Source organism: Carassius gibelio, chromosome B11, assembly GCF_023724105.1.
Source record: "Carassius gibelio isolate Cgi1373 ecotype wild population from Czech Republic chromosome B11, carGib1.2-hapl.c, whole genome shotgun sequence".
NCBI classification, from domain to species: domain Eukaryota; kingdom Metazoa; phylum Chordata; class Actinopteri; order Cypriniformes; family Cyprinidae; genus Carassius; species Carassius gibelio.
The window spans coordinates 23,957,215-24,101,393 of record NC_068406.1 but is presented as its reverse complement, the minus strand read 5'-3'; the positions used below and the strand labels follow the sequence as shown (position 1 = coordinate 24,101,393).

Below are 144,179 nucleotides of genomic sequence, written 5' to 3'. Positions count from 1 at the left end.
TGTGTTTAGTTTCATTACAAAGCAAGAAACGGCATTAATGCATGAGATATTTTGTGAATTGGATTAAAGGTGCAAATGATATCAAAGCAGTCTGAAATTTCATATTTAATTGAATGCAAATATTGCATGCATAATTAATTTACTGTATGTAGCTTTTCAGCTGCGCTCAACTGGATTCTTTTGTGTTTATTATTTACTTTCTGTTCAAATATGATTGAGATGCTATGATAGTTTTTTTTTTTTCATTGAAACTTTAGTTAGTTTTAGTCTTTTTTTTTTGTTTGACATTCTAATAGTTTTTTTTACATGTCTGTGTAATTTTTTTTTATTCAGATTCAGTTCAGTTCATAAGGTTAAATTCAGTTTTTTTCATATTTAAATTTTTTATAAATAAAATAATTCCATTCAAAATGTATAACATTATATTTTTATGACATGCATTTTATTTCAAGTAACCTTTTTTTGTGTTTTTAGTCAACTATAATAGCCAAAGTGTACTTAAACTCATGATCTTGAAAGGTAAAGTTGAAGGAGCTGCTCATCCCATGTTTCAGTGGTCAGAGCGAAGCAGGTTTTCTCACATATATTACCGTAATTCTGTTGCAAAGTAAGCAGCGTGTACTGTAAACAGATGTGTGTTATGTAAACACTGACACTGGTGGGCACAAGAGTGGAAGGGAGGGTGGGTTATTTATTTGGGAGGGTCACAGGGTTAAGAACTAGCTCGCGTCCCCCTCATCATGCAGCTAACACAAAAGCGTTTCAATCCTGCGGCACATTTCTGAATGATTTGACAGGTCAACATGCAGGGGGCACTCTGTTCACCCCAAGATGTGTTTGCCTCACTTTACCTTGGGTGGATCCGAACGTATGACCAACCAAATATAATGCATTAAACTCAACCATTACTACAGGAACAGTTCTACAAATGTTTAATGTAATAATAACTGGACCGAAGCCCTATCAAGTGCACCACAAACAAAACGTTTTACTTTTAAATCATGCGTTTGATTCCCAGGGGATGCAAGAGCTCTTCAAATGTGTACTTTGAATGCAATGTAAGTCACTTTGGATGAAAGTTTGTAAAAAACATACATTTTAATGTCATTGGGGAAACAGTAGAGCAAGGCTTGATACCCAGGGAATGCAGGAACCAACCATTTACTTAGAATGCACTGTAAGCGCTATATAAATAAAGGTAAGTGGATTTAGACAAAAGTGTTTGTCAAATGCGTAAAAGCAAGTGTGAACACCCTTAGAAAAGCTCTTTTAATTGATTGCATAGCAAAACATGCCAAAAAGTGCACAAAAAATGTGTTTTGGCTTATCTTTTTGAACATGATACATTTGTATGCAGTGGCACATGAACACAACTTTTCTTAGTGTTGACGTCTAAGAAATCAGCACTAGTAATATTCGATAATACCAACATTATTGCAATATGATTTGACCAAACTGTGCAGAATAGCTGGTCCTGTGGTTTTTCGTCTGCCTTGTGTTTTTCTGAATGTATTGAAGAAGTTAGCGTCCTTAAATCTGGACCATATTGCAGCCACATTTAGACTGGATGAGACCATCTGACCAGCAAATAACATTAGTCAAGTTTCAATGACACTTAGTCAAATTTAATTGAAATCAAATGTAAAAAGTACTTTAATTTGCGTTGGAGCATTAATGTTTTGTATCGGATTTGTCTGATCAATTATATATTCATATACTGCAAGGTTTCAGTATGTTGCATAGGATTTATATTTATTTTTAAATGCATACAGACCGGGATCACACCAACAATTTTATCTCGACCCCCTCCCTCTAAAAAGAGGGCGCTGCCATTCCCATCCCACCTGCAGAGAGCAATATCCTAAATCCATATTAGTGTGCTTCCCAAAGGCTTTGGCCAACAGATGGTTCCTCAAATCCCCTGGTTTCCTCCGAGATGGGACATGTGTGCGTAAAAACACTCAGATTTCATCTGCAGGATGGATTGATGTTTTTACTCCAAAACTACCCAGAGGACATTTTTAATGCTCATTTAGGGCTTAAAGGAGCTATCAGTTATAGTGTCAAATTTGAGATGTTTCTCTTAAAATTTAAGGTAAAAGTCAATTGTTGGTTTGAGTTTAATTCACTCAAAACTGTTGAACGGTAGAATCAGTAGAACAGGAAAGAAGATTTTTAGCTGAAACCCAGGTCTTAGTGATTGATAAAATGCAAGTCAGTGGCTTCCATCACTTTAGGAATAAAAAAGCTCATCAGGGAACACACAAATAATTTTCGTGGCTCCTGATGATATATTGAGTTCTTATGAAGTGAAATGATCAGTCTGTGCAAGAAACTGAACATTATTTGCTAGATTATTACCTGTAATCCAGAGCCTCAGACACACAGTCTGGAGTAGTGTCCGATTCATGAACTAATCATCTTTTTGATTAATTCCAACCCGAAATGAACCAAAATAGCAATATATCTGATCTTATGATGAACTGATTCAGCTTGAATGAAGGAGCCAAAAGAAAGTTTTTGATTAAAACATCCAAATTTCAAATCATTATTGCCTGCTTTAATAATATGATTATGTATACATTACATAGTTATGTGATTATGCAAACAAACTACTGAATTGAACCGTTTCATTGAAATGAATGAGTGAAATCTGTTCTCGAAAATAGGATTATAGGAATCTGGATTATAGGAAATAATGTTGTAAATATCACTGTAAAAAATGATTTTTTGAACTTGTAAATAAAGATAGCATCAGTTAAGTAAATTTTACAAACAATTACTATTTTGTCTTTTTACTTCAAAATATCATGTTTAATTCAATAAGCTACTTGAGGTTTCATTTTTATTTGTTTTACTTAAATACACAAGTAAATTCAAATGGAACTGACTAGGTAGAAATGAAAGTTAAAACTCAAGTATATTTTACTTGGAACCGTTTGTTATGTTTACAAGGATTCTTTAAGTAAATATCAAAGTTATGATCCCATATTTCCCATCAAGCAATGGGGCATGAATAATTAAAAATGTACACTGTTTTATGGTTGCTTTTGTTGTTAGTTGTTTATTTTAGTTGTTAGTTGTTGTTTGTTTTAGTAACATACTGTTTTGTGACACCTGGAGTTTATTTTCTATTCAAAATGACCCATTGATACTCAAACACTATTCACTGATTGTTACCATCATTGTGTGTGGTGTACCAAGTATTGAGGTCTCTGTGTTCAGGTGGCTATTCATTTTATTGAGTGGGCATATCATCTCAAAATGATAACAGCCTGTCTACATGCTTACTTGCATGTTTGCAAGTGAACCAAATGCTTTAATAGCACGGTGATTTACCAGTGTTACCTTGTAGTGATGGGATTTATGGCTCTTTGAGGGGATCCGGATCTTCGCGATCCGTTCCTTTCAAAGAGCCGTTCAAAAGAATGGCTCTTTTGGCTCTTTTTAAATATTTAGTCAGTTTTAAGAAGCCAGCTTGGGAGCATCTCAGTTTATCCTGGAAATAATCACTGGGAGGTATTATGAGGTGAGATTTGTAGTCAAATAATTAAAGCTCAGATATCACACAACAATATCTGAGTTTGAATTATTCTGAAATATTGATTATTACCTCATTTCTCATGTGTCGACTATATTCCATAGGGTTGCACAAATCCCTCTGCTTAGACAGTGACATCATTATTTTGATTTACCTTTAGTACAAAGTGTGTGTGTGTGTGTGTGTGTGTGTGTGTGTAAAACTACGTTGACTTATGTTATTCATACAATACCTACTCACAAATAAACATAAAAAACAAAGCCGGCTGCAATGAATTTCTGTGCAAAACAGCTTTTACTACAAACACTTCCACACAAGAACATTGTTATCACACAAGAACATTTTGATAGAAAACTATTTTTTTTTTAAAGTAGATAAAATTAGAATAAATAAAATGGAAATGTCTACATACTACATACTATTACTACTGTAAACTTTGCAAATAGGACATCAGCCCCTTCAAGTCAATGAACAATAACAAAGTGGGCTGCAATGAATGTCTGTGGAAAACAGCTTTTAGTGAAACATTTCTATACAAGTACAGTATCACAAAAGAACATTTTTAATGATTTTAAAATAAGTTTTAAATGAACACAAAATGCAATGTAAATGCATGCACAACTAATAACTAATATCATCACGCTATAAAGGGTTGGCCTGCGCTGGGTGCGCCCCTCCCCCTATAACTGTTCTGTCTCCTGGCGGAGCTCATTTGTATGAACACGCATAGGAAAAAAGAACGATAGAAAGAACGGCTCCTCTCCAGTCGCGACTCGGCTCCCATCGTTCATGTTTATGAGCCGTTCAAAAGAATCGGTTCGTTCGCGAACGTCACAACTCTATTACCTTGTTAAAGTAAATTGCATAAACTCACAGATATTATTAAATTCAATGTTTAAGTTGTACTTAAAATATATGAGTGCAAAATTAGCAAAAGAAAAATACAGTTGTACGCTTTTTTTCAGTAATAAGCATTAGGCTACACAATGTAAAATTCAGAAACAAAGAGTCACCAAAATTAACTGGGAATTTCCAAGTAAACCTAACTTAAAAATGTCTAATTAAACCTACTAATAATTATGTTTAGGCTTTTACTTAGCAAATGTTTGTAAATTTACTACAATTTTCTGAGTGAAAAAACTTATCAAGCTTTTTTCAAGTAAATCCTACTCCACATTTTTTACAGTTTCTTGCACAGACTGATCGTTTCGCTTCATAAGACTTCATTATATTATCAGGAGCCACGGGTATTAATTTTAGTTTGACTATGTGCTTTTTTTTTTTGCATTCTAAGAATTTCCAACGATCACAGTTTCTGCTAAAAATCTTCTACTATAGAGCAAAAGTAATCTGCATCTTGGATGTATGGCCTGAGGGGGATCAATTTAACAGCACATTTTAACTTTTGGATGAATTTTCCTTTAAAACTATAGATTAATATATAGACAGTGTTCCAATCTCTTAAACTATTGAGAAGATTAGTTTAGAAGACTTGATGTAGCTGTCAGCTTTTCCCAAAATTAGTGAGAAAAGATGGAAACAGTCAATAGTTGTCATACAGGAAGAGTTTAAAGCTATGCAATAAATGTGGAGGGCAGCTCAGATCGTTTGATATGAAATACATATCTAGGTTTATAATAAGTTTTCACTTGCAGACTTTGGCATTTTGGCAAATCCAAGCAGATTGAGATTTAATAGCCATTTCTTTGTAATTGAAAAAGTAGTTTCTCAGAGCAAATAGTTTGAACACAAACCATTTTTGGTGTAGAAGACAAAACTGGTTTCTCATTTGCTAACTTGCAGATTTTAGAAGTTGTGAATTTGATGTTAATTTGAGTCACAGGACACTTTTTCGTGCTTGCAGGTACTTTGTGAAGTTTTCCCCATTGGTCTCTTGCACTTGCACTTGAGTTTGCGTCTGGAGTTCCTCACGTCTCTCCTTTGTCTCCCCCCAAACACACTTGAAGCGTTCGGTTTTACGTACCTGTGCCATCAATCTAGGGCTTCAACTCGTTGTTTGCAGATATCTGAAACCATCGTGTCCCTCACACAAACCGACAGCGGTCATTTCACAAGTCATCAATCACAGCGTAGCTTGTTTTACGCATTAGATCTGAGGTGGGGACGGTGGGTATTAAAGGCGGCTTTTGGTGCAAAAATGGTTTTGGTGCAATATCCTAGATGGTGATTGCGACAGCTTGGCGTTTTCTTTTGGGAGTCGTGCGCGTTCTCCTGACATCTGAAAAGGAGAGCATGCAACTTGAAGTCTGACAGCTATTGTTTCATTGGTCAAGGGCCACAATATTGAGTTGGGACCGTTTCCAACCTCAGACGTTTTCTCTTTGTCTCCCATTATGATAATCTCAGATCTTGGCTCGGAAGACACTTGTCTGGGTCTGCTGAAATTCCCACTGGGCTCTGTGCAATTTCCCCACAGATACCTCCACAATTCCCTCCCATGCATTCCTGCACTTTTTTTCACGGTTGAGGGCACATTTTTTGCCCATGGTAGGTTGCATTTGTTGAAGAGTCAACTGGGCCAAAAACTGACTCTGAAATCATGGCAGTGAAGAAGAAATCTCGTCTAGATGACCTGCTGAACCACATTTGTTTAGAGTTGAGTTGTAGGATAATAAATCTGCAGTGTACACTTAACCCTCTGGAGCTGCTCGAGTGGTAGTCACCAAACATACTACATTTTAGTTAAAAAATGTTTTGTATTTAATATATTGTGTTTTTAGGGGATTTTGTGGTGCTTAATTATATTTATGGAACACTAATGCTCTATTTATGAACTATTAATCATTTTTTGATCATCTTAAACTTTAAATCTTAAATGTTTTAGAGCATAGGCTTAAGTTTAGTCCGTTTTTATAGAGAACACTTGGCAGACTATTCCAAAAAATGAAAAAAAAAAAAAAAGTTACGAAAAGTGACACTAAAAAGTTTATTGCTATTAAAAATATAAGAAAAATACTATTTTTAGATTTTATATGAAATCTAAAATGGTCGCCAAAACATGTTTTACTAAAACTGTGTGAAAATCAAAGCCATAAATCTAAACAAGTTTTCCAAATTTGAGTTTGATATCATGTAAGATTTAATTTGGGCGCAGTACCGTACATTTCCACTAAACTATAATTACTTCCCATTTGATTTCAATGTGGTCATGTTTTGGACACGGACCATCCAAGTTGGTCTTGTTTTAAAAAAAAATAATTCTTTTAAAAGTTATTTACAATTACTTTATGTTTTATTTTATTTTTTACATTTATTTTTAATGTATTGTGTGCGTGTTCATATAGCAAGTACCAAAACCTTGACCAAGTTCTGTAACATTTCAATGAAGTAACAAAATGTTAAATTGTTTGCATAGAAGAACATTTTTGGTTCCTTGAAGAAAATTCTTCGTTTCCCGAAAGCATAGATGCTAACTAAGTTAGCAACTTTGTTGGTTGCAATACAATTTCCCATCCAACAGGTTAGCAACTATATGCTTTTGGGAAACGCACCCCAGAACATAACCTTTTTCCAATAATCTTTTGTGCAATGGAAAGAATCCATGTTAAAGGTTCTTTATTAAACCATCAATGCCAGTAAAGAACCTCTGACTCGAGGACACAGGGCTTTCTTTGCAGTCTGTGTACTTTAATCACATCCCAGATTGGCCTGGTCGATCTCTGAGGGTCGTTTTTAATTGCAAACTTGATGACTGGCTTTCCGCGGAGAGTTCTGCGTTTTAATCAACGCTGAATTGCGCGGCCGCGTTGACAGGCGTAATGGGACGTGATTGAGTTCTTCAACAGGTTGTGTTGGGTCAAGGCATCTGTTGGGGTTTCCCTCAAGCCAAACCCACTCAAAGCCATTATTGTCCTCACCCAGCGGCCTTAAGACGCAAAAGTTGCCATTGTGTTGTTTCTAGGTCAGCTGATACACGTCGAATACGAGATTAGCCTCGGAAAATAATAATAATACGTGTTTGGGCATTGTCTGTTTTTCTCAGTGCCAGTTCACTACGGTGGGTGTTAGTTCTGCATTGCTGCACTAATAATGCACACTCTAAAGGTTCCTTCTTTGCTAATTACTAACTAATTAGCGAAGGAAGTCTGGCATGCAATGCTTAATACTTACTCAGGCTCTTTGTGGCATCGTTAAATTTGAGTATGATGTCATTGTGCTTCCATTGCTTTGGTGTGATGTGGGTCAGAGTTTTGCTTCAGGACACAGATCTTACTTTGGACATGAGGTGGCGACCCAACACAGTACTAGAACAGATTATTGGGTCAAATGTCTTAACATCAAACATAATTGCATTTTTTTTTATTATAAACTGAATGGGAAAATGAAGATTTTGTACAATCTTGAATGTAGTCTGGGTGGTATTTTCTTTGACCTTTCGTAGTTTTGTTTTGTTGGGGTCCATGTTGACATCTGTCTTATTTGACTGGCCTTTAAAAAGTGAAGTTGTCTCTTAAAGTCACTATACAAGATCTAATGATCTGGAACATGTTCAAAATGAACTTTAACGACAACCAAGTGAATATTTGTTTCTTGGTATAGAAGCACAAGTCAAAAAAGATGATTTTAACCAATTGCCAAACTGTAGATGTTTTTCTTTGGAAAATGCTTTTTCATTGTTCATTCAGGTGACTTGGTGTTAAATTAAATATATGTTGGAGCTTTTGTCCCTACATGTAAAAATGGACACAAACGATTCAATAGTTGGCATACAGCTCAGGTGTGCATTTCCCAAAACCATAGTTGCTAACTAACTTTGTTGGCTGCAATGCAATTTCCCATTGAAACCAACTAAGTTGCTAACAGGTTAGCAACTATGGTTTTGGGAAACGCACCCCTGATCATTTGATGTTTGAGGTTCATGTTGGCTTTTGCAGGTAATTAGAGTGAATTGTGAGAAGTTTTCATGTTTTTCTGCGTATTTTGAAGTATCTCATTAGAAACAACTGATTTCAAAACTAAATTTCTTAATCTGAAAATGCATCGCTGTCTAAAAATGGAAATATAAAAGAAATCTCATTTGTGAATTGAACTTGAGGAAACATCTAAAAGAGATCCCATTTGCTGTCTAAAAATTTAAACATTAAGGACATTTCATCTCTGATTTGAATTTTAGCAGAATCATCTGAAAAGCAGGTGAAAATAATTCAATATACCCTCATTTTATCTCACTTTCATCTGAAAACTGAAATATTAAAGATATCTCATTTGTGAATTGTGAGAAAAATGTCCCATTTCTTCTCCATTTCATCTCATTGCTATCTAAACATTTTCATATTAAAAACATCTCATTTGTGATTCAGATGTGCCATAACTTCCGGATGTGGCCTGAAGAGGCATTTGCAGGTTTTTTGGGATGGCACAGGTGTTACCAATCGCTAATTCCTCACACCTGCGTGACGCAACCCCAAACGGCCTTTCGGAAATCCTGTCAACAGCATCAGCTTTTGAAGAAACCCACATCCCTGCGATTGCCTTTGGAATCTGCAATGCATGCGCACCAAGAAATGAGATTTTCTTTACATCTTCGCAGGGCGAGCGCGGCACAGATGGCATCACGGTAAACACCCTGCCTCTAGACGATGTGTCATAATATTCCTAAAGCCTCGCCGTGGCTCAGGCAACATGTTGCACACCGCGGGGCGCCTATTTTTCCATCCCTGTTGGTGCCGTGACCTTTGAGAGAGCCTCCGAAAACAACACGGCTATCCTGAAAAAGCACCGGCACATTCTGCATCGAGGTCGCTCTCCATAAATAAGTCATTTTACGAGGAGGGAAGAGCTTTAAGGATGCATGAGCTGTAATCGGGTGGTGCTCGGGTCCGGAGGATGGAGGTTTTTGGGGTTGTTGCTGCATGAGCGCGCCGGTGATTGAGCTCTGAGCCTGATAGGAACTCAGCGGGGGGCCGCAGGGATGGTGTGTGTTTGTTGGGCAACTGAGCTCAGGATGACCTAAAGACCACACACACACACACACACACACACACACACTCTCAGGCTGACTGTTGTGCTCCGCTCGCTGGACACGCATTGCTCTCAATCTCCTTCTCTATTGGTGTGTTGTTCATGCGATGAATGCTGGTTTTCTGTGTTTTTGAGCTCGTTTGTTGTGCCGCTTTGGTTTGGAGGAGTCATTAATGTGAATGATGCTCATTATGTTGTTGATGAGCATTCTGGGGCTGTGAGTGAGTGAGTGAGTGAGTGAGTGAGTGAGTGAATGGGTGTGTGTGTGTGTGTGTGTGTGTGTGGGAGCCATATGGTGTGTGTGTGTATGTGTGTGTGTGTGTGTTGATAGGGGTTTTATCTGGTCAGTGTCCTCACATGGCTTTAGGTGCTGTTTCACTGGCTGCTGTTTACACTTGTTGTTGTTTTTTCTTTTTAATGCAAATTTTGCTAATAAGTGCTTTTGATTTTGGCAAAAATAAGAGAGACTGTTATTCTGAATTAGAAAATAATTATGCACATGAATTTGGCTCCCGGGATGTCGAATTTGCAATGGAAAAAGTGAAATTTACTGAATTGTAATTCAAACAATTTGAGACAACATGATGATTCTGATGATACAAAGAAACGAGAAAATGGTCAAAAATAGGTCTTAAATGAAAGGTTTCTGTTTTAACTGTTTCATATTAAATGGCCTCAAGACATTTAATTAGAGCATGCTGGAAAATGATCTTTCACCGTAGTCCGTAACAAAAGATACTTCATGAAAATACTGAAAAAAGAAATGTATTTCTAAAAATTACTAATTAGTTATGTCTTTCAATTTAATTCCAGTTTAATTCTACTTACTTAAATTCACATTTCCAATGTATTATTATTAACCATTTTAGAATGGCACCATTTTATTGAATTTATTTATTTCTATTTTAATTATTTTTTTTATTTCACTATTTTGAAATAAAATTGTATAGAATAGAATAAAATAGAATAAAATTGTAAGAAATTGTATGGAATAGATTTGTATTTTATTTATGTATTCATTTGTTCATTCATTATTTTTAATTTTATTATACTTTTTTAACATTTTATAGAATGTATTTATTTTATTATAATTTTTATTTTTTATTTTGTTATTCATTTTTTATTTTAATATTTTACTTTTACACTTTTATAGAATTATATATATATATATATATATATATATATATATATATATATATATATATATATATGCAATCATTAATTTTAGTTTTTCTTGCTATTTATTAATTTTTTTTATTATTATTTGAGCTTTGATTATAATTTTACCAATTTAAAGTATATGTTTATGTATTTTAGTTTTATTTGTATTTGTTTGTTTTATTTACTTTATTGTTATTTTTTTTTACCATGTTATAGAATATATTTATTTTAATTATTTAGTATTTTTGTTTTATTTGTATCTATTTTTAATTGTTAGATTTTTTATTTTATCTTTTTTAAATTATTATTATTATTACCATTTTAAAATAACAGCAAGACCCTTGAAGCCATGTCATGTTGAGTATATCCACTAGGCTTATTGTTCCTTGATGCTTAATTGATGATAAATACACATTTCATATTCATAATTTCATATTCACATTCATTAAAAAGAACATTAGCATACAGTGCATTTCTCAAATACAGAAGCATGAATATGCAAAGAGTTTCCGTGAGCCCCGCTATTGGGAAAATCATTTCATCCGTAAATACATAAAGATTGAAGACAGATGCTGATACTCTTGATTCGGCTTTTGTTTTATCAGAACAATAAGCACGGTGAATAGAGCGGCTGCACATTTGGGCTTCGAGCGCATCTGTGCCCCCGGGGTCTCGCCGGCCGTGCCAAGAGTCCGCTGGTTTCTGCCTGATAAATCGGCAGATAACAGGCATAGCCGGTGGCCATTGTTTGGAGGGGGTAAAGTGTTTAAAATGAATTTACCCGGTGAGTGCGGCGAATTCATTTCGCATTATGCTTGTCGCCGATGTACAAGGGGCCCGCTCCAAAAAATGGATCGGGTGGCATGCCAAACTCTGTAATCGGGGTTTCTCGCAGAGCTCGCGGCCTATACAAAGAAGCACAGACAATCAGGTTTGTTAGCTATGCATGCCAATCTGTTACCCTGGTTAAGGGGCAAGAGTCGGGGGGGACCGTGCCACGCAGGGGCAACAAGCACACAAATACAATTACTGCTCACCATCTCTCAGTTCAGCTCACCATCAACTTTCTTACTTGTAATGGTCAAGAATTGCATGCTATTGCATAAAATGGCATGTGTTGAGACGTCCAGTGGACTAGTGAGAGCATCAGAGAACTGCAAACCAAGTGTTGAGATTAAGCTTCTTTGTGGCATTGATGGCTCCATGATGAACCTTTAACATCAGTTAAATTCTTTATAGTGTAGGCTCTTTCGATTTTGCCCACTAGATCGCAACGAGATAAATGCTGAGTGTTGTGACACTGAGATGTTTGTGTTGAGGAGACGTCAGTAATGTGACGTGTCTCCTGTACATTCAGATGAAGGTTCTTTATTGGCATCGAAGGTTCCATGAAGAAACTTTAACATCCACGGAATCTTTCTGTTGCTCAAGGTTCTTTTGAATATTCAGTTGTTCTTCATACCATAGAAAAAAATGTTTATTCTGTTCACAGAAAGGTTATGAAGAACCAAAAATGGTTGTTCTGCTGCAGAGATGCCTGGTGTAAAAATAATAATAAAAAAAAAAAAAAAAAAAAAAAAAATTTGAGTATTATGGGCTGAAAGTTTAAATGTTATATGTTGTTGTTTTTTCAAAAATGTAAAAAATGTAATTTAAAATGTTAAATTTAGAATATTTAAAATACAGATAAAGATGCTTCAATTTATTTTTTTAGTTCTCATATTTAGTGTTTTTAATTTGATTAAAACCTTAAAAAAAAAAAGAAATTAGTTCTGCTATCCTAAATTTTTAATTATTGTCCTGCTTGCTTTTAACTCAAAATTCTGCTATATATATATATATATATATATATATATATATATATATATATATATATATATATATATATATATATATATATATATATTTATATAATTTATTGAAGTTATACAAATTATTTGAATTTTTTTCTTTATATATACATATATATATATATATATATATATATATATATATATATATATATATATATATATATATATATAATATAAATATATAAGAAAATATTTAAAAATAATTTTTATAAATTCAATAAATTATATATATATATATATATATATATATATATATATATATATATATATATATATATATATATATATATATATATAATTGAAATTTATTGACATTTTTTTTTTAATTTATTTCTCAACAATTCTCATCAATGCAGTTTGTAAGAATTTTTACACTTCTTTATTTTTATTTATTTCTTTTTTTATTATGATTCATTGATTGCAGGGCGTGGTAAATATAAAAGGTCATCTTTGGGCATCAAAAGTCTTAGATGTAAATCGGAAATTTTCTCAAGATCAAAGAGCTGATTTCCACATAGATTTTTTGGCTTTAGGAGTTTTAAAGAAACATTTCATAAGTTGAAACTTAAATGAATTATAAATATAACTGCAATATAATATAAGAATGACGTTTTCTTCTGGGTTACTTCACAGTACTGAAAGACCTGCTTCGAGTTTTCTTTTTACCATGAATGGACATGTGCACGTCCGAAATTCATCAGTGTTTGTTTTCCCACCGATTTGAAGCAGGTAATAAGACCTCGAATCTTTTTTAAAGCTAATTCATCCTATATGTACACCACCTCATTGTTCTAACAGTAATTTGTTGACCCAGAGGTCTATAGACTCCCGCTTTCACCAGCGAAAGAGCCCCTGATTTGTAAACCCTTTCATTGGCCGGTGGAGGAGTTGTACCGTGGTAAAGGCCAGAGGAGGGATGGGGAGGCCGCTCATAATGGAGCGCTGTGTATGGGAGGGTCGTGGGAAAGCATCGGCACGCTGTTATTGTGATATTTCAACCAGGACTCGGGACTGACCCTCCTAAAGACACATTGTGGTGACTGCCGTGCTAATGGGGCAGCCGTGCGCTCGCACCACAATAGATGCATCTCCACGAGGAGGAGGGGAGTTCACGCGAGGACAGGCTGATTTTAATGCAGTTAGTAGGTGAATGGGTTTGTGCTCTCACTTAATGGATGAGCCGCATCATTAGGAGCCTCTTACTGGGTCTGTGCCCTATGTGAATGATGCTACTACGACACTGTGGGTCCATGTGTTTTTAGCTTAGAGTATATATTGGTTTTGCTCCTGTTTAGTATTAGTGATGTGTGCAAACCTCTAAAAAAAAACTGAAAAATTCAAAAAATGCTTTTGCATTAAATGTCTTTGGATTACATTCTATTTTAATTCTACTTCACTAAATTCCAATTTTATTCAATTATAATTCTGCCAAATTAGATTTTCATTCATTAAATGATTTTTAAACGATTTAAAAAATAAAATAAAAAAAATGTATCACCTTGTTTAATTACAGTATTTAAATTTTTTATTGTAAAATGTTATTTTTCTTTAACTATTTGTATTGAAATGTAAATATATTTTATAAAACAAATATTTAAAATATATATTAAATATATGTAAATATAGAAATCTAATTTGACAATTATGCATTGTTTTCTTTATGTATGTATGTATATATATATATATATATATATATATATATATATATATATATATTATATTTACTGTTTTTATAAATGCTAGTTTGAAAATTTAAGCATCCTGTTTGCCTACAATACATACAATTATAATTATTATTTTTTTAAAAGCTAGTTTTAACAATGCATCCTATTTTTATTATATATACATATAATTTTTCATGCAAATTTTAACAATTACAATGTGCATCCTGCACCGTTCTTGGTACCCAACATTTTAGATATATATTTTATTTGTCTTTTATTTTTTTACTGTTTTGAGCATTTCAGAACGTCAACACGACATTCCAGGCACTCAACACACAGTCAGTCTCACAGCACAGTCACATTACTAACGGTACAATAACGTGCTGTTACCGTATTCAGTTGATTTTTAGCACCTGCCAGATGATATACAAACCTTCAGACACTCTTTAGAAAATGTAGAAACGTAGTTGTGTGTGGCGAGCGAATGTTTATGTGTAAGCTCAGTATCTCAGACGAGGTCTTTAAACATGTTAAACGTGAGAGAGAAAGTCTTCCATGCTCCAGACGCGGTTGAGGAGGTGTCAAACACAGCAGAAGTGTAAGTAGGTGACGCAAGCGTTTGCTGTCGTGTTCATGAGCTGTCGTGTGATAACTGCGCAGCTCTGTTTGGATGAAGGCAGAAGCTTCCAGAAGTTTTCTCTGCAGTAGACAGGGTGGTAATCATGGGGTCACCGGGGTGCTGTTTCGGCATTGTCCCATCCGCTGACTCTTTGACCTCTTATGTCACTTCCTCAGCGCTAGACTCTCTGGTTTCTCCATCGTCACACCCGCCGCGCTTCACGCCACATTGTTTGTGTCCAAATCTTTAGATCTCCTTGACAAATGCTAGTACATTTACAAGTCCAGAAGTGATTGAGTGGATCCCGACCAATAAAGGGCGTTTCTGCGCCTCGGGGTGGCCATATTTCTGTGCACACCACATGTGTCACAGCGCTCTATCTGAGCAGAAACGGCTTTAGGGCACAACACATTCAAGGTCACTTACTCTGATGGATGAAGTGCCTTCTTGCCCATTTTTCTCACCCTAAAATCCTGTGTGTGATCATATGAAAGCACAGCATTCATTCAGAACGGTTGCACAAAGGTGCATTTCTGGTGTGTGACTTGGCAACCGCAAATAGTTAGACTAGAATGATTGAACTATTGGATTACTGGATATCTATCCATCTATATTCTCACATCTATCATTGTCTCTTTTGCACTATAATTCTATCCATCATTCTCTTGTTCTTTTTCTATCAGTCATTCTCACTCTATCATTCTAACATTCTCTCGTTCTTCCTCTTTATCATTTTATCACCCTCTCATTCTCTCAAATCACTCTCATTTTAATTTATAATTCTTTCCCACTGTACCATTCTCTCTCTCTCTCTCTCTCTCTCTCTCTCTCTCTGTCATTCGGTGTATCCTTCTGTCAATTTGTCATTGTTGTTTTTTCATTCGTGTATCATTTGTTCTCTTATTAGGGCTGTGCAAAAAATCGAATGCGATTTTCATGCGCATCTCATCAGTAAAGACGCTCCTGTAATTAGAAGTATATCTCCAGCACGTGCGTTCAGATCAGGTTTGCCAGGTTTTCACAACAAATTCTGCCCAGTTACTTCTTAAAACAAGTCTAAAACTAGCCCAATCGCGTTTCGAGGAGGTTCCCCGATAAAAATTGCTTCCCGGGGTTAAAATATAAGTTTTTTAGTAGTGTTGCCTAGGTAAAATTCGCATTTTAGGGGCTAAATATCACGTTATTGATATTGGGGTTGCTTCAAAGCGCGGACATTAAAAACAATCGCAGACTTGGCAACACTGGTTCAGGGTGAGCGGCAGTTACTACACAAAGCCGTAGTCTACCGACAACTAACACAAATTCGCTTTCAAAATCGACACAGAATCGCCTGCGATTTTAAAATCGATTTTGTGTAGATTGTCAGTGAATTGCGGCTCGGTGTAGTAAACGCCAACCGGTGTTGCCAAGTCTGTGGTTGTTTTTCATGTCCGTGGGTCGAAGCGACCCCAATACAAATAACATGATATTTAGCCTCTAAAATGCTAATTTTACCAAGGCAACCCTGCTAAAAAACGTATATTTTAACCCCGGGAAGCAATTTTTATCGAGGAACCTTCTCGAAACACGATTGGACTAGTTTTGGACTAGTTTTGGACTAGTTTTGAGAAGCAACTGGGCAGGATTTGTTTATGAAAACCTGGCAACCCTGATCCGAGCGCACGTGCTGGAAATATACTTCTAATTACAGGAGCATCTTTACTAATGAGATGCGCATGAAAAATCGCATTCGATTTTTTGCACAGCCCTAATTCTTATTTCTGTCGATTTCATACAATTCCCTCATTCTTGTTCTATCGTTCTCTCCGTATCGCTCTATATCCTCTCATTCGGTCTGTCATTCTTTCATATGTATCACATCCTTTCCTTTCATTCTTCTTTTCTTGATCTGTCTATCCATCGCTCTATCTGTCTGTTTAAACTTGTAAAACTCTTTGCACTTTTAATGCTTTCGCCCTTAAACTTCAAAACAAGTTTTCCTCTGACGTCTGTGTTTTAAGGCCGCTGTCAGTATCTCTGCAGGCAGATATGAAGCCCTGACGGAGTCCATGGGAAAAACACAACAAATGGCCTTGTGTTTTTAGATGCGTCTGCTGTAGATAAAACTAAATCTACAAATATTAAACACCTGCAGCCTGAGAACCTCCAGACGTCATACCAAAATAAGTCCGATTTGAGTGTAGAACATAAAACAGGCTTTTAACTTCAAGTGAATGAACTAGAAAATAATAAAACTTTACATGTTATCTTGACAAAGCCATGTGTGAGGATTTCTAAAATTAATGTTTTAAAAGCCTTTTAGTAGTTACTTTTAATATGTAGTTGAATTTGACCACTCAGTGATCCTTAACCCATCCCACAAGCACCAGGGTCAGTATCTCTGGAGAAAACCGTCTTGATGTGATTTGTGAAAGCTAAGGTTGTGACCTTGGCTAAACTCTCAGCTGACGTTCCTTAATAAGCAGTGCCGCTAAATTCTGACCCCCAGAGGTCAAACATATGTCAAGGATAATTTGAGGTCAAATGAAGCTGACCTGATGTAATCTGCTCTGTAAAGCACCAAGCGTTTGCTGTGTTTAATGATGCTGAAGAGTCCCAAGAACCGCTGCCACTCAAAAGAACCCTAAATGCTGAATGAAAGCCTCGGCAAACACACCCTCCTTCAAGACAAGACGGGACAAATCCAGCTCATTAAGACAAGAACGTTGGACGCCAAGGACAAAACCAATCGCTTCGGTCCTATTTCTCATTTAGACAGGTAAGAAATCTTCAGGTTTTAGGCCTTTCAGAACAAACATTCACCTTTTATGATGGTTAAAGCACACCACCGAAGTGAATTCTGGGAAATATGTAGCGTTCACCACCATAGTGTTCACAGTTGTGTGTTAAATCTCTTGTACGCCCCCCTTCTGTTCCCAGATCTGGACACTCACATCTATGGACTCAAACCAAGCCGTTGCACTTCTGGTCCAGGACTTTGAGTGACAGCTCGGCTTGGTATATACTTCAGCCTTTATCTGAAGAGTCAGAGGTCAAGGGATTAGTGTCCCAGGTCAAGTATAGCACCTGTGTGTCAGTGTAAACCACACAAAGGGGTCAGTCTGCAAAGCGAGAGATTTTTTCTAGGTGGAATGCACTAATGGCAAGGACAAGATGGGAGATGAAGTTTCTGTGTGTGTGTGTGTGTGTGTGTGTGTTGTACATACAGCATTCTCTGATTTCAGTTTTCAGAAATTTCTATGTGTTTTGAAAAGTGCACTGAAAAAAAAACAGTTTCACTTGCTAGTAAACAAGAAATGGTGAGTAACACTGAATTTAACAATACATTTTAAATTCAATTAAAAATGTATAAAAAAAAAAGTTTTATTGTAAGATAAAAATGAATAATTCATAAGAATGCTATTTTTTCACCCTCATGCCCTTTGCTTCCCTTGAAGAATCATCATATTGAACACATTGTCAAGCTCTGAAATGTATAAATACATGAAACACATTAAATTAAACATGAAAATAAAGCATAAAGATATGCATATTATGTCATATTTCTTCTAAAAAGGACTTAGTCTTTATTTTACACTTCAAAAATATTTTTTTCATCATCTGTATAATGCATATTAAAGTTCGTAAGTGCAGAGATGCTTTGTTTACAGCAGTAACCAAGGAAACACGTTAAGCGCCACCTGCTGGCAGATACTTACAAATAAAGACAATAGAAGCAATCAAAACCAACAAAAAGAGCAATAATATGTGATGCAATGTAAGTATATTATTATAGTGTTATATTTCAGTTTCACATCTCACATTCACACTCATTTTGTTTAAAAAAATTAATGAATCGTGAATAGAATCAAAATTGTGAAGTCAAAATCATGAATCGAATCGAATCATGAGTTGAGTGAATCGTTAAATCCCTACTCACCATGTGATGTTGTTTTGCCGTAATGTGTGTTAGGTATGTTATTTCTTTCTCCAAGACATGTAAGTTTGAAACAACGTTAATTATTCTTTTAAAGAACCCTCTTTGACGTCCGGAAGCTATTGTGAAGCTCGCAAGTCTTACTAGGGTTACCTTTGTGTACCTTAACTTAAAGAAACTTTCCCACCCTTTGTTTGGACGCTCACTATTAAGGTGGGCCCAAAAAAATGGCCAATGTACTCAGTGCCTTAATGCAAGCAGCCATGTCCATTCAGAGCTGTGAGAGGGTGTCTTTGAGGGGAGAGGGTTATCAGATACGGACGGTGGGGGAAAGTGAAAGCCTTTCTATGTCTGTGTGAGCGAGGCACTCCGGAGGCTGAATGGATATGGCTTTTAAAGGCCTAGATTACAGTAAAGCTGGCCTATGTGTTCTTTTTATCGGTCTGTGTGTCCTCGATCGCTGGCATCTGTTCTCTCTCGTCCTGTGAGGCCTTCCCTGCTCCGGCTTGACTGTCGGTCAATGGGCTTTGTCCCAGCTAGAATTTAAACAAGCGCCTCGGCCCTCTTTGACTTTATAGATAATATAGAAACCCCTTCAGAGAAGATGAGATTGTGATAAATGCTCTCATGACAAAAAGGTACAAAAGCTTTCACTGGGGTGGTATTCTTTACATTTAAGTATGTTTAAAAGGCACATATTAGAAGCTAAAATACACATAGAAGTCAGAAAGAGTTATATAAACAAGTGTTTCCTAACAAGGAAGTTGACTTCGTGACTGGTGCTTCCAGTGATTCATCCATTTATCTGTCTGTCCATCTGTCCATCCGTCCATCCGTCTGTCATTCTATCTATCTATCCCCAGACAGCATGAGGAGATTCCAGTTCCATCCTTCCAGTTTGCATATCGGTCCAACCGGTCGACCGATGATGCCATCGCTACCACCCTCCACTCAGCACTTACACATCTTGACAAAAAGGACTCATAATCATCCCTCAACAGCTCATCTACAAACTGGTCAAGCTGGGGCTCAACACTTCGCTGTGCAACTGGCTGTTGGACTTTCTGACTGGAAGACCTCAGGCAGTACGTGTCGGCAGTAACACATCCAGCACCATCACACTGAACACTGGGGCCCCCCAAGGATGTGTGCTGAGCCCCCTCCTCTTTACTCTGCTGATATACGACTGCACACCGTCACACAACTCCAACCTCATCATCAAGTTTGCGGATGAAACGACTGTGGTGGGTCTCATTAGCAACAAAGATGAGACTAACTACAGGAGTGAGGTGAGTGCAGTGACAACAATCTCTCACTGAATGTAGAGAAGACGAAGGAGATTGTTGTAGACTTAAGGAGAGCACACACTCAGCACGTTCCTCTGACCATCAACGGTGCGACTGTGGAGAGAGTGAGCAGCACCAAGTTCCTGGGTGTGCACATCACAGAGGATCTCTCCTGGACTGGAAACACAGCAGCACTGGCCAAGAAATCGCAACAGCGTCTCTACTTCCTCCGCAAACCGAGGAGAGCCAGAGCCCCGGCCCCCATCATGCACACCTTCTACAGAGGGACCATCGAGAGCATCCTGACGAGCTGCATCACTGTGTGGTATAGTGCTTGCAAAGTGTCCTGCCGGAAGACAAGGACCTGAGAGTAATGCAATTTCAATTCAATTAATTTGATTTAGTTTCAATTCTACTTTTTTAGATTAAAACTCAAGAACTGAACTGAAATTCTGGATTCCACACACCCATAAGATTAATATGGAGTCTGCCACTACCTTGTAAAACTTTATTTCTCAGGGATTTTTGAAGAAACATGAAGATCTCCATGAAGATATGAATGAGCAATAATCTTTTCCTCTGGGAAGGCTGCTTGTTGAGATCTAGAGGGTCAGCTAAACATCTCCTCTAACAGCCTTTATGTTCTCCAGACAAAACCTGCTCGACGCGACTGCGGCTGCTGAAGGGAGGGTTTTGGATCTGTAAGTAGCACAGAGAAAAGCCTGATTTTGAAAAGGGAGAAATAGTCTAAAGAGTGTTCTGTGAGTTCTAACCTTTGTTCTGCTGGCAAGGGGCTAATGTTCTCCAAGCTCTCCCATAACAATCAAAAGAGGAGCTCCCCTTCAAGATATCGGGGCCTCCTTCTCCTCCTGCATTTCTGTCTTTCCATTCCCTCTCCTCTCGGAGAATAATGCTGGCCTTTGTAAATATTGCACCACATTCAGAATCTTTACCAATCTACGAGATTGTATTTGACTAGTAGTGGGGATCCCTCGGGAGACGGCGATTCCTGGAGGATGAATTAAATGACCAGTTAATTGATTCCTTTATTGATGTTTTTGTTAATGGGATGAGAGTGGAGGCGCAGTGAGATGTCAACACTTGTAGACTTTGCTGCAATCTGAAACTTCTCTCACAATAAAGACAGCTTTTGAAACCCTGAAACATTTCTTATTTACGCTAAAAAAAATAAATAAAAAGAAGATATCTTTTATCATTCTCAGATCAAGATACAGTTACTTCAGATGCAAAATTAAGATATCAAGGCTTGCTCTATGGAAAAATGTAAAAATATAAAGAACAGAAATCTGCTTTTTTGATACATTTGATACATTTTTCAGAAAATAAGACTTAAAATATGAAGCCATTTTTCTTCAAAAGTAAGTGTATGTTGATTTTAGAAGTAAGAAAAAAAATAGAATATGCCATCACTTGCTCACCAATGGTTCATCTGCAATGAATTGGTGACGTCAGAATAAAGCTAATAAAAAGCATTATTATGGATTATGGAGTCATATTTTAGATAGAAGCAACCGTTTAAAGTTAAAATATCTTATTTATGGATTAGTTTCTTACAAACACACAGCTTCTGGTTTCCCAAGACAATAACTTATGGACTGGGGTGGTGTGAATGAATCAAAATTTTGCTGGTCACAAAGAAATGATGTCAGTTTTTTACCTTTTTTTGCTTATTTATTTGCCATTTGGTAATACTTTTGTTGTCTTGAATATATGTTTTTGTTAACATGTCAGTGCGGCCTGCTTTGTCAGCTTCACTCTGTATTCTCCTAAAGCACACAGACTGTTAATGGTCTAGCGCTTGTGTCCATGATGCATTTTGACAGACAGGCTTTTATCGCCATGACTCTTTTTCTCACACTTCCCACGTCATTTCTCACCTCGTCTACAAACGTGCGAGTGTTTATCTTTGTTTCTCTTGCTTTCTGTCTGCATTCATTTGTTGGAGTTGTTTAGGAGAAGTTTCGTTTGTTTTGACTGTCAACTGGTATCTCATTACAGTCACTGGGTTTCTTGACTTTCTATGTGAATTTAAGGCAGGACACAATATCTGCGCCTTGAGGACAGTAGGCCATAATGATTTGGTGTTAGAGAGCATTGTTGTGTATTAAGTATTTTCCCATAAAGCTGAATTTTTCCATATTCTGAGTCTGATGTCAACACTGAAGTGAATGTCCAACATCAGATAATCCTTAAGACTCACTAAACATATCTGTATGCACTGGCCGTCGTCTTTTAGATTGTAGAAGAAAGTTTAGAATCTATCCCTTATTTTCATGTCATTTTGTGATGAAGACCCTCAGTGTTTTTGGTTTGTCTACTAGACGCCTTCACATCAGACTTGCATTTGCTGCTTCTGAGCGAAAGACAAATAAAGCTCATTATTTGCAGGGTTTGCAGAATGGGCCGCATGTTTAGATTTCTTCAAAAGAGCAATTTTCTGTGCCACATGAGAGCTCAAAATGAAGAGGAGACGTTTCCACATGTGCTTTGATTTGGCAATTTCTCTCTCGGCTGTTTCTTTGATGTAGACCTCAATGATTTTTATATATTATTGACTGATGCTGGGAGATAGAGAACTGAACATTGCCACAGAAGATCTTGAAATGAAACGTTACAGAAAAAAATAATAAATAAATAAATAATCCCTTGTAAATATAATATTTTTATTGTCTGGGTACAAGTCAAGGTGCAGTTTTGACAAATTATGTGCAAAACTTTTTTTTTTAAATTACAATTATTTAATTATTATGGGACAATACTATTTAATTGTGTGTATTTAGGTCGCATAAAATGCTTTTAAAAGCAACAAAAAAAATAATCATCCATTTTATTCTGGAAATATTTAACACCACAAAACAGGGCTGCATGAATTTTTTTTAAAGAAAAAAAATAGTAGCAAATTAATAAAAATTTGGTGGTTAAATATTTTAAAATAAAGAAATCAAAATAATACATCTTTTACATTAGTAAGCTAAAATAAAATATTTTTTTTTTCCAGTGAAAGATTATAATGCTAATATTTTGATTTTATTTTGTAATCTTATATTTTTATTTAGTAGTACTTTATTTATTGATTGATTTAAATGTAATGACCAAATTGATATATAATAACAAGATATTGACCAAATTGTGCACCCAAGCACAGCCAACCTGGATTTTTTAAACACATTTTTAATTGCAATTTTATTTGTTTTTATTTGGATTGTGGTTAGTTCTCCACCAAATATATTGGTCCGTCACTAATGTTTACGCTTGTTATTTTCACATGGATAAAATGCTTCATGTCTTCAAATGTGACCTGACAGAAATTCAATAGCGCTGAGTGATAACTGAGTGATTTGATTCATCTGGACAGTCTGCAGGAGTGAAATCGATTGATTTCTCTAATCTAGGGATCAGAGGAACCATAACAACAATCAATGCTAGACACATCTGAGGAAAAAAGGTCCCTTTCAAAGCCACATTTAGTGTACCAAATCAATAAAAGGAGATCAAAGACATTCTTCCTGAAGCTTTAAAGTCTTTAGTGTGAAGGCTGATTCACCTGTGTTGATATGGGACGCTTTCAGCCCTGTTTTACCGTGTGTCATCACAGCATGCCAATGTTAAATATGCTCCTTTCATCACCCGACCAACTGTGACCGAGTGTGTCTCCCAGTAATCTCACATATATATCCTCTAGAGTTTCAAAAGATCTCTACAATCTCTTAAATGTGCTCAGATACTGCATTCAAGATATTAGATATCGCTCAAACGATCCGAGCTGCTATTAACACTCATCTTATATTTCTATATTCTCGCTGGATGTCAACTAGTGGCTCATTTGTGTCTCTTTTATGTTTTTACGGGAATATTCAGAGGACAAAGTACATACGTAAGTCAAGTCGCAATAAATTCTATACTGCTAAGTTTCAAAGCAGCCGATCAATGATAAATAGGAAATTAAACATGTTAGCATTGTAAAATTCATCAATTATGGAACAAATTCAATTTGCGCTTTAAACAACTCTATAGAAGTTCAGTGTTCATTCAATATGGAGTTTAATAACAGTGTTGATATAAAGTTAATCAATTCAGTTTAATGTTATTTCAAGTCAGTTCAATGTTCATTCAGTTCCGTTTCAATGTTGCAAAGTTCATCAATTATGAAAAAATTCAATTCAGCTACAGTTAAAGACGTTCTACGGCGGACCACTATTCAAACTCGATTCATTTTAATGTTGATTCAGTTCAGTTCAATAACTGCATTAGTTTCTCAGTTCGGCAAAGTTCCTCAATTCTGGATCAATTCAGCTCAGCAGAGAATTGTGTCATTATTCAACTTAATTCAGTTTCATGTTTATTCAGTTCAGTTCAATCACAGTCGCCAAAATTGCAAAGTTCATCAATTATTAAACAAATTAATTTCTGCTGACAAAAGTGTCATAATTCAACTCAGTTCAGTGTTAATTCGGTTCAATAACAGTGTCAGTGTTGTAAAATCCATCAATTATGAAAAACAATAATGTCATTATTCAACTCACTTCATGTTCAGTGATTCAGTTCATAATTTGTAAATAAATACAATTCAGCAGATAATAGTGTCATTCAACTCAGTGTTGATTCAATTTAGATTAATAACGGTGTCAGACTCATAAAATAAATAAATCATGAATCAAATTCAGTTCAGCAGACAATTGTTTTTTTTATTCGACTCATTTCAAGTTCATTGTTGTTTCAGTTCAGTGTCAGTGTTGCAAAGTTTGTCGATTATGAATCAAGTTAAATTCAGCTACAAGCATTGTGACATTGTGGGTCCCCACGAGGGAAAAAATGATTAAAAATAGTAAATTATGTTTATATCAATGTGTAACAATGCAACCTGGTTTTCTGCAAGGGGTAGGTTTAGGTTTAGGGGAAATAAATATCATTTGGTCAGTGTAGTAGTCTATGGAAAGTCCCCATAATTGACAGAAACAACTGTGTGTGTGTGTGCGTGTGTGTGTGCGCGCGTGTGTGTGTGTGTGCGTGCGAGTGTGTGTGTGTGTGTGTGTGTAGCGAGTGTGTGCGGTCCTGTCAGTGTATTGTACGAGCTGATAGCCATGTGTTTCTGCTGGCTGTGACTTTGCTCCGCTGGCAGGCATGTCTAATCCTGAATGCACCTGATGTGTGTTTGTGTTTGTGTGTGAGCACATCTCGGCTGCTGGAGCTGATGCAGATTGACTTGACGTGCTCGGAGCCCTGCAGTGAGACTCTGGGCTGCCTGACCCCTGGTCCACGCTCCAGATTTGGGGGAACGGCAGCCGTAACAGGCACCATGGTGAGCGGTGTGTAAGGATCCTTAAGGGCCTGTCACATTGCCCTGGCACAGATCTCTGTCATCAGCTCTCCTTCCTGTCTCTGTGCCCCTCGCTCCACACACACACACACACACACACACACACACACACACACACACTGATGACCTCGGCCTGCTCTCCTGCATGTCACATCACCGCTCACAAGTGCTGGCCAATCAAAATGCACCAATGATTTTGCATTTGTACAGACACTACCATTAAATTTTTTTTTAATGTTTCCACACATTTTTGTCTTGTTTTCCATGATAAGATAGATTTACTTGATTAAAAGAAGTACAGATATCTCAGGAAAACAAAGACAAATAAACTTAATTCAAAATATTTTTTTATATTTTATCTTTATTTTTCTTACCACATTTGCAGATTCTTTTTTTATGTTTTAAGCATAAAATAATTTTTTTTAGAATATAAATATTTTTTTCATTTTTTATAAAGTAAAAGTATCTTGATATATATATATATATATATATATATATATATATATATATATATATATATAATTTTATGTTAGTCATTTTTTAAAGATGCTTTAAATTGATCAAAAGAGACAACATAAAAAAATAAGTTTAGAATGTTCCAGGAAAATTCAATTTCAATTTTCCTTTTTTTTTTTTTTTTTTTTTTTTTTTTAACTATCTAAGAATCCTGAAAAAAAGTTTCCATAAAAACAAAATGGTTTTACCTTTAGAATGACTTCTGAAGGGTCATGCTGAAAATTCTTGAAATGCATCACAGGAATACTTTACATTTAAATTTACATTCACACAGAAAACTGTTGTTTTCAATTATAATAATACACACATTCACATGTTTTCTGTTTTTACTGTATTTTTAATCAAATGCAGCATTGGTGAGCAAAAGACACATCAAAAATATGCCCTTGTCAAAATGTTATCAAACTTTTGAATGGTAACGTATAGACATTTAGAACAATGTGCATAATGCATAAAGCAAAAAACATATGTTAATATGCTTTTCTGAACTTACCCCAAGACTTACCCCTATTTCTTAGAAGCCTTTAAACACGAGTTTCATGTCCAGTTTATGATAATATTAGTCAATTTGTTTGATGTTTTTGTTTAATTTTGGCTCTGTGTTGAGATGCCACTTAATGTGCAAAGAAAAGCCTGATTTCTAAAGCAAAACCAGTAAAAATAAAAACATTATTTTGTTGTTGATGTTCAATAATTTAACTTGATTCTACAGTGTTCTACAGGAGTGATGTGCTGTAGTTTCACACATTGTTGTGGAGTGAATGAGGGGTTTTTTGGCTTCTCCTTGTGCTTTACAAATTTCCCTCTTCCCTCTCAATGGACGTTATTGATTTTAGCCCACGGCTCTCTCCTGACCCGATACGCTACATTTAAAAAAAATCCCTTTAATCCAGAAGATATCAAGTGCATATTAAAAACCGATGTCCCTGTGTGTCATCAGACACATAATAATCCCTCGTCATGTGTACGATCACACAGGACGAGCCTGAATGTCCTCACACACTAAAGCCTTTCCAAGAAACACAGTCTGACTGTGAAATGGGTCTAACATGTTGAGGATTACGACAAGACTTTTTTTTTTGGAGGGGGGACGGGGGGCGAAGGCTTCATTTTGAAGTTCTGCTGGTCTCCAGAGCCTCGGGTCTCTAATAACCCAAATTGAGTTGACTTGGTTGGCAGGGGCGAGTCGTTCCCCGAGGCGGTGAGGTAAAAGATTTAAGGAGTTCAATGAAGTCAAGCATAACCCGTGAACACAAACCTAGTGCCTTTATGCTCGCATGATCTACAATAGAGCTTTTAGTCCAGCTTGAAATCAGTTTATAGAGCAATGTTTCCAAATCGTGTCATTTTTGTGTGTGCCATTGACGTCTGCACTGAAGAATGTTGTGCGAATGTGAGCATGCTTGTCTGTTAATCAAGTATTGAACTAATAATGCAATTTAAGTTAGTCATCCATTTTTTTTTCTTTAAGACTGGTCAAATCTATGTTAGTTACATTAAAAAAGTTGATTGGACTAATCTAGTTCCAAAAAAGTGAGACTGATTGTTACAATCGTTGATGGTGCCCATTGACTTACATAGTAAGGAGTAAAATACTATGGAAGTCAATGACTTTGGTGAACTATTGCTTTAAATGGAGTATGTTTTACAAAAAAAAAAAGATTTTTAGATTTTCACTTGTTGTCTAATTGTTACTTGCCATTTATTTGCAATTACTTAGTGAAAATAGTTTCACCACAATTATTTTCAGTGTAGTTTTTAATTTATGTTAACTTGGTAATTTGTGTCAGTAAAACTGATTTTGATTGGTGGGAATCTTATAATTCATATTTCCATAATTCATAAGTGATGACCACAAATCAGGCCAGCTATTGCAGAACATGCATGCATGTATAAACATAAGGATAACACAATTTGTCATGTTACATTAGAAAGCTGCATGGAGCTTTTTAAACCAGAAGTGGTTCGTTGGTCTGATGGGATTTGGACTGATTATCCCTTGACTAAGTTGGTCAGACCTAGTTATTAAGATTGTTTATGTTTACCTGTATATTGTACACCATGCAAGTAGTTTTGGATTAATGTTGACTTGGTTCTTCATGTCTATAAAACTGATTTGGATTGGTGGCATACATCTCATAATTTCATATTTACCCAACTTTAACTGGTTGCATGACATATTCTGCAAGGATAACAATATTGTCCATGCTATGAGAGAAAGTTGCATGGAAAAAAAGAGGTTTGTTGGTTTCAACTGGCCACTAAATTGGCCAGTCTGGTCTGGTTTGATGGTTTTAGAGGAGTTTGGGTGCTGTTTAGGTTGGAAATAGTTGGAAACCAATTCTTATTAGTGAACTAGTTGAACCAATTCACCAAATCAGACCAAACCATAATGGCTCAATCAGTTCAGATCTCAATCAAAACTCACTTTCAGACGTCTGGCAATCACTCCGACTCAAAATGAGCCAATAAATGAGTTTGTATGAGTCAAAATGAGTTGGTTTTTGCCAACTCATTCGCTCCAACAATACACTAAACTGAGGAAACAGTCCTGACTCCAATCGGAGACCAACCGCATGGGCGAAATTATTAATAAGACTAGTTTATTCATTGTATATGTATATACTTTGTAAAACATTAATATTTCACATAGTTTTTTGGGTGCTTTATTAATAAAATTCAGTATATTTTACACCATTATGTGGTTATTTGAATAAGTTCATTCAAATGTCAGAAAGAACCAGTTCTCTGAAAACAATCGCTTTGACTCGGACAGTTGGCCGACAGTTAAACCCCTGCTTGAGATGAGATTACACCAGTTTAAGGTGCTTTAAACCAGACCTTAAACCAGATAAGACCAGCCAACCATGATAAGAATGGCTGGTTTAGGCCATTTCCTTCTTACAACTGGCGTCAGATATTTTGAAAACAATCAATAGATAGAAATTGAAGCAACCTGTGGAAGTTAGCGCTCCCGTCGCTAGTGCTTCGACCATTACCTTGTCAATATTGATTGATATCTTGATTAATTGGCGGGGCGGGAGGGAAACCAGGTGCTGAGTGGAGAGCTGGGCTGGACGCTGGGTGCCATGGACTTCATGGTGTATTACTGACGGCGAAGGAACCCGGTCGAAGCATTGAGCCATTGTTTAACTTGGCACACCGCGTAGCTCCCTGGGGTTCGGCCCATAAAAGGCTTTCTGTTACTAGCCGGAGTGCTTATTGTAGAAAAATTGTCCCTCTGAAAAATTAGCATGGAGCAATGAAGAATGCGTAATGTTGGGCAAATGACAGCTGCTTGGCTGAAACAATAGATGCAAAATGGCTTTTCCTTCAGTGTGCTTCTTATGGAAATGAATCCCCCTTCTTCTTTGAGAGGCGACAAACACGTTCACACACCGACCGGTCCCATTCCAAACCAGTTACTCCCATACCCGCTGTTTCACTATAATGAGAACTGGGAGGAAACTTTGTTAATGGTGTTCTCATTGTACAAAGATTGAGATATCGAGGCACTTTCTTGGGATCTAGAGTGCAACAGTTAGGTCATCAGCAGTAAAAGACCATTTATTAAAAAAAAAAAAAAGGAATATATATATATATATAAACAATTGGTAGACTGATCAACTTAACTTTAGAAATTATTATTATATATATAGTAATTGCATTTATTTACTATACAACTTTCTCTTTTTCATATATATATATATATATATATATATATATATATATATATATACATGCATTATTAATGATTTAATTACGTCAATCACAATGCTTCGTGGGATTTAAGTACACTATTTATCTTTATTTTTTAGTTTATGTATTATGTATATTTATTTTCACAGCTGTTTGGTTTAGTTCTACCCTTTTTTAACAGTTTTTTCTTCTTCTTTATGTTTCTAGAGAAAATGAATGGAAAATATTGAGTCTACGTTGCGTTTTATTGTCCTGTAAAAATGCACTGTTCAGTATATATATATATTACTATTACTATTTTATACTATTTCAGTCTTTCTACCTCAAAATGTCATGATTAATACAATGTGCTACTTGTTGTTTCTTTGTACTTTGTGAAATTTAGCTATTTCTGAGTGAAAATAGTTTCTACTCTACTGTGTGTGTGTGTGTGTGTGTAAACTAAACATAAATGCTAAGTTACAGTCCAACAGACTCTTAGAAAGCGAGAAGCCTGAGGTTAATGGGTTCATGAGTGATTCATATGTGTTCTCTACGAGCGAGGGACTCTCTCAGATACGTGTGTGTGAGTTTGTGCTTAATATGCTAATGTATTCTCTCAGTTAATTTGGCATTGAGGCCTGAAAACACAAAATGAGCATCATGTTGACTGCAGGCAGATCGAGTTTCAGCGGTTCAGCAGATTAATCACGGGACTCCCTGAGCTACAGACAGGTATAGCCTGCTAAAGTGATAGAAATGTGCTGCAAGGGGTTTGATTTTAACATTGTTAGGGACAGAGGCAGACAACAGACATGTAATGGTTTGATCAAAATGATATAGTGTCTGATATTGGTAGGATCATGTCATAGCATCTCTACTAAATTATACAGCCTTGAAAATCATAACAAGCGATGTCCGACTTTAGTTTTCTCCTTAAATATGAAGAGGTCAAACAACAGATTTATGAGTTCATCCAAATTTCAGAAAAAGCTTATGGGCATAATTATAATATTAGTCAGAAACTGAAGTGAGTTGCTGTTTTTGTCTCTTCTGAGGAAGATTCATTCACTTGTTTAGCAATGTACCAACACAGAGAATTTTATGGTTTTACTAAAAAAAAAATAATAATAATATTAATAAAAAAAATATTAGAAATATTTATTTATTTATTTATTTATAATAATCTTTATTTGCAACTTTGAAAAACATTTTTACATTTTAATTTATTCAATGTTAATTTATTTTCTGCTTTTGCTGCATAACATAGCTCAAAATGACCATTTATGTGAGTTTTTGTCACTTTTTTACTCTTCCAACACATGCAAAAACTGGAATAGTATTTCTAGTAAAACATGCTCCCATGCAACTTAAAAAATAATAATAATAATAAAATGCAAAATATTAAATATACAATCAATCATTGTCAATTCGTGTATGTTTTCATCACTCATTGCAAAATAGCTGGAGTAAAGACAAGCTCATTTTTGCATGCATTCTTAACCTGCAGCCAGACATCTGCAGTATGTGAAATATTCGGTATATCTGTAAACCGTGAGCACGCGTTTTTCAACAAACAGCCTCAAGAGCCCTATTTGGTTGAGGAGAGCGACGGCTTTGGCTGGAAAGCCCTGGTTTCAGGGTGTTTTCGAGTTTTGGCACGCCTGATTAAGGAATGAATTTACATTCGTTTAATTAAGTCAGTCTAAGTGGATCCTATAAAGCATGGTAAACTAATACCAGATGTCTCCAACAACAAATATGTAAGCAATTGAGAGATGTTTGCAGCAGCGGCGCAGATAATTACCACGATTACCCCGTTAAAGCTTGAATTTGTTGGTCATATAGGCTTCCACAGATGGCATTGTGTTGGTTTAAGGCTAAACATTTGAAGACCTTCCATTCATCACCTTCATGGTTTCCCTTTAGCGCCTTTCTGCGGCTAAACAAGGGCTTGTTCTGTTCCAGCAAACACTCCAAACACATCTTCCTGGTTTCATTTAGGACACCCATTCATCTCCGTTGGGGGAAAATATGCATGCGTGTATGTGATCTGTATGATTACCATCACAATATGGCTTTGCTTGGGATGTTCGTCGGAGGGTAAATGAGATGAGCACTTTTTTGAAGCTCTTTGAAAGTTGGAGCTGGCACTGTGTGCCTTCTCCTCATTGTTTGGGACTCTCGGTTTGGCTCGCTTGGTATTCCTCTCACAGACGGGCCTAAACTTTGGCCTGAGAGATGTGCTTCAGGAATTCAGCCTGCTGCCAGTCCAATTCAGCTTTCCAACTCAATTTCTTTCTCTCTCCGCCTTTGTCTTTGCTAATTCTCTCTCTTTCTCCCTCCTCTGCGTCTCACTTCTCCCGTTTGTCTGCTTTCTGTGTTTCGTGCTGCTCACTTGTTTGTTAACATTTGGAAAAAACATTTTTCGCTGAGAAATTGCGTGTAAAGTTTCCAATTAATAAACAAGACGTTGAATTAAATAGGAAAGTCGTTTAAAGTGGAAAGACTGATTTGATTGTAAAACCCTTTAACTTTGAAAAATGTAAAGTGAAATAAGTGTATAGAGTATATAGTTAATTTTTAAGTAATTAAAAAAATGATATGCATTAAAATAAATGTGAAAGTTTGAAGTTAAAAAACAACATTTTAGTTTATTGGAAAATATATTTTAATAAAAAAACATACTCTGAAAATCTTTATTTACAGCTTAACTCCATTACTTTAACTCATCAAACTAATTTAACCAATTTCAACTTCATTCATTTAAATGATACAAGATTTAACATTTTTCTAGGTACGGTAGTTATATTTTAAACCGATTTCACTTAAGGCAGCAACTGAATTTATTATTTTTATTATTTGTACACAACTTTTTTTCAGTGTATAATTAATTGACATATTTTGCAACAATAACAGAAAATTACATATTACATAAACTACAAATAAAATTTTATTTCAGTCTTTCTATTTCAAAATATTCACATTTAGTTAAACGCATGGTTTATCTTTTTTGAAAAAGATAATTTTAAACTTTTCTTCTGCTCTTCTTGCATAATATGTGGATCACACTGAAACAAATAATCGGTGTTGGATTTACAGTAAAATGGTTTTCACTCAGAAATTTTACAATTGCTTACAAAGAAACATCAATCATATAATATTGAACTAAATGTAACATTTTGAAGTAGAAAGACTGATAAATAATCTTTATTTACAACTTTAAAAATCAATTGCAACCAAAGCACTCTTCACACGCAGGCAAGCACCGCTTTCGTAAAAATGTAGTTTTTAATTTAATGCTTCCCTAAACATTTCTGCTGCACATTTAATTTGTGCCAAAAAGTGCTTTTGTTTGATTTATCATCACCTTTCTTCTCTACCGATTCGAGCGATGTCTCTCACCTGCGTTCTCCTACAAGATCCCTTTAGGATCCGCTCTGCAGCTGCTTTCTGTATCCGTCAGCTCTGATTGGAGGACGGAGTTTGTTCTGTCGCCGTGTCACTTCTCTCAGGTGCTTCTCATCATGCTTCTGCTTATTTTCCTCCTTTGGTAAATTAAAACGTCATGCATATTTATGCAGCGTGACGCTTCACTTCAGTATGATCGATGGCTGGCCGTTTCTGTGATGGGTGCACGCATTAAGCGGCCCGTGTAACTTATACAAACTGATGGAAGACTTTCTGCCAGGATATAAGTTTCAAGAAAACTATAATTCATAGATTAGACTGGACTGTTGTGTATTAGATATCATTCTTTCACAAATAATTTAATAACAGTATATTGTGCATGGTTTATCGAAAACTATTGCAAAATTTAACAACTTCTTCTTTCAAGCAAATATAATGAATTAATGACCAAAAATATAATTAGCATATATTAGTGGCTTTATCTACTTTCCTGTGTCATGGGGAAGATACTAGTTAAAGTTTTAGTAATTGTTGTATATTCTTGTAATTTTTACTATTTGTTTCTTTGTTTGTTTTTAATATACATGTCTATATTTTTTTTTTTTTTTACATCGTTACATTAAAATGATTAGTTTTACTTTCAGTTTTAAACTCTCTAGCCAGTTGTAGCCAGGCCCAAACTTTAAAACAAGGTTTTTTTTTAGGTAAGTAAAATCGAATATTTCCTTAAATAAATAGAATATAAAATATGTAATTTTTTATAATTTATATAATGATATTTTTTTCAGCTGGCCGGCAAGGAAACATTATCATCTTATTTTCTCTTAAACGTGGATATAATAAAATAACTAAACTGAAACTAACTAAATTAATTATTTTTTTTTATATATAATAAAATATATCTTTTAAATATAAAATAAAAATTATATTATATATATATATATATATATATATATATATATATATATATATATATATATATATATAAAGATGAAAAAATATAATTCAAAATATTAACAAAATCTAGAATAGTGTTTCAATGATACTAAAAAACAACATATATTTTTATATCCTATTCTTAAGCGTTTGTTTTCACCGTGTAGATTTGTTTTCATACGTATTGTACAGTATTTTGGTTCAATTTATGTTCTGTTTAAATCTGTTTTATTAGTAAAGTAATGTGTAGTTTTCCTTCAGCTCCAGAGCAATCAGTCACATGACATTTACAGCTCGTATGATTGGCTCTCAAACCTCTGAGCAAAGCCTGCATCCCGCCCATCCAGTCACTGAATTTCAGGTATTTCAGAGCGCTTTCTATTGATGCGCTCATACCACAGTCGTTTCTCTGTCCAAACGATGTGATAAGTGAGTTATCCGATTAAGACGGTCATCGCCGCCACTGATCTCCTGAATAATTAGATCGTTTTCTGAGCTGCTGAAAGCTCGCTTCTTGGCAGCCGTCCATCTTGATGATTGTAAAGCGGGTTCATTCAGACTGCGGCGCCGAAGACGGATGGATTGGTTGGTCAGTTCGCGGTCTGAATGGCCACGTCCTGCCCGCTGCGCTGGACATTAAGGCCTGATGGACAGCGTTAAGCCTCTCTAAACACTCGAGGATGAACACAGCTGCTGGGAGAGACACTGGCCCACTGTGGAATAAGTACACAGACTCTGTCTCCGCTCAGCAGGAGGCCCCTAGGGGCCCCTCGGTGCATCTCTTGATTGTGTCCATCAACGAGCATCAAACCCCAGCTTTGTGTCTTCTTTAAACATTGACATGCATATTCAAAAACCAATGCATCATCTAGAGGAAGATGCGTGCATCGCAAGCTTTGGCGATCCACTGAGAAATGCAGCCAGTGGCTCGTTTGCCAATATTTGTTTATGTTCCAGTATCTGCGACGTCGGCTAATTTGGTACGAACACAAGCTGCGAGTTCGTCCAGTAATGAGCCCTCAGATATTTGTTGAACCACTGCCATCGGGGGCGCTTTTATTCTGCACGTGCAATTACCAGGTCATTCGGCGAACGGGACACAAACGAGGTTAAATGACTGCATGGGATTTTGGCTGGAGTGTTTTTGGCCGGCTATGGCGAACAATTAGTTATGCAAATACATATAAGAGATGTAGAAAGCATGCGAGCTGGAAGGATGCAATGCCCAAAGGCGATGAACTTCGCCTCAATCTCGTTTCGTCGGCCAGAAACCAATTAAAGAGAACTTTAGTTGGATGTGTAGAGCGGCTGGAAACGTGATTGGCACTCAAAGACGTGTTGTTGTTGTTGCTTCTTCTCCTTCATTAGACATGTAAAATAAGACTTTTTGCGATCCGTCTCTGTCATGTGTCTCTCATAATCAAAGCCAGAGCTCCCAGTTGATCTCCTTGTCGCAGTTCGTGAACGTGCATTTGCTTGAAAGAGCTTTCGAACGTGCCTTTTGGAAAAGCAAATGTTTAGCCACTAATTCACAAATCCCTTTAAGAAGCTGAGAGTGTTTGGTATTCCCACCATGGCTTTAGTTAAACTCTCGTAATGATAGATGTTTGACGTCTCCTGCGTCGCCGCCTTCTTGACGGATGAAGTCACTCACGCTGGTAGATTACATGTGGTGTAGTCTTGACCCAGAATAGTTGACCCGCCAGTTGGATGGAGTCATGTGGGACTGAAACAATCAGTTGATGGGATGCTTTTTGTGCTGGAGTAAAAAGGTCCAAAAGTTACAACTGGGAGCTCTTTTATAGTGTATATCAATTGGTTCTATTAGGAAACGATGGTTTAAGTAAGAAAGTAAACTTTTTGCTAATCATGTGTTTCTCCACTTTATTGGCACTGATGGTTTCAATGAAGAACCTTAAGACTTTTAATTTGCGCAAAAGGTTCTTTATAGTGGAGAAAGGTTTTTTCACACTAAGAAAAAATGGTTATTTTAAGAGGAAATGTTCTTTGAGAAACCAAATGTAATCACTGCAAAATAAACCCATGTTTGAACCTTGATTTTTAAGATTGTGAGAAAAATAAGCCAGCAATCTCACTAAAGTCTCCAACGGTGACTTTTCAGATTCAGAGAGGTACGAGATCTCAATATAAACTGAATGAATGACCTTTCCATGAAGGAAAATGGTATAAATGTCCAAACTGACAGCTCTTTTACAATGTATCTGTTATTCTCTTAGAAAACAGTGAAGAAAATAAACATTTGGCTAAAATCTGTTTCTACTGTTAAAAATAAGGCTTCTTTATTGGAACTGAGGGTTCCACGAAGAACCTTTTACATCCATGGAACCTTTCTTGAGATTATTCAAATGTTCTACACACAAAAATGGTTCTTCTATTACATTGCTACAAAATCCCCCTTTTGGAAGCTTTGTTTTGAAGCGTGTGAGGAAAAATAACCCAGAAATCTCACTTAAATCTCAACTATGTTTCAAATGGTGCTCAGATTTGCCAAGAGGATTCCAACATCTACAATCAGAGGTGAAACATCTCGATATTGACTTCAATATGAATACATTTTTACAATAAGGTTCTATTTGTTAACACACTTGAAATGAACGAAAGATAGAAACGGCTTTTAAAACCATTTTTAACCTCAGTAACATAACTTATGTTAATAGTGTACACAAAACAACTACTGTATGATGATTAAGACACAGAGGAATTATATTGTTGGTATCAGAACAAACCTTTTTCCAGCGGATGAGTTATAAAAACACTGACAGCTTAACAGAAACTTTAAAAGAGGACAAAACTGCAGCACATAAGAGCTTATAATAAACCGAACGTATCGTGTTTGTTATCAATGTGGACACTAATGTAGTTATCGTTGTGTTAAAAGGCCTTTACTAGTATTGCTTATTGTTAATTGCATTGATTAACTACTTGGACCCTATTGCAATATCTCTCATGGAGATTCTTCCAATTTTTCTTATCTGTTTCCATTCCTATTTCTCTTATAAGAGAAGCGTCTGAAACAAAGCAAAGTTGATACTGGAATAAATCATAACAGAGAAATGGAATGAATCAGGTCACATTGTGTCAATTTGTATTATTCTTAGTATCTGATCTGCTTTTTTGATGCTGCTGTTCACCCAAAACCACTGGAGACCCGAGCTGGGTCCGTCCCTCGGTTCGAGGCCTCCGTCAGCAACAGAAGCACATTGCTATATCAGGAATGCAGCAGTAATCCACAGGTGTTTGGGCAAATTCCTTCAGTCTGGCAGGATGACAAGCTCTCGGTCCAGTAACACCAAAGTGGGGCTCTTCAGATGCCAAATGTTGCCTAAAACTGAAGTTCAGTCTCTCCAGTCAATCGTTTTCTTCTGACGGCAAGATTGCATTAATATTAAATTGCTTCTTTGAGATTTCAGCTTGCTCAGCAATGCATCTTCTGCAGAGAATGGGTGAATTTCTCCAAACTTGATGAAGCAACAAACTCATCTGAATCTCGTATGGCCTGAGGATGAGTACATTAGTGACTCATTACAACTCATTTCACACTTTGGACGAGCAGTTCCTTTAAATGCACAATAAACCACTTTCTATTAAAGCGTCTGCCATGTGCATGAATGTTGACCGAAATATAATACTTCATGCATGTCATTTTCCCATCCTGCTTTATTCAGAATATCCCAGATTCCAAGCGATATTGTGTGATATTTTTGTTAGTCACTCAAGGTCTGTTTGATGTTATGGTTTGTTTCAGGGTTTCCTTGAATCCAAACTTGGATTTGTAACATAAGCCAAATATGATAATTTGGGCGTACGCGGGTTTGCTTATGGCGAGATCAGAGGCATACCACGAATGCTGCAGGGGATGAATAATTTTGGAGTAATCCTTTGTTTTTTTGACCCAATTTTCAGGCCCTAATTTCCACCAGCGCTCTCGTCTGACATTTGATCTAGGATTTGTGGGTCTTACCATCAAGAACTGCTGCGGTTCTAGAGTTCTGCTGAATTGGCCCTACAGTAACATGACAAATGAATGTGATTTTATTACACAAAGCGACTACGCCTTTGAAAGAAGATGGGCGTCTCTTTATCAGTGTTTAATTTGCAGGGTCGCAAGCGTTTTCCTGCTCTTCAACTTTGAAAAGCATTACGCCATGCTTGATTTGAAACTTCTCAGATTGCTGTTGTTGTATAAATCCCCAATAAGTGTTTTATTATGACTGGTCATAATCCTCTCCCTCGACCCCACAATAGAGCGGCATCTGCCATCGAACAAGCCGCGAATCTCTCTGAATCCTCCTCATTATCTGTGCTGGAGGAGGTGTGTCCTCTGCAGATGTAGCGTGAAATTTGTTTGCACAAAACTCTGCGTCCTAAACCTTTGGGAAGTTTCCGTTGAATATTCATGAGGCGCACAGACGTCACCCTTTTCCTGAGCCGGGCTTGTTATGAATATTCAAATGATGGGAGGTGGTCATGGCTCCTAACAAGTGTACTGTCCTCATGAATATTCATGAGGGGAAGGGTCTGCTTTGTAGCGCAATGGTAACCCGGCGTCTGAAGCGGGCCGGGACCCTCAGGAGCAGCACCAAACCATCTGGACCTTTTGATGGCACAATATAACACGCAGCCGGTTATGAAAGCTAGAGCCTTTGTCCTGATGCCACAAGTAGTACTTGTACCTAAAGGATCTTCTGTTGCGCTTGTGTCTTCTAGGAACAGCGGAAACGCCGATAAACGCTCCATTTGATGGAACTGGGGGGCCAGATTTAGAACAGTAGTTAAAAAAAATAAATAGCAAATACATTTAAAATGCAATTTATTTATATCATTTATATTTAGTAAGTTCTTAATGAAAGAACATCGGACTACAGACTTCTTGCTAATTTATTATAAAGGGAACGTAACTCTAGCTCTACTTTAGAATGATTGCATTTAAATATATTGATATTATATATTTAAATTAAGTATATAGATTGTTTACTTTGTATAAAAGTAAAACATTCAAAAAAAAAATATTTCACATATTACATATATATATATATTTATATATATAATTAAAAATAAATACAATTAAATTAAATTTATGCATTTAGCAGCGACTTACAGTGCATTCAGGCTATTTTTACCTTTCATGTGTTCCCAGGGAATCGAACCCACAACCTTGCGCTTGAAATCGCAATGATCTACCAATTGAGCTACAGGAACACTACATATATATATATATATATATATAAATAATGTGTTTTTATATATAATTTATGTATATGTCTGTATATGTACAGTATGTATCTGTGTGTGTGTGTGTGTGTGTGTGTGTGCATCCATAAAATATTTGAGAAACTTACTCAAATACTTTATGGCATTCAAACTTGGTATGACTATTCCCTCAAAACCATTACAACAACAATTATATATGATATATTTTATATATATTGTACTTACTGTTTTGAGATCATACCAAACTGATCTCATACCAATCATACCACAGTAAAAGTAGTTTTTAGTGCTACAGTAAAATAATAATGAAAACATTTGTTTACAGTAGGCAGAAACAAACTTCAAAAGCATAAACCATTTGTCACATGCAGCTTGTCGCTCGTAATCCATATGTTCATAAACATATGGAGAAATCTATTGTTTAGTTTAAAAGATTATGAGATTATAGTTCCTGTAAACCGGGTTAAAGCTTATACAAGGTCTGTTTTATCCACACGCTGCACGTCTTATTTACCTCAGACCTGTCCGGATGGATTCTGTGGTGGATTAGTTACTCAAATACTTTATGAAAAACGTCAAAAAAAAGTCATGCCACATTAATTTCTATAGTGCTTTATGGAATACGCACTGTTTCAAAGCAGAGTCACTGTAGTAAACAGGAATATTAAAGTTTCAATGATGCAAAATTCATCAATTATGAAAGAAATTCAATTCAGCTGACAGTTTCATTATTCAGATCAATTTAGTTCAATGTTGACACTTAATTAACAGTGTAAATTCTGCAAAGTTTATCAATTATGAAATTAATTTCAGCTATGAGCAACTCTGTGGAAAGCAATAATGTGATTCATCTCAAGTCAATGCGATGTTAATTCAATTCAGTTTGATAAGTGTTGATGTTACAAATTTCATCATTAATAAAAAAATCCAGTTCAGCTATAAATAACTCAGAAATGCCATTCATCATTCTCAATTAAAAATTTCTGTTTTAATGAAATTTTACTTAATTAGATAAATTCATCCGTTTTGAAGACCATTAATAATGTCATTATTCATCTCAGTTCATTTCAGTGTTGATTTAATTAAATTAAATAAAAGTGTCAGTCTTGAAAAGTTTATCAATTATGCTGCAAATTCAATTTAGCCGGCAACAGTGTCATTATTCAACTCTATTAATTTCAGTGTTGATTCATTTAAGGTCAGTAACACTGTCAGTATTGCAAAATTCAATCAATTATGAAATAAATTCAATTTAGCAGACAGAAGTGTCATTGTTCAGCTCAGTTTAATGTTGATTCAGTTTCGTTCAATAACAGTGTTAATCTTGTAAAATTAATCAATTTGAAACATTTAGTTCAACTTTTAGAAGGGTTCGTTAATCAATTTAATTGAGTCAGTAATGATGAGGATTCTTTGAATATTGAATGTTAATTAAATTGAATTAAACAATAGTGTTATTCAATTATTATTCAATTGTTAAACAATAGTGTTGTCTCGGTTCTGCAAAAGTACATCAGTTACAGTTGTCAACATTTGAAGTGGATCAAAACCTTTCATCAAAGTTGTACTTAAACCTAAAACCAAAATGCATTCTTGTCGTTGGACAACTTTGATTGACATTTTTGATCTTCTATATGATATTGATTCAATTGAGTCACAATTCAATTCACATTTGTTTAACACCTTTCTTCGCTTGCCAAATAATGTGTTTTACTGAATTTCATAGTATGCCCTTTAATATAATTTTTTTATCGTTTTTTTTTTCACTTTCAGATGCTGGTCACTGAGTCTGAGTTCTTGTTTAGTTCATGTTTTCAGTAGATGCACTCATGCTGGTGTTTCACTCACTCCTCGCCGTGTTTAACTGCTATGTAAGACAGCTTGTTTATGTCACGGCCCCGTCTGTAGTGACCAGGGCCCCTCAGGTTATTTTCCTGGCGTCTGGTGACTCATCCCAGCATTATCGGCCCCTGGAGTCGTGTTCCTGTCCAGACGGCTGGGTATGACAGGATGGCTAACACTCCAGTCATGAGGGCTGAAGTGGCGTTCCTGAACCCTGACGCATGCAGGGAACACTTCTGTCCTCGCGCCGATCGCTCTCTGCAAGCAACAAATGTTGTTTTTCAGTCGGCTTTGAGATGTTAGAACGGTCTCCTGTCACAGAACAACTCTGCTTTTAACTTTATTGTTAAAAACACATAAAATATGAGAAAATATGAGTGGTGCATCATGTGAAGATATTACCAGTTAGGGTGCTTACTACAGTAGTTACTGCGCTATTCTGTGTAGTTGTTTCTTATAGCTAGGTTCTTCATTCAGAAAAAGTCTATTGGATTTTTTTCAGCAGCCAATCATTTGAAGAATGTCTGTAATAGTAAAAGATTTAGTTCACCAAAAAATGAAAATTAGGCTGTGTCTTACTCATCCCTGAGGCATCCAGTGACTTTCTTCTTTCAGACGAATCCAGTCGGAGATATATTAAAAACTGTCTTTGATCTTTCGAGCTCTATCATTGCAGTCAGCGGGTGTTGCATTGCTTCAGTCCAAAAGAAGTGAAATAAAAAAAGCGGCTCCAGGTGGTCCCCTGTAGCGAATCGATGCGTTATGGTACGAAAAATATCCATATTCGAGTAAAACGCAGCCTAATTTTCATTTTTGGGTGAACTAACCCTTTAAACTGACTTTCACTATTGCTGACTAACAGCAGACCAGAAGCCATTCATTTCTAATAGAGAGTGGTATGTGTATGCAGAATTTATGCTTTGGGTACGTTGAAATATTAACATTTTTGCGACCACACAACTAATTAAATTGTTTTCTAATTAAAACTATATATTAAATATATTTTATATATTTATATATAAATATATAAATATATATATACTATAAATATATTTTTGCTTTAAACACTTTAACCGCTATTTTGTAAAAAGATTTGTTAATTGATCAATTGACGGATTGATTGATTGTAATTATTAATTACTTTATAATTATTATGTAATTATTTACATTAATTGGCCTTTGAAAACTAAAACTATAAACATATTTTTTGCAATAAAACATTAAACTTTAAACACTATTACATAACTTTTTACATAATTATATTTGATGATTAGCTCTAGAAAACCTATATGCTTTAAAACCATAATTTTTGTTTACTAAAATGTCAAAATGTAAACATTTTTTTTATTAACACAGTAGTTACAAACTTATGCTTTAAATTATTATTTTATAACACTATGAAAATATTAATAAAACTATATATAAAATATATATATATGTTTGTATATATATGCTTTTAAGCAGTTCTATATGTTGAGTAGCTCTAGAAAACCTACTATGTTTCAGTCTATAAATACAGTCTTAAAATGGTAAAATTTGGTAAAATTGGTGTTTAAAATTATATCTGAAATAACTATTTTATTATTACTATTTACTGTAAATTCAGCACCTTCTGTGCTGTTTTTTTATGTTTTATTGGAGTACATTTACAAGAAAATATTTCAGTCCTTCTACTTCAATCTCACATTTAACCCACTTTCTTACTTTCTGTTTCTTTGTAATCAATTGTGAAATCGACTTGCCATTTGTAAGTGAAAATAGTTTCTATACCACATCTTTTGGAACAGTCGGTCAAATTTTCCTAACAATGCTGATGCTTACAGTAACAAACACAACTCATGACTGTTTCCAAACAGGTTTCCAAAACATTCCCCAGAAAAACTGATCGTTCTGCCTGGAAACCAACACCATTGGTAGCATCCAAAAATGCATTCGATTACACACTTCTACAGCAAAACAAACAAGCTATATTATACTGAAATCTTCAAAGTTGTCTCCGCAGTCCGTCCCGTTTGAGAAGAACAAACAGGAAGAGCTGACATATGGGGCCCCGCCAGCGGTTATGACAATGAGGGGCCCTGCTTTGGCCTCTATAGGAAATCCACCTGTTCAATTTAATAGTATCCCAATACTAAAGTGACAAGACTTGAATAGAGCCCCAGTCCCTCTTCTATGGGATTAAGCGGAATGATATGCGCATATATATTTTTATCAAATAAATACAGTGTGGGTGAGCAAAACTTCTTCACAGAAATACTCAGCACTGTGTGATGGAGAGTTTGTGTGTGTTTTTCCAAAACATGTAATTTGGCTTCTGCTGACAAACACACATGACACACGCACTAATGTGCACGTATGCCATAATTGCAGTGGTGACGGATCTGGGATGTTCAGAGCTTTATTAAAGTGACGTGGTCAGTGTTGTTCAGTTTGGACTGAAGTAGAAATCCGTCATGACTTGTGGTAAAGACAGTTTGGGGTATGGAAAAAATATTCCATACGACTAGTGCACTATATTGCAACTCTCAAAATATGTGATCACAGTGACATCAAACATTGGTTTCTCGTGTGTCTCACAAACAAACATCATTTACATCAAACTTGACGCAAACAAGATTTAAGATTAGCAGCTGACTGGAAAATTGATTTTACAACTTAAAATTTGGTCTGATCCTTGTAAGACTGGAGAAGACTTATTGCACAAATTCTCAAAATATCCCAAAATATTTCGCATTGTATATTCATAACCAAAGTTAATATGCATTATTATATTTGCATATTTGCTATTACATCTGAAATTGTTTTTTTGTCATGTGTTTGAATGCATTATATTTTCTAAAGGTGTAATTTTGATTAAAATTGTAGTAAGTGTAAAGTAAGTGGATGCAAACATAGCTAGTGTACTGTAGCTTGCCTTAGAAAATATAATATCTTCATGCATTTCCTGGGAATCGAACCCATGACCTTGGCACTAGTAATATTTATGGGTTCAATACCCAGAAAATCTGCTAAAAATTTACGCTTGCATAAAACGTTTGTGAATACAGGACCGTTTTTATCCCATGTGTTCAAGAGAACCAAATCTAACACAACAGCTCATGCATTTCCTGGGAATCAAACTCACAAACATGGCACAAGTAACGCCAAGGTCATGGGTTTGATTCCCAGAGCATGCATGAACTGATAAGACCTTGAATACAATGGATAAAAGCATCAGCTAAATGCATAAACATGAATGTAAAAGTAACACAAGTCGATTTTGATCCAGTATAAGAAATTTATTTCATAACAGTTACAAAGAACAAAATATTTAAAAGCATTTTTATCTTACATAAACTGTACAGTGATGGCATGTATTTGACTTTAAAATGATTCTGGAATAGACGCTACAGAAGTATTAAATAGAAAACTGGAAAAAAAAATTAAGTGGATGGAAAAATATGAAATGTTCCATTTATCTACTGTACAAAACAACAACTTGAAAATGGAATCCATTCTGTTGTACCCTGATACATTGTTTAGGCCTCTTGCGTATTAAAAAAGTATTTTACAAAAGAATCCGATGGCATTGCCATCTCACAATAGCTAAAATCTTGGCCTCTTTGGTTCCATAATTCGGTATAATACATTTGAGCAGAATTCAGTTTCAGCTTTTATAAAAATATCTTTTCTTGTTTTTTTTTTTCAATGGCAGATTTTTTTCTTTACTAATAATGCAACTTCAGTGCAAACATTGTAACAACCATCCGCTCAGAGTAGGAAGCGAAAGTTTACATTTCAAGTATTGAAAACGTTTCATAACAAGTGGGTCATCCGGTGTAGGTCACTACTATACATTGCATAGCTTGTGCGGCACTTATTTCAGAGGAATCGTGAATGAGGCGTGCCACTTGGTACCTTTAAAGGCATTTTTAAGTCTGCAAGTGCTTTATATCGTGCATTTTCAATATTTTTTGCAAGTGCTATGCTGCACCATGATGTAACTGAAGAGTTTGCCGATTTACGAGATCACTGGATTCGCTTGTGTTTCAGAAGCATGTCTTCGGCTTGTTGCATGAATATTCACAACCGAGACATAACAAAACATGCCTCATGATTTATAAATGGATCTCATGTCTGTCAAGAAGCACAAGGACTGTTGTAGCTCTTTGCAGATGATCGTTGAAGATGGATGCTCTCAAATGGATTGGTTGTCACTCAATGGACTCGATGTGGGAAGTGCTGGCGTTGCTTTGAGAAGATGGTCAGTGCTTATCGGGGCGGTACACAGATATAAAAGTCTTTTGAGAAGATCAACTTTCCTCTTTCCATTTTTAAAGACAAGAACTTACTACACTCTTAAAAAATAAAGGTTTGAAAAGGAAGGGCTTTCTTAGCGATGCCATAAAAGAACCATTTTTGGTTGCCCAAAAAATCTTTCAGTCAAGTTCTTAAAGGGACAGTTCACCCAAAAATGAAAATGTGCTGTTAATTTACTCCCCCTCAGACCAACCTAGATGTAAGTGACTTTGTTCTTCAGTGGAAAACATGTGTTTTGAAACGTGGTCCTTGGTGAATCAAACAATGCAGATCAGCGACTGCCTGTTTTTGAGAAAATTAAAAAAGACTTATCAAGGAATGCAAAATTAATACCTGTGTCTCCTGATGATATATTGAGGTCTTATGAAGCAAATCAATCTGTGAACATTATTTACAACATTATTCCTAGTAATCCAGGCAAACGGTCCAGAGAGATGTCCAGTTCACGAATGAATGATTCTTTTGAACCAGTTCATTTTAGTGAGTTAGTTAAATCAATTCATCAGGTTGAACTGAATGGTCTGAAACAGTTTACATTTACTGAATAAGAACTTTCTTTGGGACACCTGACAGTGATGACAGTCATGAACCAAAATAGCATTGTGTCTGATCCTATGATGAATGAATCATTCAGTGCTCCAGTTCCTCTTGATTGGGACCAAAGACCATGCATGAACCAAAAACTTGAATGAAGGGGTGAAATGAATGTTTAGATGGTTTCTCATGGTTAATGTAAAAAGTTGAGCTGATTACGACTAGTTTGGTCACTTTATATGCAAAACATCCACGTTGCACATCTTTATTGGATGCTTTAATAATATAATTTTGTATACTTGACATCATTGCATCATTACATAAACTATTGAATTGAATCAGTTCATTGAAAGAACCTGTTTAATGGAAAAGAGTATGCCTGAGGCTCTGGATTGTAGGAAATAAGGTTATAAAAAAATTTCAGTTTCTTGCACAGACTGATTGTTTCGCTTCATAAGAACTCAATATATCTGCTTCAGCTAAAAATCTTCTTCACTGCTCTACTGAGGAAAAAAGTCACCTACGTCTTGGATGACCTGAAGGTGAGTAAATTAACAGCAAATTTTCATTTACGGCTGAACTATCTTTTAGTGATCTAAAGAACCTCTTGTCTAACGGATGACCATCGATGCCAATAAAAGTGTAAACGGAGATAAAAGCAATCCCATCCCTTTGACGTGACAGAATCGTACAAACCTGTAGACTGGAACTAAATTGCTCGATGATTAAAGAACATAAATATATGTACAAAGATGCGTGGAAGAGTTGGGGATTTGTGAGCACGTATGAGTCATAAATATTAGTTTCTTACTATGATAATTTGGAAGTCTCAAGCACAGCCGCACTCCTCGACGATCATGTTGGGCACATCGCGTTTCACGATGTTGTATTCGTCGTCGAAGTACAGCATGGACATGGTGCTGAGTTTGGTGGGGATGCAGCAGGAGTTCATGGATCCCGGACTCATTCCTCGCATGCGGTATTGGTTTACGACGGCCGTGTGGAAAGATGAAGCCGATCCGGGAACTCCGGCCATGTACGCCGGACAATTCCCTTCGCAATAATTCCCAAAGTACCCTGATGGGGCAATGATCCAATCGTTCCAGCCGATGAGGCGGAAGTCGATGTAAAACTGTTGGCGGCAACACAAGCTGCTGCTTCCATCGCATTCAAGACCTCGTTTGCGGATGCGGTGTTTGTTGTCGGCCGCTCGTGCTTGGACCACAAGGAATGGACGATGGGATTCATCGGCTGTGTTCACCAAAATAGGCATGACACCCATCTTATCGCACACTTCACACCGTACATCCAGGTTCTGCCGGCGATTGCCTTTGGCAAAAACCATTTGCACGGCCTCCGTCAATGGAAAAGTGTGCCATCCGCTGCGTTTGAGATCCACGCGCTTCTCCACCAAGTTCCACTTGCTCCCGAGTCCCGGTTCCTGCGAGTAAACCTTCACCGTGACCTTCCTCCTCAAACCTTTCTCCAAAACATTTGGGAGAATCTTGAAGTACAACCACAGACTGGCTTGGGACACATGGAGGTTCTGGTTGCCCTCGTTGGATATCACGAAAAACAGGCTGGTTTTGGAGGTCAGCGATTCGTCTGTGGGATCAAGAAAAGATAGAAAGGATCAATTCACAGCTGACTTGGGCGATGTGCTCCCTGTGAACCCAATGAACCTGGTGAACTCAAAGTCTATAGGATAAAGACTTGAGACACAGACATTCAGAGAGGGCAGTGAAATTCTAAGGGCCTTGTGAATGGCCCCCTTAACTGGGACCACTTCAACCTAGACACACTAAATCGTGTTCAGTCTCATGAGATTCTCATTACTGTAAAAGAGTTATTTTACTTACAGGTATTCTTTTTTTTCTTTAACAATTTTTTGTTGTCTTATAATAGGCTTTTTTGTAGAAAAAAACTATTTTATATTTAATCAAAAAATATATTTTTGCTTCCATAATTAAACTAAATTTTTTTATCTTTGTGCCAAAATGTTATTTCTTATTTCTTAACCGTTCTTAGAAGTTTTCATGAGATTAAATCCAAACTCAGCATAAATTAAAGGCAAGAAATAAATAAATACTTTGCAATTCAAATCACGAAAAAAAAAAAAAAAAAAAACCAAAATCATTCAATAAATGAACTTAATTTTGTGCAGAATATAATAAATCCTCATGGAAAAAAAATATTTTGTATTTCTTTCTTCAGATTTTAGGGTGTAATATGGCCGAGACGTGCCCTGATGATTATTGTATGGTTAAATGTGTGTTCTCAGGGTCTCGTGACAGCGGCGTTATTCAGGCGTCCGGTCCAGAGCTGCCGGGGGTCTGGATTGAGATGACAGGAGTCAGAGAGCTTGTGAGAGAACAACACAAACCAGCGAAGACTTCCTGTGAACCGCAGAGACACACAATGAGCCGCGTGACGTCACAGGAACCGTGGACATACAGCCGTACAGTGAGAGCGCGATCAAGCACATCCCTTTGACATCCACAAAAGAACATATTTACATGATACTGACCGCTTCTGGAGCCACAGACCACTCCAGATTCACCAAAACCCATCTCTTCTGATTACAAACCATACACACCATACATACACACTTCTCCGAATGTTACACCTGCTTTATCACGCGTCTGATCACATGACCGACTTAGCAAAGAAGCTAATGCGACATGCTTCAGGTTTCTCTCTCTCTCTCTTGGGTTGGTCGTGTGACCAAAGAGACTTCTACATAAAACTAGAAATATGAGATTTCTGTCTCTCTGTAATGGAATAATAAATCCAAGCCCTCAGGAGTTTGGCTGAAAAGTATCCACAAAACACACATAAAATTGAAATGTTTAAAAATAAATCAAAAAATATTTTGAATATGTGTGTAATTGTGTATCATGCTGAGTGCAGCTGTGCAGAGAGAGAGAGAGAGAGAGAGAGAGAGTGAGTCACATGGGCGGCTCGCAGGCTTCTGATTGGATAATCACATTTGGTTTCAGCACAGCTCTGTAACTCATTTAAATGTAAACTCTGTCCAGCTGAATTAGAGTTAATATGTTATGAAAACTTTCATTAGTAACAATAACAAATAATATGGCACTATGATGCTTCACAGATTCTTCCCAAATATACTTTTTTCTTCCCAGTCACAAAAGAGTGTATTAAAGGGAAAGTTCACCCAAAAATATTTAGTTTTTACATTTTAATGAAACATTTGTGTTATGTGTGTTTTAGTAGTATTTTGCTACACTGATGATAAATTTAAGTTTAATTTAGTGCAGTAAAACGATTAATCGTGATTAATCACATCCAAAATAAAAGTTTGTTTGTTTGTTTGTTTACTTAGTATAAGTGTGTGTCCTGTATGTATATATATATATATATATATATATATATATATATATATAAACACACTCATGCATGTATGTATTTAAGAAAAATAGTTACGCTTAAATATTAAATATATTTATATATGATATACATTATATGGATATAAATATGTACATTTATTTTTTTAAAGATAAATACTGTATGTGTGTTTATTTATATACTGTATACATAATAAAAATACACAGTACACACAGATATATTATGTAAATAAAAACTTATTTTGGATGCGATTAATCGCGATTAATCGTTTGACAGCACTAGTTTAATTTTACGTTAAATGAAACAAAATGCTTTCAATTTAAATGTGCACACAAAATAATAATAAATATTCTCACATTCAAAGCCAATGTATTTATTTGATTCTATTAAACATTAATTTAAAACAAATGTAGCATACTAATACAACTTAAATACTAAAAATATTACTGAAATACGTGTTTAATGCATATTAATATAACGGATATTCATCTATTTTATTCGATTTAATATTAAACGAAACATAAATTTAGCAAAAGTACTACTAATCTATACATAATACATATTAATAGTAGTATATATATATAAAAAAATAAGAGTTAATCTGTGAATTAATTTTATGTTAAACCTTAAATTCACTTGAAATCTAGCATAAATGTAGAAAAATACTACTAATATGTGCATAATACTTATTTACAGCATAATAATATATAATAATAGTGATATATAATACAAAACAATACTAACAATGTTAAACTATATGATGCTTCACAAATCATATTATCATAAAAGTGACTACTATAGATATATATGACATGCTAATGAAGGTTATTATATGTATAATATATAAGTAGCATATCCAGTAAATCCATGCAAGAGAAATCCTAACACACATGTGTAATCAGAATATAATGGACAGATGTAACTCTTGAGTTAGCGTCAGTGGAACAGCAGGAGCTCTCCTGACTCTCGTGATGCCGGTGTGTTGTTGGAGGCTAACAGGCTGTTGCTAGGCTTTTGCTAAAGTTGGAATGTTTTTAGCATGTTGCTATGAGGTTGCTAGGGTGCACTGGTTGCTTGTTTGCTATCCTCGGTGTCTTTTATAAACCGGTTCCTTTCTGTGGATTGTTTAGAATCTTGACAAGTGAAAACAGAAAAGAGTCTGACCGTTTGGAAGAGTATTAACACCAGTTTTATTTTAACAGTGTTTATAAAATATTATAGTATATATTAATATTTTGCTTTAGTTAGCCTACACATTTTTATATTTGTATGGAATTCTATGAAGTTGTAATTGACTGTTATTTTGGTTTTACTAATATTTAGTACTTAAACAAAAATAACGGTTTTTCATCAGATGTTTTAGTATATATTATATATTTATTGTGTTTAATTTAAGATCAACTTTATTTGAGAAGACAAAGCAATTAGTCTTAATTCACTTTAATTTCAGCTTTCATTTTAGTAACTTTATTTTCTTCAAATAAAACATTTTAGTTAGGTGCCAAAATAAAATAAAATAATATATATATATATATATATATATATATATATATATATATATATATATATATATATATACATTTTCATTGAACTTTTTACTTCTCATATGCTCCCTCTCTCTCTCTCTCTCTCTCTCTCTCTCTCTCTCTCTCTCTCTCTATATATATATATATATATATATATATATATATATATATATATTAGATTTTATTTTATAACAGTTTTATTTAAATTACTGATTTTTAAATTTATTTTATTTACATTTATTTCTGTAGTTATTCAGTTTAAACTTAATAATATATTTTCATTTCAAGTTTGAAATTATTTTATACATATATTTTATTTATAGTAGCTTTATTTCAGTTACCAAAAAATTGTTCTAATTTACAGTTTGAGTCATTTTAGTAGTTTAGTATTTTAGTTCTTCTTCATTTTAATTTTTTATCTAATGTTTTATTATATATTATACTGTACATTTTATTATATTATGTTTTATATAACCTCTATTTCACTTATCGAAAATAATTTGTTTTAATTTACTCTCAGTTTCAGTTTTAGTTATTTTTAGTTTCAATTCAAACTTAATTTCATTTAGATACCAAATTTTGTTTTCAATCTAGTATTTTATTTAAGCCTTTAAATGTTTATATTTTATTTTAGTATATTTTAGATGTGCATCAACATGATTTCAGTTTCCAGAAGTTAGTTAACAATCCCAACACTGATTAGCACCGATCTGTTTGGCTAACCGAGTGATTTCCAGACATCACAGATGTTTGTTTGTTTGACAGACAGCGCTAGTTTCTCTGTGTGAAGAGCTTGTTCTGATCACTAGCCTGCAGTATATGAGCACTAGTGATGCCTGAACACAGGAGGGATGGAGTTTACTGTCAGTGCCGCTTCCAGCTGGCCAAATCAAAGCGTAAAAGCGCAGCTAAAAACAAGCAGTGACGCATGATTACAGGTTGGACGGCTTCCCGTTTCGATTCAGGCCTTTTGCAAAGCGCGGAGCACATTCATCACTGGCTCTAATAGAGAGCGCGAGCGAATTGTCCCTCTTGGCAGCCGTCCTCACCTGAGTCTCCACACACCATTAAGATGTCACAGAAACCTAGAGGGACTCCGGCCTCTGCCAGCGCAGGGCAGCACCATTCTTAAGAAAACCAGATCCTCAAGAAGATCCTGGACGTCTTCCAGAGCTCCTTGTCCTGAGGTCACCCCGCATCCTAATGAGACGACTTCATCAGATCACTGCGACTGCGGGCCTTTACCACCAAAACGCTTTCTGACTGGCTACTGGGAATGAGTTCAATCACAAATGCATGCATTTTTGAAAAATAAGAATCTGGATTTGGAAATTATATTGACTTTTGTTATAAGTTGGATTTTGGATATGATATTTAAGTCTCTGAAAATTGTATTATTGATTTAATTTGCATTGCATATATTTACAGAATTTTATTATTATTATTATTTCATTGTTTTAACTTGAAAAAAAAAAAAAAAAAAAAAAAAAAAAATATATATATATATATATATATATATATATATATATATTTTTTTTTTTTTTTTTTATAGACAAAGCATTAAGCGTTATATGTTTTTAATGACATACTAGTGAAAGTTATTATAAATAGCAACCTCTCTGTTTTATCTTCCTTTTTCCTCTAATCATTTATTTTATTAATAAAATATTTTAAAAAAATTATATTCTGAGCTGCGAAAACACTATGAGTTGGATTTTACAATGAATATGTAAAATATGTATACTTTTTATTATAATTTCTTAATAATTTCTTTATTGTTTTATCGTCCTTTTTATTTTACTTATCTTTATTTTATTTTATAATGATGTAATTTTTTTTATTTTGACCCGTAGATAACTTTGAGCTGCATTTTGTTGTTGTTATTACTATTATTATTATTACTTGCTTGTTGTTGTTTTTTTTTTTTTTTGTTTATTCGCAATGTTTTTACATTTTCTATTTTTTTTTTAGATTTAAAGCATTAAGTAAGTATTATGCGTTATATAATAATTGTGAATGATTAATCAGTGCATGTTATTTAAAAAAAAAAAAAGTATAGTCTTTATAATCTATCATTGCAATATAATAGTTGTTCCATCTCTAAAATGACTTTACTTTTCAGTCGATGTCCTCAATCTTGTCAGAACCATTCTTTAATTTATGTTTAGGTCTGTTTCATTTTTAAATACGTCACATTATGGAAGTAAAACATTTTAAAACTCAGATTCTCTCAAGCAGAGCCCTCGAAATAGTGACTATTAAACCACCAGACAACATTTTAGAAGCAAATCTGTGAAACTAAAATATGTTGCATCCGCTCTGAGTCTTCTGTGAAAGCATTGGACAATAGCGGGCTGTGTCTGGAGCGGTCAGGAGCTCCATCATTTCAGTAAACAGCTCCTGGATCTCATCCTGGCAGTCACCGAGCAGCACAACACACAGGGTCAAAGGTCCAGATCTGCTCTGGGTTTGGATAATTGCTGCCTTGTTCTAAATGGTGCTTGAAATCGTGTGGACTTCACGGGGCGGCGTTCGCGACCGGACCCGCGGTGCGCTGGTAAGATTCAATCCTGCGTGCTGTGACGTGAGTGCAAGCGTGAGCTCTTTGCTTCCGAAGTTATTTTAACCTTGAACTCTTTCTGCATGCTGCTCGATTTGTTTAGCAAATGCAATACATTGAAAAGCTAAAGCTGAAAAAACTCAATTCTGCTCGTGAAGTCAACACGAAACGCTCTTTGCATCCCATTTTACTTGCATAATGTGACAGATTTTTGAATGTAACAGGATATTCAAGAGGGAAAGATGTTTCCAGTGGGAACTGATGGTGGCATGCTCACAACACTTCTGCTAAAGGTCAAGTTTACTCTCTGAAGCAGCTTTATGGATCCCAATCCTAAAAATATCCTTACTTGATTTTATTGATGCTGCCTTTAATTGCATTAACTGATATTAGATTACTACGTAGCTATTTGACGTCAACTGCAGTGACATTACTTTTGAGAAGTTATTGCATTTTGTTGAGACATTAACGAGACAAACATCTTTTGTCTTTGTAAAAAATATGCACTGGTGAAAACGCATGAAATATGATTATAAGGCACTATGGACGATTGTTTGTTCAGTTGTCATCCAGTAACTTTAAAGGCACAGTTCACCCAAAAAATATGGTAATGTAATTCCCTCAGGTCATTCAAGATGAGTTTGTTTCATTATCAGAAATGTAGCATTGCATCAGTGTCTCATCAATGGATGCTCTGCAGTGAATGGGTGCCGTCAGATTGAAAGTTCAAACAGTTGATAAAAACATCACAATAATCCACAACCACTCGCGTTCATCTGTTAATATCTGGAGAAGACAAAAGGGTGATGTCTCTCACATCAAAAATCCTTTATTATGGAAAAGCTTAATGATAAAGCTTTTGGCTTTATGAACTGATGGACTAGAGTGCTGTGGATTACTCGTTCTGACGGCACCCATTCACTGCAGAGCATCCATAATGTTACATTTCTCCAACTCTGATGAAGAAACAATCTCCTCTACATCTTGGAGGACCTGAGAGTGAGCACTTTTTCACCAAATGTTTTTATTTTCGGATCAATGATTCCATTATTAAGAGCATTAATCTCACTTTGAGTGTTTCTCAGTCCTGCTCCTTCCCAGATTCACTCATCAGATCAGTCTGGAGTGAGAAACACTAAAACTGAAAGGAAACATTGTGATCTGCCATTTGGACAAAAATAGCAACTGAAAGTTGAGCTCTATCTGTTTTCATGATTCACTGCTATCAGATAATTTATCGCTGATGCATTTTGATCAGTCGAGAGCAGATTCTAGAATTTGTTGATTTATAAGCAGCAAGTGGCTTTAGTTAGACTCTTTAACAGGTTTCTGGATGCATGAGTTTTCTGTGCCATGACTTTAAATGCTCTTTTTGATATTTTAATAAAAGGTTTCTGGGTGGCAATTAAACAGAGATACTATGATGACAGACTTTGCTCAAGCATTTCAAATTGAACATAACTATATTTCATATGCTGTGGAACAAGATCAGTCCGCTGTTCAGTCAGGTTTTGCCGTCAATAGCACAAAGTCACGTGACTTTTTGATATATATATATATATATATATATATATATTTTTTTTTTTTTTTTTTTTTTTTTTTTTCGATTTAAGGGATTTTTATTTTAAATTTGGCGTTTCCATCACTCGTTTCTGATGCGATCCTCTACTTTAAAATGCGCACAGAAACAGTGTAGGCTAATGGAAACATATAGGTTACCTGTGCGTGCCCGCGCAGCGCGCTCCGCTAAACGCACACCCAATCTTATACACACCTGTCTCGGCGAAGCTGATGATCTCCGAGGTCTCCTCTTCCACCTCGTTCGCGGACGTGGAGTGTCCATCCAGGTTCGGGATCTCCACCCTCCCGTCCTCGCGCACCTTCCCGGCGTGGAGCTTCTTGAGCGCGGTCACCATCGCCGCCTTCGGGATGGGGTGTGTGATGTTGGGTCTGTCCCGCATCTGTAACCGGCTCAGAATGTGTCTCTTCACCACCTCCAACAAATCCACATCCACCCGTGTGCCTCCATCCGTCTGGCTGAGCCCGCAGGACGCGCAGCTCGGGCTGATGCTCGGGGGTTCGGTGTCCGGTGCCGGTGTGCAGCGGATGGAGACGAGGATGGACACAAAACAAAGCACTTCGAATACCAAGCTTTTCATCTTCCGTGATAATCAACAGAACGGGGTTGGTGGAGATGAATGCGACCAAGTTCGTATCCGCCTTCTTTCTCTCAAAAAAGTGAGACTCAGAAGTGTTAAATCCACTCTTAAAGGAGATCCGGATTGATCTGAATTAAACGCAAACGCGATAAATCCTCTCGACGTCTGGACTGTGTTCCTGCGGGTGATTATTTGGTCACTCTGTCAATGATTTCAACACAATTCGTGACTGATATCACGGATCGTGACCATTAGATTTTCTCAAAGTTGATAAATGTGAGATATGTCAATAATAAAGTACCCAGAGCTCTTGATATCTGTCCACGCACAGCCGCGAATGGCACTTTTACGCACGCGTCTGATGCGTCATGACATGACTGGAAGTATCTCAGTATTACGCGTGTAAAACCCCACAGACTAAACAAAGGAGCTGTTATGATGTGTCCCGGTGATTTCTTCACTCTTTCGAGTTCAAATTATCCATGGTGATGATGTGTAAACCAGTCAGAGAAGGAGACTACAGTATTTCCAAATAATCATTCGCTTCTTTAGTTCTTCAGATGAAGATATTGTCCTCCTTTGTTGGGCATTTTGACTTCCAGTGTTCGTTTCCAATATACTTCTTCATCGTAGCTCTCGGAGTGAATGTGTGTCTCTGTGTTAGGCTCGTTTCTCGTGCGAACAGACATTGTGCCGATTTTGAGCCTCTGGAAAGTTTTTATAAGAGGCTGGAGAACCACGTGGGACGAGCCACCGACTCCGGGATTATAAGGGTCGAGGAACCTCGGGATCACCGGGGAATTGTGTCAAGACTAACGCGACGTTTCAATGAATTTCCACTAAACTGTTTAACAGGATGAAAAACAAAGTGCATTTCAACAAAAGGCTATTGATGACATTTTATTTGAGTTCTAATTCGCCTAAAAGGAAAATTACATGCAAAATAAATTTAATAGATTTAACCTATGAACTTAAGGTCTGTGTTCATTTTGTAGTGTGCAATGTCCCACATTTTAGTTGATGCATTTATTTAAGACCATACTGGTATTAAACGAGAAAAGACCATTTTAACATTTTCTACTAATTATTACAAAAGACACAATTTCAGGTGATTATGAATCATCTGGGTTAAATCAAGGTCAAATATTCATGTCTACAAAAACAAAGGACGAAATTTGTGTCTGGAAAATAGGAAGGATCCCCTCTGAATGTAACCATTTATAGCCAGTAGGTTTTAGAAATGGAAAGCAAATGAGCAAAACTTTTAACTGGTTTGAGTGAATGAACGTGTGAACTCGTAAAGCAGGCGCCACAGAAGCTCGTCTAAAGATCACTATCTCTTAAAATATAAATAAATACTTTCTTGACATCTAGTTATTTTTCAATAGAGAAAATATAAAAAGTATATATATATATATATATATATATATATATATATATATATATATATATACACACACCCCCCTTTATAGTTTCTCTATCTCTTAAAAAAACACTTAATAAGACTTTTTTTGACATCTAGTTATTTTTAAATATAGAAAATATAAAAAAAGGTATATAAATAAGACCAAAGTTACATTTTCTTTTAGTTTTATTTCAATAAATATTTTTGTGCTTTAGAACTGCATGTCCAATTACTGATGAAGTTGAAAGTTGTGAAACAGCGCTCCCACTTGCCGAAATAATATTTCACACAAAATAGACCCTGCGTAGTATTTACATTTATAAAATATAAATGTAACAACAACAAAAATAAATAAATAAATAAATAAAAATTTAGACACAAATTGTGTAAATATTTTATGTCTAATTACTTTGATACCGTTAATAAAAGTAAACGCGACGCATGGTGTGATGCGTCATATCCTTGTGATTTGAATATCCGGTGGGCGGGACTTCGCTGTACTGGAGTAGTGGATCTGATCCCGGTTGACAGAATTATGTTTTAATCGTTCGTACGTGCAAATATAGCCCAAGAGTACTGACAGATCAAACCTACGGTGAGTGGTCTATTAAAGTTCATGTTGTTTGGATCAGTTTGAAAAAGTTTAATCGGCTTGCGTAGACAACAACTTTGCAGTTTTGAGGTATTTCCTTGGGTGAAGCACCCCTATGTCTTTGTGGAGAAACTATGTGATTGACTGTCACGACAGCCAATGAGAGCACGAGTTGAGGAGGCCCGCCTCATCGTTTGTCTGCTCAACCAATCAAAATCTGGAAGAAGCGGGCTCTTGACTAAACAATGAGGAAGGGGTGGTGTCTCCGCGCGAATGAAAAAGTGGAAAGAATAGCTTTTGTCATTTTTTAAACAACTCGCTTTTTTGTGATATATTATTGTTTTCTGTTTCTTAATGATTATCAATATTCGCTGAAGATGTTTCCATTGCGAAGTAAAATTCAGTGACTAAAGTTGTGCAATGGTACTTTTACTACGTACCATCATAGTCAATGATTGCTATACTCGTAAACAGTAGCATACTGAGAACGTGCTATTTCAGCACTAAAAAATATAACCTTGTACTATAATGTATAAATTCACTTTACAATTGTGAAGATTGGATAAAAGTGTCTGCTAAATGACTAAATGTAATTTTGAGGAGTGCGTCACTGGATATGTTGTATGTAGGCTATCAATAATATCAATTATTTCATATGCATATATGTTTTTTTTATTAATAATTTTTCTTTTGCATGTTTGCAGTCTGGTTCTGCTTCTTCTAGAAGACTAAAGTCATGGCAGCTAATAAGAGCAAAACCCAGAGTTCGCTGGTTCTGCACAAGGTGATCATGGTGGGCAGCGGCGGCGTGGGGAAATCAGCTCTGACGCTGCAGTTCATGTATGACGAGGTGAGCTCAACACACTCTCACCGACACACATGCTCCTGCAGAATTCATACTCTTTATTTAAAGGGGTCCTATTATGCTTTTTCTCTTTTCAAACTTTAGTTAGTCTGAAATGTTGCTGTTTGAGCATAAAAAAGATCTGCAAAGGTACAAAGCTCAAAGTCCAATTCAAAAGGAGATATTTTGTTTAACAGAAATCACTTTTTAAAAACTACAATGAACGACTCGTTTGGAATACAAAAAAATATTTTCCGGGATTTGTCACATCACAAATAGGAAGAATGGGACGAGACCTTGTTGAGGTGTATTAGGGAAGGCAGCGAGTGTTATCACTATGTTGGAGACACGCTAGCGTTCCCAAGGCAGACAAATTTAGAGTGGTTACAGTCATCCGGGTTTAAATCACACTCAAATTGATCTGATTTTGATGCAATATTTGCAATCGCAACACATACACACTGGCCCAGCTCACCAATCACAACACACTCACACTGGCCCAGCTCACCAATCACAACACACTCACACTGGCCCAGCTCACCAATCACAACACACACACACTGACCCAGCTCACCAATCACAACACACACACACTGGCCCAGCTCACCAATCACAACACACACACACTGACCCAGCTCACCAATCACAACACACACACACTGACCCAGCTCACCAATCACAACACACTCACACTGGCCCAGCTCACCAATCACAACACACACACACTGGCCCAGCTCACCAATCACAACACACTCACACTGGCCCAGCTCACCAATCACAACACACACACACTGACCCAGCTCACCAATCACAACACACACTGGCCCAGCTCACCAATCGCAACACACACAAACTGGCCCAGCTCACCAATCGCAACACACACACACTGACCCAGCTCACCAATCACAACACACACACACTGACCCAGCTCACCAATCACAACACACACACACTGACCCAGCTCACCAATCACAACACACACACACTGACCCAGCTCACCAATCACAACACACACACACTGACCCAGCTCACCAATCACAACACACTCACACTGACCCAGCTCACCAATCACAACACACACACACACTGACCCAGCTCACCAATCACAACACACACACACTGGCCCAGCTCACCAATCACAACACACTCACACTGGCCCAGCTCACCAATCACAACACACACACACTGACCCAGCTCACCAATCACAACACACACACACTGACCCAGCTCACCAATCACAACACACACACACACTGACCCAGCTCACCAATCACAACACACACACACTGACCCAGCTCACCAATCGCAACACACACACACACTGGCCCAGCTCACCAATCGCAACACACACACACTGACCCAGCTCACCAATCACAACACACACTGGCCCAGCTCACCAATCACAACACACTCACACTGACCCAGCTCACCAATCACAACACACACACACACTGACCCAGCTCACCAATCACAACACACACACACTGGCCCAGCTCACCAATCACAACACACACACACTGACCCAGCTCACCAATCACAACACACACACACACTGACCCAGCTCGCCAATCACAACACACTCACACTGACCCAGCTCACCAATCACAACACACACACACACTGGCCCAGCTCACCAATCACAACACACACACACTGACCCAGCTCACCAATCACAACACACACACACACTGACCCAGCTCACCAATCACAACACACACACACACTGACCCAGCTCACCAATCACAACACACACACACTGACCGAGCTCACCAATCACAACATACACACACTGACCCAGCTCACCAATCGCAACACACACACACTGACCCAGCTCACCAATCGCAACACACACACACTGACCCAGCTCACCAATCGCAACACACACACACTGACCCAGCTCACCAATCGCAACACACACACACTGACCCAGCTCACCAATCGCAACACACACACACTGACCCAGCTCACCAATCGCAACACACACACACTGACCCAGCTCACCAATCACAACACACACACACTGACCCAGCTCACCAATCACAACACACACACACTGACCCAGCTCACCAATCACAACACACACACACTGACCCAGCTCACCAATCGCAACACACACACACACTGACCCAGCTCACCAATCGCAACACACACACACTGACCCAGCTCACCAATCACAACACACACACACTGACCCAGCTCACCAATCACAACACACACACACTGACCCAGCTCACCAATCACAACACACACACACTGACCCAGCTCACCAATCACAACACACACACACTGACCCAGCTCACCAATCACAACACACACACACTGACCCAGCTCACCAATCACAACACACACACACTGACCCAGCTCACCAATCGCAACACACACACACACTGGCCCAGCTCACCAATCACAACACACACACACTGACCCAGCTCACCAATCACAACACACACTGGCCCAGCTCACCAGTCACAACACACACACACTGACCCAGCTCACCAATCACAACACACTCACACTGACCCAGCTCACCAATCACAACACACACACACACTGACCCAGCTCACCAATCACAACACACACACACTGGCCCAGCTCACCAATCACAACACACACACACTGACCCAGCTCAACAGTCGCTGCACATTTCGTGTTTCAGAGGGCGGGTCTTCATTTGATACAGGAACTATTTGAGCCGTTCATGCCACACTGGGGAGAGAGGTGTTGTAATAATGTCAAATATATGGAAAATAATGTGTTTTTCAAACTAGTATGAGAGCTTTTTCTAGAAACACCCCCTAAACAAAACCATCAAGACTTTGTAAAAGAGAATAATAGAGCCTCTTTAAGCTACAGGAATAGTTCTTTCAAAATATCTTCACTTACACACCTGTCACAACTTTCTGTATTCCAAGTACTGTTCTTTTTTATGTATTATTATAGTTTTAACTCATTTTTTTATTTATTATTTTAAAGTTTTAGCAATTTTGTTTGCGCTGTTGACTTGTTGAATATATATATATATATTTCTGTTGCGCCCCATTTATTTTATTTCAGTTAACCTCACTGCTAAAATGACCAAAACTTAAACTGAAATAAAATAAATCAAATTCTACCTATATTTGCAATCTAATGTTTACATTTTATTTTATATAACCATTATTGTTAATAAATAATATGACGTTTAAAAGTGTTGGTTTTAGTTAACAATAACAGCACTGATCCTGTAACTAATGCTTTGCTCGGCTCAGTTTGTGGAGGACTATGAGCCCACCAAAGCAGACAGTTACCGGAAGAAGGTGGTGCTGGATGGAGAGGAGGTGCAGATTGATATTTTGGATACGGCGGGGCAGGAAGACTACGCTGCCATCAGGGACAACTACTTCCGCAGCGGAGAGGGTTTCCTTCTGGTTTTCTCCATCACAGAGCCCGAGTCCTTCAGCGCCTCGTCAGACTTCAGGTCAGATCTTCACGAGGTTACTGCACTGTATGTTCTCAGAATGATGTTATCATTACAGCCCAAAACTAAACTCTGAAGCTCCCAGATACAGACCCAGTGTTGAGACAAAACCAGCTTTAAAATGAGTGAAAACTGAGATTATATTTCTTTCTTTAACTCTTTCCTCTTACAACTGGTATTTTATTTATGAGTCAAAATGGGGAGAAACCTCAATATATGAGAGGATTTTTCAAAAGTGTTATTTCTAGATCTGGAGAAGTCTTAGAAATTAATTAAATCGTAAATTATAAGTAAACAAATAGACAATGACCGGAAAACATAAATAAATGAGAGAATTCCAAAAGTGTGATTTCTAAACCAGGAAAAGTCATGGAAATTCTTAAAATCTTAAACTACAACAAAACAAATATTGGTGATTTTTATAATGAATAATTTTCTAGTTGTGTTAAGAACTAAAGTATTAAAACTTTGTAATGAAATACGAGTGGAAAAATAATTAAATATTTTAATATTTAAAAGTCCTTTTATATTTTATCTTTATTGCCACTCGTTGAAAACGTTGAAAATGAACAGCTTTGCCGTTACAGAAATATTTTGTTGGATATAAAAGGGAATTTTAAATGTCTGATTTCAAGTCATGCCCATTAATAAAATCATAAAAAAATATATATATATTTATGAACAACTTACAATTAACATTCAGATTCTAGTTATGTCAAGCTCAAACATGTTTTATTGGCTAGAAAAAGCTATTTGTGAGCAAATTAATAAAAAAATAAAAAAATAAATAATCACAAATATCTAGAAATGTCATAGATTCATTGGTAATAAAAAGTGAAACTCTTATCGTTCTTGGAGTTGTTTACTATATTGTGTATACTGCCACTCGTAGTTTCTGAAAAATACAAAAATAAATGATTAGCTTTTTTTATATATATATATATATATATATATAATTTATGAATACAAATAGAAATCTTTATAAATATATTTATTGCCATTTCTTATCAATTTAATGCAAGTACTCACCCCAAACATTAGAATGGAAGTGTATAACGGTTTACACAAAAAATAAATAAATACAAACTATTATTCAACATTTATAATAATCAGAAAAGTTTCTTGAGCAGTAAATCAGAATATTAAACCGATTTCTGAAGATCATGTGACACTGAAGACTGAAGTAATGATGCAGAAAATACAGCTGCGCATCACCGATATAAATTACATTTGAAAAGATATTCACATAGAAAACAGTTATTTTAAATTGCAATAATTTAACACAATTTTTCTGTATTTTTAATCAAGTAAGTGCAGCCTTACGAGTTGTAATTATTGTGTTTGTGCTGCTGGTCCACACAGGGAGCAGATCCTGAGAGTGAAAGCGGAGGATGATAAAATCCCTCTGTTATTGGTGGGGAATAAGTCTGATTTGGAGGACAGGAGACAGGTTTCTGCGGACGAGGCACGAACCAAAGCGGACGAGTGGTCCGTCCAGTATGTAGAAACATCAGCCAAAACCAGAGCCAATGTGGATAAGGTTTGTGCATTAAATATCCTGATGCTTTCAGAATGCATGCTCTCGCCATATTTACTCTATAGTGTGTTTTGTTCTTCACAGGTCTTCTTTGATCTGATGAGGGAGGTGCGGGCGAAGAAGATGTCCGAGAACAAGGAGAAGAACGGGAAGAAGAGCGGCAAGAATAAGAAGAGTTTGAAAGAGAGATGCACGCTGCTTTGATTCCCACCTCAAGCTTTCCTGTGCTGGACTGAGCCCTTCTTCTGATGATGATGAGGAGACCAGATCTTCCTCCTGCAGGGTTTTTCTTGCCAAATACAATCAAACCAAATCACTTCTTATGGGTTTTCAATGTTGCCGTAAAATCAAATCAGTAGCGAAACTCTAATCTGTGAAATGTGTATGCTTTATAAAAGTACTTTCCAAAAGTATTTACTTTTTTTTCTTTTTTACTTTTAAACACTAGGAATTGTCATTATGCTGCATATCTGGGCCTCATTCGTGATATAGGTATAGAATCCATTTTTAAGTAAATTGTTGCATTGAATTAAATCTGATAATTTGCAACAAACTATTTAGAAATGAATTCATGAATTTCTTTTTTCACTATGTTTCACATACATGTATATCTTTTTATGCTAAATACTCTATCTGTCTTTCCCTAAGGAATAGGGCAACAGACATATGCAATGTTTTTTTTTTTTTATGCATTATCGTGAAGCTGAGGAAGGTGAATGTGTTCACTGATTTCACTATGCAAGCTCACCGAGTGTGTGGCTTTTATTATGACATAAACACACAATTGAAATTATGATATTTTTGTAATCCAACCACTTTATTGATTTCTCTGCCTGGGGATTAAAGACCAAATAAACCTTCTCTGAATTTGTTATGAAATCTCTGGGACTCCATTCCTGTTGCGTTACCTGTTTTGTGTGTCAGTGCTAGAGAGTTTCAAGGAGAAAACGCTTGCACTTTTGCATTACACTCTTGTTTCTGAGTTTGATGACCTCCGGAGTTTTGACAAAGGACGGCAGGAGGCCCATAAGAGTTTATGAGAGCAGTAAAATGTGTCCGGAGGTAATCTGTCACCTTGACTTTGAATGTGAGAAACCGTCTATTCAGCATTTAACACCCCACTGTAAAGACACTTGTGATGGGCGTCACTTACACATGCACAAGTCTGAGGATGCTTTCACATTCAAGGATGCAAGCAAGCTGGACGACAGGCTCCAAAAAAATCAATACATCTAAACAACAATATTAATCTAGGAATTCCAGAGTTATTCTATGCAAATTTTTTGTGTTTTGAAATATGAAATAATTAAAAAAATAAGGAATAGTTTTTAATAAATTGTTGCCCTTTGTAATGACAAAATACAACTTCGTTTTTACTTATTATATATAATGTGAAGACTTCCAAATCTTTAGTTTAAGCAAAAATAATATAAGTAGAGAATAATAAAATACTGTGTAGTAGGTAAATGTTTTTAATTTTGCCTAATACATAGTCGTGTAGCATATACTGATTTTATCAAACTGCAGTTCCGCTCTCGGCCAGCAGAGGTCAGTGTGAGTTCAGCTCACCAGCAGAAACGCTCCAACGGAAACCGCGTTTGAATCACGTTATCAATTTCCTCCCGCCAAAATCTTAAGTGGGACGGTTGCTGTGTTTATTTCCAGCTGAGGTAAATCTGACGGTGACGATTGGATGTACATATAAGGTAAGTGCAGGGTTATGAATATTATGGGGTTTATTCAAATCGTTTTGATAAATAACCATGAATTTACACTTTAATGTGTAACTTAGTTGACATGAAATTCTTAAAAAGTCAACTACAGACTTTAATTTCTACTTTTTCATCAATGTAATTCGGTGCTTGACATGTGTTATGCTAATGTGCTATCTATCTATCTATCTATCTATCTATCTATCTATCTATCTATCTATCTATCTATCTGTCTGTCTGTCTGTCTATCTATCTGTCTAGACTTGCACACATCTAAAAATATGTTTGGTGCAAAGAGAATTATGAAAAGGTGTAGAAATGTTTAATTTATGTTCAGAATTGAGAAAAAAATATATTTCTCAAGATTAATTGAAGCCTATGTTTCACAAGGCAAATGTTTTTCACTTAAAATGTTATACAAAGTGCATTTAATTCAGACTATATCTATCTATTGATTGTTTTTTGTTTGTTACATCTATTAATCTGTGGTTCTATCTTTAATATTTCTATCATTCTGTATAATGCTGTGTCTATCCATGGTTCTATTATTCTATCTATCATTCTCTATAACATTCCCTATAATATTTTATCTATCTCTCTGTCAGTCTGTATATCAGTCTTATTTATCAGTCCATCTATGAATTGCTGTCTATATCTTTCCTTTTGTGCTTTGTCTCAGTCCTCTCCTTCCTTCTCTCTTGCTGTTGCTTTGGGCCTTTTCTCTTTAAGAGTCTAATCTCTCTTGTCTCTGTTGTAAATGATACATCAAAAAATGAATAAATAAATAACACTTCGGTAAATCTTCAATGCTTAAACATCTTCGAAAAGCAGTTTTTATGAGCAAATCAGGGTACTTTGTTGTTTGTGATTGTTCCATAAGTGTCCAGCAGAGGGCAGGCGTGTGATGGACTGATCCACACTTGTCTTGTACCTTCTGGAACTTCCAGTCGATTCTTCAGCTTCTGCATCGAGGATGTGATGTCAAAGCACATGAACAGAAGCACCAGCTTATATAGAGATTCAAATCATCTCAAGGTGTAGACTAGCTTATGTTTAGTACCAACTAATCAACAGCTGAAAGACTGATTAGTTCCAGCATATCCAAAGCCACATTACTGGCACACTCACTGCAAGAGCATTCAAACAAAGATTTCTGGAGAAAACAAACAACACAGACATCAGCCAATCAGAAAATGATGTTGGCAGTGATGTCACTCACTTTGAAGTACTCTTGCAGACTCCCAACGAGGCATCCTTGAGGATTGATGACCAGCGAAAGGTCATTTAAATCCTCTCTGAAGCTCACTTGGAAGCCACAGCTGAAACAACAGAAGAACATGAGTCTGGAACCAGTGCAGGTGTGGACATGTGATGATAATCTGTGTAAAAATCAAGCTCCTCTGGCTCCTCCCAGTGTCCTATTGCCATTTGCAGAAACTCCATCGCTCCCGGTAAGAAACAACCAATCAGAGCTGCGGTCCGTAACTTTGTTTGTGTTCAAAATGTAGAAAAATGTATATAATAAGCGAGTACACCATGAATCCATTTTCCAAACCGTGTTTTTAGCTTGTCCTGAATCACTAGGGTGCACCTATAATAAGTGTTTATATTCGGACTATTTTAGATTGCTTCGGGGGTACCGCGGCGGAGTAACCCAGCACCTTTGTGATTCTTCATAGACATAAACAGAGAGAAGTAGTTCCGGCTACGATGTTCTTCCGCAAGACGCAAGCAGTTCTGTTTATTAACCGCTAGAGCGTCAAAAGTTACCTACCGCAGCTTTAAAGCGAATAAACTGTGATAACGTGAGAAATGTTGAAGGCGTCTGAATACATTTTGTTTTGACTGCAACAGTGCTTTAAGTGTCCCAAAAGAGGGAGGGTCTGGCTGCAGACATGATGCACTCTCAGACACACGCATGCACACTGTTTAAAGCGCATGAACAGGCCACTCAACGTGATACATAGGATTTAACGGTCGTACAGAAATTATTGTAGGTATATTTATTTTATTTAGGACTACTCCGATCACGATCGGCCGATCGTTAATGCGCATCTCGTCAGTAAAGCCGGTTCTCTAATCAGCGGTAAATTCCCTCAGGTGCGTGATTTCACATAGAGCAGCTGTTACTACACAGAACCGTTGTTAATAGAGAAGATGCACAAATAAATGCTGAAAATGAATGTGGATTTGCGCATCTTCTCCGTTAACATCGGCTCTGTGTAGTAAGAGCTGCTCTATGTGAAATCACACACCTGAGGGAATTTATTAGGCAATCAGGTAACGATTTGAACGAGGGGGGTAATAATTTGGCAGGGGGTCAAAATTGGGTACAACACCGGTACTCTATTATAGCCAATTATTATTATTTTTTTTTATTTTTTTGATGACTCCCCTCATCCCCTGAGGTAACAACAACTATATTGAAGGGGTTTTATATACAGCACCCAACAGGCGACCTTAAAAATAAATCATTTTATTAGTTTGTGGATTTGCTTGGGCTAGAAAGAACTACTGAACATAAATAAAATGTGCAAAAGGATTTAAAAAAAATACCTTTAGAAAGAGCTGCTGCATTACTTCATTAGCTTGCTTCTGAGTGTACGCGTTTCACACACTCTCTCCGGTCACGTTGAGTTGTTGACACTGACAGCAGCAAAAGCGACGCATGTGCTTTTCACTTGTAAAACTCAAGGGTGTATGGGTAATGTAGTCTCTGCTCTCGGTGCGACGAATTAGGAAGCGTGCATTGTAAAGGGCGCTCTGAAAAGTGTTAGCGCAGGCAAAGGATTAAAACCTCTATTAGATGTCCAAATGAACGTACCGGTACGCTAAAAGCACATTCTAGGCGCACGGAGAGGTGGTGGTACGCTCAAGAGCTATATTTGGAAGTGGTGGTACTGAGTACGGGTGCGTACCGGCCCACTTAAAGCACTGACTTTACATTCGATCCAGCATTTGGATTAAAATGACTATGATAGTGTATTGCATGCAATCGAATTATAAGAGTTTTTTAAAAAGTTTACATACACATCAACATACACCTCAACAATTTTTTTTAAATGTACATTTTATGAATGAAAATTTGGCAAGAAATTAATAACACATTTAAAGAGAGAAGGGTCTAGATTGAAGGAGTAACCAAAAAAATAAAATAAATAAATGATTGTTTCTTCAGACTGAAGTCAAAAGGATTGACCAATTGAGGGAAGTACTGTTTTTAGGTATGGGTAATTTTAATAGACTTCAAGTTTATTAGAATGATGATGACATCACTGAATCAAGGATGAACTGCCTTGGACTAAAATATTAACTCTTTACCATTGTCCTCGTTTTAGAGCTGCTTTACAGCAGAATTTATTTTTGTTTCCATTAATAACTGTTTAATATTATTTAAACTTATTCCTGTTTAAAGCTGCTTAAGTGGAAAAAAGTGGAGTTGTTCAGCCAGTGTCCCCACACAGGAATTTTGGTCAGATTTTTATTTATGCTTATCTGATCTAATTTTGTAAATTACATTTCTTTCGGTTGATGCTGATGTAGCACACACATGCGCTGTGCTTTGTTTACTTTCTGAGCAAAGCATGCCAGTGCGCCATGATACTCATGATACTCAATGCATGTGATACTCATGAATCACTGATGCCACATGGACTATTTTGTCTATTTTCTTGGTACCTTTCTGGACTTTTGCTGTCCGTGGAGGGTCAGAAAGCTTTTGGATTTCTCACGTTTAGTATGTTTATTCATTTGTTCATATACTCTTTTAAAAATATTATTTTACCCTGCTCTCGCAACTTAAAAATTTCATTATTTTTTTATTTCACTAGTACTAATATATTTTATTTTCCAATATGTATAAGTGAATTTGATTTCTGATCTGTTGTGTCTGAAGAAAATTTATTTCATGGTGTTTTGATGTATCTATCAATTATTCAGTCGATACCTTTACGTTTGTGTTGAAAAATTTTAAGAATTTTATATTTGCATATATTTTCTTATTCAGATCTTAAGTTATGTAAAAAAATATATTTTGTAGATCTCTTTTAAAAAATTAAGAAGACTGATTAAAATAATAATAAAATATTTCTTAAATAAACCCATAAATTCACAGACTGATGGTACTCCACTTGTCATTTGTTTCTCACTCATGTCATGCTACAAATAAAGTTTATTACTCATTTTTATTTCATAAGAATCCAGGAAGTTATTTTGATTTTTATATTAATAGACATTTTAAGGTTGGTGTGAGGTTTGTGGAGAATTTTCCTCATTTGTGTTGATGTGGGTTTTTCTGTGAGTTCCTCATGTTACTTCTAACCAGTCTTCAGTCTTCTTGAGAAAACATTCGCTTCCACATCAAAGAATCATTGCAGACAAATACAAACACCAGACTGTATTAATTCATAATACTGAGTGAATCTGACATGAAACCCAAACATTCTCTGATTGTGCTATTTCTGCTGAATCTGAAAGGTAGGATTCATCCAGTCAATCATTTGTTAATCTTTCTTGTAAAAACCTTCAGTGCTACAAAACTGTGACTCTAACTTAATTTGGCAGAAAATTATTATCTGGAAATTTTACATTTTCACACATTCATACACATTCTGCCTCCCATTCTGATTAGTGTTTCAGGTTTATTTGCTCAGAATGACACCGTGCTTTTTGACTCTGGATCAGTTTGTGCTCCTGCAGGATCAGCTGTTTCTGATGTCCAAATGTTTATATACTGGATGGATATTTCAGTCATTGAAACTCAGAAGAAATAATACTGAAACTCTAGTGGATCCTAGAAAGGACTCCCGATAGAGATATAGAATTTATAAATATTTAGTAGACTGGTGTTACCTACACATTCGTAGTCTAAAAGAGAAGGATACACCAGATTTACCTCAAAGAGTCCATCAGAATTCACTGTACATGTCACAGGTAAATGTTACTTTACCCCTTGATTCATTTTCATTTGGTATGCATCTTTCATTTACATTCTAGAGAGAGATAGATCTGATATATAGACTGATGTGTGTTTTATTAGATCTTCAGGTGTGTGTGGACTCAGATGTTTCGTATGAGAGCGCTGGAATCATAGCGGTCGTCTTTCCTGATTCCTGTCGTTCCGCTGCTGGTTTGTGCAGCTTTGTGGTTGATGTGAGTCTGTGATCTGGTGATCTCTTCATTTTCAACTCCGCTGCGGTAATGTTTACCATTGTTCAGCAAATTTTTTACAGTAGAAATCCGGTCATTTCGAAATGAAATCCACACTATTGGGAATTTTGCCACGCAGATTTCACTCTGTTAAGTTGGTCACACAAATTAGCTGATGACTTTCAGAAAACACGATCATGATTCTTCATGGCCGATAACGATTTTTTTACAAGCAAACTGGCCGATTCCGAAACCGATTTCCATTTTTTTTATATATATAATCTTTTAAGCAACAAACGAGTAAGAAGCAAAGTGTGCATAAACAAGATGTTTATTTGGTATTTAATATTCCAAACTGGCTTTTGGCTATTGAAAACAATAACCGTAACCATCTGAAATTAATGGCTTTTTAAAAGTGTATGCAAGTTTTAATTTACAAAAAAAAAAAAAAAAAACATTTCAGTTTTGTCACCGTTTAGTCGGTTTCGTTTCTCATCCAGCACGTGAGAAGTTGATCTGAACATCTCTTCACGGTCTACTCGTGTTCAGGGCGCGGACCTGTACAGTATACGCTCGCGCAGCTTTAGTGCGCAGGAAAGGGACTCTTATTTGTGTGCCAGTACACTAACGGCTGTTCGCTTCCTGCTATCTGTGCCTCAGACATGAAACTCTGCATTTCCAGTGCTGATCAGCTGCCCGTTTCCTGCGCATAGATTTCGAAATACTTCCACACAAATGACATGATAGTGAACGATTACAATGTAGTCTTTGTGCACGCGAGCGCACTTCGGAAAAATCGGCCGAAAAAAGACCCCACGGAATGTCTATTCCACTTTACGCAAACATACTACAACTCTTGCGTATTTGCCGGGTTACTATACGTACAATCAGAACTAGCGTGCGCAAGAAGCGTGACTGGATGTACGGCAAGTCAAATAGTTCAAAATACCGTCCTAAATCTTAAAATTGAAAATAGAGAGGGTTTTCAACTTGAAATGTAAAAACATAAGACAAAAATAACGGAACAACTGCAAGATGAAAAAAAAAAAAAAAAAAAGAACATAAACGGGAGTGTGAGAATCATTTTACTATGCTGCAGTGTATCAAGAAATTTGTCCCTTTTTTCTTTCCTTACATCCAGGTGTGTTTGGTGTATTTTCATGCGGGAATGTTGCCAAAATCCGCAGAATTTAGGCTACTTTGGGAAAATGTTTAATTAACTATTTGGTTGGGTTTATTACACGGACCTGGCAACCCGAGGGGAAACAGACATTCCGAGGGGAACTGAATCGACTGCTACACCGGTCAACCAGTGCATCCCTTATATATATATATATATATATATATATATTCTTTGTGGGCGGTGCCCCAACATACAGTGCTGTTGCATTACAGGTTTCCCTGATCTGAAAATACCAAAACTAAACCTTTAAAAAATATATATATATATATTCAGGGACGGACTGGGAATAAAAAACGGCCCTGGACTTTGACTAAACCTGGCCCAAAGTAATCGGCGTGCGGAAACTAGACGACAATCTGTCTGCGCCATCTTTGTGTACTGTTGATTTAAACACTCAACTTAAGCACTCTCTGTACTGTCAGGTATTTTGTCTTCTTCTGATGGTGGTTTGACAAAAAAAAAAATCTGACTTGGGGCGCTTAAAAGTAATTTAAAGTTGAGTTGGAGTGAGTGTCTTTCTCTGCTCTTGGTCTAAGCTCAACCATGAATAAACTAATTATGAAATGGATTAAAAAAAAAACAAAAAAAAAAACAGGTTTTATTCCAAGATAGCATGGAATAGATTATATAATATGCTGTTATGACATCAGAGCGGGCTCGCGAATCATTTGAGTTCGATCGGGACTTCATTTTTTTTTTTTTTTTTATGTTGCTGAAATGTTCTCTGTCTCTATTTTTCTTATATTTTGTTATTTGAAAATTATTGTTGTGAATCAGATCGCGACATCAGAGCGGGTCTGCGAATCATTTGAGTCATATGAGTCAGATCGGGACTTCAGAGCGGGTTCGCGAATCATTTGAGTCAGATCGCGACTTCAGAGCGGGTCCGCGAATCATTTGAGTCATATCGCGACTTCAGAACGGGTTCGCGAATCATTCGAGTCAGATCGGGACTTCAGAGCGGGTTCGCGAATCATTTGAGTCAGATCGGGACTTCAGAGCGGGTTCGCGAATCATTCGAGTCAGATCGGGACTTCAGAGCGGGTCCGCGAATCATTTGAGTCATATGAATCTTTCTTTTACTGTTTATAATTCAAAGTTTACGTTTCTGAGAATGCGTTCACGTGTGTTCGACTGGAATGTTAAAAGAGGTTTTCTTTTTATCATGTCTTTATTAATCTTAATTGACTTACCCAGTTGTCTTATAAACACAAAGATATTTGGAAGAATGTTTGTAACCAAGCAGATCTCACAATCTCACAAATCATTAACTGCCATTGTGGGAAAAATTATCATGATCGTTAAGATTACGAGATCTGCTTAGTTACAAACATTCTTCCAAATATCTTTGTGTCAAGCAGAACATAGAAATTATACAGGTTTGTAGTAACACGAGGGTGAGAAAATTATGACACTTTTAATTTTTGGGTGAACTATCCCACATATAACACATTACAGCTGTTTGGCTCATTTCTTGTGTAACCTCCACCCTCAGCTCTTCTTGGAGAGTGCTTCAGGTGTTCTGCCATCGCTGCATTCACTTCACTTGAAGGGAAGAGAATGTATTTATTTTTAAAATAAAAAAAATAAAAAGATAAATGACTTGCACTTATTTTCAAAATATCTTTATGGTCTACAGCAAAAAAAAAAAAAACTTGGAACAAGATGAATGAATCATGAATGAAACATTAAAAAAAAGGAATCAACATGCATTAGATTTAATTTTTATTGTATAAAAGATTGTGTGCTTTAATGTGATGATGCCCTTGAGAAAGACCCTTAACTAGGTGTGTAACTGTGAGCAAGTGAACAGGACATTTCTGATAAGACAGGTGGGCTGTGATGTCCCCTGAATAATTAAAGCGTACCAATAAAAATTACATCAATATAAGTAACTTTTAGCCTTCTAACGTTAGCTCATTTTAGCCTTACTCAGTGAATTTCAGTTGACAACGTGGGCATCATTCCTCTCGGTTCCTTCTTGTCAAACTATTAAAACTCAAGCACGTTAATCAAATAATACAAAATGTACTTACCCAACAGTAGATTTTATATAATATAGCTACTTAATAATCTTAATTAATTTATGCAGTAATTAATCTTACTGCACAAATAATAATACCACATCTAAATGAAAATACACCATTACAAATGTAACTTCTGTATTCAAAATCTTCAAAGTTTGGAAGCATTAACTGTAACGTTACCAACATTTTTATAAGTAAAAGCACAAAATATTTCTTAATATTAGCTACTGCAAGTGGCATTTTCCAGCTAAAATGTTGAAGTTTAGCTGTTTTAACTGTAATCATTAAAAATGTAGCAACCTGAATATCACTTCCTAACATTATCCCTAGCAAGTATCTCTTTCTCCTCTCATGTTCCATACTTACTGTATTTTCCGGACTATAAGTCGCACTTTTTTTTCATAGTTTGGCTGGTCCTATCAAAATTAATTTGACATGAACCAAGAGAAAACATAACCGTCTACAGCCGCGAGAGGGCGCTCTATGCTGCTCAGTGCTCCTTTAGTCTACCATTGAAAACATGGAGCGCCCTCTCGCGGCTGTAGACGGTAATGTTTTCTCTTGGTTCTTGGTTCTAAATGAATGCGACTTACAATCCAGTGCGATTTATGTTTTTTTTCCTCGTCATGACGTATTTTTGGACTGATGTGGTGGGTGGTGGGCTGGCCCGCCGGCCGTCCTGGAGTACCAGCCGTTCTGTGATTGCCAGTCCGCCCCTGTATACATTTATAATTCTAACAGACAATCAACTTTTTTCTAACTTTCATAACAATGTCACTTTTTTTTTTTAACAGAATGAAAAAACAGCAAAACCTGAAAAGAACTAAAGGAAACAAACAAAAAAAAAAACATAGAGGTAAACATAACCAGTTTTTTAATAGACTACTGTAAAAATTCTTATTCAAACTTTTGATGTCTTTTTCTTCAGAAAGACACTGCGTACGAACATGGATTGGTGCGATGCATCGGAGTACACTTGTGTTTATTTCAGGCTACACAAAAAACTGCACCGTGAAACATTTGCAGAGGATACTGTATGTCACATGACATTGTTGCCCCCTACTGAACATTGCAACAACTAGAGTATTTTTGTGTAGTACGCAAACAGAATTGGTGTCTATAGGCTACATACTGTTTGTACTTAATGTTTTGTGAAAGCTTGAAAAAGTCTGAAAAGTCCCCCAATTTACTTGAATTTACCCTGATAACAGTGAAAATGTCTTTCTCTTTAGAGACAAAATGTAAAATTGTTAGACGGCTCATAGTGCCAGTTCATGCAAATAAAAGCCTTGTGAGCACAGTGAAGCTTCATCTGTAAACACACCTCTGACATCCTGTTTGCATCAAAAACACTATAAGGCTAAAGGTCGAAAAGTCTCCTTGGTTATAAACTTTATTTCAACCCACAATCAAATAAATAAATAAATAAATGTTGCGTTGGTTTGGCTTTTAGGAGTGCAGTAAAATAAAATAAGATTAGATAAGAATGTCATCAAATCAGTCATTAATGTGCTGCACATTAATTCGCATTCATTTGCAACCATAAAATAATCAGCTGTTTCTTTTCCTGAAATAACATTATAGGCTCTGCTTCTTACGGTAAAAGAAAGACATGCTGTAATTTTATTCAAATGCCTTATTTTGAAGTCTTATTTAAAATATTGGTATAAAGAAACATACTTTAATTTCATATCTGCTACTGTAGATGTAAATTGCACATATAATATACAGTTAATCATACAGCATTAACTACAGCAATGAATAAAACATAATTTTTTTTTTAATGTAGGCTAATTGTAATTTTTCCACAAAGTCATTGATGAGTTACAATAAGAGTAGATTTATTTGAAGCAGAATACAACATACATGTATGTTCATCAAATTACACCATTCATATAAAGTAAGAGGATAGTGCTTGTCGTGATGAGCACGAAGCCGATGATGATAGCGATATTGTTCAGGATCAATGCCAATCTGGAGCTCCTCATTGCTGATTCTCGGTGTCCAGATGCATTAGCATCTCGAGTCTGTGAAAACAAAAGCCAAGCATCTTAAAAGTGAATTTGAAATCTTTATATCCAGAAGCTTCAGAAATTGTGTAATAGATTTCAGTCCATGCAATTACAACACAATAAAATTAAGTGTTGGTGAAATCTAGCACCATTTGTATTAATATTTTTTTCACTCTTTCAAACTAATAATCCTGTATTTTCATTTTGTAATATCATATTATCCGATTTATTTTACTGTCTGTGAATGCCTGTTTGTGACATTCAATTCATTTTTGTGTTGGAGTTCATGAGCAACTTGCTCAAATACGATCTTTCCAACATGACTTGAATGCAACATAACAACAAATATTCACAATAATAAACGTCACCATAATATAAACAGCATAAGGAGCAGTTTTGTACAGATTAAAATAACTGAACACAAAGCATGTCTCACTCATTAAACTTACAAATGTCCTCTCTTTGGTTAAAAATGAAGTTGGTAGATCATTGCTTTTGATGACTGCAAATGTACAGTAGGCTAAATCCAAGGTTCAAAGTTATAACCTTAATGATACTTTAATCGCTGGTGTAAATCATATAATAGAGCTGTCTGATTAGATAACTATGACATCATTCATTTACAGGAACTGTCTGGTTTCCTGGCCTTCAGTATAGAGGACATAGTCACCAGATTTGATATGATGCAAATATCACAGCACATTAACATGCTCTTATCATGCATAACATGAAATAAATATTTATTTAAAGGGATTTGTCCGTTTTTTGTACTTAAATCGCTATTGTGAGTAGGACTATTTCTTCTGCATCTCATTCAATGGCTCTTTTGCTAGTACCAAAACATCGTTTTAAAGCTAGTAACGGAGGCTTGAGGCATTGATAGCATTCTAATGCAGTTATTAATTAAGTTAATAGAAAGAGAGCGCACAGAGACACACAGAGTCTCTATAAAGCGCTGTTATTTCCTCGCTAGTGAAAAATGTCATGTGTAGCCTTTAAGTTGCTACACTATATATGCTAACTGATAAAATTGTCAGGGCAGTGCTGACAACACCTTTTTATGCAAACTGCGTGACCATTATTGCAGTTAACTATGCGAAGTATGGAACTGTAATGCGGTCAAGAGAGCTGCCTGGAACTACGTTTGCCGTACGTTTCCCAGAAAATAACTGCACACCTCAGAACGTTCGACTGCCAATCAGATTCAAGCATTCAATGGCCCCGTAGTATAAAATCTTTTATAATCTAAGTGAATATCTATAGGTCACTTTATGAAACTTCCAAGAGAAGGTTATGATACATTTCTGTACAATTTAAAACATTATATATGTGTGTGTGTGTGTGTGTGTGTATATATATATATTATCTTTAAACATAATTTAAGCTAAAAATCTCTTCTTAATCTGCCTCCTCCTCCATCGACTCTTACAGCTGACGACTTTGCAGTTTTCTTCACAAATAAGACCAGAACCATCAGTGACCAATTCTTCACACCGCAGACTGATGATAACTTCACAATGACCAATGCACACTCTCTCTCCCCCTTCTCTCCACTCTCAGAGACGGATGTTTCCAAACTTATCCTGTCCAATTATCCTACCACTTGTCCACTTGATCGATCCCTACTCACCTCCTTCAATTGATTTCTTCTTCAGTCATATTTTCACTTACTCACATTATCAACTCCTCTCTTCGCTCTGGAGCATTTTACTCAGCATTTAAGCAGGCTCGGGTAAGCCCACTGCTTAAGAAACCTTCTCTAAATCCAGCACTTTTAGAAAACTACAGACCGGTATCCCTTCTTCTATTTATTACAAAGACACTTGAGCAAGCTGTGTTCAACCAGCTCTCTATGTTTCTTGTACAGAACAACCCTCCACTCAACTGAGACTGCTCTGCTCTAAGAGCAGCTTCAAAATCCTCAGTACTCATCTTACTGGACCTGTCTGCTGCTTTTGACACCGCTAATCACCAGATTTTCCTGTCCACCCTCAGAAAGATGGGCATCTCTGGAACCACACTCCTGTGGTTTAAGTCCTACCTTTCAAATACTGTAGATCCTTCAGTATGTCTTGGAGGGGTGATGTTTTTAAGTCACAACAACTCGCTACTGGGGTTCCTCAAGGCTCAGTACTTTGACCTCTTCTCTTCTCCATCTACATGACGTCATTAGGATCTGTCATTCAGAAGCATGGCTTTGCCTATAACTGCTATGCTGTTGACACCCAACTCTACTTCTCATTCCAGCCAGATGACCCGACGGTAGCTGCTCTCATTGCAGCCTGTCTGAGTGACATTTCTAGCTGGATAAATGACCATCACCTTCAGCTCAACCTTACTGAGACAGAACTGCTGGTGGTTCCAGCTAACCCATTGTTTCATCACAATTTCTCTTTACAGCTGGGTTCATCAACCATAACTCTTTCCAGGACAGCCAGAAACCTAGGAGTTGTGATGGATCATCAGTTTAGCTTCACAGACCACATTGCTACAACAACCTGGTCCTTCAGATTTGCCTTATACAACATTAGGAAGATTAGACCCTTCCTGTCAGAGCAAGCAACCCAACTTCTTGTCCAAGCTCTTGTTCTCTCCAGACTGGACTATTGTAATGCTCTCCTGGCTCTTCCTACATGTACGATCAAGCTTCTGCAAGTGATCCAGAATGCAGCAGCGAGGGTTGTCTTCAATGAGCCAAAAAAAGCTCACATTACTCCTCTCCTCATCAGGTTACACTGGCTACCAGTAGCCGCTCGCATCAAATTCAAGGTACTGATGCTTGCCTACAAGACGACCACTGGCACGGCACCAACAAATCTAAACTCACTAGTTCCATCTTATGTGCCATCCAGAAGTTTGCGTTGTTCAAGTGAACAACGCCTTGTGGTGCCATCCCAAAGAAATTCAAAATCACTTTCACAGACCTTTTCCTGGACTATGCCCAGCTGGTTTAATGACCTCCCAATCTCAATTCTAACATCTAAAGACTCATCTTTTTCAACAGCACTTAACCAACTAATACTAGCACTTACCTTTTCTTTTCTTGTCTATAATATTCTTGGCTTCTTGTTCTGTATTAGACTAACTGAGACTTGCCATGGCACTTGGGTACTGTTGTTGTTCTCTTGTTGGTCTGATTGCTTCTATTTTTCTCATTTGTAAGTCGCTTTGGATAAAAGCGTCTGCTAAATGATTAAATTTAAATGTTAAATTTGAATTAAAATGTATTTAATTCAAGTAATTTAATTCAGAAAGTATTTCAGGTAAAAGTATTTACATTTAAAGACTTTAAACAGTTTAACAATTTAAGACCCAATTTCACAGATGGTGCTTGGATTAGAATTAGATCATAGTTAAATTAGGGCATTAAAGCAATTTTTATAAACTAAGGAATAAAACATTACTGGTGTGCATCTTGAGACAAAACAAAGACACTCATGTATTTTAAGATCAGTCAGTGCAGGTTTCTTTCAGTTGAAACCGTTCAAACTTACATTTTAGTCTAGGACTAGGCTTAAGCCTTGTCTGTGAAACCGGGGGTAATACATTCTGTCTGTTATAATGTTTAAAATTGTTAAAGTGTAAATTTAATTTTTATACAAAAATAAATTTGCCATTATTTTTATTTAATTTTCCTTTAATTGTTGCATTATATATTTATCAATGAAGCTATGCATTTTATAAATTGTATTATTAATTCATATTATGCAAATAAATATTCTCAAAATGAAGAAAATGTCTAGAATGACGACTTACATTGCAGGAGCAGACTGTAGCGGCGATGCCCAGAGGTAAACAGCAGCACAGCAAGGTAAAGATGGAGTAGCCCAAGTAATCTGGCATTGGAGTGGCTGGTGGTGTGGGGGTCATGAACATAGTGGGCTGAACTGTGACCCCATTTTGACCATCATATGCTGCTTGGGGATACGCAGCCATCCCTGGATATGACTGATGGACATACTGGCCCTGAGGGGCTCCTGGAGCTCCGTACGGTTGGTTTGGATATCCAGAAGGAATGGGATTGACTCTTGGAATCTGGTATCCTGTGTTGGGATAGTACGGAGGTGGCACAGACTGACCCATCCTTGACTTCTCCAGATGATCCTGTTCATCCCGAGGGTCAGTGAATGTAGGGTTTATTCTTCCGACTGATGGTCCTTGATTATACATTTTCTTGTTCTCCTGTAAGTGTACTTAATGATCTTGATGGTTGTTCTCTTTCGTTTGATGCTCAGCTGAGATGCTCCTCGCTGAACACTGGTTTATCTGCAGACTTTACTGAACCTTGTCCTCTAATGGTGATGTGTAGATTAATAGCAGTTCAGTGTGAGGTGGTTTGGAGCTTGTATCTCCTACAAGCATCAAACCACCTCCCATTGAACTGCTGTTAATCTTTTCAGTGTATGATAATGCTTCAGTTTATCTGAGTATTATTCTAACACAATGTTTCTGTTTTCTAAAGTTTGCGAATACTGTGAAGGGCCATAAAATTAGTTTTGTGTAAATCCTTTATTTTTAACGTGCTCTTGTGAATAGCCTGTAAATGAAAACATGTCGATTCCAGAAAGGGGAAATAAATGCAAAAGAACAACCAGTAAAAGATAATGATAATAAAGACGAACCAAAAATAATTTTAAAATAGTCTGTAAATAGTTTATGCTCCTTAAATAACCCAGTTCCCCATGTGCTTCAATAACTTTTTTTCACAACTTCATTCTAAATCAATATTCAAACTAAATAAATATCTACTTTAGAATGTGTGTTTTAAAATAATAATGTGTCAACCTTTCTCTCTCTCTCTCTCTCTCTCTCTCTCTCTCTCTCTCGATTTATATCAGAACCAGAACACTGTTCCTTTTCATTTTTAATGCTTTATTTGAAAGAAACCTTTTAAATCCGCCTACTAACTTGAAATGTAGTTTCATTTCTGCCCAAAATGCACAGATAATTGTACAATTTACAGCTCAATCTGCCAGCATTAAATACAACACGAAATAAAACATATCCATATTAGATTATTCCCTCAAAGTGTCTGGAAAATATTTGTCATTTTGTCCACAAAATCAAAGTCTTGAGTTACAGCATGAGTAGATGCATTTGAAGCAGAATGCGTCTGTTCATAATGTAAAGATGATGATAAGCGACACTGCAGTGATTGTGAGGCCGATACCGAGAGCCACATTGTTCAGGATAAAGGCCGCTCTGGAGTGGCTCATCGCGATCTCTCGCTGTCCAGCCAAGTTAGCATCTCGAGTCTGTGAAAACACAAAAGCTCAGCATAAGTGATTTTGAAAAACCTTTGAAAAAAAAAAAAAAAGTAAATCCAGGAGCTTCATTAATTATAGCCCATGATAAGATAACAGTACTGGTGAAATCGAAACGCATTCAGTTTTCATATTTAGCACCCGCAAGGTTTTCTTTACATACTAATAGTCCTGCACTTTCCATATAGACTGTACTTGATACCTTCAAAATGACAATCCAAAGTTCACAGTTATCCAGTATTATAACCCTAATCATGCTGTAATCTCTGGTGTAGCAAGATGGGGTAATTGAGCAATATAATGATGTTTTACAAGAACTGTAAAGTTTCGGTTGCACTGTGTCTGGTTTTCTGGGATTTGATTAGTAGATGGTCACCTAATTTACTTGATAAAACTTTCAACTTTAAATTGTGTTATAGGTGCAGTCTTAAGCTAAAGGTTAAATATAATAGGATTTAAGAAAATTAACAGGGCTATAAAATTAGGATAGATTTTTTTATATAATTTAAACTTCTATAGGTAGTTTTATGAAATACCATCTCTCTCTCTCTCTCTCTCTCTCTCTCTCTCTCTCTCTCTCTCTCTCTCTCTCTCTCTCTCTTTCTGTGTGTGTGTGTGTGTGTGTGTAAATCACAAAAGAAACTTACTAAATGTATTAAATTGCATCAGGGTTTTAGACCAAATGTATGGAACAGCAGACAGTGAGCAAGATTCTTTATCATTGTTCAATACGCAGATTGATTAAAACTTGATGAGCCATTTCTTAATTTAGGAGATATACACATGAAGCAGAAAAGTCCTGCTAGAATGAATACTTACGTAGCACGAGTAGACAACAGCAGCGATGCCCAGAGGTAAGCAGCAGAACAGCATGGTGAAGATGGAGTAGCCCAAATAATCCGGAGCAGCCATTAGCAGTGGAGCCATGAACATAGTGGGCTGAACTGTGACCCCAGTTTGACCATCATATGCTGCTTGGGGATACACAGCCATCCCTGGATATGACTGATGGACATACTGGCCCTGAGGGGCTCCTGGAGCTCCGTACGGTTGGTTTGGATATCCAGAAGGAATGGGATTGACTCTTGGAATCTGGTATCCTGTGTTGTGATAGTACGGTTGTTGCACAGACTGACCCATCCTTGACTTCTCCAGATGATCCTGTTCATCCCGAGGGTCAGTGAATGCAGGGTTTATTCTTCCGACTGATGGTCCTTGATTGTACATCTCTTCTCTTGATTTCCTGTAAGTGTACTAAATGATCTTAATGGTTGCTCTTTTTCGTTTTGTGCACAACTAGATGCTCTTCGCTGGACACTGGTTAATTTGCAGTCAGTCTTGTGCTTTTTATGCACTTCGTCCTTTTATGGTGATCATGTGTAGATTTATATGAATCTGACGGGAAGTGGTGTCGTAGCTTGCAATTTTGTTTATGGTTTTTGAAGATGAGGGTGTCATGCAACCTACGTAGATTCACTTAATATACACTGTAAAATGATTGTGATTTTTTTTACAGTAAAAGACTGTACAAATGCTACAGTTAAAACCTGTCAATTACTAAATAGGAAGTTTCCATACTTTTTGCACTATATACAGTGTTCTTTATAAGTATTGCTCTCCTCAGCTCGTAAAAAAAGCTATGATGAGCTTTGGTTCATCATGTGACTCTCATCACCACCAGTTTTTGGAGGTTATCAGTGCATTACAATGATTCAAAACCGATATGAATACTTCAGTATGTTGGTTTATTAATATTACATCAGTTAATGAAGTATGGTATTTTAATGTGAATTTAAGTATTTTTTAGGGTGAGGTTCTGGCCACCACAAGTGCTGGTATTTTCTGTAAATGTCACAGATTTTATGTTTTACAGTGTAGTAAGAAAACTTTTCACATTTTAATTTTTGATGTCAGAGTCAGGTCTAAAGTATTTTAACTGTCATTTAAAGGTGACCTATTAGATCCTTTTTAGAGGATGTCAAATATGTCTCTGATGTCCCCAGAGTGTATATGTGAAGTTCTACAAGTAGCTTAAATTTAAAATACCACACAGATATTTTTTTATACACTATAACTGGAGCTTGTAAAGGCAGCTGCAGAGACTTTTATTTTGAAGGTAAGACTTATTCTGCCAAGCCTTGCCCTTCCTCCCATTCAAATTCAAGTACACTCTTAAAAATAAAGGTGATCAAAAGGTTTGTCACAGTGATGCCATATAAGAAAAATTTTTGGTTCCACAAAGAACCTTTCAGTCAAATATTATTTAAAGAACTATCTCTTTATTACCTTTTTATAATCTGAATATTATAATCTAAATAAAATATAAATATTTCCAATTTGAACTGCTTTCCACGTCGAAACATCCACGAACATAACCAGGTGATCAGATCACTCTCTCACTATTTGATTGCTCTAGTCTTTATCCACTCATCATCATCATCCACCAATCAGAACACACGAGAACTCTCTGACCACAGCTGCTGTGCTTCTAAAGCTCTTGCAGCAGCTCAACACTGGTTTTCTCTGAGGTGGTCGAATCACATCAGATTGTGGTTAATCTTGCAGATCATGACTTATCTACTCTTCCTCTCACTGCAGTTTGGTAATATAATGATTCCTCCTTTGAACTCCCACCTCTTCTGTGGGTTTTATTGTTCTGGGTCTGAATTTGGGCTCCTGAGGTCTCAGAAAAGAAACATTTTCAATCTCCAAGGTGAACGTTATGACAACACACTCTTAGACTCAAGTGATTCGCGAACCCGCTTTGTTCTCCCGAACTGATTCAAATGATTCGCGATCCCCAGACTGACTCAAATGATTCGCGAACCCGCTTTGAACTCCCGAACTGACTCAAATGATTCGCGATCCCGCTTTGAACTCCCGAACTGATTCAAATGATTCGCGATCCCCAGACTGACTCAAATGATTCGCGAACCCGCTACGAACTCCCGAACTGACTCAAATGATTCGCGATCCCGCTTTGAACTCCCGAACTGATTCAAATTTTTCGCGATCCCCAGACTGACTCAAATGATTCGCGAACCCGCTTTGAACTCCCGAACTGATTCAAATGATTCGCGATCCCCAGACTGACTCAAATGATTCGCGAAGCCGCTCCGAACTCTCGAAATGATTCAAATGATCCGCGAAGCCGCTCCGAACTCCCGAACTGACTCAAATGATTCGCGATCCCGCTTTGAACTCCCGAACTGATTCAAATTTTTCGCGATCCCCAGACTGACTCAAATGATTCGCGAACCCGCTTTGAACTCCCGAACTGATTCAAATGATTCGCGATCCCCAGACTGACTCAAATGATTCGCGAAGCCGCTCCGAACTCTCGAAATGATTCAAATGATCCGCGAAGCCGCTCCGAACTCCCGAACTGATTCAAATGATTTACTCATCCTCCAAAGAAGAGAGGCACATGGCATGAGAGGGAATCACATTTTAGCTCAAACAACTGTTTTTTACCTTTCAAAGTAAAATTTCTGTTCACGTTTTTTTGATTGTAGAGTCTGAACAATTCTACAAAATTTTGAAAACATTTCACACGTTTTAGTGCTTTACCAAGCTACACAATGAGTCTATACAGTTAGCATGATGTTAACTCTTTACAGCTAGATCATGCTAGTTTTTTTATACTTGTGGGTATGGGTTGATTTGTACCAAAGGGGCCTGGGTTAAGTTGTGCCAGTGGCACAACTCACCCCCACTTATGATTATTTTCAGCACAATATTAATTTGTAATTGTACATTGTACTCTTGCATTTTAGCAGTTAAACTATTTGGCTTCTTAATTTTAGACGAAAACCCATTATGCCACGCACTTATAAACAGAAGACCGACAGGGCTTCAACTGCTCTTGTGGAGTTGGACAGAGCAGTGAAAGAGATGCAACAGGGAAAAACCATACGTCAGGTGGCAAGGGAGATGAATATCTGTAGGACCTTGAAAAGATTCAAGGCAGAAGAAAAAGGCTTGCCATGATTTTGCTAAGGGGCCGTTCACATATCGCGCCTAAAAAGGCCTGGAAAACGCTAGGCACTGTCTCCTCCTTTCCAAAGCGCTCGGGCTGAAGCGCTCCTGCCGTTGCTAAGCAACAATGACGCGCGCTCTCAAGACGCGGAAATTTCAGCAAAGGATAAATGGATTTGCAGCACAAAAAATCGCTTTCAGTAGCTCTGCTACTAAATGTATTTAAAAATGGCGATCCATATACAGCTATGATCAGCTGTTCCTTCATCTTGTTTGAGCTTTCAAAGTTGTTACGGGAGAGGATGAAGCTGAATGTTTAGTTCTTGTCACATGACCTGCAGTGCGCTTGCGGCATTCTGAAAAGTTTTTTAACAATGCGGTGTTACTGATTTTAAGGCACGAAAAGTATGTTGTTAACAAATAAAATATCAATATTTCCATTCCGAACTGATTTCCATGTCGAAACATCCACGAACATAACCATGTGAGCAGATCACTATCTCACTATTTGATAGCTCTAGTATTTATCCACTCATCATCATCATCCACCAATCAGAACACACGAGAACTCTCTGACCACAGCTGCTGTGCTTCTAAAGCTCTTGCAGCAGCTCAACACTGGTTTTCTATGAGGTGGTCGGATCACATCAGATTGTGGTTAATCTTGCAGATCATGACTTATATCTACTCTTCCTCTCCTTCTCCCCATTTTCAATCTCCAAGTTGAACGTTATGACAACAAACTCTTAGAAAAAAGGGTTCATTGGGGTTCTATATAGAACCATAGGGTTCTTTACTCAACTCCAAAGAACCTTTTATGCTAAAAAGGTTCTATAATGACAAGAAAGAACCCTTTTGGCACAAAGGTTCTTTAGACTATTATTCATTCATATATTACATTATTCTGCAACATTTTGTATTTGTAATTAAATTATTGTTTGTAGTAACTTAATATCACATTTTAATCATGCAGATTTTTGGAGAAAACTGAAATGGCACTCTTCGTGTGATATTGATTAACTACATAAAATGATATAAATATATACATTTTCTAACCCCCATATCTTGAATTTTGTAATCATTCACATGCATTCATAAATGCATTTGAATACTCAGAATAATGCAGTGAAAGAATTCACTCAAAATGCACACGCGCACTAGTATGACTTTTATCATGTAACTTTACATTAGCCTAGATGCGTGCACTTTTTAGGCACGATTTGTTTAGTTTTTGAATATACTTGATACTGTTAAAAGGCATATCATTAAAGCAAAAAATATGAGTTCACATAACACACCTGAACACGCTTGGAAAATGTAATTAGAACTAGCTACTAAATTAGTTAAAAATGCCTATCCATGTACAGCTATGATTCGTGAACCCCAAACTGACTCAAATCAGTGCTTTAAGTGGCCCAAAAGAGGTACCGGTACTCTATTATAGAGAATTTTTTTTTTTTTTTTTTTTGATGACTCCCCTCATCCCCTGAGGTAAAAACAACTATATTGAAGGGGTTTTATATACAGCAGTCAACAGGCGATCTTAATAATGAATCCTTTTATTAGTTTGTGGATTTGCTTGAGCTAGAAAGAACTACTGAACATAAATAAAATGTGCAAAAAGATTTAAAAAAATACCCTTAGAGAGAGCTGCTGCATTACTTCATTAGCTTGCGTCTGAGTGTACGCGTTTCACACACCCTCTCCGGCCACGTTGAGTCGTTGACAATGACAGCAGAAAAAGCGACTCATGCGCTTTCCACTTGTAAAACTCAAGGGTGTATGGGTAATGTAGTCTCTGCTCTCGGTGGGACAAATTAGGAAGCGTGCATTTTGAAAGGCGCTCTGAAAAGCGGCAGCGCAGGCAAAGGATTAAAACCTCTATTAAAACAGATGTCCAAATGAACTTACTGGTACACTAAAAGCACGTTCTGGGCGCACGGAGAGGTGGCGGTACGCTCAAGAGCTATATTTGGAAGTGGTGGTACTGAGTACTGGTGAATACCGGCCCACTTAAAGCACTGACTTTAGTGAAAAAGAAAGGTTATTTATTTTTTTAAGGAATCATTTAGACAAAAAGGTTTTTCTATGGCATCATGAAGCACCTTTATTTTTAAGAGTGTATGTGAGTGTACAGCCTTTGTATACCTAAAGTCTTCTATATCAGTCTATGTCAGTTAAATTAACCATATATTATTATCTGAAATCAGCATGGAAATCAGCTAATGGGTCTAGAGAATTCGGCATATCACTATACTCAGTTTGCATCTGCTGATAGTGACTTCACCAATCAAATGTCAAACATCGTTGCAAAGCACAAATTTGCATGCATCGCTCCAGCATCAAGAATATAAGGCATATGCTGCATCCAGTCTAAAATAAGTATCTTGGACAACACATTTCATTGAAAAGTGAATATACAAGGTACCTGGGTCATTCCCTGTGCAGTCTTTGGCCTGACAGACTGCTAGACTGCTTTGTCATTTGGCTATGCCACAGTTCCAATACTCAAATCAACAGTCATGGTTATTTCATACATGCATTTGGGGACAGGGAGGTGGTCAAAGAGGAGTTCTTTAAAAGGGTAACTTTTATGCAAAATCTCCTTTTACATGTTGTTTGGACAGAAATGTGTGTTAACAGTGTGTGAACACAACCATCCCACCATGATAAAAACCCACCCACTACTCATTTTTTTAATTCCCTTTAAAAACCAAGTCAGTCTCACTGGCCTGCCATTCTTATTCAGTGTGATATTCAGGAGATAGGAGGGAGGCAATGCAACTCATTTTCATTTAAAGCGATACACACTTTTTTAAGACAACCCCCACAAAATCTAATTTTCCAGCTGTTATAATAATGAGCTGTTGGGTATTTTCAGCAGCATGTGCATGATGTGTCTTCTTCTTCTTGCTTTATGACTGATTGCAGACTTAAGTGCATTACTGCCACCTATCTCTCAAGTGGACGCACTTAAAAGTCTGTGATCCACCATAAAGCAAGAAGCAGAAGATGCTTCTTTCTTTTTTTTATTGTATGTTTTAGCCGTGATTTCCATCCACTTCCACTGTAAGACTGACAGACTGCCAACATTTGTGTTAAAAATATATGTTTGTATTCTACTGAAGAAACAAAGTCACCTACATCTCGGATGCCCTGGGGGTAAGCAGATAAACTTAAATTTACATTTTTTGGATGAGCTATCCCTTTAAGGGATCCCCTGCATTTGTCTTCCACTTCTTTGACTTTTCTTGCCTTTGCAACACACAATGTTTGCATGTAGTATGCAAAACACAATGTGTATTGTTTGCATATGTAAATATATGAAAATGTAATGTAGACTAATTTAGTAAGTGACAGTGTATGCTTTGTTCTGTTAAAGGAAGAATTAGCACTTTATTTTACAGTCCTGTTCCTCATGTACATACTATGTACTTATTATAGTAATTACAATAACTATGTAATAACTAGGTACTAACCCTGAACCTACCCCTAAACCTAACCCTACCCCATGTAGTTACCTTGTATTACCAGAACTTTCTTAGATAAATACACTGTAAGTACACTATGAGTACATGTTGGTACACGTACTGTAAAATAAAGTGCAACTATTGTTATTATAATACCCAAGTACTTGACAAATTCATGTCAGATTCTTGTCAGATATACAGTTGTGGTCATACATTTACATGCCTCTTGCAAAATATGCAAAATGTTAATAATAAGAGGGAACATGAAAATTGCATGTAGTTGTTTAATGATGTCCTGAATAAGCTATTTCACATAACAAATGTTTATATATTCTCCAAAGGACAAAATGATAACTGAATCTATAAAAAATACAACATTTAAAAGTTTACATACCATTGGTTCTTATTACTGTGTGTCACTATTAAAAAAAGTGATTTTCTTTTTTACTGCTGCTCAAGAAGGAAACATGACACATTAAGAGCTGAGGGGTGTAAACATGAGGAGGCCTGTGTTATTAGTATAGTGGGCTTTTTTATTCATCAAGGAAACAGATTAGTACAATTTTAAGTAAACTGAACAAATTTACATTTTACAGTGTTATAAGATCTTTGCATTATGTGCATACTACATTTAATAAGATCATAATAAGCAGATCAAACCATTATTTACTTCCAATCACAAACAGAAAAAATACCTTGTAGATAACCAGAAAAAGTGTATGCATTTAATGCAAAATATCTTTTGATTTTAGATTGTGTTTAAACATATAAAACTTTAAAACCAGAACAAATCTATTTCCTTTAAATTTCAACACTTTATTTGATTGTGTAATTTAAAAAAGAAGAAAATGGGAACGTTTTAAATCAGCAGTTTAGTTTCTACTATTCAAATAGATCAGTCTTCTTGCATTTAATATAACAAGAAATAAAATATAACTGTACATAAGATTATTCCCTCAAAGGGTCTGAAAAATAATTGTCTTTTCTTCCACAAAATCAATGACTTGGTAACAGTATGAATAGCTGCATTCGAAGCAGAATACAGCATCTGTTCATAACTATCCCTCCCAATATTTGAAATCCATTCACTGATTTTCTACTGAAGTAAAAAAGCTTTAAAAGTTACATTTTGTCAACCTGGTCTAGCTGCCTCAGTGGTCCAACACTTTCATCAATGATAAAATAATTGGGATGGCCAATCAAATCAAAGTAGACGGGTTTAATGTTCACAGAAATCATCTAGCATTAAGTTTGAAGCTGAAAGAGAGCCAGAAGTTGCAAATAAGTCATTACAAACATTAGTCAACAGTTTTAAAAAAAGAAAACACAACACAAGTTGGTCATCCCCAAATGTTCAAGAATGCCTTATTGCTACTGTAAATATGAGGATAATGATCACTGCAGTGATTGTGAGGCCGATACCGAGAGCCACATTGTTCAGGATAAACGCCACTCTGGAGTGGCTCATCGCTATCTCTCGCTGTCCAGCCAAGTTAGCATCTCGAGTCTGTGAAAACAGATGTCAAGCATACTGAAGTGAGTTCAAAAACTCCTATCCAGAAGCTACAAGAAGTTTATTACATTTCAGCCCATGTAATTATAGCCCATTGTAAGATTAAACATTAAAGTAAAATTCAAACAGCTGACAGTTTTAATATTTAGTGTACGAATTTTAATAAATGTAATAAAATCTTTTATTTAGGTCATTTTATGTTTGTTTTCAATACATCTTATGTGATTTTAAAATGTAACGTTATGTTAGAGTTTCTCATTTATATATATTGTCAGAAAAAAAACCCTACTAAATATATAAAATTGCATCCGGGTATCAGACCAAATGTATGTATCTCAATTAATATTGGAAGTCTTTCATGCACAGAGGGACAGTGTGCAGGGCAGTTTATTCTTCATTAAAACACAATGAGCCATTTGGATTCTTGAATTAGGAGATTGTTTGATTGAGATATACACATGAAGCACAAAAAATTATTCTAGAATGAATACTTACGTAGCACGAGTAGACAACAGCAGCGATGCCCAGAGGTAAACAGCAGCACAGCATGGTGAAGATGGAGTAGCCCAAATAATCAGGAGCAGCCATTACAACAGTAGTCATGACCACAGTGGGCTGAACTGTGACCCCAGTTTGACCATCATATCCTACTTGGGGATACACAGCCATCCCTGGATAGACATACTGGCCCTGATCTCCTCCTGGAGCTCCGTACAGTTGGTTTGGATATCCAGAAGGAATGGGATTGAGATTGGCCCTTGGAATCTGGTATCCTGCGTTGGGATAGTACGGTGGTGGCACAGACTGACCCATCCTTGACTTCTCCAGATTGTCCTGTTCATGTTGAGGGTCAGTGAACGCAGGGTTTATTCTTCCGACTGATGGTCCTTGATTGTTCATTTCTTCTATTGATCTCCTGTAAGTGTACTAAATGATCTTAATGGTTCTTCTCTTTCGTTTCGTGCACAACTGAGATGTTCCTTGCTGGACACTGGTTTATCTGTAGTCAGTCTTGTGCTTTTATGAACTTTGTCAACATAGGAATCTGACAGGAAGTGGTTTTGTAATTGTATCTGTGGATTTTAAAAAAAAGGGTGTCAAACAACCTGCCTGTGCTGACATTTGCATGAGCTTCTACCTAATGACAGATAAGGACAGGTTCCATGTAAATCACTTAATATAGAACAACATGCAAGGAAGGAGAAAACATTTCCCGTATCTTTTGTTGGTGATGTACGAGATCATGCCCAATCAATCGCTATACAGTATTTTACCTCTCATTTAATAAAAGCTCATGCAGATATGAGTTTGGAAAGGTTGTTTGGAAAATATGTCACAGGAAATATGACACAGATGGCATTCACATGGTTCAACACTTCAGCTGGATGAATTCAAGGGCCAGTTGCATAAACTTAGCCACAATCTTTAGATTGTGTCTTGTTACCATTAATAAAACCAATCTACCATTTCATTACTGAATTAAAAAAGTTATGACCAGACTTGAAGAAAAAATAGTAGATCACAAAATTTTAAGACTACTCTAAACCGTTTATGCAGCCGGAGATTTTTATTCTGGTCCTCCATTTTTCACAGCAACTCCCTTTCAAGGTTGACTCGGCGCCTCCTATTCTAGGCACAGAGGCAATGTGGCTCCAGAAGAATGGACCCTACATCCTCATATGGTTCAAGAAATCTGGTCTGTTTTTAGGAAGGCACAGGTATACCTCTTCGCCTCGGATGACAGCTCTCACTGCCCATCTTCTTTCTCAATACAGTGAGATTTTCTGGCCTATGGACAATTCCACTCTCAAAGTTTATGTGGCAGCTATTACAGCGGATCATTCCCTCGAAGCCTGCCATTTGATTGGTAGAAATGATCTGATTTTTAAGTTCTTGAAAGGTGCCTGGAGATTTAACCCTACTCGTCCTCAGACCATACCAATCTGGGACTTGTCAAAAGTCCTTAGGATCCTACGGTGGTCCTCCCTTTCAAGCCACTACATTCGGCCAAACCAGACTATTGCAATGCCTCATTGGCTGAGTTGGCCCTCTTACTAATCCCCCCATTAACCCCAGCTCAAAACGTTATGTTCCAGCTCACTAAAGATCCGCTGTGTGTTTTCCCACCCGCTCAGCAGCATTTCTCACGATCTGTGCTCTCTAGAGTAAAGACCACAGTTCTGTTGCATTAACAGGTAGATGCATTTCAATCCACATTACAGTCAGTGGATGATTCGCTGAATTAGTAATTTGGTAGTTTGTTTTTGTATTTTTGTTGGTAATGATTTGCACAGATCTAATATAAATAACACAAAATTCGCTGTTGTTGGCACACAAAAAAAAAACCTTAACAAAAAAGTAGACAGACAGAGAGTAGAAGCGAAGGGAGGCTAAAGGCAGTTCAACATTTTAAACATGAATACAAAGCTCCAGCGAGCAAGCGTGTAAATCATCATATAGAATATTTAGCAGTTTGTCACTTTAATTCTTGTAATTAAGTATATTTCCCATTATAATTACTTGATACTAGTAATCTATGGAACATTTTAATAAAACCATATTTTTAACTACAATGCCGTATGGTGGGGTAAGTTGAAATGCAGACTCAATTTACAACATATAATATTTAGCTAAATGATTTGCATGGTTTAATATGTTGCTAAAATCACCTATATGTATCATAAATATTTTTAGACCTGGATACATTTATTTTGGTGTAACAACCATTGCATTTGTTATGCTAAAATGTTACTTTGACAAGCCAAAAACTGTTTTTAAAGTAAAAGAGTACCTTCCATTCTCATGTGTTTCTGCTTTTCACAGTCTGGCAGAAATGAATACATGGTCAGCTGACAGTAAAAGTGTACAGTTTTGTGCTGTCTTCTCTTTTAATTTGTATATTTAACAACACTATAATTTGTATTAACAAGTACCCACCCCCCAGTGCCCCTTTTTTTCAGAATGAAAATTCTGAATTCATTGTTACAGGTGTGTGTGTGTGTGTGTGTGTGTGTGTGTGTGTGAATGGCCATCTGATATGCAGGCTAAGTCACAGCTGGTGGTTTGGTAAAATTGTACATTTTATGATAGATTGATATGAAGTCCAGACACTTCACATTTAATGATTTTTGAGTTTTTTGTTAATAATGATGTGTTGGTACACCAGGGGCCCTCTGGCTTGTCAACCACCCTAATAACAATCAGAAAGATTAAATATTTTAAATTGTTAAGGCTTGTCTGCCTCTGTGTTAAAAATGTATGCCCATCGATAATGTCTGATTTCTTCAACCGGTCACATTTACCTTGTTTACAATGGTAACGTTAATGCCTAGCGTGCAAATTTTGCATTGCTTAAAAATATTTCTGCCTTGTATGAAAATTATAATCCACATCGGATCAAATTATATCATACACTCGCTTCTGACTGAAAGTGCGTTTTGAGCTCAACTTATTTAAAAAAGTTTATTATTAACTGATTGAAGAATAAAAATACTAAGTATTTTAGAAAATGTTGTATATATTTGAACTCAATAGATTGCAGCCTGCCATATGATATGCATAGAAAAAAAATAATTAAAAACTAAATATTGAAAAAATAGAATTCAAGTACAAAATTAAGACAAACTCATTTAAACTTGGGTAAAAAGAAACAAAGGGAAACCTGGCCGTTAGTGCAAATCTCTGTAACTGTATATTAGGCCTAAAGTTACTGCACAATAAACAGAACACTATCCAGCTCTTATGGTGCGCTCACACCAGAAGCAAATAGAGCGTCTGGCGCGAGTGATTTCAATGTTAAGTCAATGCAAAGACGCGACTAGACAACCTCCGAAAATCAACGAAACACATTTTTAAATAAACCGCATATTTGAGTTTAAAACAACTAGCTACATGCCCCGAAGTACCGTTCTGAATCAATGATTCGCGATTCATCATGCTCCGAAGTCCCGATCTGAATCGATGCTCCGAAGTCCCGATCTGAATCCAATGATTCGCAATAGGGGAGAGCGGGGTCGAAAGTAACGTGGGACGAAAGTAACAAAGCGATATTCTCCGAGCCTCTTTCTGCACTTGCATTCCCAGCTATGACGGATATTCAGCATGCAATCCTTGACGGAGCTTAGAAATATCACGTGATTTCCTCATTGTTTCCCGAAGTTAGGTCCATAAAAATGTTTTCGAGTACTAAAAGTAAATTGTTGAAGCAGTAATTTTTTTTTTTATTAGTCGTGTTGTTTTTCTTGTTTCATGTGTCACAGTAATGATCAATCTACAGGTTATTTAGTGCTTTAACACATTCTAAAGTTTGCATTTTCAATTTTTTTTTAATGTTTAAATGTCAGGAGTTCCTGTCAGGACGAAAGTAACAATTGCTACTTTTGTCCCGCTACAGTCACAAAAAGTATTTATTTTGTTCCAGTGCAAGCTATATTGTGAATTTCTGTGCCTTGCATCATTTCTTACAAATGTTTATGTCATATTATACCAAAAGAACATGTCTTAGTGAGGGTCAGAAAGACAGACAGAGGTCGGGTTTTATCCAGATGTTTTTGAGAGGGCGTTTCTGGACATAGAGGAACATCTCTCTCTGGGCAGCTGCTACATCACATTTATATTTAGGTTTTAGCCATATCTTAGCCTTTACACCTCCACCTATGAATTTGCTGTGTATCCAGATGTTTTAATGCACATTTTCAATTCATGCATAAAAAAAACTTGATGGAAACATAAATAAGCCTACTGTTACATTATGTTTAGAGTTTTTTTTTTATTATGCTAATGTGATTACATTTTTATATTGTGCATTCTGTAGAATTTTTTATTATTATATAAAAATACATTGAAATTTACAATAAAAAATACAGTCAGGTTTTAAGACATCTGATGAAACTTAAACTTAAATTTAAAATGAAAATAGGAAAATTTAATTTAATATTATTTTTTGCAAAGAGAAAGGACAAAATATGTTTGCAGTTACTTATCAACAAGGTCACAATCATGTATACTTAAGAAAAATCAGACTAACAGAAAAAAATCGAGCTTATATAGTTGTGTTACTTTTGACCCACCTGTGTGTTTCTTTCGTCCCAACAGATGGGGTCGAAAGTAACAATGTTCAACGTGAAATTATACTGAAGTCTTTCTAAATTTCTACAAAATACCACCTGGTATTGTTAGACCACACTTCTGACTTACTGGCCACAGCAGAAATATATCTCTGTCTACAACATTATCTTTTAAAATGATGTTCTTCTGAAAAATGTTACTTTCGCCCCTGCTCTCCCCTACATTCTCCGAAGTCCCGATCTGAATCAATGATTCGCGATGCTCCGAAGTCCCGATCTGAATAAAATGATTCGCGATGCTCCGAAGTCCCGATCTGAATCAAATGATTCGCGATACATTCTCCGAAGTCCCGATCTGAATCATGTTTCGCAATACATGCTCCGAATTCCCGATCTTAATCAATGATTCGCGATGCTCCAAAGTCCCGCTCTGAATCAATGATTCGCGATGCTCCAAAGTCCCGATCTGAATAAAATGATTCGCGATGCTCCGAAGTCCCGCTCTGAATCAAATGATTCGCGAAACATGCTCCGAAGTCCCGATCTGAATCAATGATTCACGATACATGCTCCGAAGTCCCGATCTGAATGAATGATTCACTATGCTCCGAAGTCCCGATCTGAATGAATGATTCACTATGCTCCGAAGTCCTGATCTGAATCAAATGATTCGCAATACATGCTCCGAAGTACTTTTTCAGAGCTTCAGGTCTCTGCTTAATTATCAACAAGTGTGAGTTAATGTCAATCAAACGCTGTGATCTTCCCTCTATTTGTAACATTCCTGTGAAAGATCAAGTTACATACTTGAAATGATACAAAATAAATTTCGACCCTTTAATAGTGAAAACCCAAAGAAAACTCAACTCGTGGCTGCAGAGAGATTTGTCAATAAGAGGAAGAATTTTACTCTCTAAAGCTGAAGTATTGTCTCGACTAACTTATGCTGCTCTTTCCTTGGAGGTTGATAAAGGAACATTGTAAAAAATTGATAGCTTGTTAAACAATTTTGTTGGGAAAAATAAAACTCACTATATTAGGAAATCTGTAATAATGAACCAAACTAAACAAGGGGGACTGGATTTTGTAAATTTTACTACCTTAAATAATACTTTATTAAATAATGCTAACTTTGTAATATTATCCCTTATTCTATTTTCTCTAAAGTTGGTGGCCTGAATTTCCTTTTACTTTGTAATTATAATGTTTTAAAAATCCCTGTCAAATTTTCTAATTTCCATAAGCAGATGCTCTTGGCCTGGTCCTTAATATACAAACACAACTTTTCTCCGCACAGATATTATTTATTGAACAATAAAGATATTCTTTACAAGAATAAATCAGTTTTCTTTGACAGCTGGTTTGAAAACAACCTTCTTTTAGTTGGACAGCTTTTTAATTCACAAGGCAGACTTTACAACTACTAATATCCCTGTATCTGCTGATGAATATGCTGTTGTTTTCAATGCCATTCCCTCTGGTGTGTCTTTTCTGTTGCAAGGTATTACATTTCAATGGCCATGTACTTACATTCTAAATTTAACTGACACAATGAACTGAAATGTTTGCTTTTCTGCAGATTAACAAAAAAAAATAATTATAAAATTAGAGCTATCTTTCAGAGAGAGATAATAACGATTCCTTACATAATCCCTTATTGGAATAGCATTGTGGAGAATTTACCTTGGGAGAAAGTATGGACCTTGCCTCATAGATATCTGCTTACCAACAAAGTAAAATAAATAACATTTAAGTTAATTCACAAATGTTACCCAACTAAAGCCTTTCTTAGGAAATATAAGTTAGACATTGACTTGAGTTGCTGTTTTTGTCATTCTTCTGAAGAAGACTTCATTTATTTTGGCAATGCTCCTACAATGAAAAATTTTGGTCAGACTTTTTGGCGTTTATTCAGTTTTATTTTGTAAGTGACTTCTCTTTTTATTTTCATGATGCTTTCTTTGGATTGTTTGACTATTCAAAAGAGAATCCTGGAGAAAAGAGAAAATATTACATAATTAATTTATGTTTCCTGTTAGCTAAATTTCACATTCATAAACAAAAGTTTACTGGCTCTAAACCTCTTTTTTCTTGATTCAAATTGGACTTCGACATGCATATGTAAACTATCCAAAGTTATATTAATTTGAAAGCTATGAAAACAGTCTCTTTATATTCATCCTTTGTGTCTTCTTGAGATGTAATTTTATTACCTTGTTTTTCTTGTTGTTACCCTGGCCATGGGCACCGTATAGGGGTCCTAATTCCAAGTCCAAATGTTTATTGTGCAGAGTATCGTAAATACAGTAGGTTATGGATTAAATGAACGTGAACAGGTGTGTGAAAACTTAACGTGTGTAAGTATTTAATGCATGCCTTCCGTCTTTAAAGGACAGCATTCCAAATTAAATAGGCTACTTATGTCATTAATTTTAACCAACAAAATATGTTAAATAAATGTATACATGCAGTAAAACTTACAGTATCTGAAAAATTAGTTTAATGTGTATCTCTATTGTATTTGTCTTATTGTGCTTCTTTAAAACACACACACACACACACACACACACACACACATATATATATATATATATATATATATATATATATATATATATATATATATATAGACATAAGTAGCCTATTTAATATATACAAATGATACATCATACATTATGTTCCTCCATTTGTTTGGTTTCTTCATATTGTCTAGTTTATTTTGCTGTGTTTATACTTCACCTGCATGTGGTTAGCAAACTGCTAACAACTTGCTGTAACTTCAACTTAACAACTTGACAACATTCTGTTCACTTTCAAATAGTTTGTCTAAATCACAATATAAATCCAACAGAATTGTGCTTTTCTGTATATGAAAATCAGTGGTGTTATGTTTAAAATGTTTAAAAGAGCTCAGCAGGAGGGTACTGTAAATCTTGTTGCCGAAACCTTCTTAAAAAACACATACCCACCAGGGAATTTTTTTTATAGGTTACTTTTATCATTTTATATTAGCAGAAACACCCATGTCATACTGCTTAAGGTGTATATATATAATATGTTATCTTGTTTTGGAAGACACCCTTCCAAAACACCACTTATACACACATCTTAAACGCGATCAAGTAAGCAAACGCCACGTGATCTGCCATGACTGACGTAATTGCAGCAAACTATGGGAGCCACAAGGCTTGTTCGACTTCATGCAGTTTTGCGCAAACCGATCGTCGGCTGACTTGAAGCAGTGCATGCCGGTTAGAAATTTTGTCCGACTTGATACAGCGCTGACGCCACGTGACTGTGACGTGTGCTGTCAAAGTACCACGAGAGCGATTCGAGAGTAGCCGGAGAACTCAGCCAGCGCAGCTTCTGAAGAGCGGCTGCACAGGTTCTGATGACGACACAACTGATCCACGATTGGCTGGATTCACTGATGACACCGATGACGTGCGTTTCAAGTTTATTGCGAGTCGGCTTCAGTTTCAGAAATTCTCATATGGACTTTAAAAACAGTTCAATACGTTTTTATGTCGTCTTCATCTTATAAATCATATTTATTAAATATTGTTTTACTGTATTTACTTTATTGTTAATATAAAGTTTGTGTATGTTTATTTTGCATGACTTTCTTTTTTATACAGACCTTTTACAGTATTCAGCAGCATAACCTATTCAAATGAGCATTTTTAAGAACTAAAATGTTAATCTAAAAAGCATACAATCTAATGTGGTCATAAATGCTCCTATACAAATGATACATCATACATTATGTTCCTCCATTTGTTTGGTTTCTTCATATTCTCTAGTTTATTTAGCTGTGTTTATACTTCACCTGCATGTGGTTAGCAAACTGCTAACAACTTGCTGTAACTTCAACTTGACAACACTGTTCACTTTCAAATAGTTGGTCTAAATCACAATATAAATCCAACAGAATTGTGCTTTTCTGTATATGAAAATCAGTGGTGTTATGTTTAAAATGTTAAAAAGCTCAGCAGGAGGGCACTGTAAATCTTGTTGCTGAAACCTTCTTGAAAAACACATACCCACCAGGGAATTTTTTTATAGGTTACTTTTATCATTTTGTATTAGCAGAAACACCCATGTCATACTGATAAAGTATATATCCAATATGGTATCTTGTTTTGGAAGGCACCCTTCCAAAACACCACTTTTTATTTTTATTTTTTTTTTCAAAACACCACTTATACACACATTTAAACGCGATCAAGTAAGCAATCGCCACGTGATCTGCCATGACTGACGTAATTGCAGCAAACTACGGGAGCCACAACGTGTCCGGCTTCATATCTCTGTTTGTAGCTCCTCCCCACCTGCACGCGGCTACTCTCGCGGATCGGTTGCATCCAGCCGCAGCCGATGTCGAACACAGCTAATGATTCGCGATGCTCCGAAGTCCCGATCTGAATCAATGATTCGCGATGCTCCGAAGTCCTGTTCTGAATCAATGATTCGCGATGCTCCGAAGTCCCGATCCGAATCAATGATTCGCGATGCTCCGAAGTCCCGATCTGATTAAATGATTCGCGATGCTCCGAAGTCCCGATCTGAATTCGCGATGCTCCGAAGTCCCGGTCTGAATCAATGATTCGCGATGCTCCGAAGTCCTGATCTGAATCAATGATTCGCGATGCTCCGAAGTCCCGATCCGAATCAATGATTCGCGATGCTCCGAAGTCCCGATCTGATTAAATGATTCGTGATGCTCCGAAGTCCCGATCTGAATTCGCGATGCTCCGAAGTCCCGATCTGAATCAATGATTCGCGATGCTCCGGAGACCCGATCTGAATCAATGACACGCGATGCTCCGAAGTCCTGATCTGAATCAAATGATTCGCGATGCTCCGATGATGTTCTCTCCTTAAATATGAAGAGCTCAAACAACAGATTCAGAATTTCATCCAAATTTCACAAAAAGCTTATGTTCATATGTTTTGTCACTCCTCTGAATAAATTATTCAAATGATTCACGATTTTAAATCCTTTGGTGTAGACATATCAACCTTCATAACTTGAACTTCGGTGTATTTCATATTAGTTTATAGGCCACCTGGTTACAGTTAGGATTTCCTTGAGGATGTTATGTTTTTTTTTTTTTTTTTTTTTTTTGTCTGGTTTTATAACTTGTGCTGACAAGATTCTGATTATGGGGGATTTTAATATTCATGTTTGTTGCCCAGAAAAACCCATGTCTAAGGATTTTTTTATTTTGAATTAAATTTACCCAGAGTGTAATGGGGCATACACATGTCCATAGGCATACACTGGATCTAGTGTTATCTTTGGGTATAAGCATTGAGAATATTTGCGTTGATGAGATTCCTATTTCGGATCATAAGCCTGTTAGGTTTGTTTTGAACATGCCTCGTGTTGTACAGGATGTTTCTTTTCCTCCAAAAATGTCCAGAGTCATTACGGATCATACACATGATGCTTTTACTGCTGCTTTTATGGCTGTAGAGCTACCTTTTATAAATGTTTTTTTTCTGAATTGCATGTAACAGCACCAGATGAAATGGTACACTCTTTTAATCATGTATGTAGTAAGATTCTTGATACTGTTGCACCTTTTAAGGTGAAGAGTGAAAAAGTGAATAAGCGACCATGGCTAAATGAGGTAACGCAGGGTTTTAGGCGGGTCTGCAGGCAGGCTGAGCGTACGTGGGTTAAAAATAAATAGCAAATTTCATATGATATTTTTAGGGAATCTTTGAGAAATTATCAAAATGCAGTCAAATCAGAGAGATCATCTTATTTCACAAGAGGTGAACAACCCTAAAGTGCTGTTTGCTACCATAGATAAGGTGTTAAACCCACCTTAAAGTGTACTTGTAAGACCATCTCATGACTTATGCTAGGCTTTTAAAAAAAAAAATGTGGACAAGGTGGATTTGATCAGGTCGAGTATATCAGGAGTAGGGCACACAGTGTTTAATATAATAGAGAGACCTTCTCTCCCAGTTCTGAGTCAGTTTAATTTGGTTTCCTTAGAAAAGTTGGAGGGCATTGTCTTGCATTTAAAATCTACTACATCCATTTATGATGTCGTCCCCACTAAATTGTTGTCAATGCATGTCCTTGGTCCTAGCATTCTTTTAATTATCAACAGTAGCCTACAATCTGGCATAGTACCACTTGAGTTCAAGCGGGCCATTACTGAGCCAGTTCTAAAAAAAAAAAAAAAAACTGTAAAGTAAGGATCTCAAAAATTTTAGCCAAATATCGAAACTCCCCTTTATGAGTATGATTTTAGAAAACGTTGTCCACACTCTGGACATTAAGTAAAGAAGACACGACAAAGTTTGGTGCCGAAACCTGAAAAGCTGTACGCGCTTCCACAACAAGACTTTTACAAGACATCGAAACAGAGGTAGACAAAGAAGATCTGGTCATTGAATGATTATGTGAACTGTTAGCCGTGTTATCTGTAAAAGAGGAAACGCTGCTGGAGTTGGATGTTGGAATATGTGGAAGGGATATAAAGAGCGAGTCATCACCGCAAAATCACATGTGCACCGAGTAATACAGAGAAACCGGGAAAGTAGCAGACCAAGCAGCACAGAGCCCTCGCTGCACAGACAAACAGTTAAGTTGCCCAAGTTGATTATTGATCAGTTTAATGGTGAAATCAGTCAGTGGCAAGACTTTTGTAATCAGTTTGAAACCGCTATTCACAAGAATGATGTGCTGAGCAAAACAGAGAAGTTTAATTATTTAAAGACGTACATAACTGGCGCTGCTTCAAAGGCAATAGCGGGACTGATGTTAACAGACAGTAATTATGATCACGCAATCGAGCTGCTGCAGAATCTGTTCGGAAGAAAAGACCTGCTTGTTAACCCTCATATGACCAAACTACTGAATCTTTGCCCAGTAAAGAAATCAAACTAAGTCACTGCTCTGAGACAACTTTATGATGAATGTGATGTACTGTACATATCCGCAGCTTAGAATCGCTTGGTTGAAAAAATTGATAGCATGTTAAAACACACTATATTAGGAAATCTGTAATAATCGACCAAGCTAAACAAGGGGGACTGGATTTTGTAGATTTTACTACCTTAAATAATACTCTATTAAATAATGCTCTCTTTGGAATATTATCCCTTATTATATTTTCTCTGAAGTTGGTGGCCTTAATTTCCTTTTACTTCGTAATTATAATGTTTTAAAAATCCCTGTCAAATTCTCTAATTTCCATAAGCAGACAGCTTTTTAATTCACAAGGCAGACTTTACAACTTCTCAGATTTCTTACAGAAATATAATATCCCTGTATCTGCTGATGAATATGCTGTTGTTTTCAATGCCATTCCCTCTGGTGTGTCTTTTCTGTTGCAAGGTATTACATTTCCATGGCCATGTACTTACACTCTAAATTTAACTGAAACAATGATCTGAAATGTTTGCTTTTCTGCAGATTAACAAAAAAAAAATATATATATATAAAATTAGAGCTTTCTTTCAGAGAGAGATAATAACGATTCCTTACAGAAACCCTTATTGGAATAGTATTGTGGAGAATTTACCTTGGGAGAAAGTATGGACCTTGCCTCATAGATATCTGCTTACCAACAAAGTAAAAGAAATAATATTTAAGTTAATTCACAAATCTTACCTAACTAAAGCCTTTCTTAGGAAATATAAGTTAGACATTGACGTGAGTTGCTGTTTTTGTCATTCTTCTAAAGAAGACTTCATTCATTTATTTTGGCAATGCTCCTACAATCAAATATTTTGGTCAGACTTTTTGGCGTTATTTTGTAAGTGACTTCTCTTTTTATTTTCATGATGCTTTCTTTGGATTGTTTGACTATTCAAAAGAGAATCCTGGAGAAAAGAGAAAATATTACATAATTAATTTATGTTTCCTGTTAGCTAAATTTCACATTCATAAACAAAAGTTTACTGGCTCTAAACCTCTTTTTTCTTGATTCAAATTGGACTTCGACATGCATATGGAAACTATCCAAAGTTATATTAATTTGAAAGCTATGAAAACAGTCTCTTTATATTCATCCTTTGTGTCTTCTTGAGATGTTATTTTATTACCTCATTTTTCTTGTTGTTACCCTGGCCATGGGCACCATATAGGGGGGAAAAGGTAGGACAATTTCTAAGGGCCCCTGACTGACAGGGGGCCCAACAAATAGGTAAAAATGTATTGTAATTTTTTTTTATTATATTATACACTATATAAAACATCAAGTATATTTCAAATAATAATAAAATGAATGATGTCTTTGATTTTACTTATTTTGGCAATAAAAGTTAAATATCACCAGTGACCAAAAAATAAAACATCCATATTGACCGACCACCCCCCTGTATCTGCATGAAATGGTTTGGCCCTGCCTTAGCTAGGGATGGGTATCGTTAAGGTTTTAACAGTATTACTGCTCTTACCGATACTGCTTAACGGTCCGGTACTTTAACTGTATTTTTATCGGTACTTTGTGTTGTGTGTGTGTGTGTGTCTGTGTGTGTGTGTGTGTGTGTGTTTTAAGAACAAGTTGAGAACAGAATTAACATTTCTTTATTTTTTTTTTTAATGTAAAATTAATAATGGGCTTGTCTTGGACCAGAGGTGTTAGGAGGAGTTGGTTGGTTCATAGTAGCTGCAGCTTAAATATATATATATATATATATATATATATATATATATATATATATATATATATATATATATATATATATATATATATATATATATATATATATATATATGTATATATGAGTCATTCCACGAAACCGGTACGATTTGGACTTAAACATTTTTAAATTTTTTACCTATATATATTACTTTTCAGAACACACCACAACATTAATAACATATTCAACTTCCAGAAAAACATATTTTCCCACCTCAGGCATCAAATCCCTATTTATTATTGGTTACTATTTTAAGGTAAGGGCACTATTAATCTTCAACCCCGTTATGGACACTATGGGAGCTCTCTGAATATGATTATAAAATGTATTTGTAATGAAATCAACATTTTTCCTCTTATTCAGATGTCCCTCACACTTAATTCAATAATTGAAAATATAAAAGTTACATAAAATCTCACTTTTGCAATACTAAAGCCTGAAATTGTCACTTTTTGTGACCGCAACCTCATCATTTTTTACCAAAGTTGTAGTTTAACTTCAGAATTTGAACTAAAATCAGTATTCTTATTATTGCTCTGAATATTTCAAACATTAAATTACTTTTTCATAAACTTAAAAAATAATAATAAAAACTTAAGTGTAACAGGGTTGAGACAAGGGTAACGGGGTTGAAGATGGTAACGGGGTTGAAGAGACAAATACAGTTTAACTTATTAATAGTTGTTTTTTACTCAAATTCACTGTAAGATTTTCTATAAACACTGCATTTCAATATGTTACCAAGAAAGACAACAAATATAAATTACAAATGAACTGAGTTTTATTAACCTGACTGCAGGAAAAACAACAATAACAGCTACATTAGAACATTATAAACTTATTCTCAACTCAATCCGGTTACAACAGTTACAGCTCACCGGTGAAATGTATTAAATCATTCATGTGTTTTGAGTTTTACATTGAGTGAGAGAGAGAGAGAGTGTGTGTGTGTGCAGGGGTGTAGATTACGCAGGGGATGTGGCGTTCATTTTACAAGTATTTGTCCCTTTTTCCAGGATCAGCTTTTAGGCGTGCACGATACTGCCTATAACTTTCCGCCGCTGTTGTCGGTGGCATCACAGACTCATAGATGTCTGTGTAGATGTTTAAATTGATATCATTAAATAAAAAATTATTTCAGAGCAATTTACTTAACACTGAGGTGTGAAAATCTAGGCAGTAATGTATTAATTAATTTAAATTACTGGATAACGTCAGAACCAAAGAGTTCAAAACACAACCCCATCACAATCTCACAACCCCTTTATGATCAAATAAGTAACGGGGTTGTGATTTTTTACTCAAAATGTCCACTGTTCTACATTTAGTGAATGACAGGGGAGCACATGGCATGCATGATTTTAAGAAATTGTGTATATTGTTGAAATAAGATCATTTTCACAAGTAATAGTTTTCTATCTTTATTTGATGTAACAGGGTTGAGTCGTTAAGCTTGACAACAACAATATCACAATATAAATAAGTTATAATTATAAAAGATGGTGGTAACTTGCCTGTGTCTGCTCACAATGTTGGTCAAAAGACTTCAATGATGTCACTTCCTGTTATTGATGCCACATAAGGTTAAGTTCATTATTTTTATGGGGGAAGAATGATGTGCGTAACGGGGTTGAGGGGTTACTGAGGGACGGTACTAAATAATGTAATTTTAATTAATAATCATGAACTTACTAAGAAAAAAATCATTAACAGCAAATAAGCACAGATAGATATTTATGGGAAAGGCAAAATGTATGGACTTTTTATTTTATTGTTCATATTACAAATACACTTTCATAGAAGGCCACGAGGGACATGACAAAATAGGTGGTGTCAACTGAAAAAAACAAGATAATTTCTAATATAAAGATAAAATGTATATCATGTTTTCAAACTTTATTAAAGGAGACATTTCAATTGATACAAACAACTTTTAAAAATAGATTTTGGTGACCCAATAAATAAAATACACTTGAAAAGGTCAGAGGGACTCAAATCGTACTGGTTTCGTGGAATGACTCATATATATATATATATATATATATATATATATAATAAAAAGGTTGCAAAATGTGGCAATTTTGTAAACTAACTTGAGGTACTGTGCATTTAAGTTAGCCAAATAATTGTTTACATTTACATACTGATTTTTCCTTATTTGGAATTTTAAAAACAAGTAGAAAATATGTTGATTTCATTCAAATTTTTCCCAAAAGAAATCAACAGAATTTCTACGTAAGGTTAGCAAACCAGGGAGATTTTACATTTATTTTAAATGACGTGAACAACGTTGATTCAACATGATTTAAGCATACATACCTGACGTAGATGGGGCAACAACCAGAGACGAGCTAGCTAGGCAGTCAATACACATTATGCACTTTTGAAAGATGCTTTGACAGATTGCTTGTGTTTCCGCCCTTACATGAAAATATTGTTTTGCACTTGTGACAACGAGGGTTGTCAGCATTAACTCTAGTGAAGTATAACCACACTTTGGAACGTTTTGCTCTCTCCGCCATCGTCACACTTTGTTTTCGTACTGTTATGCGTGTACCGCGCTCGTTGTTGTGTGTGTGTGACTGACAAACAGCCTCCGCGGCGCGCATGCAAGTTCTTGCAGATCTCACAGACAAACATCTTAATATCGCAAATTACAAATGTTAAGATAAAATGTGCACGATAACATTAAGCAAATCTCTTCGCCATCGTCACTCTTTATTATTAAGCAGGAGTTTACGTACAGTTAATGCATGTGCGTGCGCTCGTTGTGGTGTGTGTGTCTGTGTGTGACCTCACTGACCTGACAAACAGCTTCCGCGGCGTGCATGAGAGTTCATGCAGATCTCACGGACAAACGTCTTAATATGATCGCACATTAGAAATGTTTGGAGAGATTAAATGTGCACGACAACATTATTAAGCAAAAATACGTAATATACATTATTTTTTTCCTCCAGTACCGAAAGCAGAACCGATACCGTCAGATCTTACTGATACTACGGTCTTTCATAATTTAGCCCCGGGGCCAGTTTAATACCGGGTTTTGGTACCCATCCCTAGCCTTAGCACACTCATCAGTGACGTGCAGACAGTCAAATAATGATGAGCTAAAAAATTATATCTGATGACGAAATTGTGATGAAATTAATGCCGAGTTTTTGTTAACTAGACGAGATTGGATTATAATGTTATTTGAGGACTATTGGACATTTAAAATGCACCTTATAGGCTATTGTCTTTCAAAATGTGTGTCCCTGTCATTGGATTTGTTTCGTTTTGATCTAGTCAGTATAACAGCTGCAGTGGATGGATAAAACGTGAGCTAGCGATCTGAAACAATGGCCTCAGCAACCGAAGGGACAGGGATGAGGTGACCAGACATCCCGTTTTTTTCCCGGGAGTCACAGTTCGTTGTCGATTAACTTAAAGTTAGTGAAGGCGGGATAGGCGCTTCCTCAGTTCTCATCTACTGCGCGCGATCAGTTCTCAGCGCTCAAATACACACACAACAGTCCAAATGTTTATCGTGCAGCGTATCGTAAATACAGTAGGTTATGGATTAAATGAACGTGAACAGGTGTGTAAAAACTGAACGTGTGTCAGTATTTGATGCCTGCCTTCCGTCTTTAAAGGACAGCTTTCCAAATTAAATAGGCTACTTATGTCATTAATTTTAACCAACAAAATATGTTAAATAAATGTATACATGCAGTAAAACTTACAGTATGTGAAAAACGAGTTTAATTTGTATCTCTATTGTATTTGTCTTATTGTGCTTCTTTAAAACACACACACACACACACACACACACATATATATATAATATTTTTTATAAATTGAGTTATGTAAAGCTTTTTATTTTTTTTAAGTGTACTGTATTCATGTTTTAATGTTTGTATTGCTTAATAAAATAAAATAAAAAAAATGCTCCGAAGTCTCGATCTGAATCAATGATTCACGATGCACCGAAGTCCCGATCTGAATCCAATGATTCGCGATGCTCCGAAGTCCCGATCTGAATCCAATGATTCGCGATGCTCCGAAGTCCCGATCTGAATCAATGATTCGCGATGCTCCGAAGTCCCGATCTGAATCAATGATTCGCGATACATGCTCCGAAGTCCCGATCTGAATCAATGACACGCGATGCTCCGAAGTCCCGATCTGAATCAAATGATTCGCGATGCTCCGAAGTCCCGCTCTGAATCAATGACACGCGATGCTCCGAAGTCCCGATCTGAATCAATGATTCACGATATGCTCCGAAGTCCCGAACTGAATCAATGATTCACCATACATGCTCCGAAGTCCCGTTTTGAATCAAATGATTCGCGATGCTCAGACGTCCTGATCTGAATCAAATGATTCGCGATACATGTAGACGGTGGGCCGAGGGTCCGTATCTGCTTTACTTTTCGAAATGAATGATCCCCAAGGAGGGAGAACCTGGATTTGTAAAGTTGGGACGGTTGTTTTATTCTCAACGATATGAAAAGTGTTGCCACTCCCATTTATTGCACATTTTCCCCGAAATCATAATGCATGATCCGTAAATATGCAGGCAAACGCGGTTGCCTACTATATTAGTTGAGCCAATAGCGCGGCAAGATACTGACATGGGATTATTACTATCCAATCAGATGTAGTTTATTTAGAACAGCTGTTACACGAATGATTCCGCTATCAGACACAAGCACCAGCGGTGCACTGATCGTCAAGGACATTCTTTGTGTGATTGTAAGTATTCATTTAATTAGAATATATTTATATAAAATGTTTGTTTTGTACACTGTGTTGTTCAAACGTGTGTAAGCGTCTCGTTAGTGTCGTTATAAGTAGGGTAACGTTTCAGCTGGCGAACTAGCAGTAGCCAGAGCCGTTGAGAATATCATATTTAACGGTTCTGGCAGTAACTAGCATTATGCGATTACATATTTGATTAGGTGTAAACATTACATTCTAACGGTGACACTTCGTCCAACTCGCATAGACTACAGCTCCACTGTATGTTTGTGGATAATTATCTCAGATCGTTTTGCAAACGTTCTCCAAAACTCAAGGCGAACATGAACCTGTTGATGTTTAAGACATATATTTAATCACCAGTTACATCTGACATAAAGTTATAGAGTCAGTATCATAATATTCGAATCAATATTCAAACCGGAGAGCTAAGAACTCTAACGTTAGTTAGAACTGTATGTATTAGAAATAAGATTATCACTATCAAAGAACATAAACTGCATTTATTTTAATTTTAAAACAAACAAGATAAGTATAACTATCAAAAAACATAGACTATCAAACAAAGCAGAGTTATAATGTACATAAACCTGTCATACAGATTTACTTCTGCAAGAGTAGCAAACACACATCTCCCCACATGTGTACATGCATATACACGTGCCCTAGTCATCTCCAAGTGACTTATTGTCACAGTTTAAACACTGACAGAGGTTTGTACATGGCAGCTCATGCAGTTTACATGTGCATCTACCTTTAACACAATTCGTTTTTTTACATGAGCAGTGCACAAGTTCCAGTATGGCCTCTGGAGCTGGCGGAAGAGTCATCCAGTCTACTCCGTAGAAATCTCCTACCATTTTCCAGCCATGATTTACAGGAGGAGGAATGTCTGGCATGCACTCAAGACACCTCCTGTGTACTGCAGCCTGATAGCTTGCCCGCTGGATGTGTTTATGCAAGGAGTCTTTGTTTGGAGGCAAGTCTCTCTCAGAACATTTACCTGATTTGAACAGGTTGGCCCTTGCAATATTGACATCTTGGCAGTCCTTCTGATCATATAGATCACACGTGTAAGCTTCCAGAGCCTCAAATAGTTCTGGTGATGGGGTGAAACTTGTTCCTAGTTCTCTAAACATGGTGACGTATTCTGTTTTTGAACTTAGTTTTTTGTATGCTTTTTCTTTTCCAACCTTATGCAGAGCACTCACTGTGTCACATCCAGAAAAGGCATGCAGACCTACAAGGGCATCACATTTGTCTTCGCCAAGATGGCCATGTAGCTTGGTAATATCAGTAATGTGTGTGTCTCTCCCCTTGGCTGTATGGAAATGGAGGTGGCCATCAATGTGGCTGCAGAAAGCTAGAGCCAGCACAAAGACATCGGTGTCTGGGCTCTTGATTACCAGGTCATGGCTGTGTTTGGCTGCATGGGCTGCATGCAGAATCATTCTGGTGTCTGCCTCCTCTTGACTTGTCTCTAGGTCTTTGAGTTCCAGTATCTCAAGGTCAGTATTGCTCACATTCATCTTAATGGCGTGACACTTGCTTCCATGTGCAACAATGATGGTTATATTGCCAATTATATTCTTTGCAGTTAAGCTCCAATGTTGGAAGAAATACTCCAGTAAGTTTTCTTTATTTTGGCCACATGCCAGAAATTTTTTCCACTGCTTTGGGGTTTTTTGGTCATCTCCATAGATTTTGATTTTTTGGTAGCCCTGTTCTGCGCGCCGACTACGCTCAGCATTTTTGATGCTCAGGTCGCTGTATGTATCACATACAAAATGAAGCTCTGTTGACCTTGTTGCCTTAGCTGAGTGAACTAATGTGTTCAGTACATGATCCGCATACAACCCAAATGTTGGCTGTGGCTTTAGTTGTTGCACCAGAGCCATAGCATCCCAAATCCAAACTGAGCCATCAGGAATGTCACTCACTGTTGCAGGCGGGTGGATCTCATCTAGCAAGATGTGCATCAGCTTAGCTTTGTTGGTTTTGACCAGAGAGCCATCAAAGTTGGAAATTGACTGTGGAAAAGGACCCAAACTGTAAGTGAGCATTTCATTGATGTTAATTTGCCTAACCCCGCCCACAACAATTAGCCTTGCAAACAAGTTGCGATGTGATGTCAGGGTAATTTCTTTTCCTCTAATTTTTGTGACTGTACTTTGTCCATTGTCTTTAAATGTTTTTATTTTCATTTTCTTTATAGGGTCATGGAATGATGCTTGGCCATGGACTATCCTTTTTTCACAGAATTCAGTGAGTGCCTTAACACCTCTTTGTTTAGCCCCTAGTAAGTCTGTGGCAACATTTTCTGATGCCTGTTGGCCAGAAGAGATGTGACAAAGAGAATCTCCATCCAGCAATGGGTCAAAAGGGTTAACCATATTTTGGATAGTGGCCACAATGTTCATCACATCAGCCTGATCTCTCTGCATTCTGGTGTTGTCTAGCTCAGAGTTAAGATGTCCTACCGGGCACTTTCCTGCCATTGTTTTGCATTCAAAAGTGATTGCTGCCCGCTCATGTTGTGTTAGGGTCCAGCGGTGAACTGCACCCTTGTTCAGAGAGAACCCACTGATGCCTCCCTTTGTCTTGGAGTCACGATTGGCTGTTTGCTCAATGACTTGATCACATGCTGTGCCGGCGAAACCATGACTTTGATGTCTTTGTGCCACAAAGTCACCTGAAAGAAGCTGCTGGTGTGCTGAAGGGTGTGTGTCTTCCAGGTTGGTCATTTCAGCCCAATATGCCGTCAAATACCTTGCATAATTTACTTTGTCACAGGCAAAAAACCAGGGCAGCATACTTTGCACAGTGGACAAATGGAGAGCCCAGTTCCCCTCTCTTGTTGCCCTGATGAAAAGAAGCAAATCTTCCATCATGTCAAGGTATGTGCTCCAAAATGCAAATGTATGGTTACAGTTGTTTTTCACCACAAATTCTTCATAACCTTGCAGTAACTGCTGAAATGTGTCTGATGTTAGCATGCCCTTGAACTCTTCAGAGGGAAAACACTCCTGCAGATCTGTTGCCACTTTTAAAGCAGCGGCATTTTGTTCTTGTGTGAGTGTATCCAAGTATGCCCACCATCGTAGTTTCTGGAGTGCTTCCATCAGGAGTTTGTGAGCCCGTATGCTCCTGTTGTAGTGATGGCCGGAGATCACTCCATCGATTGAGCCTGCGGCCACCAGGTCAGACTCAATCAAGATGTCCTGAAAGCCTGCATCACCATACAACTTTCCTATGCATGACAGATACGCCATTGCTGTGTGGAACTCTCCCATCCTCACTACGATTCTCTCAGAGTAAGAATCTGTTTGCCAACGGATCTCTTGGGCCTTGGCGTATATGGCTTGATCCATAACTAAAACAACTTCTTTTTGTTTCAAGCTGTCAGCAATGGCAATGGAGCGGCTCAGGATGGTGTGGACAGTGTTGAGATCAGTCGGACTGGCGTCAATCACTGGGAGGTAGCCAATATGTGTAGATGGTGGTAGTACTGTGTCTTCCTTCAACATTATATTATACCCTGTCCATCCAGGAAGGATTTTGTGCTGGGCCTCAGGTACTTTCAGTAAAAAGAATGCAGCATCAATTCTTCTACCGGTAGTTTGGGCATATCTGTATTGGTCCTGATGGAGATCAATCTTCAATGCAAAGTTCTGTGGACCAGACCGCTTGCCTCTTGTGTATGTTGAAAGATTCAGTGGAGGAGGATGAACCGACCGCTCTCGTGTTCTCTGTCTGGGTAATGTGTCTGGTAAGGATGCTGTATAACTATTTATGGCCCTCTGAATTATTATACCATTGGTGTTATGTGTTGTCCCTTTACCTGAAAGAGTCTCCTCTCCAAAGTCATTATTGTCCCAGACAAGAGTCACAGGCACTTCATCACTGATTTTTTCAGGGATGTATACTTCTCCCCTCTCCATTTGTAGATGAGCAAGGGCAGTATCATGCTCAAGGACCTGGGAATTAGATGAGCAGTGACCCAGACCATTTAACAGCCCTATAAGCTGTGCAGAGCCAGTCATATGCCGAACTGCCATTGCAAGTGAGCACTGTTTAGGCATGAGCCACCTTCCTCTGGTTGCCAGGGTAATAATGTCCTGACAAGTGGACACTATCTTTCTGTTGTCCTCTGAAGTGACATCAACACGTTCATCTGATGGTTGTGATGACATTCCTGATATCCATGCAATGAAGTTAAAAAGTTGGTGAGGCACTACACTCATGCCATTTTCCAGTGTGAGATCACTTGCTGTTGGAGGCCATGGTAGCTTTGGGTATATTTTTGATGTATTTTGAATTATTTCTTTAAGTCTCATTGCTGCGTGATATAACTCCCGAGAATCATCCGTGGTGTTGGTGGCATTTTCTATATTTCCTTGACTTGTCATTTCTCCTTCACTTTCTTCAGATGAGGAGGAAGCAGAGGAGAAGGCAACTTCATGCACAATCTCGTCAGCTGACAGATTGTCCACATATACAAGGTAGGTTGTGGATGCCTTCAGGAACTTCAAGAAGGCATAAGACTTGTGAAGTCTTGACTTTAGTGAGTGTGCCTTATAAGCTGCAATGTTCACTCCCTCTGTTTCTTCCACAGATTTTTTGAAAAGCAAATTCAGCTTTGACAGTCGAAGTACTTCGCGTTGTTTTAACAGCCTCTCCTCAATGACTGTTTTGCAGAAGTGCTTGTATCCATTTTCATATATGTTTGTTTCTGTTCTCTCAATTTTGTTTGTGGTCAGATACCGGGTATAATCTCGATAGCAAGTGAAGTGATACCGTGCTTCACTAGCCACCAAGTCCCTGTCTTGGATATGGAGAAGGAGAGACTCGTCCCTTTTCTCTTCAGCGGCGAGTAGCAATTTCCCGGCATGGAGTGTTTCACACTGTGTTAGCTTTTCTTTTACCCTTTTCCTGCTGTGTGACTGAACCTTGTACTTCTCATGTTTGCATATAATGCATTGTACTGGAAGCAGGTGTGGGGCCCGCTTGGACGTGCAGGAATCACGGGCGTAAGATCTCAGAGCCCGTGTTTTAACTGGAGTTGCCTCACCATCCTCTGCCTCTACCACTAAAAGTGCAAAACAATAGATTTAGGTTCTGCACCCTTCCCCACATCACTGATTAAAGAAAAATGGTTTGTAACTTTCAGCAGGGTATATTGGTTCCACCTGTTCCCTTAACAAGGGTAATAAACCTGTTTCACAGCTTTCAGGTGTCCGTCCTTGTTGATGTTAATGAGGCCATAATAGGAAGGGTTAATTTTTGCAGGGTGTTTATTTATTTTTATTATATTAGTGATTTAAATAAAAATAAAAATGGCATCATTACTCCATTCTTCAGTGTCACGTGACATCCAGTCTATCACATGATAATTTAGAAATCTTTTTTTTTTTTAGTGTTGCAAACAATTCTGCTGTCTAATATGTTTGATGAATAAAAGATTAAAAATAAAAAAAATCTAATAATATAAATCTTATTTATCACTTTTTATCAATTGAACATATCCTTGCTGAATAAAAGTATTGATTTTATTTAAAAAAGAAAAAAAATTACTGTCCAGTAGTGTATATTGTTACAAAATATTTTTATTAAAAAAAAAAGCAGCAACAGTTATGTTTTTTTGTTTTGTTTTACTTTTTATTCCTCAAAGTATCCTAAAAAAGTATCACATTTTCTGAAAAAATATTAAGCAGAACTGTTTCCAACTTTGATAATGAATCATCATTAGAATGATTTCTAAAGGATTGTGTGATAATTATCCTAAAAATTCAGCTTTGCATCACAAAAATAAATGATAATTTAAAGTATAACAAATTGAAAATCAATTATTTTAATTGTAATAATATAATCACAATCTTACATTTTAGATAAAGTAAATGCAGGCTTGATGAGCGAAGAAATTCATAAAAAAAAAAAAAAAAACATGAAAAATAGTACTGTTTCCAAACTTTTGACCTGTACTGTATGTCCAATACTGCACTGCCTGTCTATACATTATAATACCAACCTTCCTTTGCAGTTTCTTCAACTGATACTGCCTTCTCTCTTCTCCTTTGTGCTCGTTTTATCTTCGTTATATTTGTGAAATGACTGTAGCACTCCCTGTGGTAGCCAGTGTTAGCTGGTTTGACTAACTGGTTTGTAGGTTCCTGGCTTTGCAACTTGTATGCCTGTACTGCCTCTTCTGCAATGATACCTTCTATGCCCTCAAGGTCTTTCCACAGAAACACTGATTTAATAAATTTCTCCCAACTTATGTCTGTGAAGGGAATGGTGGGTCCACCACTTCCCTCAAATATATGCATACAGCACTTCATGTTTTTTTTTTTTTCATTTCATCCAAGTAAACATGGGCGGGAAAAAAAGTTTTGTCTGTCTCATTTTTTCATGACGCTGTTTCCAAGCAATACCATTATGTCAAATGTGTTAAATCAGAAGGGTGTATTTATTAAAGATTACAAAGAAATGACAGGATATCGTATGACAAAAGGTGGTTACATAAAATAAAAACAAATATAAATGTATAACGTAACCTCTACATTATTATTTTGTGTCAAACTGAATATGTAACAAAATTAGGTAAAATAGTTCTTATCTTAAATAGTACAATCTTAAATCCTGGGCGCGAAGAGCGCCAGTGCGTTCACAAACGCATCACCGACACTTTCCACGCACGCTATTGGCTGAAGGCAACAAATACGTCATGCAGGTCGGACCCCCGCACGTAGCTGCTTGGTCTATTCGCCGGGAAAATAACCTGGAGAAAATTACCGATATTATAGTAATGTGCAAAGTGTTTGAGTGGCAACAATTTTTATTTGCTTTGTTGAAAAGCGTATCGGTTACATCTAAAAAACCGGGTTATCCCTCGCCACAGATCATTTGAAAACACGAAATCTCCCCTCGGCCCACCGTCTAATGCTCCGAAGTCCCGATCTGAATCAATGATTCACGATATGCTCCGAAGTCCCGAACTGAATCAATGATTCACCATACATGCTCCGAAGTCCCGTTTTGAATCAAATGATTCGCGATGCTCAGACGTCCTGATCTGAATCAAATGATTCGCGATACATGCTCCGAAGTCCCGATCTGAATCAATGATTCACGATGCTCCGATGAAGTTCTCTCCTTAAATATGAAGAGCTCAAACAACAGATTCAGAATTACATCCAAATTTCACAAAAACCTTATGGACATAATTATAATACAAGTAACAAATAATACAAATAATACAAATATAATAACAACTGTAAATTATTCAAATGATTCACGATTTTAAATCCCTTGAAGTTCAAGTTATGAAGGTTGACATGTCTACACCAGTGTATTGCAAATTAGTTTATAGGCCACCTGGTTACAGTTAGGATTTCCTTGAGGATTTAAATTTTTTATTTATTTATCTGGTTTTATAACTTTTGCTGACAAGATTCTGATTATGGGGGATTTTAATATTCATGTTTGTTGCCCAAAAAAAGGCATGTCTATGTCTAAGGATTTTTTTAATTTTGATTGACTCTTTTAAATTTACCCAGAGTGTAAAGGGGCATACACATGTCCATGGGCATACACTGGATTTGGTGTTATCTTTGGGTATAAGCATTGAGAATATTTGCATTGATGAGATTCCTATTTCGGATCATAAGCCTGTTAGGTTTGATTTGAACATGCCTCGTGTTGTACAGGATGTTTCTTTTCCTCCAAAAATCCTGCTACAGATGATTCCAGGTGACATTACTCTCCAGTATAGTCGACAGAGAGGAACCAGTGATGAATGGAAGGTCTCAGAAGTTGTGGAATTCCTGCAAAAAGAGATTCTGAGCAGAAAAAAAACATGCAGCTGATTAAGCCATGTAATTCCAGAGACAGTCAAAGTTACCAGAAACCAGTTAAAATACAAGACACATCATTTGAAATGAAGCATAGAAAACACAACATGCCATCAGCTGTAGTACTGCAAACCATAAGTCAAAGAATACAGAACTGCCTTTTCTGTGATTAGTGCAACACATAAAACGGAACTGTGTCCCGAAACTGATATTGCTGCACGAAAGGACAAACTGATGAAGATGGGAAGATGTTTCATATGTCTTGGGCCAAAGCACATCGCAAGATTCTGTAAGACTAAAATGTGCTGTAATGTATGTGGAAGCCGACTCAACAGTGCTGTATGTGAAAAAAGAGAGACACATACTTCTGACACTGATGATAACAAGGACAATGTAGTTTCTTCCTTTGCTTCCCATTCAGTAAAGATACAGCGTGCTAGTGAACCTGGTGGATGTAGAAGCATTCACTGCTTACTGGATGGAGGCAGTCAGAGAAGCTTCATCAGTTAAAGCACAGTGAGCTTTAAAGTTACCTGTGATCAAGCAAGAAACAGTCACTGTTCATACTTTTGGCTCTACAGCACCAGTTACAGCAAAGCGCAGCACAGTAAAATTAACTCTGCAGAACATCTGGAAGAAGGGGCAGAAAATTGAAATCGAAGCACTTGAGACACCACAAGTGTGCACTGCCGTGATGAAGATCCCAGGTGAGCACATCCAAGCAGAGCTGGAATGAAAAGGCTTGCAGTTAGCAGATTATACAGATGACGGCACTTGTGATACAGAGTTGTCGATGCTGATTGATGCCGATTACTACTGGCGTATAGTGTCAGGCCGAGTTGAAAGAATTACAGATGCACTTGTAGCCATTGAAAGCATCTTTGGATGGTCAGTGCAAAGACCAGTCAAAATGTCCAGTGTTGCTAATGCAGATTGCATACAAATACAATTACTGAAGACATACTGGTTTCAGAGCGTCTGAAAGCCTTCTAGCAAATAGAGCCGCTCGGTATCACCATGAAGCAGACAGACAGTCCTGAGGAAGAGGAGGCTCTTCACAAGTTTGAAAAGACAACTCGGTACAAAGATGGAAGATATGAAGTTGAACTGCCGTGGCGACTTGACAAACCAGAACTTCCAGATAACTACAGAATAACAAGGAAAGGATTTGAATGATTACCTTGAGCAGAGCATTGTCGAAAATGGGGTGGAGGAGGAGTCATCTCCGATCACTGTGAAATACTATATGCCTCATCACGCTGTTCTCCGCGAAGACAAGGTAACAACAAAACTCAGAGTAGTGTTTGATGCCTCAACACATGACACAGACTCTCCATCACTTAATGACTGTCTGCTTACTGGTCCTAACCTGAATCCAGATCTGCTTAGTATATTAATTAAGTTCAGACTGCATGCGATTGCATTTACAGCAGATATCAAAAAGGCTTTTTTGCAGATTTCTCTTGCTGAGAAGGACAGAGATGCTGTGCGATTTCTCTGGCTCTCTGCACTGCCTCATGAAGTCGAAGGTGAGAAGCTGCGTGTACTACAGATGACGAGGGTGGTGTTTGGAGTATCTCCCAGCCCATTTCTCCTTGCAGCTACAGTGAGAAAACATTTTAAGAAATATGAAGCCCTACTTCCTGAGGTAGTGAAGATAATAAAGGAATCACTTTATGTCGATGACTTTATCTCAAGTGCAAGTGATATAGAGAATGCTTTTTCCATAACTGCTAAAGCCAAACAGATTATGTCCACAGCTGGCATGGACCTTTGCAAATGGACAACGAAATGTCCAGAGTTGAAGGAGAAATGGAAATCAACGATGAATGAACTTGGACCAGAGACAGAGACGCCAGGAGCTGCACTGAAGGTGGTAGGCTTGGTGTGGAGGACTGAAAAGGATGATTTTGTCTTTGATCTGACTGCATTGATGGACGCTGTAGAAAAAAGAGAGAATACCAAAAGGAGAATTCTGAAACTCTCTGCTCGCATATATTCGACCCAATAGGCTTTCTAACTCCTTTCACTGTGCGGGTGAAATGCCTTTTTCAAGAGATGTGGATATGAGGTCTTTGCTGGGATGAGGAGCTGTCTACAGATCTTGCACAAGAATGGCAAAGCTGGTGTTCAGAACTTCCACAGATCCACCAAATAGGCATTCCCTGCTGGTATGGAATAAATTCTGAGCACAAGCACGATGCACAACAACTTTACGCGTTCTGTGACACAAGCGAGAAAGCTTATAATACAGTTGCATACTTGCTGCGAGAGGTGGATGATGGAACAAAAATTACGTGCCTCGTTGCTTCAAAGTCCAGGGTAGCCCCGCTGAAAAAGATATCCCTGACACGTCTTGAGTTGATGGGAGCAGTGATTGGAGCAAGACTAGGAAATAACTTGCTAAAGCCTTTGAATCTGGTGCTACAACAGGTTCACCTGTGGACAGATTCAATGATCATACTACAAAGGATTAGCAGTCCATCTTACAGATGGAAACAGTTTGTGTCAAACAGAGTAGCTAAAATACAGTCTTTAACCAACCCGGCAATGTGGTCTCACTGCAAAGGCAAGGCCAATCCAGCAGATCTCCCAACCAGAGGTCAGACCATAGCTAATCTGGAGGAAAGCGGACTGTGGTGGAGAGGACCCCCATTTTTGATTACCCCAAATCTGGTAAAAAAGTGATGACGATCAGAGTGTCGAACAAGTTCAGCAGATCAGTGTGCAACTCAGCAGCAACAGTGACCAAAGTTAAACAGAAATTGTGCTAGACTTACAGAAGTACAGTAAACTATTGCGGGTAACTGCTTGGATTAAGAGGTTTGTGCACAACGCAAGTTCAAACTCAAAGAGAAGAGGTGAGTTGACTGCGGAAGAAATGTTTGAGGCTGATAAGTACTGGACCAAAGTGACACAAGTTTGCAGTTTTAGTCATGAGATGAGTTTGCTGAAAAATGGTAAAACCCTGAATTCAGATTCCAAGATCAGAGATTTAAAACCTTTCCTTGACGCTGATGAATTGCTCTGTTTTGGAGGCAGATTGCAACAGTCGGACTTCAGTTACAGAGAAAAACACCCATGGATTCTACCTAGCAAATGCAGATATTGTGAGCTACTGATCCAATACAGCCATGAAGTTACCATGCATTTTGATCTAGGAGACACTGTTGTACAAATGAGAAGTAGACACTTTTGTGGTATATTGAGGTATAGTGCCCAGGTGCACCGCACTGTCTTAATACGGCCCTGGATACATGCTCTGAAGTCCTGATCTGAATCAATGATTTGCGATGCTCCGGAGTCCCGATATCCTTGTTGATCCAGGAACAATATTCCAACCAACCAATCAGAAGTGAGATATAACTTTTCAGGAAATATCTGTTTTAGGCTTACAATCAGGATTAGAAGCTTCTACACCATTGTTAATTGGCTATCATTTCCCTCTGATTTTAGGACTAAATTATGGATAGGGTTAGGTTTAGGGGTAGGGATTGGGTTAAGTCTATATTTTTGAACAATAATGTTGATCCAGGATCATCAGAAGATGTTGATCCAGGAACATGTCTTATTGGCAAAATCATAGCAACCCCTTTTCTTCTCCCTGAATCTTTTCAAGGTCCTGCAGATATTCATCTCCCTTGCCACCTGACGTATGGTTTTTCCCTGTTGCATGTCTTTCACTGCTCTGTCCAACTCCACAATAGCAGTTGAAGCCCTGTCAGTCTTCTGTTTATAAGTGTGTGGCATAATGGGTTTTCGTCTAAAATTAAGAATGCCACATAGTTCAAGTGAAAAAAATTCAAGAGTGCAATGTACAATTACAAATTAATAATGTGTTGAAAATAATCATAAGTGGGGGTGAGTTGTGCCACTGGCATAACTTAACCCAGGCCCTTTGGCACAAAACACCCCATACCCACAAGTTTGAAAAACCAGCAGTTAAGAGCTAAAATCATGCTAACTTTATTGACTCATTGTGTAGCCTAGTAAAACACTAAAACGTGTAAAACTTTTCTAGAATTGTTCAGATACTACCATGAAAAAACCTTGATCATAGAAATATTACTTTCAAAGGAAAAAACTCATCCTTTGGAGGATGAGTAAAATGGATGGCTTTTTAAAATTATGTGGTCACATGACCAATTTCTTGAATGGTTTTCCAGAAAGAAGAGGTGGAACTACTTCCTCCCCCCGGCACAAATCACCCCACTCTCCCCTACATTCTTGCATGAAATACTTTTAAAACTACATTTCATGACACGATAACAGTAATATTTAGAAAATTATCTGAATAAAAATGGTGGTTGAAAATGCTGCGTTAACTCAACTGGCATAAGCTTTCGTCACCATCATCCCAACAACCCTCCAGACCAAACTGACCCAGCTCTCTGTTCCTAGCTCTATCTGTCAGTGGATCACCAGCTTTCTGACAGATAGGCAACAGTTAGTGAGACTGGGCAAATTCATGTCAAACAGCTGCTCCACCAACACTGGTGCCCCTCAGGGATGTGTTCTCTACCCTCTGCTCTTCTCCCTGTACACCAACGACTGCACCTCTAAAGTCCCCTCTGTCAAGCTCCTGAAGTTTGCAGATGACACTACAGTCATCGGCCTCATCCAGGACGGTGATGAGTCTGCTTACAGACAAGAGGTTGAGCAGCTGGCTGTCTGGTGCAGTCTTAACAACCTGGAGCTGAACATGCTCAAAACAGTGGAGATGATTCCCCAATCACCATCATGAACAGCACTGTGACTGCAGAGGAGTCCTTTAGATTCCTGGGAACCACCATCTCTCAGGACCTGAAGTGGGACAATCACATTGACTCCATTGGGGAAAAGGCCCAACAAAGGTTGTACTTCCTTCGCCAGCTGAGGAAGTTTAACCTGCCACAGGAGCTGCTGAAACAGTTCTACTCAGCCGTCATTGAGTCTGTACTGTGTACTTCTATAACTGTCTGGTTTGGCTCAGCAACAAAATCAGACATCAGAAAACTACAGAGAACTGTTCGGACTGCTGAAAGGATTATTGGTGCTCCTCTGCCCACCCTTCAAGAACTGTATTCATCCAGAGTAGGGAAAAGGGCTCATAAGATCACTCTGGATCCCTCACATCCAAGTCACCCCATTTTTGTACTTTTGCCATCTGGCTTGTGCCTCAGAGCCGCAAATACCAGAACAGTAAGGCACAAAAACAGTTTCTTCCCCCAGGCAATCTACCTCATGAACAGTTAAATGTTCCCCACTTATACTTATGCAAACAAAAGTGCAATATCCTTATATTTATTTGTTACCCCTCCATCCTAGTACATCCCTGCATCTTATTCAATCCTATTCCATTATCATTTATAGCTCAATTGTTTATACACTTATTTATTTGCCTACATTTTTGTTGTTGTTGTTTTTGTCTGTGTGTTGGTGTCTCTGTACTGGAAGCTTATGTCACTAATACAAATTCCTTGTATGCGCAAACATAATTGGCAATAAAGCTCTTTCTGATTCTGATTCTGATCTATTGTTTGACTGCAGTCAGGATGATTTCTGTTTTGTAGTAGTTAGTCCTCAAGAGCTTAGGTATCATTTCAGCCTCAATGAAGATTTCATTGAAGCTCTTTTATCGGTGTTGTGATTTTATCACACTGTTTTGATCAACTTCCTTTTCATATTCAAATGTATCAACTTAAATTGTCTTCCTTTATCCAATCAAAAGTTTTACAGTTGTTTATAATTTAGCATTTTTATTCTGTTTGCTCATTCTCATTAAAATGTTGCTCATTTGTTGCAATGAAGCAGATAGAACAATAAATAATGCAGTTTGCTGATTAAAACTTTAGGTTCTATTTTGTGACTCTGTTGAATACCAGAATATAATTTGGATGATGGTATTCCAATGTTAAAATTAATTTTTTTTGCTTAGGCAAACAAAAAGATATGTCCATTCAAGAACAACTAATGTCATTCCTCGTCTACGCTGCTGCTATTATGTCCCTGACAAGTATGTGGTTTTGTCTAATTCTCAATCTAATTCTAAAGCCACCGGATATGGTCTCCAGTCTAACAATGAGTATCCTGTGTCATTCTACAAATATGTTTGTATGGGATGCGTCTGTCTTTCCTTCAATATCTCTAAAAGGCAAATAAGGATTAACTTACCAAAGCTGCTGGAGAAAGAAAAGGAGATGTTCAAACATCTGTTCAAAGACTCATCTGTTTAGGAGGTCATGTCGCCAGTCACCATTTGTAAGGTCTGCACACTCGGTCCAAGGAATGTATCCAGTGCTGGCTGAAAGTTTCTTGTGTGTTCGGTCTTTCCAGAAGGCAAAGTTATTCAATTCTAATCTGACTCCATTGTAACAGAAATGAGTCGAACCAGACAAATTAAAGAGTCTATCAAAGCTGTGTTTGGAACAAGAGCCGAATTCCTCAGGAAGTCATAAAACATTCTGTGCCACAAGTCCCAAGGAAGATAACCAACCAACCAACTTGTTCACACAACAGCTTTCAACATTAACACCACTAGAACAATTATTGACAATTTTAATTCGCAGAAGAGATTGTCAAATTTGTTGTTCGTAATTGAAATGCAACGCTGGACATCACATGGAAACCCATGAGTTAAACACTTCCATTGACTTCCCCCCACCTAGCAGAACCAGACTGAAATTCCTAAGGGGGGAGGGTCTTTGAACCTCTGGTCTTCACCAAACATCCCTATGTCAGAGAATGACAAAGAAACTGTCTTTTGTACACACATTAATTAGTTCATGAATTAGTTCAGACAATCATTTATTTGTCAAATATATCATAACCTGGTTAAAGGAATCATGTCCAAAATTAGACCCTGCAAGAGTGGGAAAATTCGGACCACATGCTTGGTAAGATAAACATATGATTTATGATACCCCCGAGCCAAGACAATATCTGATTGGTCTAACAACATTTGAGGTGTGGCCAACAGGCCAGTTTAAATACTTACGACACCATAAAATCTGGCTTTTTAGTTGTTAGCTTTGCTTCTGCTACTAGTCATGCCTGCTCTTAGCTTTTAGCTTGTAGCTTTGCTACCTAGCTTTAGCTTTTAGCCATGCTCTTAGTCATCACTGTTAGCTGTTCTTTGAGCGCGGTTCCAGCATTCCTGCCTGCTGCTACTTAGCCACAATGAGAAGAAACACCACCTAAGTCTTGTCTTTTCCGTTTGAGAGTTTTGTGTTCTGAGTTAAGTTTGTAACATTGAGTTCAACTTCAACCAGCCACACAGAACTCTGCATCTTCAGCCAACGCCCAAGCAGGGCTTCCTAAGACGTCACTTCAGCGACTACTGAACTTCCAGCCAATCAGCGACATCGGGATAGCCCTTTCAACGGGACTCCTTTTTCACAGGAGACGCAAGTACAGTAACTTTACCTCCAGAATGTGACCTTTACTGGTGTATCTAATATAATTTTAACCTCACTGAGGAACTCAAGGCGAGGGCTAATTACGTGATTGATTGTTGTTCACGTCTATGCAATTTAACGTATTGCTGTAAACTTGGGATTCCATATTTCCATTCTCTTAAACTCACTCAACTTTCGATCTTCCTGCAACTTATGTGAATGTGTGTGTGCGTGCGTTTATGTCTTAGATTTATCTAATAAAGCCTTATTCATATTGAAAAGAGAAGTATCTTGCATTTTGTGCTTACAAGTTAATGTCTTAAACTGCAGATCTTGTTACTGTTTAATTGATAGTGTTTTCACGATAGTTTGGATTTTAATATCCAGCGCCGATTTGATGTTAAACGGCTCGTTCAGTGAATCGCAGGACGTCTCAGTGATCAGCCGTGAAACAGTGATTCTGTTCAATTTCCCTTTAAATTATTAAATGATTCCCTTTGAGCTAAATTGACCTGTTTCCGATACACCATTTTATTTCATCTGACAAAATTTTAGTATGACCTTGAATTTAGGTTGAAAGGCAACATAGTTGATTGTCTGTCTCTAGTTAATATTATTATAATTTTGACATTTGATTGTTCTAGTTAACTCACTCTTTACTTTATATTTACTCATTCATTAGGAATCTTTGTCACTCAGGGTGTATCATGGAGGCCGATTTACATGAACCCCACGATCACAAACTCTCCAGTCTGATCATTACTCATGAGTTATGACTAACTATTTAATAGACCGCCTCATGCTTGTCTTTCTTTATATAGTGGTTCTGCCTACAGTCACCTTTGTAACAACTTAGTTAAAGCTCAAACAATAACCAGAAGTTATGCCTAGTACTTTGAAATATGCCCAAACCATGCTAACACTTGATAGTATTTTTGTCGAGCCCCCCATAATTGGTGCAACTGCATAACAACTTAACTAAAGTCTGTTACGATCATCAGCTGGAGTGCCCATGAACTCTTACAGTATTGTTCAAAATAATAGCAGTACAATGTGACTAACCAGAATAATCAAGGTTTTTTGTATATTTTTTTATTGCTACGTGGCAAACAAGTTACCAGTAGGTTCAGTAGATTGTCAGAAAACAAACAAGACCCAGCATTCATGATATGCACGCTCTTAAGGCTGTGCAATTGGGCAATTAGTTGAAAGGGGTGTGTTCAAAAAAATAGCAGTGTCTACCTTTGACTGTACAAACTCAAAACTATTTTGTACAAACATTTTTTTTTTCTGGGATTTAGCAATCCTGTGAATCACTAAACTAATATTTAGCTGTATGACCACAGTTTTTTTAAAACTGCTTGACATCTGTGTGGCATGGAGTCAACCAACTTGTGGCACCTCTCAGCTGTTATTCCACTCCATGATTCTTTAACAACATTCCACAATTCATTCACATTTCTTGGTTTTGCTTCAGAAACAGTATTTTTGATATCACCCCACAAGTTCACAATTGGATTAAGGTCTGGAGATTGGGCTGGCCACTCCATAACATTAATTTTGTTGGTTTGGAACCAAGACTTTGTCTGTTTACTAGTGTGTTTTGGGTCATTGTCTTGTTGAAACAACCATTTCAAGGGCATGTCCTCTTCAGCATAGGGCAACATGACCTCTTCAAGTATTTTAACATATGCAAACTGATCCATGATCCCTGGTATGCGATAAATAGGCCCAACACCATAGTAGGAGAAACATGCCCATATCATGATGCTTGCACCTCCATGCTTCACCGTCTTCACTGTGTACTGTGGCTTGAATTCAGAGTTTGGGGATCGTCTCACAAACTGCCTGTGGCCCTTGGACCCAAAAAGAACAATTTTACTCTCATCAGTCCACAAAATGTTCCTCCATTTCTCTTTAGGCCAGTTGATGTGTTCTTTGGCAAATTGTAACCTCTTCTGCACATGCCTTTTTTTTAACAGAGGGACTTTGCGGGGGATTCTTGAAAATAGATTAGCTTCACACAGACGTCTTCTAACTGTCACAGTACTTACAGGTAACTCCAGACTGTCTTTGATCATCCTGGAGGTGATCATTGGCTGAGCCTTTGCCATTCTGGTTATTCTTCTATCCATTTTGATGGTTGTCTTCCGTTTTCTTCCACGTCTCTCTGGTTTTGCTCTCCATTTTAAGGCATTGGAGATCATTTTAGCTGAACAGCCTATCATTTTTTGCACCTCTCTATAGGTTTTCCCCTCTCTAATCAACTTTTTAATCAAAGTACGCTGTTCTTCTGAACAATGTCTTGAACGACCCATTTTCCTCAGCTTTCAAATGCATGTTCAACAAGTGTTGGCTTCATCCTTAAATAGGGGCCACCTGATTCACACCTGTTTCTTCACAAAATTGATGACCTCAGTGATTGAATGCCACACTGCTATTTTTTTGAACACACCCCTTTCAACTAATTCAACTAATTGCCCAATTGCACAGCCTTAAGAGCGTGCATATCATGAATGCTGGGTCTCATTTGTTTTCTGAGAATCTACTGAACCTACTGGTAACTTGTTTGCCACGTAACAATAAAAAAATATACGAAAAACCTTGATTATTCTGGTTAGTCACATTGTACTGCTATTATTTTGAACAATACTGTATATAGGGCACTCCACTCAGGACTTTCCATCAACCACCATATGTCACCATTTAATAACTTGGACACTAGCACCCAGGGGCATTGGACTGGGGGTAAAACCAGTACTGATTACCAGGGCCCCAAAGGAAGAGAGGGCCCTTGAAAAGTCTGGAATATATATTTTCGGGGGGAGGTGGGGGATGGGGGGCTGCCTATGCATAGGGCATGGGATCTTGTGCAGCACCCCTGTTAGCACCTTTCATTCTGTTGAACCACACCCGAACTACATTCTCCATGAATCACTGTATGACAATCAACTTGCCACACCTGCACCTCATTCATCAGCCTATTAGACACACACACCTGCAGCTAATACATAGACATATAATTAAGCAGCACAATCACTCTCAGTCACTGCAAAGTCTTGTTAAGCCCGTCTAACATTTCTGAGCGGTTTCTTCTTGTGTTTGTTCTTCCCTTGTCTGATCTTGGATTGTGTATTTCGATTCTGATTTTCTGCTGCCTGCCCTGATCTCTGCTTGGTTCTGTTTTCGATTCTGGTTACCCCTAACATACCTGACGCAATTCCTGATTTCTGCATGTCTGACCATTCTCTGAATAAAGTTCTGCACATGGATCTGAATGCCTCTGACTCCTCGTAACAAAGTCAAACAGTTAGTCAGGAATCTAGAATCTCACCTGATGTGCCCCATGCTCCATCTAACCCTGAATGCAGATTTGAAGTAACATACACCTTCACATAATCTACTTGAGAAAATAATTTCAGAGTAAATCAGAATAAATCAAATATAGCAATTTATTAACAGTCAGGTAAATATGTATTATGCCAATTACATAGCAAATTCAGAGATATCAAATCAATACAAGACATCAAATTCTCAAAGATGAATTTAAGAGTAAGATACCTTGAGATACCTAAGCATACTGTATCTGGATTTTAGAAAATTGCATAGTGTGAAGTGTTTGGACACACTTCATGCTATGGACTCATGGGCTCACTGTATTTTAATGTGTAATTTACAAAAAAAAAATTATTAGGATTAAGGATTAAGTTAAAAGCAGTAAAGCATTTCCCTTCTGCTAATCAAACAGATCACTCTGCCAGCATTAAATACAAAAATAAATGAAACATAAATGTTGATTAGATAATTCCCTCAGAGGGTCTGGAAAATATTTTTCATTTCTTCTGCAAAATCATTGACTTGAGTTGACATTATCATTGACAGAATGAGTAGATGCATTTGAAGCAGAATAAAACATCTGTTCAAAGATGTTGTTCAAGCATATTTCAAACAAATGATAAGGATCATTGTCATGATAGCGAGGCCGATACCGACAGACACATTGTTCAGGATAAATGCCACTCTGGAGTGGCTCATCGCTAAGTCTCGCTGTCCAGAAAAGTTAGCATCTCGAGCCTGTGAAAACACAAATATCAAGCTTATTTTAAGTGATTTAGAAAAAACCCTAGTGAAAAAAAAACCTCCTATCCAGAAGCTGGCTGTTAAGGGATTAAATAGCTGCCAATTGTAATATTTAGCAAATTAAATGTAATAAAAGTAAATTAAATGTAACAAAATATTTCATCATCCAATTTGACTTATATATGATAGGTCATTTTATGAAACATCCAGTTAGATCATATTATTTTAAATACATTTTATATGATTTAAGAGCTAAATTGTGTTAAAGTGTCTTAAGTTTCTTAAAGCTGCAGTAGGTAACTTTTGTAAAAAATATATTTTTTACATATTTGTTAAACCTGTCATTATGTCCTGACAGTAGAATATGAGACAGATAATCTGTGAAAAAATCAAACTCCTCTGGTTCCTCCCAGTGTCCTATTGCCATTTGCAGAAATTAATCCGCTCCCGGTAAGAAACAACCAATCAGAGCTGCGGTCCGTAACTTTGTTTGTGTTCAAAATGTAGAAAAATTTATATAATAAGCGAGTACACCATGAATCCATTTTCCAAACCGTGTTTTTAGCTTGTCCTGAATCACTAGGGTGCACCTATAATAAGTGTTTATATTCGGACTATTTTAGATTGCTTCGGGGGTACTGCGGCGGAGTAACCCAGTACTTTTGAGATTCTTCATAGACATAAACAGAGAGAAGTAGTTCCGGCTACGATGTTCTTTAGCAAGACGCAAGCAGTTCTGTTTATTAACCGCTAGAGCGTCAAAAGTTACCTACCGCAGCTTTAATGCATGTTTTTTCCTTCTGGAGCATCAGTGAACATTTGAACCTTCTGTAATAGTTGCATATGTCCATATAGCTGTCCTCAGTGTCGATCTATATATATATATATATATATATATATATATATATATATATATATATATATAGCGGGTAAAATAAGTGTTAAACACGTCACCATTTTTCTCAGTAAATATATTTCTAAAGGTGGTTGACATTACATTTTCACCAGATGTCAATAACAACCCAAGTAATCCAAACATACAAAGAAAACAAAACAATTAGAAATTAAGAAATTAATTAACATGTAATAAAATGGAGTGATACAAGGAAAAATTACTACTGAAATGTAATACATCATACAAAAGCCTTTGTTGGTAAAGACAGCTTCAAGACGCATCCTGTATTGAGAAACTAGTCACATGCATTGCTCATGTGTAATTCTGGCACATTTTGGTCTTCAAATATTGAAGGTTCTGTGGGCCTCTTCTATGAACTCTGATCAGTAGTTCTTATTTTATATTGAATTTAAGTCAGGTGATCGACAAGGGGGCAGGATTGTTTTCTAATGACTGTTATATTTCTGTTGTGTCTTGGCTTTCCATGCCTTTTTGCTCCTCCGTTTCTTCATGTGTTCAATACTTTTTCTCTAGGACCATTCCATTTTATTACACACAACAATTTCAGAAATTATTTGTTTAGTTTTCTTTGCATATACTGGTATTTGGTGAAAATTTAGAGTCAACAGGCAACTAACAAAAATGGTGATGTGCTCAATACTTATTTACCCACTGTATATATATATAGTCAGAAAATAAACTTAATAAACATATACAATTGCATCAGGGTTTTAGACTAAATGCATGTTGCCAATTCAATATTGTAATTCTTTCATGCAACAGTGGACAGTTGAATCACTTAATTTATAGGATTGTTTGAATGCAATACTCGGATATGAAGCAGAAAAAGTCCTACTAGAATGAAGACTTACATTGCATGAGAAGATGATAGCAACGATGCCCAGAGGTAAACAGCAGCACAGCATGTTAAAGATGGAGTAGCACATGTAATCTGGTACAATAGCAACTGGCATTTGACTCATGACCACAGTGGACTGAACCAATGGTACAGTTGGCTGAACAACCGTTACAGCAGGTTGAAACACTGGTACAGCAGGCTGATACATCGTTACAGCAGGCTGAACGGAGAACCCAGTCGCTGTTAGTGCTGGTGTTGGTATTTGAAAGTTCATTTCTTCTTGTTCTTCTGTAGATGTTCTAAATGATCTTGATGGGACTGAGATGCTCCTCACTGGACACTGGTTCAACTGCAGTCAGTCTTGTGCTTTTATGAATTTTGTCTTCTGGAGGTGATGTATAGATGCAGGAATCTAATGGAAAGTGGTTTTGTAATTTTGTTTATGTTTTTTAATGATAAGGATGTCAGAGATATTTGACATTGTGCCTGAGGGTTTATTTTGGATTTGACTGTGCATGTTTGTTAGTTTTTTCCTCTCTCATAAATAGGTTCTGTCACCATTTGCCATGGATTTTGACTGAGAGACAGCAATGACTGGAGCTAAAATTCATAATTTGTGTTCTACTGAAGAAACAAAGTCACCTACATCTTGGATGCCATGGGGGTAAACAGATAATCATCAAATTTTCATTTTTCTGTGAACTATCCCTTTAAAGTCTGTTAAATCATTGATGCAACTTAAAACAATAACATTTTCTGAATGATGAATTTAGTTTTATTTTTGTGTGGCTCAACAGTTTTGAGTAAACTCTTCTATTTAAATTATTATTTTTAAGTTTACTGAGTGACGTAAAGTGAACAACTTCTAATCACAAAAAAAAAAAAAAAACTGAAAATGTCTTATTTCCTTTTTGAGTGTTGTAAGAATATCATAAAGGAATTTTGTCATTTTTGGCAAACGCTGTTTTGACACAGTGCTATAAAACGCGGCATTTTCCTAGTGTGCTTTTGAATGCATATATGAATACTATTGTAGCGTCACTGCTTATGGTATAATGTTAAAGTCAAAGAAGGGCACTAACGTTAACGTCAGCTTGCTTCCCAGAGGAAAATCCATATAACATCTAACGCACATTCCATATTCTTATCAACAGCTGCAAATCATTTACTCTTACCTCTGAAATCGCACCCAAAACTGTTCAGCTGAGTTCAGACTTCTTGAGGCTCGAAAGGAATATTCAGTTCCAGAATAATTTGTTACTAAATGTTAATAATGTGTTAATAAATAAATTACTCAGAGAATTTCCTTTTAATAAAGTTTTAACTTATCACCATTTGTAATGGCTTTGCTTTATTAGTAGACAATAACAATAAAAAATGAAAATAACAGCGAGTAAGTCTTCACCATCAGAGTGTGGCCCCGCACAAAGCTCTCCTTGGCCTTTTATAGTCTTGCATAAAATGTGCATCAACTTCCTTTGATTTCTCCATATTTGGCAGTCTTCTATATTCATACACAGAAAGAGTGCATGACGTTTATCACTCTTAATACAGTGTGTCAAAAGTACGAATGGAAGAATTGCAGGGTCTATTAGTAAAGCATTCAACAGCTCAGAAAAATATCCATAACACCTCTTAAGCATATTTATAATTATACATTGTCTCAACCACAAAATTCACACTTGTATATAGATAGTGTAAAATTAGGTAGAGGTTCTCACAAGTTTATTGTGAGATGCATGCCCTTTTGTCTCCATCTTCTAAATAAACAAAGCACATAGCAACTTAAACCTCAAAGATTAATACTTATAGAAATTGGAAACAGAAGGTGTGATTTAAATAATCTGAAATTTATATAATTTTAGAGCTGGAGCTTTAAGTTTTAATGACTCAAAGTCACTTGTCAATGCTTGCGGCTCAAGATTAATCCTATAATATTCAGCCATCTCTCTTATCAGTTGCATTATTCTTCTATTCAGAGTTTTCTGTTTTCGCATCAGCTTTATTACATTTCTCAATTTGAAATTAATTTTCTGCTGGGTTTTCCAGGTTTCTTCTTTGTCTGGCGATGCCTCACAACTTTCGCTTGCTCTTTTACTTTTTGGCTGTCTTCCACTTGCAGTTTTTTAAAGATGAGATCACCAAAGTCGACATGTATTTTAATTGCTTCCCTGTCTCGGTTCCCTATAGAAATTGGTCCAGTATGGAATTGATCAGAAAATTGATCTTCCATATTATTAACTGGATTTTCTACAATGTGTATAACTTATGTTGTGCAACAAAACTTAAAAGTATCCTCAAGTTACATTTACCATAGGCTTTATTTTAATTGAAAAACCTCATTACAGGAAAATCTGGAAGGAAACCATGACGAATTATTCTTCCGGGTTCTGACTTTATTGTTCCCCCACTCTATTGGCAGTAAATAGAAATGACTACTTTTTGTCTGTGAAGTTTAAGTTTTAACCCCTGTGCTTATTCCAGGAGGAATAAGGAGAGCCAGACATCACTTGAATTGAAAGGTGTTGGTTTCCACACTCCACTGAAGACCTAAAGCTCTCTCAACAGGCAATTTATCTCGATCCAGATCTAGCTGCTGTATATCCTTAGTTGGTGTTCCACAGGAACTGACTGCAACACTTTGCGACTGTTGCTGATCCATTTTGTTGAACAGAAAACCTCCCTTTTGAAAGAGAACAGTTAGATTTGTAACGATAGAGATGGCCACTTCCTCAGAAGAGACACTCATCAAACAGTCATCTACATAAAAGTTATTGTTGATGGTGTTAATTACCTCAGTTGGAAAATCTGCTTAATTTGTCCTTTGCTGTCTGTCTCAAGGCATACCAAGCACAGCTTGGAGAAGGCACAGCTCCGAAAAGATGAACTCTCAATACAATTGGCTCTATAGTCAATTTTCCATCAGGCTAACACAAGAACCGAATAAAATCTACCTCTTCTTTACCTCTTATTTAACTTATTGAACATTGCTTAAATGTCAGCCATGAAGGCTACTGGCTCTTACCGGAATCTCATCAGCACACTTACCAAAGAATTGGTAAGGTTAGGGCCTTGCAACAATTGCCTATTAAGTGAGGTTCCTTTATATGTTGCTCCACAATCAAACACAACTCTCAATGTTCCCTTCCTGGGATGAAACACCCCGTGATGAGGAATGTACCAAACTTAGCCATCCATTTGATCTAGTTGGTGAGATGGTACCTTTAAGTACAACATCAGCAAGAAAATGAGATTACTTTACATGAAACCCTTTGATTATTTCCAGTTTCCTTTTCAGGCCATTTAATCATTGCCTAGCAACACAGTTGTCAGGTAATATGACATTACCAGACTTGAATGGCAACTGTAGGCTATAATATCCTGAAGCATGACTGTGTGGTTCATTATGTCCACAAACCAAAGATCTTCCCTTGACATTTCTACTTTATCAGCAGTCCTTTTGCAGAAATCATAATTGAACTGATTGTTGAGCAACTCCTCCAACTCCTCCAACTTAACAACAGAAATTCTATTAACAGTAACGAAGAAGAATGTTGACCCTCTTTCCGCTCAGCTTTAACACTTTCATTAGATGTTCTGAACAAAAAAGTTGCTGAGCTTCCCGGGTCCAGAAAAGCATACAGTATGTATGCATCACGTTTTCACCTTTTATAGCTTTCACCTTAACTGTTATGATTGGCATTAAACTCCTCTCATTACTGGCAAGTTTTAGCAGACACTACTTAAGACATTTCCTCCAACTCTTTCCCAGTTACGTCCTTGCAATATATATGCAAGATAGTTGGATGCACTTCTCCACAAACCTCACAAATCAAATGATTGTCACATTCCTTACTCATATGTCCTGTCTTTAGACAACCAAAACATTTCCTTGGCTTTCAAGATTTCAATCTTGTCTCGTTGAGTCTTCCTCTTCAAAGAAAAACTTCTTTCCAATGGATGTTGATTTGCACAGAACAAACAGTTTCCATTAGACTTAGATACAGAGCAGTGTCTTTGCTGTATTGACCTAATGTCAGTCTTAGTTGGAATTGAAACAACAACATTAGTGGAAAAACTATTCCCTCTAAAAGTATTGCACACTTGGGATTTGAATTTACCTGTGCCCTGTTTTTTCTGGATATCTCCAAACACAGGATCAGATCACCTTAACCTGTTGTTCAATAAACTCAACAATGTGAGAGAACTTTGCTCTACCTTGACTGGACTCCATAATCTCACAAGCCTGAGCCCTCCATTGCTCTCTCAGGTAACTTTGTTACAAAAATCTTCATGTTGCTAGGCAAGTTAAGTCCTTGCGTGTATGAAAGTTAATTGATGGTATTGCAATATGTACGCAAAAACAAAGCCTGTAATTCCTGCACATCCTCTGCCTTTAAAGTTGGCCAACCCAAGGCTTTCTCCAGATAGGCAGTAGATACCATAAATTCATCACCAAAATGTTCTTTTAGTAATCTTTTGGCCAATGCATAGCCTCTGTCTGTGGCCATATGCTGTCAACTGTGGACCAGATCTTTAGGCTGTCCTCTTGTAAACTGCTCGAGAATATCCAAAAATCCTTTTTATTATCAGTTTTTTCTTTAATGCCATGTTCAAACGCTCTGATAAATGCAATATACTGTAATGGGTCACGATCAAAAACTGTGATCTCTCTTTTTGGTAGGATACGAGGATTTCCTTGCTAAGATGAGATAAGATGTTAATTCCTCTTGTCTTTTTAAGACTTTAAACAGTGGCTCACCATGAGGAGGAAGAACATGTGACATTTGATTGACTCCCATATTGCTTTGTTGCACTTGAGCAGAATATTGGAAATCAGGTACAGGAATATTGGAAAACAGGTAGCCTAGTGCATCCCAAATTTTTCAACATGAACATTTTAATATAACTGTCAGGAGAAACGGGCTGGATTCAGTTGTGGGTTTACACTGTGCTTTATTAAAGCAGATGAGACAGAGCAGATGAGTAACGTTCCACAGTTTAGCTCGTAGGGTCAAGGAATGCCGGCACCCGAGTGAGGGAATGAGAAGTTAAAGCAGATGAGTCAAAGCAGATGAGTAATGTTCCACAGTATAGCTCGTTTGACAGCCGAGACCGGAGGAATGACAACTGGAAGCTTCTAGGAGCTCTGCGTTCGTGAGAACAGGAGGCAGAGAAAACATCTAAAGACACTGGAGCCTGAAGACAAGACGCGACAAGGTGAGTACACAGACCAGCTAGTAGATCGGAGCTATTGGTACGAGTAACATCAGTCTGACAACGGTCAGAAAATCACAGGGAATTATAAAGGGAAGAAATTAAAAGAACATGGAGATCAGGTGGCAAACAATTATGGTTAACATAGGAGAAACAAGGAGTGCGGGGGAAAACTCAAATCAAAGAGACAGATGCGGTGAGCAGTCAAACCATCCAAACACAAACACACACAACCCCAAATGGCAGGTGATTAGCCCCGAGACCCGACAGTTGACACTGGAAACATGAAACACCGGGTGCCAGCTTACGAGAAGCTCCCGATGAGGCAGATCCTTCGTAGGAAGCCAAACCCACTGACCACACACATAGGCAAGAGGAGAGGACCGGCGACGATCGGCAGCAGTCTTGGTTCGGCCAGAGGTTTGAAACAAAATCCTCCTAACTCTCTACCAGGTGCGACGGCAGCGCTGGAAGAAAGCCAGGGTGGATGGACGGGAACAGAGGTGGGTTATAATCAACAGCACACTCAAAAGGGGACATACCTGACGCAGCCACAGGAAGGGTGTTATGAGCATATTCTGCCCAGGAGAGCTGTTGGCACCTGGAGTTCAGATTGTTGGATGCTAGACAGTGGAGCATTCTTCCTAGATCCTGGTTGGCCCGCTCACACTGCCCATTGGTCTGGGGATGAAAACCTGAAGACAGACTTGCAGAGGCCCCAATCTGTCTACAAAATTCCCTCCAGAACTGGGAGATGTACTGGGGACCCCTATCTGAAACCACATCCACCGGCAACCCGTGGAGACGAGAGGGTGAAGTTGAATCTGGCAAAGAAGAGTGCCCAGCGGGGCTGACGCGAGCTCAGCCTCTTGGCCAAACGGATGTATTCAAGGTTCTTGTGATCCATCCAGACCAAGAAGGGCTGCACCGACCCCTCCAACCAGTGACGCCACTCACTCAAGGCCAATCGTACCGCCAACAGTTCTCTATTGCCGATGTCGTAGTTACATTCTGCAGGGCTGAGACGTCGAGAGAAGAACGCACATGGGTGGAGCTTCCCGTCATGGAGAGAATGCTGGGATAGAACTGCGCCAACCCCAACATCCGAAGCATCAACCTCGACAATGTTCTATGCCTCAGGATCTAGAACCAACATAACAGGTGCAGAGACAAAACGGGACTTTAAAGGTCAAAGGCTACCTGCGCCTCCCGGCTCCATCTGAAGGACAACTTAGTGGAGGTTAAGGCTGTGAGCGGTTCAGCGATCTGACCAAAATTCCTGATGTATCGCCAGTAGAAGTTGGAAAAACCCAGGAAACACTGCAGAGCCTTACGAGAATCAGGGAACGGCCACTGGGCGACAGCTTCTATTTTAGTGAGATCAGGCTTGATCCCTCCTGTAAGAAATAATGTCGCCAAGGAACGTTACAGACTCAGCGTGGAATTCGCACTTCTCCGCCTTGACAAACAACTGGTTAAAGCTCAAACAATAACCAGAGGTTATGGCTAGTACTATGAAATATACTCAAACCATGCTAATACTCAATAGTATTTTGTTGAGCCTAATGCATAGTTGGTGCAACTGCATAACAACTTAACTAAAGTCTGTTACGATCATCAGCTGGAGTGCCTATGAACTCTTATATAGGGCACTCCACTCAGGACTCTGGCATCTCCCCTTTCCATCAACCACCATATGTCACCATATAATCACTTGGACATTAGTAACTTTCATTCTGTTGCACCACACTCGAACTACATTCCCCATGAATCACTGCATGACAATCACCTTGCCACACCTGCACCTCATTCATCAGCCTATTAGACACACACACCTGCAGCTAATACACAGACATATATTTAAGCAGCACAGTCACTCTCAGTCACTGCAAAGTCTTCTTTAGCCTGTCTAACATTTCTGAGCGGTTTCCTCTTGTGTTTTTTCTTCCCTTGTCTGATCTTGGATTGTGTATTTCGACTCTGATTCTCTGCTGCCTGCCCTGATCTCTGCTTGGTTCTGTTTTCGATTCTGGTTACCCCTAACATACCTGACGCCATTCCTGATTTCTGCATGTCCGACCATTCTCTGAATAAAGTTCTGCACATGGATCTGAATGCCTCTGACTCCTCGTAACAAAGTCAAACAGTTAGTCAGGAATCTAGAATCTCACCTGATGTGCCCCATGCTCCATCTAACCCTGGATGCAGATTTGCAGTAACATACACCTTCACATAATCTACTTGAGAAAATAATTTCAGAGTAAATCAGAATAAATCAAATATAGCAATTTATTAACAATAAAGTTTACAAGACATCAAATTCTCAAAGATGAATTTAAGAGTAATACACCTTGAGATACCTAAGCATACTGTATCTGGCTTTTAGAAAATTACATAGTGTGAAGTGTTTGGACACATTTCATGCTATGGACTCATGGGCTCACTGTATTTTAATGTGTAATTTACAAAAAAAAAAGTTTTTATTAGGATTAAGGATTAAGTTAAAAGCAGTAAAGCATTTCATTTATGCTAATCAAACAGATCAGTATGCCAGCATTAAATACAAAAAGAAATGAAAGATAAATGTTTATTACATTATTCCCTAAGAGGGTCTGGAAAATATTTTTCATTTCTTCCGCAAAATCATTGACTTGAGTTGACATTATCATTGACAGAAAGAGTAGATGCATTTGAAGCAGAATAAAACATCTGTTCAAAGATGTTGTTCAAGCATATTTCAAACAAATGACAAGAATTGTTGTCATGATTGCGAGGCCGATACCGACAGACACATTGTTCAGGATAAATGCCACTCTGGAGTGGCTCTTCGCTAAGTCTCGCTGTCCAGAAAAGTTAGCATCTCGAGCCTGTGAAAACACAAATGTCAAGCTTATTAAAGTGATTTTGAAGAAACCTTGGTGAAAAAAAACCTCCTGAACTCCAGAAGTTGGTTTAACAGATTTCATTCCATATAATTATAGCCTATTATAAAATTTAATTTTAAGGGATTAAATATCAATCTTTTTTATGATTTAAGGGCTAAATTGTGTTAAAGTGTCTTAAGTCTATTAATGCATGGTTTTTCCTTCTGGAGCATCAGTGAGCATTTGAACCTTCTGTAATAGTTGCATATGAGTCCCTTAGCTGTCCTCAGTGTCAAGAGATTGATCTCAAAATCATTCAATCATTGTTGGAAAAGGGTTCAGATACACAAAAATGCTGTAAAACCATAGAATTTGTGGGATCTAAAGGATTTTTCTGAAGAACAGCAGGCAGTTTAACTATTCAGGACAAACAAGGGACTCATGAACAACTATCACAAAAAACAAAACAAATAGTACATAGTATTAAGAATCAAGTGAATGTACACATTTGAATGGGGTAATTTTTATAAAATCAACTATTATTTTCTCCTGTGGAATATATGTAAACATCTTTTATGTGAAATGTCTAATTCAGGTCATCACTAAATAAACAATAACATGCATTTTGTATTACCCCTTTTATGTTGGTAAAATAGTTAACATCTTGCAGATTCTGCAAGGTTTGTGTAAATGTGTGTGTGTGTGTGTATAGCAGGTAAAATAAGTATTGAACACGTCACCATTTTTCTCAGTAAATATATTTCTAAAGGTGCTCTTAACATGAAACTAGTCACATGCATTGCTCAGGTGTAATTTTGGCCCATTCTTCCACAGTCTTACAATATTGAAGGTTATGTTGGCCTCTTCTATGAACTCTGATCAGTAGTTCTTGTTTTCTATTGAATTTAAGTCAGGTGATCGACAAGGGGGCAGGATTGTTTTCTAATGACTGTTAGATTTCTGTTGTGTCTTGACTTTCCATGCCTTTTTGCTCCTCCGTTTCTTCATGTGTTCAATATTTTTCTCTAGGACCAAACCATTTTATTACACACAACAATTTCAGAAATTATTTGTTTTGTTTTCTTTGCATATACTGGTATTTGGTGAAAATTTTGAGTCAAAAGGCAACTAACAAAAATGGTATTGTGCTTAATACTTATTTACCCACTGTATATATATATAGTCAGAAAATAAGCTTAATAAACATATACAATTGCATCAGGGTTTTAAACTAAATGCATGTTGCCAATTCAACAAATTTTGTAATTCTTTCATGCAACAGTGGACAGCTGAATTGCTTGATTTATAGGACTGTTTGAATGCGATACACAGATAGGAACCAGAAAAAGTCCTACTTGAATGAAGACTTACACTGCATGAGAAGATGATAGCAACGATGCCCAGAGGGAAACAGCAGCACAGCATGTTAAAGATGGAGTAGCCCAAGTAATCTGGTACAATAGCAACTGGCATTTGACTCATGACCACAGTGGACTGAACCAATGGTACAGTTGGCTGAACAACCGTTACAGCAGGCTGAACTGAGACCCCAGTCACTGTTACTGCTGGTGTTGGTATTTGAATATTCATTTCTTCTTGTTCTTCTGTATATGTACTTAATGATCTTGATGGGACTGAGATGCTCCTCGCTGGACACTGGTTCAACTGCAGTCAGTCTTGTGCTTTTATGAATTTTGTCTTCTGGAGGTGATGTATAGATGCAGGAATCTAATGGAATGGAGTGGTTTTGTAATTTGTTTATGTTTCTGTGCAAGGTTTTTTTTTTCCTCTCTCATAAATAGATTCTGTAATGATTTGCCATGCATTATGACTGAGAGACTACAACGACTGGAGCTAAAATTCATAATTTGTGTTCTACTGAAGAAACAAAGTCATCTACATCTTGGATGCCATGGGGGTAAACAGATAATCATCAAATTTTCATTTTTCTGTGAACTATCCCTTTAAAGTCTGTTAAATCATTGATGCAACTTATAACAATAACATTTTCTGAATGAGGAATTTAGTTTTATTTTTGTGTGGCTCAACACTTTTGAGTAAACTATTATATTTAAATTATTATTTTTAACTTGTAACTTCATCAAAACAACTGTGAAAGTGTCTTATTTCATGATAAAGGAATTTTGCCATTTTTGGGAAAAGCTGTTTTTACACAGTGCTGAAAAACGCGGCATTGTCCTAGTGTGCTTTTGAATGCACATATGAATGCTATTGTACTATTGTTGCGTCACTGCTTATAGTATAATGTTAGCGTCAAAGAAGGGCACTAACAATAACGTCAGATGGCCTTTTTTTTTAGTAAACGCAGTTCTAACATACGATTTGAATGTCACTGCTGTTAACCACAATGTTTAGGGCTGTGCTTCTCAAAAGCATCGTGTGCTAAGTCGATTGTTGAGACTACTTGGTGGCATATGTTTGGCAATGCTTTTTTTTGGGAAATACCTTGGTAGATGTGATTTTTATTTGGTCTGTAATTAAACAACTAGTTGCTAAGAGTATGAATCCAAAATTAGGTTAAAGCTAATAGACAAACGTGAATTTTGCAATATATTAAATATACAAAAGCAGTCTACAAACTTTGAAGTAAACCTTTAAAAACTTCCTTTAATTGTAGGCTGTGCTGGATGCTGAATCGAAAGAGTAAGCCGTAACACTTAAGGTAACATCTATTCAGTTGAAGAGCAAGTTGTGTGATGTGTCGTCACATAACAGGTTAAACACTTATTGTGCGTGTTTTCTAGGTTTGTGCTAAGTGTTACCATATCAAAGAAAGTGGCACACACCAGCAAGATTTCACAGATGTTGCATGACATTCTAAATGTTTGATCTTCAGGTCAGTGCAAATTCAAGAACACTAACTACCTCCATCACTGACTTCATGTATTTAAAATAAAGTTGGCCTGCTTGTTTAACATGTTTATTTATTATTATTTTTTATTTATTAACTATGACGTCAGAATTAGGAAGTGTAATTCGCCGCAGGTTCCTTTGAGATTTTCCTATGGGGTTTTTCAATTTATGAATAAAATAAAACTTATGGTAAACATAACTTGGCGAAACTAAATATTTTTCTACAATGTAAACTGCACGTACTCTAAACCTTCTTTTAAAGCTACTTATTAAAAACTCCAAAGTTTCCAAAAAATTTACATAACTACTTAAATTTTTTTATTTTGGTTATGGATGTTATGTTTTTTTTTCTCAGAGGGAAATCCACGTAACATCTAACGCACATTCCATATTCTCATCAACAGCTGCAAATCATTTACTCTTACCTCTGAGATTGCACCCAAATCTGCTCAGATGAGTTCAGACTTCTTGAGGCTCGAAAGGAATATTCAGTTCCAGAATAATGTGTTACTCATAAATAAATTACTCAGATACTTTTATTTAAATAAACATTTTACGTGTCACCATTTGTAATGGCTTTGCTTTATTAGTAGACAATAACTCATATTTCATAAAAAATTCAAATAACAGCGAGTAAGTCTTCACCATCAGAGTGTGGCCCCAAACAAAGCTCTCCTTGGCCTTTTATAGTCTTGCATAAAATGTGCATCAACTTCCTTTGATTTCTCCTTATTAGGCAGTCTTCTATATTCATACACAGACAGAGTGCACACTTTTATCACACTTAATACAGTGTGTCAAAAGTACAAATGGAAGAATTGCAGGGTCTATTAGTAAAGCATGCAACTGCTCATAAAAATAGCCATAACACCTCTAAAGCATATTTATAATTATACATTGTCTCAACCACAAAATTCACACTTGTATATACTGTAGATAGTGTAAAATTAGCACAACTAGGTAGAGGTTCTCACAAGTTTATTGTGAGATGCATGTCCTTCCTCTCCATCGTCTAAATAAACAAAGCACATAGCAACTTAAACCTCAAAGATTAATACTTATAGAAATTGGAAACAGAAGGTGTGATTTAAATAATCTGAAATTTATATAATTTTAGAGCTGGAGCTTTAAGTTTTAATGACTCAAAGTCACTTGTTAATGCTTGCGGCTCAAGATTAATCTTATAATATTCAGCCATCTCTCTTATCAGTTTCATTATTCTTCTATTCAGAGTTTTCTGTTTTCGCATCAGCTTTATTACATTTCTCAATTTGAAATTAATTTTCTGCTGGGTTTTCCAGGTTTCTTCTTTGTCTGGCGATGCCTCACAATTTTCGCTTGCTCTTTTACTTTTTGGCTGTCTTCCACTTGCAGTTTTTTAAAGATGAGATCACCAAAGTCGACATGTATTTTAATTGCTTCCCTGTCTCGGTTCCCTATAGAAATTGGTCCAGTATGGAATTGATCGGAAAATTGATCTTCCATATTATTAACTGGATTTTCTACAATGTGTATAACTTATGTTGTGCAACAAAACTTAAAAGTATCCTCAAGTTACATTTACCATAGGCTTTATTTTAATTGAAAAACCTCATTACAGGAAAATCTGGAAGGAAACCATGACGAATTATTCTTCCGGGTTCTGACTTTATTGTTCCCCCACTCTATTGGCAGTAAATAGAAATGACTACTTTTTGTCTCTGAAGTTTAAGTTTTAACCTCTGTGCTTATTCCAGGAGGAATTAGGAGAGCCAGACATCACTTGAATTGAAAGGTGTTGGTTTCCACACTCCACTGAAGACCTAAAGCTCTCTCAAGAGGCAATTTATATCGATCCAGATCTAGCTGCTGTATATCCTTAGTTGGTGTTCCACAGGAACTGACTGCAACACTTTGCGACTGTTGCTGATCCATTTTGTTGAACATAAAACCTCCCTTTTGACAGAGAACAGTTAGATTTGTAACCATAGAGATGGCCACTTCCTCAGAAGAGACACTCTTCAAACAGTCATCTACATAAAAGTTATTGTTAATGGTAGTCAATTACCTCAGTTGGAAAATCTGCTTAATTTGTCCTTTGCTGTCTGTCTCAAGGCATACAAAGCACAGCTTGGAGAAGGCACAGCTCCGAAAAGATAAACTCTCAATACAATGGGCTCTATAGTCAATTTTCCATCAGGCTAACACAAGAACCGAATAAAATCTACCTCTTCTTTACCTCTTATTTAACTTGATTGAACATTGCTTAAATGTCAGCCATGAAGGCTACTGGCTCTTACCGGAATCTCATCAGCACACTTACCAAAGAATTGGTAAGGTTAGGGCCAACAATTGCCTATTAAGTGAGGTTCCTTTATATGTTGCTCCACAACCAAACTGTACCAAACTTAGCCATCCATTTGATCTAGTTGGTGAGATGGTACCTTTGAGTATAACATCAGCAAAAATGAGATTACTTTACATGAAACTCTTTGTTTCTTTCCACCTTCCTTTTCAGGCCATTTAATCATTGCCTAGCAACACAGTTGTCAGGTAATATGACATTACCAGACTTGAATGGCAACGGTAGGCTATAATATCCTGAAGCATGACTGTGTGGTTCATTATGTCCACAAACCAAAGATCTTCCCTTGACATTTCTACTTTATCAGCAGTCCTTTTGCAGAAATCATAATTGAACTGATTGTTGAGCAACTCCTCCAACTCCTCCAACTTAACAACAGAAATTCTATTAACAGTAACGAAGAAGAATGTTGACCCTCTTTCCGCTCAGCTTTAACACTTTCATTAGATGTTCTGAACAAAAAAGTTGCTGAGCTTCCCGGGTCCAGAAAAGCATACAGTATGTATGCATCACGTTTTCACCTTTTATAGCTTTCACCTTAACTGTTATGATTGGCATTAAACTCCTCTCATTACTGGCAAGTTTTAGCAGACACTACTTAAGACATTTCCTCCAACTCTTTCCCAGTTACTTCCTTGCGATATATATGCAAGATAGTTGGATGCACTTCTCCACAAACCTCACAAATCAAATGATTGTCACATTCCTTACTCATATGTCCTGTCTTTAGACAACCAAAACATTTCCTTGGCTTTCAAGAATTCAATCTTGTCTCGTTGAGTCTTCCTCTTCAAAGAAAAACTTCTTTCCAATGGATGTTGATTTGCACAGAACAAACAGTTTCCATTAGACTTAGATACAGAGCAGTGTCTTTGCTGTATTGACCTAATGTCAGTCTTAGTTGGAATTGAAACAACAACATTAGTGGAAAAACTATTCCCTCTAAAAGTATTGCAAACTTGGGATTTGAATTTACCTGTGCCCTTTTTTTTCTGGATATCTCCAAACACAGGATCAGATCACCTTAACCTGTTGTTCAATAAACTCAACAATGTGAGAAAACTTTGCTCTACCTTGACTGGACTCCATAATCTCACAAGCCTGAGCCCTCCATTGCTCTCTCAGGTAACTTTGTTACAAAAATCTTCATGTTGCTAGGCAAGTTAAGTCCTTGCGTGTATGAAAGTTAATTGATGGTATTGCAATATGTACGCAAAAACAAAGCCTTTAATTCCTGCACATCCTCTGCCTTTAAAGTTGGCCAACCCAAGGCTTTCTCCAGATAGGCAGTAGATACCATAAATTCATCACCAAAATGTTCTTTTAGTAATCTTTTGGCCAATGCATAGCCTCTGTCTGTGGCCATATGCTGTCAACTGTGGACCAGATCTTTAGGCTGTCCTCTTGTAAACTGCTCGAGAATATCCAAAAATCCTTTTTATTATCAGTTTTTTCTTTAATGCCATGTTCAAACGCTCTGATAAATGCAATATACTGTAATGGGTCACGATCAAAAACTGGGATCTCTCTTTTTGGTAGGATACGAGGATTTCCTTGCTAAGATGAGATAAGATTTTAATTCCTCTTGTCTTTTTAAGACTTTAAACAGTGGCTCACCATGAGGAGGAAGAACATGTGACATTTGATTGACTCCCATATTGCTTTGTTGCACTTGAGCAGAATATTGGAAATCAGGTACAGGAATATTGGAAAACAGGTAGCCTAGTGCATCCCAAATTTTTCAACATGAACATTTTAATATAACTGTCAGGAG

At 37.0% G+C, this 144,179-nt stretch overlaps 4 protein-coding genes and 1 long non-coding RNA gene across 9 annotated transcripts; 2 read left to right on the top strand and 3 right to left on the bottom strand.

The window, feature by feature from the left end:
• Positions 1-44,245: 44,245 nt before the first annotated feature.
• LOC127968349 (inhibin beta B chain) lies at positions 44,246-56,092 on the bottom strand. The gene is made up of 2 exons (XM_052569513.1): positions 55,038-56,092; positions 44,246-47,413 (listed from the first exon to the last, which is right to left on the bottom strand). The coding sequence occupies exons 1-2, from the start codon at positions 55,420-55,422 to the stop codon at positions 46,638-46,640; spliced, it is 1,161 nt and encodes a 386-aa protein (XP_052425473.1). The 5' UTR covers positions 55,423-56,092; the 3' UTR covers positions 44,246-46,637.
• Positions 56,093-57,284: 1,192 nt separating this feature from the next.
• LOC127968354 (ras-related protein Ral-B) lies at positions 57,285-64,136 on the top strand. The gene is made up of 5 exons (XM_052569518.1): positions 57,285-57,422; positions 58,124-58,269; positions 61,512-61,720; positions 63,083-63,260; positions 63,342-64,136. The coding sequence occupies exons 2-5, from the start codon at positions 58,156-58,158 to the stop codon at positions 63,459-63,461; spliced, it is 621 nt and encodes a 206-aa protein (XP_052425478.1). The 5' UTR covers positions 57,285-57,422; positions 58,124-58,155; the 3' UTR covers positions 63,462-64,136.
• Positions 64,137-80,190: 16,054 nt separating this feature from the next.
• On the bottom strand, positions 80,191-81,940 carry LOC127968356 (proline rich transmembrane protein 1B-like). Its single transcript, XM_052569521.1, has 2 exons — positions 81,423-81,940; positions 80,191-80,594 (listed from the first exon to the last, which is right to left on the bottom strand). Exons 1-2 carry the CDS (start codon positions 81,828-81,830, stop codon positions 80,457-80,459), a joined length of 546 nt encoding a protein of 181 aa, XP_052425481.1. The 5' UTR covers positions 81,831-81,940; the 3' UTR covers positions 80,191-80,456.
• Positions 81,941-89,216: 7,276 nt separating this feature from the next.
• On the bottom strand, positions 89,217-140,732 carry LOC127968355 (proline rich transmembrane protein 1B). Of its 5 annotated transcripts, none has more exons than XM_052569520.1 (3): positions 130,282-130,553; positions 90,060-90,637; positions 89,217-89,558 (listed from the first exon to the last, which is right to left on the bottom strand). In XM_052569520.1, the coding sequence occupies exons 2-3, from the start codon at positions 90,462-90,464 to the stop codon at positions 89,406-89,408; spliced, it is 558 nt and encodes a 185-aa protein (XP_052425480.1). In that variant the 5' UTR covers positions 90,465-90,637; positions 130,282-130,553; the 3' UTR covers positions 89,217-89,405. The 5 variants fall into 5 exon arrangements, 1 of the variants encoding a protein (XP_052425480.1); XR_008155953.1 differs by lacking the exons at positions 89,217-89,558; positions 90,060-90,637 and adding exons at positions 125,926-127,346; positions 129,120-129,518 and having other exon boundaries at positions 130,282-130,546; XR_008155954.1 differs by lacking the exons at positions 89,217-89,558; positions 90,060-90,637; positions 130,282-130,553 and adding exons at positions 126,710-127,346; positions 129,120-129,518; positions 140,487-140,732.
• On the top strand, positions 110,976-113,274 carry LOC127968363 (uncharacterized). The gene is made up of 3 exons (XR_008155959.1): positions 110,976-111,360; positions 111,446-112,548; positions 112,662-113,274. It is a non-coding gene; the product is annotated as an uncharacterized LOC127968363 (long non-coding RNA).
• Positions 140,733-144,179: the final 3,447 nt, after the last annotated feature.

Bases quoted from the DNA above. Each gene is read 5' to 3' on its own strand.
- LOC127968349 (XM_052569513.1), bottom strand. From the start codon at position 55,422: ATGAAAAGCTTGGTATTCGAAGTGCTTTGTTTTGTGTCCATCCTCGTC. The intron at 47,414-55,037 runs GTGTGTATAAGA...TTGATCCCACAG, and splicing joins CATCAGCTTCGCCGAGACAG to ACGAATCGCTGACCTCCAAA.
- LOC127968356 (XM_052569521.1), bottom strand. From the start codon at position 81,830: ATGTACAATCAAGGACCATCAGTCGGAAGAATAAACCCTGCATTCACT. The intron at 80,595-81,422 runs GTAAGTATTCAT...GTGTTTTCACAG, and splicing joins CTGTTGTCTACTCGTGCTAC to ACTCGAGATGCTAACTTGGC.
- LOC127968354 (XM_052569518.1), top strand. From the start codon at position 58,156: ATGGCAGCTAATAAGAGCAAAACCCAGAGTTCGCTGGTTCTGCACAAG. The intron at 58,270-61,511 runs GTGAGCTCAACA...TGCTCGGCTCAG, and splicing joins TGCAGTTCATGTATGACGAG to TTTGTGGAGGACTATGAGCC. The intron at 63,261-63,341 runs GTTTGTGCATTA...TGTTCTTCACAG, and splicing joins CCAGAGCCAATGTGGATAAG to GTCTTCTTTGATCTGATGAG.
- LOC127968355 (XM_052569520.1), bottom strand. From the start codon at position 90,464: ATGAACAATCAAGGACCATCAGTCGGAAGAATAAACCCTGCGTTCACT. The intron at 89,559-90,059 runs GTAAGTATTCAT...CTGTTTTCACAG, and splicing joins CTGTTGTCTACTCGTGCTAC to ACTCGAGATGCTAACTTGGC.